Source organism: Telopea speciosissima, chromosome 1 (assembly GCF_018873765.1).
Source record: "Telopea speciosissima isolate NSW1024214 ecotype Mountain lineage chromosome 1, Tspe_v1, whole genome shotgun sequence".
NCBI classification, from domain to species: domain Eukaryota; kingdom Viridiplantae; phylum Streptophyta; class Magnoliopsida; order Proteales; family Proteaceae; genus Telopea; species Telopea speciosissima.
Genome location: NC_057916.1, coordinates 78,578,826 through 78,696,069, shown reverse-complemented (window position 1 = coordinate 78,696,069; position 117,244 = coordinate 78,578,826). Strand labels below are relative to the sequence as shown.

At 38.4% G+C, this 117,244-nt stretch overlaps 7 protein-coding genes and 1 pseudogene across 16 annotated transcripts; 3 read left to right on the top strand and 5 right to left on the bottom strand.

Moving 5' to 3' along the window:
- Nucleotides 1-534: 534 nt before the first annotated feature.
- Nucleotides 535-4,105, top strand: LOC122642942 (ARMADILLO BTB ARABIDOPSIS PROTEIN 1). 3 transcript variants are annotated; one of them, XM_043836560.1, is made up of 3 exons: nt 535-896; nt 1,082-1,136; nt 2,148-4,105. In XM_043836560.1, exon 3 carries the CDS (start codon nt 2,185-2,187, stop codon nt 3,865-3,867), a length of 1,683 nt encoding a protein of 560 aa, XP_043692495.1. In that variant the 5' UTR covers nt 535-896; nt 1,082-1,136; nt 2,148-2,184; the 3' UTR covers nt 3,868-4,105. The 3 variants fall into 3 exon arrangements, with proteins under 3 accessions (XP_043692495.1, XP_043692509.1, XP_043692504.1); XM_043836574.1 differs by lacking the exon at nt 1,082-1,136; XM_043836569.1 differs by lacking the exon at nt 535-896 and having other exon boundaries at nt 1,058-1,136.
- A 7,971-nt stretch (nt 4,106-12,076) lies between these two features.
- Nucleotides 12,077-14,462, top strand: LOC122655169 (peroxisomal membrane protein 11C). The gene is given in 8 exon segments (XM_043849390.1): nt 12,077-12,264; nt 12,361-12,610; nt 12,722-12,793; nt 13,329-13,367; nt 13,369-13,413; nt 13,514-13,588; nt 13,690-13,863; nt 14,038-14,462. Coding segments are annotated over 8 exon segments (879 nt in total). The 3' UTR covers nt 14,074-14,462.
- Nucleotides 14,463-29,833: 15,371 nt separating this feature from the next.
- Nucleotides 29,834-52,360, bottom strand: LOC122662922 (BAG family molecular chaperone regulator 3-like). Of its 4 annotated transcripts, none has more exons than XM_043858629.1 (5): nt 52,082-52,359; nt 51,685-51,941; nt 51,436-51,582; nt 50,849-51,298; nt 29,834-29,872 (listed from the first exon to the last, which is right to left on the bottom strand). In XM_043858629.1, the coding sequence occupies exons 1-4, from the start codon at nt 52,311-52,313 to the stop codon at nt 50,894-50,896; spliced, it is 1,041 nt and encodes a 346-aa protein (XP_043714564.1). In that variant the 5' UTR covers nt 52,314-52,359; the 3' UTR covers nt 29,834-29,872; nt 50,849-50,893. The 4 variants fall into 4 exon arrangements, with proteins under 4 accessions (XP_043714564.1, XP_043714568.1, XP_043714570.1 ...); XM_043858633.1 differs by having other exon boundaries at nt 29,865-29,888; XM_043858635.1 differs by lacking the exon at nt 29,834-29,872 and having other exon boundaries at nt 50,501-51,304; nt 51,442-51,582; nt 52,082-52,360.
- On the bottom strand, nt 30,036-31,747 carry LOC122655163 (protein DETOXIFICATION 49-like). The gene has a single exon (XM_043849386.1). The coding sequence runs from the start codon at nt 31,743-31,745 to the stop codon at nt 30,036-30,038; it is 1,710 nt and encodes a 569-aa protein (XP_043705321.1). The 5' UTR covers nt 31,746-31,747.
- A 6,261-nt stretch (nt 52,361-58,621) lies between the features above and the next one.
- Nucleotides 58,622-66,860, bottom strand: LOC122662932 (protein COFACTOR ASSEMBLY OF COMPLEX C SUBUNIT B CCB2, chloroplastic). 5 transcript variants are annotated; one of them, XR_006333098.1, is made up of 7 exons: nt 66,549-66,858; nt 66,342-66,457; nt 66,147-66,218; nt 61,791-61,934; nt 61,480-61,633; nt 59,971-60,236; nt 58,622-58,799 (listed from the first exon to the last, which is right to left on the bottom strand). XR_006333098.1 is itself a non-coding variant. In XM_043858637.1 (6 exons), the coding sequence occupies exons 1-6, from the start codon at nt 66,796-66,798 to the stop codon at nt 60,025-60,027; spliced, it is 948 nt and encodes a 315-aa protein (XP_043714572.1). In that variant the 5' UTR covers nt 66,799-66,857; the 3' UTR covers nt 59,793-60,024. The 5 variants fall into 5 exon arrangements, 3 of the variants coding, with proteins under 3 accessions (XP_043714572.1, XP_043714579.1, XP_043714582.1); XR_006333099.1 differs by having other exon boundaries at nt 58,628-58,665; XM_043858637.1 differs by lacking the exon at nt 58,622-58,799 and having other exon boundaries at nt 59,793-60,236; nt 66,549-66,857.
- Nucleotides 66,861-70,907: 4,047 nt separating this feature from the next.
- On the bottom strand, nt 70,908-84,712 carry LOC122662915 (lysophospholipid acyltransferase 1-like). Its single transcript, XM_043858618.1, has 8 exons — nt 84,365-84,712; nt 76,754-76,809; nt 72,982-73,202; nt 72,458-72,866; nt 71,769-71,854; nt 71,402-71,465; nt 71,196-71,314; nt 70,908-71,078 (listed from the first exon to the last, which is right to left on the bottom strand). Exons 1-8 carry the CDS (start codon nt 84,664-84,666, stop codon nt 70,938-70,940), a joined length of 1,398 nt encoding a protein of 465 aa, XP_043714553.1. The 5' UTR covers nt 84,667-84,712; the 3' UTR covers nt 70,908-70,937.
- Nucleotides 84,713-89,944: 5,232 nt separating this feature from the next.
- LOC122649294 lies at nt 89,945-90,111 on the bottom strand (annotated as a pseudogene).
- Nucleotides 90,112-98,035: 7,924 nt separating this feature from the next.
- On the top strand, nt 98,036-110,027 carry LOC122649075 (ribosomal RNA processing protein 36 homolog). The gene is made up of 9 exons (XM_043842437.1): nt 98,036-98,200; nt 98,330-98,460; nt 98,548-98,614; nt 106,115-106,167; nt 109,006-109,060; nt 109,151-109,225; nt 109,479-109,596; nt 109,671-109,717; nt 109,824-110,027. The coding sequence occupies exons 1-9, from the start codon at nt 98,111-98,113 to the stop codon at nt 109,932-109,934; spliced, it is 747 nt and encodes a 248-aa protein (XP_043698372.1). The 5' UTR covers nt 98,036-98,110; the 3' UTR covers nt 109,935-110,027.
- Nucleotides 110,028-117,244: the final 7,217 nt, after the last annotated feature.

Here is a 117,244-nt window from a genome sequence, read left to right as displayed (position 1 = left end):
GTACGGTAAAAAATGTTCCAACTTTTGAGATAAGACCGTTGAGAGTTGAGACACACACCCACGTGCTCGCACGCACTACTGGGGGAGTTCGCACGAGCACCGTAGAAAGATGAGACACAGAGGATACCTCCCCGGTCGAGTGCAGTTCGTGTTCACGTACGAGAACCATAATGTGCGAAATCATTAGTTTATCAATAAATCCCTCAACGAGTTTCGGGGCGGACCCACTTTCTTTGTCGGTCGGCTGTTACCGATTCAAAAAATTGCATCTTCTCTCACATGTGAACACGTGTCACCTATAATAGTCGTTAAAATACCGAAAGGAAAACTCGTCCAGCTGTTCCCAAATCCACGCGGCATTTATCTATTAACTTCCACCTCGGTAACGTAAATTTTTTTTAAAAAAATTTACTTTCGAATTATTAATTAATCCAAACCGTCCGATCTTCTACAGATTCGCCTTGTAGCCGTCCAATCTTTTCAAGTGTCCCGAGCATGTGTGTCTCTGCACTTTCTTTACATGAGATAAGAAGAGATTTAGAAGGAGATTTTGATTTTTGAATGAGATTATTTTCTTTCCTATTTTAAATGGTTTTGTTCTGTCTTCTTCCTCTAAACTCGACTATTGTCTGTATTGTTACCATCTCTGTTACTCAGATTCTTCTGTCATCTGTTGTTGTTTTCTTCTTCTGGTTCATTTTCTTCCTTTTAATAAGGGATTCGACCGTTTGATGGGAAGTGAAAAGAGCTATTTTCTATGGGTTACTGTTGCTTACAGAGTAGATGGCAAGTTCCCTATTTTATGATCGAAAGAGATAAAGATCAAAGAGGGTTGAAGATCAAGCTACTGGGTTGCTTCTCAAAGGAAAAAACAAACAGTTCTTGAGTCCCTAAAGGTTGATCTTTGAAGGTACTTACCTGGCTTCCTTTCTATGATTCCTGTATGTGTACTTCCACTCTTCCAGAGCTTTTCCTTTTCCTTTTCCTTTGCATACTAGTGTTTTTTCCCCTTCTCTTTTTATTTTAGAAAATTTCAATTTTGGGTCTTTGTTCTCAGCTTCCACATTGTTTCTTCTTACAGCAAAACGGTGAAGGTGTCATTCTCTTTGGATGCTGAGGAAGAAAAGCCATTCAAGGTATTTTGGGAATTTTCCTCTGAAAACTTTGTCTTTCTCTTTTCAATTGAGGTTGGAGGAATTCTACTGCACTTCATACTTCATAGTGGTACATAGGAAAAGAGTAATTCCTTATCTTCAAAGCAAAGTCTTTGGTTTCAAATTTTGCAATTTTCCAGCCTGTAAGTCATTGTTTCTGTCAGTTGAAGATTCAACAAGAAAGTAGGAAAGGGTTCCTCTCAATAGGATATGGAATCTCTCATTTGCCATCTAATCATGCGTCTTTGAAAGGCATCTCAAAGGTATTTTTGTAAATGGATTTGATCATTTAAGTGTATTTTCATAAATACCCTAGATCCTTCCCTCCCAGAAAATAATCTATTAGGGAGGAAATTTTGGGTGGTTGAATCATGAATGAGAGTATCTAGACTTGTGTTCAGGTGTAAAGTTAGCAGATTCGGCCCTCATGGGTTCCTCATGTAAAGGTAGAGATGGCATGTTGGCCACAGAATGACCATATTGTCCTAGGGTTTACTGGTACTGTTATGCATAGGGCATAACCATGACAATGACTCAATGAGCTGTGGTTTTGTTTGATCGAAGTGGGTTACTTTGGTAATTTGCTATTTACTTTTGGCGGGGCAGTTGGAAGGAAAGCAGTTGAAAACCGTTACAGTAACTTGATTTGTTCCATTCTTCATCTTCTCATTTGCATTCATTGCATACCCTCTTATTATAAAACTTAGGAAGGACTCGTGGGTCTTCAATTGGTACTTTGATCTTGTTGGTCGGACATTGGTTTCAGTAAACGAGCTATCTGTGTTTGGTAGACTCTGGAAGATCACCTTCTTTCCTTTCCCAATCTTTTTAATTTGTTATCCATGTTGATTGCAACTGCTCCTCCTTATTAATGCAATATAAAACCCTCCTATTCTACTTTTCATTTCTATAACAAAAAACAAATTGGCACCTTCTTGTTGTCTGGATCGTCATCTTTAAGCCTTGGTTAGTCTGTATTCTGGGTTCTTTCAGGTACTGTAATCTCTAGGTTGATACCCAGAGAGAAATCATGGTGGAAGAGGGAGGGGAAGAGGTGTTGGTCGACACCCGTCCAGCAGAAGTGTGGCTATCGTGTGCTCAAGAACTTGTACCGACGGTGCTTCAGAAAGCAAGAGAAGTCAAGGGGTTCCCTGGTCGATGGAAGATGATAATTTCCAAACTGGAACAGATCCCTTCTCATTTATCGGACTTGTCAAGTCATCCTTGCTTCTCAAAGAATGTTCTCTGCAAAGAGCAATTACAGGTTGTGTGCAAGACACTGGGTGAGGCAATAGAATTGGCAAAGCTGTGTGTAGAAGAGAAGTATAGGGGAAAGCTTCGGATGCAAAGTGATCTTGATGCTTTGTCTGCCAAGTTGGATTTAAATTTACGGGATTGTGGGCTGCTGATCAAGACTGGAGTGCTTGGGGAGGCCACCTTGCCTTTGGCTGTGGCTCGTTCATCCGCAGAGCCAGAGGCTACCACGAATTTGAATATGCGAGAATTGCTAGCCCGTCTTCAAATTGGCCACTTGGAGGCAAAGCACCGGGCACTGGACAGCCTTGTTGAAGTCATGAAAGAAGATGAGAAGACTGTGTTGTCTGTACTGGGACAGAGCAATATCTCAGCTTTAGTCCAATTACTTACTGCAACATCACCTAGAATTCGGGAGAAAACGGTCACAGTCATCTGCTCACTTGCAGAGTCAGGCAGTTGTGAAAGTCTGCTTGTTTCTGAAGGCGTGCTTCCACCATTGATCAGGTTGGTTGAATCTGGGAGTGCAGTGGGAAAGGAGAAAGCCACAATTTCCCTCCAGAGGTTATCAATGTCTGCAGAAACAGCTCGTTCAATTGTTGGGCATGGTGGAGTCCGTCCTTTAATTGAGATCTGTCGTACAGGGGAGTCTGTTTCACAGTCTGCAGCTGCTGGTACCTTGAAGAATTTGTCAGCTGTGCCGGAGGTGAGACAGATTCTAGCTGAAGAGGGGATTTTCAAGGTCATGATTAATCTCCTTGATTGTGGGATAGTGTTGGGTTCTAAAGAGTATGCTGCTGAGTGCTTGCAGAATCTCACTGCCAGCAATGACAATCTGAAAAGGTCTGTTATCTCAGAAGGTGGAGTCCGGAGTTTGTTGGTTTACCTTGATGGTCCATTGCCCCAAGAATCTGCAATAGGTGCATTGCGGAATCTAGTGGGTTCAGTTTCCATGGATGTTCTTCTTTCACTCAGTTTTCTTCCTAGATTGGTACATGTGCTTAAAGCTGGATCCATCGGTGCACAGCAAGCGGCTGCATCTGCAATTTGCAGGGTTTGCAGCTCAACAGAGATGAAGAGATTAGTTGGCGAAGCTGGGTGTATTCCTCTACTCATCAAACTGCTTGAGGCTAAAACAAACAGTGCAAGAGAGGTTGCTGCCCAAGCAATTTCAACATTAGTTACAGTTTTGCAGAACTGCAGAGAAGTCAAACGGGATGCGAAGAGTGTTCCAAATCTGGTCCAGTTGCTTGATCCAAGTCCTCAGAACACAGCTAAGAAGTATGCTGTTTCCTGTCTCGGGTCTCTCTCCTCGAGCAAGAAATGCAAGAAATTGATGATCTCTTACGGAGCTATTGGGTATCTTAAGAAGCTGTCTGAGATGGACATTCCGGGAGCCAAGAAGCTGCTTGAGCGGCTTGAAAAAGGAAAATTGAGAAGTTTGTTCAGCAGGAAATAACAGGGTTGGCACTAAGTGTCCTCTGTGTAATGTATCTTGATATCACTACAACTGTTTATGTGTAACTTTAATGTTTCATTGTCTTTATGAAGCAAAGTAGTTGGGGAGATATGAACTGGAATGCTTATACGTTTTGATCTTCTCTTGGAATATGTGAAATATATACATTCCAGTTATTATATAATGGCTAAACTCTCTTCTTCACAAATACAGGATTATAGATTGTCTTTCCATTTTGTGAGGGGCTTTTTCTCTCTGTTCACTTTATCATTTCCCAAAGATAAATGAGGCTTTTTGAAAGTTTAATGACTGTTTGTTGAAGAGTGATACAAAAAAGAAAGTGTTTCTTGTTCCATTAATTGCATTATTGCAGAACAAACATAGTATATTGGATATAAAAGGGAGAGTTGGTGTGAGTCCTTGCTATTCTAAACGGATTTTGATTTGATCGTGTCATTACTGCTGGAGATATGCTGAATATCCATCTGAAGATGAAGCATTGGTGATGAGATCTTGCTGTGCTAAATTTTGGTTTCGTTGCATCATTTATGGAGTTTAGAAACAGTTTTTATCCCCCCAAAACCATCCTGGTTGGAGAAGGAATTTGATTGTTCTTGTTATGCAAATCAAGGAAGAATATGAAAGGTATTATAGTATCTTACACTCTCTCTGGTAGGCAATCTAGGCTTCAACCTGTGAAATCTATTTGAGAGTTATTACTTATTAGGCTTACCAGAATGCTGGGATAAGAATACAAGATCATACTGTTGTAGATTCTGGAATCCTTTCCTCCCTGGTTGGTTTATATGCATATCTAGTGTATTTACTATGATATTCCTGCAAATATGACATGAAATCTTTCGCTTCCTAATTTTTCTTGATGGGTTCTTTGATCTATATGCATATTGAGAGCAGATATCTGGTATTCATAGTCTGTTTCAAACAGATTTGTTACTCTTATGCAGTACTCATTTAATCCCTCTTGCCTCTTCATTGATCATAGTATGAAAGTTTATTCCACTCTTCTTATCTATCTATTTGTGTAATAATTGTTGAAAGAAAGCTTAGACATTGGTTTTGCAGCATTCAGAAAGTGTAGTTACTGTTATAGAGTTTCAGATCGGAAACCTAAATCTTATTCAAGCTAGCAATCTTAGAAGAGAAAGAAACTCATTGGGAATGCCAGATTTTGAGGCCTTGCTTTTTCTCTTGAGGTTTGGGAAATAAGAAGACAACAATTTCAGAGTTCAGATCCAGTATTTCCTAAAACATTGTTTCTATCATTCATGCATTTGATCTCACCAAAGGAAAATGACCCAATCCATTAATAAATGATTGGTTTCTTATTGTTCTTCTGAAAAAATTACCTATATCTACTAAATAAGTAAAAAAGGGAAAGAGAAATAGAGAATGACACCCGGTCGCATCAGATATGCCGCTCCTGTGTCCTGTCAGAGAATGTGAAATGACTGCCGCACCCCTGGTCATTTATGGGGTTTCATAGGGTACAACGGTCATTTCGTGCACCCCTATGTCAGGGTGCAGGGGCGGTCTGTCTGGTGCGACCGAGTGTCGTTCCACCCCCCAACATGTCTGGGTGTGGCCCCTGCGTCCCATGCATGGAACTTTTATCCTTATTATTTTAATCTAATAGATCTAGGAAATTATCCCTTTTTTTTTTTTTGGGTAAAGAATGATTGTTTTCCCCCCCAAAATTTAAGAGTTTAAGGGGTCAGGTGTAGCAGGGTTGGATCTATACTTGTAGGTATCCACTAATCCATCAATTTTATATACCTTTTTTTTAAAGGAAAAGTATATCTAAGCCCTTATAGAGATATTTATTTATGGGCTGATGTTCTCTGTGCCATTCGCTACACCAGACACATGGGCTGACAGGGGGGGAGGGGTGATCATTTCACCCACCCTGCGTGGCATAGAGAACATTTGGCCTTTATTTATTATTGCTTAAGAAAAATTAGGGAGAAAGAACGCCACCTGGTTGTGCGTTGTGGCATATACCTGTGCCCAAACTCAGTCGGGCACGAAGTGATTGGCACACCCCTGCCTTTCTATGGGGCGAGATGATCATTTCACGCCCAGCTATGTCTGGGCGCAGGTACACACCACATCGCATGACCGGATGGCTTTCCTTTTCCCGAAAAATTATTATAAGAATCATTGTGAGAAGGCATATCCTAGTGGCCCAGGGAATTCTTTCCTTTTTTAATTTTTAAAATATTAACATATAACATATAGATTCGATCCTAAGGGTGTCAATTTTGAGGTGGAATCGATAAATTGAATCGAAATAAAGCATTGAAAATCGAATCACATGCATAAATAATCTGTCTTGTTTTGCTTTTAAAGTCTAATTATTGATTCGCTTTCGGTTTTACCGATAAACCGTCAGCTGCGAACCGACAAACCAATTAAACCATTGGTTCAAATCGATTAAACATTAAAATATTCCTTATCTGAAAAGAAACTTCAAGATAATGAGAGGAAGAAACTGAGAGATAGAGAGTTTTAACGGACCTTTATCTGCTCCATTTTTTGCATAGGTCCATTTCCCCAAGTTCCTCTAATAGATATATATTTTTTTGGTAAGAATTTCCTCTAATGGGGGGGGGGGGGGGGGAATGACCACTCTAACTCTATCCAAACACATTACCTGGGTGGGATCCACCCACCTCTATTAGAGGAACTTGAGGAAATGGTGTGGATAAGAAATGGAGCAGATAAAAATATGAGTTTTGATTCTCTTTCTATCTTACGTTCTCTCTCGTTTTCTCAGTGTTGTTTTGTTTGAATTTTTTTCCTGTCAGGGTCCCTGTCCCGTTTGGTTGTCTGGTTCCTCTCATAGGGGGTGGAAATGACAACTTAACCACACTTGGGTAGTATGTTCGGGTAGGGGGTTAGGTCGTTATTTTTGTCCCCCTATAAGAGGAACCGAACAACTGCACGAGGCAGAGAACCCCTGAGATAATAATGATCCATTTTGTTTCTATCCTCATTTTAATGAACTTTCATACTTTCCATGCCAAAATATGCAGATTTTTGAGCACTGATTCTCTATTGTGTGTGTGGGAGAGGAGGATGTCATGGAGTTGTTCTCCAACTCCGGTGGGAAGATGTTAGAAAGGGGAAAGTTGTTAAGCCAAACTGATTACTAGTCCGGTTTGGTTTGAAAAATTATAATTGATTAATAATTGGTTATTTTCAGTGATGTTTATTGCATCTTGAACCAATTGGAACCCATTCACACCCTTACATCCTGTACTACAAGTATATAAAGAAAGATCGGGCAGCTCGGACATCCAACGGTCCAAGCTCGACTATGTTGAGATCCGACCGTTGGATATCCGAGCTACCACATGCCGACATCTCCACCTAGCACTGCCGAGCTTTAGGAATTGGAGAGAATAATAATCCCCCACCCTGTTCACTTAGAGAACCTTTTTATCTTAAAAGGAAAAAAGAACATCGCTTGATCACATGTTTCACTCCCAGAAGAAGGAGCACGTAAAATTACCATTACACTTATAAATTAAAATCTCATCTATGTTGATGTCCCTACGACTTGCACACACTCTAAATAATGCATTGAACATGATCCATGATGTATATAGGACATAGTTTCCCTCTTACCCATGGTGAATAGGATTCTATTCACCGCAGGACGGGAGAGGGCGAGAAAGGGTATTGGGAGAGGTATTTTGGAACATACAAAATCCTAGGAAAGGTTTATGAACCCTAGGTTGGTGGGTGAACCGTCCTGGGTGGAGGAAAACTAAACTTAGTCCGTATAACTCCCTGTATACGAACCCAATGCAACGGCCCAGTCCCCCTTCTCCCGTGCTTCCATTGTTTTATCAGTTTCTCACACGCCCTGTCACGTTTCATACAGATACAACAGAGTGAGCTGCTAAGCTTAGCTTCTTATCAGAGACGCCTTCCTCTTCCCTCGACCCTCAAAGGCAAAAGCTCGTATTCAGGTTGTTAAAAATGAACAATCCAATCTCTCAGTTTTCTCTTTCTCATTTTTATTTATTCTCCTTTGTTCAAAATTTCATAAGTTACTGTTCTTCGTGCAATTCAATCATGATAATCGATAGCAGGTTTTGAAAGACTGGGATAAATCTGATTTTGGTTCAACTCGTCTTTGTTTTTTAATCCAACTGTTTTAGGGCTTCTTTATGTTGATCGGGTTTTAGACATTCATCATGTTACATTTGCTGTTACAATTGCCCCGAGTCTTTCTTTAGATCATTCTTCACCAATCTTTAATCATAATCATACCTTGAGGAGGGTGGGGTGCACTTAACTTCTGCATGGTCAGAAATTACTGATTGACATCATGCTTAATTCTTTTTTAGCAGATTTGTAGCTCATCTTCTCAGATGCATTTTTTTTTGTCAAGTTGGAGACCATCCAACTACAAAACTTAGTTTTGCATACTTGTTTTTGCTTCTTACTGAAGGGGTCTAGTGGCATCTTCCACAACTCTGCTTCATGCAATTTTGCGTGACTTCCTCTCATTAGGAAGAGCTAATGAAATGAATTCCTCATAGACAAAGTTTTTCTGATGTACACCATGTGCTTCCCCAAACTGCTGGTGGTGGGGGGTGGGGGGTGGGGGGGGGGGGGTGGAGTAGGTAGGAACAACTCTAAAACCCTCCCAGATAGGATCCCAAGTCAAAACCCCCACTCAGATGGAAACCCGAAAATGGACTGAAAACTCAAACCTCTCAGAATGACACCAAACTCTAGGAAACAATAGTTAATAGGAAGGTAAGAGCCCTTCAATAGTTAACAACCCTTTAGATTGAAAAGATGAATTCAGTTGGTTGTGTTTGAGAGCCTATGTGGCTGTGTGCTTGGCAATTACCCCCCTCCCCTTCTCTCCCCTGCAACTCTGAGTACCTATTCTCAGATTTTCCTCTCTCCTCTATTGGCCCTCCACCAATTTGGTATCAGAGACAAAGGGTCCTTCGTTCTCCTCCATCAATTTCTCTCTTCTATACACTCCCTTCCTCTCCCCCCTGGCCCCAACTACCGATCCGAACTTCTTCCTTGCTGTAATAGTGAACCCAAAAAAAAAAAAAAAACAAAAAAGGAAGAGGAAGATGAAACCCAAACCCCTCCCATCGATTCCTGTTGTAACCCTTTCCTTCCCTTCCCACTGCAATCCTCTCCTCCCTTGCCGCCCCCCTGAAATCCAACACCCAACCCCATCCCTTTGCCTTCAACCGACACCCAACTCCATCCCCATCCCCACAAACCAGAAATAAAAAATGACTCTCAAAACAGCTATCAAGGAGATACTGATTACAGCTCTGAGCCATGTAATAAACCAAAAACCTGGAACCAGCACTTGCCAAGTAGAAGAGAGATGAGAGAATGATGGGAGAAGGAGAAAAGAGAGTTGCTGAACCATGATAAATTCAACTTGTCTATCGGGGTGATGCTTTGTTCTATTTATAGGAGACTAAACAAACTCTTAGTAGGAATTCCTACTAAGACTCAAAGTGCAGTCACAATAGGAATAAAAAATAAAACTAGACATGAACTAGACTTAACTTAAGACCCAACTACTAACTGATGATTTCTGTTTTGCGTCGCTTGCTGATTTGCTGCTATTTCGACCCCTGCTGCTGGATTTCTTCTATGAATTGAAGGTTTCTGATGCCTTTTGCTGCAACTGCTGATCAAAGAATTTGGTTTGTTGTGAGTTGCTATTTTGATGCTACTGCTGATCATTCCCTCCCCTTGTTGCATGGATGTGTTCTCATGCATTGCCTCCATAATTGCTGGAAATCAAGCACTGGTTATTGGCCTTCGTCAGAAAAAAAGGTCTGCATCAGTCATGGTTGTCAACCCCAAACCACCTCTGGCCCACCATTTTTCATGAGCGAGAGGGTTCTTCTTCTGGAATTTTGATTCTTTTTGCTAGTGGTTCAGGGTCATCTACATTGTCTCCTGAGGTATTGGTATCTATGTCGTCTCCTTCTGCCTCTGCTTTATCCTTCTGGTTCCTTATCACAAGGAAGAAGAAGAGTCCCTCATAAATCGTGTTTACTACTTTTTTGTTCCGCCTCCCTGTTTTGCATGAGGGTTGAAGAATCTGGCACCTTTTTTTGGTTCTGCCTCCTTATTTCTTTAGGTATCCCTTCTAAAGTGGTGTTTGACTTGTTTTGTTATGAATATAATACCCCTCATCTTTTATTTTAATTCAGCCTTCATCCTTATTTTTGTTATTGCCAAGTCCGTTCCTATTCTTCAAATAAGAATCCCTTTTGAGTCCCAACTCCTTTATGCCTTCCAAAGTACCATTTAAAGATTCTGATTAAGTACATCTCTACTACCCCGCCATTGGGAACTTGCTATATTTACAGAACTGCCGCTATCTCTTGTTATTGGCATATTTTAAGTATTCTCTTGCTTGTGTGGGCCCATAATGTGGCCAAAATTTACAGAATTCCCTTCAGTTGTATATTTGCAATGTTATTGTTTTGGTGAGCTCTAGATCACTTCAGTTTGGGGTTGCAAAATTTTGAAGATTGTTACTTGTATGGCGTGATGATTGTTATTGTTGGAGATTATTTGCTCAGATTTGTTTAAATCTGGCCTATCTAGTATTTTAGTGACTACCGTGAGAAGGAGATTGGAGATTGGAGATTGGAGATTATTTTATTGGGATCGTATTGTGGCTGTTCTTGATTATGGGATTTATGTGATGCCCATCCTCTGTGATGCTGGTCATTACTGCCATATGATGGTGGATTATTCTCTATTGCATATTCTGCATTATTTGTCCACGTGCTGTGCTACACATGAGGTGGATATTGGAGTTAACATCTGGAGATTGAAGATTATTATTATTTGCTCAAGCCCTCAGTTGGAGATTGTTATTATTTATTTGTTCGTGTCATCAGTAACAATTTAATCTCCGAAGATAGTTATTTGTGGTATTCAACAACTATGCAATTTTTATTGTTATATTAGGAATATGTATGTAACAAAACATGGTGGAATTGGGATCTAGAAAATTCAAACCATGATAATTATACACAAGTCAATTCTTCTCTGATCCAGATGGGTTATTCGCACAAGAAGAAACTTATTTTCACAGACCAATATCAGTCCGTCCAACTGAATCTTAATATCTGTCTTTAAACTTATGGAATATTTTCCTCCCTTTAAGGATGAAGGCTAACAATCATGTCTGATATTTATTCTTTTTGTCATCATATTGGTTAGTGGGGGTGAATTTATGTTTTCTGAATACCTGTTAAAGAAAAATTAAGTAGGAAATACAGAGTAAAAGCAGGAAAACAGTTAGAGAAATCTGATATGTAAGAGAGGTTTTCTGATGTAAGTCTTGGCCATTAGAGAGAGAAACTCGTGTTTGACCACATGTTTCTAGGTCTAATGCACTTGATGAACTGTACCATTTCTTAATACCCCTGAATGAAGGACAAGGAACTAAGAAAAATTCTAGGGGAACGCTGAAGGATATGTTCAGAAACTGAGAGGAGAAAAAATTAAATTAAATGTGGTCTCCAGAAGAAAAAGTGACAGAAAATTAAGGGAAGAAAATCAAATGTGAGCAGGAACAGGAGATGAATTGAGAAATGTGAAGCAAGTGTGGATCAGAGAAGATAAAGAAAGTTGCAAAAAGGGGTATGTTAATATTACTGATGTGATGTAGAAGAAGACATCCTTTTACCTAAATACTTTCCCTTTCCCCCTCCCCAAGGGGGGTGATAACCCACATGAAGGGGAAAAAAGAGGAAGAAAGAAATATATTCTGCTTTGTTCAATCTTCAATGGTGAGAACAAGATCTGTTGATAACAAGCAAAACTGAAAAGATATTAAGATCTATCTGGAAAGAGTGCATTTCTCGAGTTTCTTTGTTTTTCTTGTGGTAACACCTTGAGGGTGGGTGGGAATCTTGCGTGCTAGGGTAACAAACTTCTATTTTTATTGTCTACACATCACATTAATATCTTACTGTTCAATCTGTACTTTACCGATTTTGAGGGTTTGACTTCCAAGGAATTTATTTTTTGAACTTAAAACCTGTGCAGTGAATAGACATGGATAGAGCCTTTCTGTGCTTACGGAGTTTATGCATTTGAAAATCTGCATTTAAGACTATTGAAATCAGCTGCTGCCTTCACTTTGCAGGTGCGTTCAGGATAGGAGATGAGTATGCTAGATGCAACCAGAGCAGAACTTGCTCTTGTGGTCTTGTATCTGAACAAAACTGAGGCCAGGGATAAGATATGCAGAGCCATACAATTTGCTTCAAAATTCTTGAGCAATGGAGAGCCTGGTACAGCTCAAAATATTGACAAATCAACTGGCTTGGCACGTAAAGTTTTTCGTTTAAGGTTTGGTTTGTATTTTGTTAGTAGCACTTAGTATGAGATTGTAAATTATTTGTCTTATTGCAGAACTTGTAGTTTCATTCAATTTGTTTATCTCTAAAACCAATTTCTTTCTGATGTTTTATTGGGTTGGGCCATCATTTGCTTTAATAGGTATTATGGGGTTTCTCTATGCTGCTTTTGCTTTTCAGGCTGGAATCTGATATTGAGCGTGTATTTCTGCAGTCTTATTTATCTTGGCTATCTTTTAATCAAACTTCTATTGGACTTGCAGTTTGTGAATGATTTGCATGTTTTAATTAGTCCAACTCCCCAGGGAACTCTTCTTCCAATTGTTTTACTTGGAAAGGTAAAATGCTTTTCTTCTCATTGACTGCACTTGTCAGATCTCATTCCCCACCCCCCCCCCCCCCAAAAAAAAAAAAAATTGATTGACATTTTAACATTATGCTTGTATCAGTCCAAGAATGCATTACTATCTTTCTTGTTTCTCGATCAAATTGTCTGGTTTGGGAGAACAGGCATCTATAAGGTAAAGATTGTGTCTTCTTCTTTGGCCGCCTTTTTTTTTTTGGATCTCTTGGTTCCTGGACAGCCCACCTAGGAAGCACTTCCTGTATGACCTGAATATCTGCCATGTGGCAGGTCGGATGGTACCCAATCTTTGTGGGCAAGTAGACCCGAGGTCCCTTGCTCACCTGTCAAATTTCTGCCCAATGCTTTTTGCACAAGTGGCAAAATAGTGCTTTGAAAAAGTCAGGACTGTGGGATAGTGCACAGTAGTGGTCGGAGTACCATAGGCATGCATGGATGTACATGGAAGTGCATGCCAATACACAGTAGGGTATTTGATTGAATTTGAGTTTGAAATTTGACATGTGGCTAACCTAGACCATATCCTGTCTATCCAATGGTCAAAATTACCACATCATCCGTCCACGTGGTAGAAAAGTATTAGGGCTGCATCTGAAACCCTCCCTAGATGGGTGCATAGAAGCCCATTTGCCTTTTGTTTTTTAAAGAATGTTTTACCTGAGTTACTTTCCCTGCTTTTTTACTATTTCTAGGACAAGGAGCAGCGGGCAGAGCGAATCGGCAGGATCGCTTTTTTTCTGTTATATGGGTTCCTCAGTTTGTACCACCTTGGTTGAGGTCTGTGCCTTTCTTTGTTGTTGTCATTGGCTCATTGCCATTGTCATCATTAGTACTGCTTTAAACAACTTCATTATTTTCCTTTTTGCCCCTTCTCAAGCTTGCAGAACTTGGAAGGCTGTCTGCATCAATGAAGAAGTTGGAAAAGGATCTTAATAACACTGATAAGTACCAGGTATGTAAAGCTCAATGGTCCACACTTACAAGCAGGTGTTCATGTTTTCCCTTCTGCAGCCTCTCATACTGAATAATTTCACCTTTGGTTGGCGAATGCAGATTGAATAATACTGTCTCAGGCTCAAGCAGTCAAATGATAGGTCATTAAATCTGATAAAAGCAGATATGGATATAGTGGTTGCAGTTGGGATACTTCAACTGGCACCTAAGAAAGTCACTCCTCATGTAACGGGAGGCTTCGGATTTGTCAGCGCACTCATCTCTTGTTATCAGGTGATGGAAGTAAAACCTTCTTTGATTCTCTGTGTTTTGATCTTCATTTTTCTATTAAAAATGATCTTCAAGTCATCTGTTTGTTGTTTTTCTGATTTTTTTTCTCTTTCCTCTCCTCTCCCCCACCCCACCCCCAAAAACAAAAACAAAAAAAAAAAAAACTGTTTTTTGCAGTTGCTCCTGGCTGCACCGAAGTCGAAGGCATCCTGAAGAAGGAAATACAGTATGGCTCAACATTCATTTGTACCATGAAAATAATATTCCAGGTTGATAAGGACGTATTTTTTGCTGGCATACTCTTCTGTGCGGGTGGTTTCACCTACTAGACATCTGTTTGTGATTCATTCCTCTGTTTCACATGGTAAATAATATTTGTTGCAGCGTTTGTTGATTTGATAGTCGTAAGATGCACAAATATTAGATGCATGTGCCTATAAAAATATGTTCACTGCAATACTGTATGTCTGTATCCAAAATATGCATGCATATTACATCTCCCTTTCAATGTAATGCCTGCGTGGTGGGGAACTTATGTATTTGTGGGGAAAATATTGGGTCTTGGTATGCAGACTATTCTACAGGTCTAGGGTGCCATACCATACCATACCATACCATGTGTTTTATTCTTAAAAGACCCCATTTAACAGATCAAGTGAGACAAGATTAAGCATAAATGAATGATTTAAAGAAAGCGGGGTTATTCCAATATGATTTCTAAATGTTTTGTAGAGTAGCACTTAGATCTGATGGTTAAGAATCATTATATCATTCTGATATCTTATATATAATCTAAGGTGGAATATTCCCATAAGTAGGTCCTGTTAATCTCAGAAAATAAGACAGGTGGCATATTTTTGGGTACCAGACCTTAAGACTTTTCTTTTTATGGTGTCCTATTATTGTAGTCTCAAGTTTTTGTATTGAGATGCTTAGCAGATTTATACATGGTTAATGATCCTTCCCTGGAGTGAATTTTCGTCATTTTTTCACCGAATACCTAATTAATATGCTTGTAATCACTTATTTAACTGCCACAACTGCTAATGTATACATATCTTTGTAACAAATGAGGCTTGAATTTGTGATGCTCCCCCTACCAAATTTTTTTTTGGGGTTGGGGGTGAGAACAAGAGAATTTGTTATGCTGACATTACTTGCCAATTGGAATCGAACTGTTTCATATCATAGTGGTTTCCTAGGCAGTGTGAGTGAGACATTACAGGAACTGGGGTTCTCCTGGATCATTAGAAACATGAGTAGATTTGAACCAGGGATCATTTCTATATATTATTTATTAACCAGAATCAGGCAGTTGTGGATCTCTGTATCCATTTGTAAGGATCATGTAAATGGCATTCTTAATGAGAGGCAATTGCGCGCAAGCAGTCTTTGAACTCTAGGGAATAAATTGTCTGCAATGGAAATGCCCATTACTAGTGACGGTGGATCCTTGAATTGTGCATCCCAGAGATAGTTGTTGCCTGTCATGGTTTTTGGTTTAGAAAGAATGAACCAAAGTGTGTTTCCCTTTCCGCCCCCCTCCCCCCCTTTCCCTTTTCTGAAACTGTAAATAAGTAAAAGGCTTTCTGGTCATTGAAATGTGAAAAATTTTAGAATTTAACACCAATATAATACTTTCACCCTTCCTTTGAATATAAGGCTTTTCCTAATTGCTTGCAAGGCCATTCACAATGATGTTTCATAGTTAAAAATATTCATAAATAAACATCATTCAATATGGTTGAACTAGACCACTAAATTTGATATGGGTCAATCCTTGAGGTAGTCTATCTAAATTCTAACCCACCATGGTTCAGTTGTGGTGCCTGTTCTAGTATATTGACACAATGGGCTGGGTTCGAGAAGGCCATCTCTAAAGACTTAAATGGGCCTTGTCTAATTGAAGTTCTAAGAACTTGTTTCAAATGAAAGAGACTTGACACTGAGCCTTAACGTGGCGGACTGCTGGAAAATATGTATGGATACACTTAGATATGCCCCAAAAAAAAAAAAATATCAAAATACATATGCTAATAATGTGAATGTATATTTAATCCCTTGTTGAAAACGAATCTTAACACAATGTAGAAAAGAATGGAAATCATGAACAACAATCACACAATGAACACAAGGATTTATGTGATTCGGCAAGATTACCTACGTTCACGGTGTGATGAGATTTGTTTCACTATCAATGGAGAATAGGGTTATAGCCGCTTGTCCTCACACTTATCTTAGATTTTTTTACAGAGAAAGAAACCTCGCTACATATTTATAGTGAAACCCTATACAGGCATCATACCCCCAACAATACCTTTCTTACCCCGTTCTTCTTAACCATAATTGTGAAATAAAGTATAATTAATTCAATCTGTACATGCTTTACTACATATAACCAAACTAGGCACACTAATTCATTCTCCAACTTTTGGTTTTCAGAAGATATCCTAAATGCCAATCAATAAAATAATCATATGTAAAACCCCATTATTCAATAATTTATATCTATTATAACATTGAAGATAGAAAGCTACCCCTTTAACCTTTCCTAAAGCATTAGTCACCAGAATTAGTAAAGGACAAAATTACTGCTAAAAATGTTTTGTTTCATGAGTTTTTTTGATAGAAAGGTACCCCGTTAGTTTTGCAAGATTTCAAGACCTATGCACATGGGAGAATGTTTTCTGTGCCGGTGGCGCAGGCCCAAACACATGGTAGTGGGTGAAATGACCACCCTACCCCCTTAATGGCTGGCCCATGTGTCTGGACGTAGGCTGCGCTGTGGCGCGGAGAACATCACCCCAAACATAATAATGTTATAGCCGTCAACATTAACCCTAATGAGAAGAAAAAACCCCTTCAAAATCAATCTTTTATGTCTTTTATAATTTCTTGATTGGTATAGCATATTCATGACAAAAGTATATAATGTAATCTGACCTTATAGTTAATCTTCGGTAATTTGGTCATTTCATTTCTCTAACCAACAAAATGATGTAAGAAATAGACAAGACTTTGTCTTCAATGGGTCTAACTAAGACTTCGATTGGTATTATATATAAATATAAGTTAAATATGGGTTTTTTTGAATAAAATTCTCTATACAAAGGATCTTCTAGATATTTTCCCTATTGGTTGTTCTAATGGTGCATAGACATGACCCTACATAAATTTATTAGTTTGCAACTAATCTTGATTCATTTGACATTATCACACCAAAGAAGTCTATGAGAGAGCTTCATTTTGTTTTTTTTTCCTAAAGAAGAAAAGCAATCCAACTTGTGATCTTCTGATTGTCAAAGTCGAATGTTAATTATAATTCATATGATGACATCTAGCCATTAATTAAGATTAGTTGTAACTTATGATTTGGAGATAGTGACAATGATTAGCAAAAAGGGTTATTTTCTGTTTAGAGAGAAATTCCAAAGGAGAAGTAGCAACCAGATTTGACATTTGGAGATTTCCATTAAAATTCTTTAAAAACTGAGGTTTAAAGGACAAGGCCGGCTGGTAACCCTATTAGACTTTTATAAATCAAAACCCATTAACCAAAGGAGAAGGGGGGGGGGGGGGAGTTGACCATTACAAGGTTTGACTTTTATGTGTTCACCTTTGGCTTAGTCAACCCAAGACATTCTATGAGATTTGCCACCTCTATTAATTGAAAACCCTTAAATGGAGGTTCTGAATAGGGCTTAATTAACAAGAATTAAATGTAAAAGAATAAAATCTAAGGGGAAATTTGACCAATGCAGGTTCTGACTTTGAGATGTGATAAGTTGCCAAATTAATGTCAACCCATAGATCATTTCCCCTCCTTAAATAGAAAAAGAGGACATGCAGAAGCACTAGGCATTAGGCAACAACCTAAAAAAATTTGAAGACACAATGGGTCGTGTAGGTCTAGTTTGAGGGTGGGATTGACCAAGCCCAACAACTAAACACCTGATCTATATATTTATTAATTTGTTTCAATTTGAAAATACCCACTAAATCCTTGGGTCTGGCTACTGGATCCTTAAGGAAAATGCTTGGTTTTGGTTGTGGGTTGGTCAACCCCCTTCTTAAGCCATTCATTAATTAGGTTTAAGAAAGAAATTATTAATAGAAATAAAAGGGAAAATTATAAGGAAACCCAATAATGGTTTGGTTTTATGGGTTTGTCATATCAGGCTCTTCAGCTTTACAAACCAGTAAGGAAATAGAAGAATTATTTTAAATCACTGGTATTCAAATGCAAATTGATAGTGCATTAACCATTGCCCTGGATTAGTCATGTGGCAAGTTTTAGGTTTAAAATCAACCATTGGATGGGCATCTTTTATCCTTCAATTTTCAGGGGTTGAAATGGTCATCCAAAAGTTACCTAAGTTTAAATGTCAATTGATTTCCATTCTTCTATGTCTCTTTGTGGAAGAAGAGGAATAGGTTGAAACTTTTGAAATTTATAGTTATTGAAGTGCATGGTATGTCCATTGTTGCTCTAAAATAGGTGGGCCAGGAGACCCATAGATTCCATTGCACCTATTATTGATAAAAATCACAAGTGAAGTGATCCACGATTGGATTCTTAGATCATCATTACACTCCCACGTTCTCACCTCCATTGACAAAGTCGAAACTACCCTCCTCCTCCTTGGCAATCTAATGGTACCAATGTGCATGGTGAAGGTAACTTGGAGTTATTTTAAGCATCAAAGTTGGGCTGTATCCAATTGATGAAGTGGCCAATCATAATATATAGGTAACTGGTTTTATGGTTCTCCTAACATTGCTCATCTATCTACACAAAAAAAAAATGTTATTTATAAAAGACGAAGTTTCCCTCCACCCATAGAGATAGTTCACCCATCATTCTAGGATTCACAAACCCCTCCTAAGGTTTTAATATGTTCCCAAATACCCTCCCGATACCCTTTCCCACCATTCACCGTGGATGGAGAGAAACTCGGTCCATTTATAAATAAAAAGTTAGAAAATAACAAAAAAAATTGTATTTTTTATGGGCTTTCCTAAAGAAAAATTCATGTAGAATTTTGTCCCCACATGTAAGGTCATTATCCCTGATCGACCAAGAACTTTTTGATTGTTTTATTTTCTTTTTATTTCCCACTATGCAATATAATTAATTATACAATCAGAATATCAGGTGTTTAGTGGGATAATATATTGTATAATTGGACTTCATTAGTAAAACCAAACTTTGTGTATCAGAATATTGATGCAAAATGACAAAGTCAACTTGAGAAACATTTTTTTACCAAAAAAATCCTTGAGAAACATTTCAAAAACTAATAAGAAAAAAAGGGGGAAAATAAAAATTAAAAAAAAAAATTGACAAATTCAACTCGGAGACAATATGAAAAATCCCTTTCAGGTTCACTGTAATTAGAAAACTTGCAGGCTCCCTGTCTTGCTAAATGGGTTCTGTGCTTCCCACGTCCTAGGTTGTGGGAGGATTTTCCACCCATTAATTGTAAACTCTTATTTTTTTTGCCCGAAGAAGATGAATAAAATCTTCCCACTTTGGGATTCCTAATAATAATAATAAAAAGAAGAACGCTACCTGAGCCCGTGCGATGCATTACCTTTGGTGAAGTACAAAAAAATAATGAAGAGATGATAAGTCAATGTCTGCTATGAAGTGGATGGAGATTAGTTGCGTATAACTATTTCTTAATTTTTCTTTTTTTTGTTGGTAATGAGAAATAGATATCATTTTGTGGAACTTATTCAATCCAATATTGTACTTTTTCACATTTTTTTCTTATTAAATAAATGTGGGAATTTCCATTCCATCAACGAGTACTGGTTGATGGGGGGAGAGACATCAGTAGATTAATACAATTGTTGGTAGTACCCTATTTATGTTAAGATTCCAAGAGATATTGTACTGATCTGGCTTGCCTGCTTGCTTCCGATCCATGGTATAGAGTAGAATACTAAGATCACATATATATGATGTCAAATGGCTCATCAATAGTCCAACAAGGAGGGTTTTCCTAGCATGTGAACGGAAATGACAACCCCTACCCCTGCCCGAACACACTGCACGGGTGGGATCCACCCCCTCTATTAGAGGAACTTGAGGAAATAAAGCGAACATGAAATGAAGCAGATAAAAATACATGAAGTATATGTGGCACACAATTAAATCAATCCTATGAGTTTTTCAGTTGAAAGAAAAAAATAAAGAAAGAATTTGTTTAAAGAAAAAGCGCAAAGTAAATTTAGACAGATTGACTAGATAAGATTACTTAGTAGGCTTAAAAATTTACATGGTTGACCCCATCTCTTTCTTACTGTTGCATCAAGAAATCGTCTGGTGGTCCTTCGAGTGCTGTAACCTACGAAAGGACTAAGGGGTGACAAAGGAGAACCGGTGTGGTTCCGGCCTAGGACTCTCCGATGCCTAAGTTAGATCTCTCTGAGCAAACAGATGAATAGTAGAATTCAATACGAGTTAAGATGTCCCCTGATGGGGTTGAGTACCTTTCCTTTTATAATGGAGTGTGACGGTGTAGAGAGTCCTTGTCGATGTAGAGTGGCCTTCGTAGTTGATAGAGTCTCTAGGTAGCAGGGTTGTTCTTTGGTTGGTTGTCTTCCTCTGGGAGGTAGTGTCCTAGTAGGGTTGATGTCCTTAGTGGATAGACCCTTCTACGTGGTAGATAAGGTCCCTGATGTTTGAGTCCGTCAGGACTACGAGACTGGCCGCGGAGTGTGGTCATGTGGTTCGGCGCCCACGGAGTGTGGTCATTCGGAGCAGCGTCTGCGGAGTGTAGTCATTCGGATCAGCGCCCGCGGAGTGTGGTCATTCGGAGCAGCGCTCGCGGAGTGTGGTCATTCGGAGCAACGCCCGAGGAGTGTGGTCATTCAGATCAGCACCCGCGGAGTGTGGTCATTCGCTGGTCCTGTCATGGTCCACCTCCTTGGGGTCAGAACACGTGGCGGCCTCTGATTGGTTGATGTGAATTTGGGTTTATCACTTACATTTTAAGTGTAAGCCAATATAGAGTTTGTCAAGTGGTAAAATAGTGATTTGAAAATCCAGATATACATATTTATGAACCAGTAAAGAGAATAATGGTTGGAATATCTCAGGCATGCATGGAATACATGATGACAGACGACAATACGTAGAGAGTATACAATTGACTTTGAGTGTTAAATTTGCTAGATCTATCTAGATTCTAGACTGCCCATTTTCTATCCAACAATCAAAATCATCACATCACCTTAACACGTGGCAAAAAAATTATCTTGATAAGACTGTGAAGTGACATTTTTTCAAATAAAAAAAATTGAGAGATAGAATGCTATTTGGGCATGTGCAATGTGTTGTCTCTGCACCCAAACATAGTGGCATGCGAAATGATGATCGTCGTGCCTCTATAAAAAAAATAGAAATTTCCCAAGACATGACGATCATTTTGCATGCCACAGCACGTGTCTACATAGCATTCTCTTTCCCAAAATTATTAAACAAAAATTGCATTGGGATCCCATTCTTGTACGAGAACGTACCAGAATATGTGTGTGAGCCATCCAAATGGCATCCACAATATAGAGTACGTTGTTATTTATAACTTGGATTTATGAAGTATAGAAAACCTGTCATAGTTGTAGCCCACCATTAAGTGTCCCGTAGTTTTAGTGAGTTGGTTCGCCTCATCTAGAAGTTGCGAACTACGTTATCCTTGATCATCTTGACTATCTGAAATTTCCCATTAAAGGCGGCAATATGAATGCTATCTGGGCAATTCACATCCATTTTCATACAAAAATGAGATCTCAACATCAACTCGGGGGTAGTACCCTAAATTGTAGGAAGACTTGATTCATTTAGAGAGAGAGAGAGAGAAGGAAGGGGGGGACCCAAAAAACATAGAGGGGAGGATTTTTATTTTTTTTTGATAAAAAAAAGGAGGATTGACGACTTAATTAGTACAAAACAATACGAGCCACGGACACGGACGACGGTGAGTCATGCGTGGGGGGTCGTAAATTGGAACTTTGATACCCCCAAGCACCTGGAATGGAGGGGAGGATTTTGACTTCTGGTTCTTTGTACAATTGTACAACCCCCCCCCCCCCCCCCCAATCCCATTTCATGACTACTTAATCATCCAAAGAAATAAAGAATGGTGATGATGATATGATCATAGATTCAAGGTGGTGCGGTGGGTTAACACAGACTTTGAAGAAGAAAGACGACTTAATAAAATTAGTTAAAACCGCCATGAATTCAGGTGGAAGGAAGAGGAAGTTGTGAAATGAAATGGGAATGGTTGGTGGATGGGGGTTGTTGTCGTGAGACTTTGAGACAGCTGAGTCCATGCTTGCGTACGCATCGTTGTTGGGCCTTGCGGCTTTGTGGGCGAATGGGGCGGCTGGGGCGGTGGGTAAAAGTAAGTTACTCTTTTGTGTAAACTATAGAGGAGACAAAACAAAACAAAACACACACCACCCCAACGCTCTCTCTCTCTCTCTCTCTCTCTCTCTTCTATTTAATTGCTGTCCTTTCATGATTGGAAACTCACCATTCGTTCACGATGGTCAGAGGTTTCATCTCCCTCCCTCGAAGGCCACCCCAGATAGACAGAGATAAAAGAGAAATTAAGATTTCTTTGATGATGAAATATCAACGTCGAACACCAGAAGAAGAAGTCGTCGTCAGGAAGAGGGCAACTTCCAACCCCCAACCCCACTTCCTGCCTTCTTTTGTTGAAATCGCAGGTATTTTATAAATATTTAATTGTACATGTATACCACTTGTTCAAAAATGAATTGGCAGCCTCCTCTCTATAGTCTGCTACAGTCAAAAATGAATCTGGTTCTTTGTATATGTATACCACTTGTTCAAAAATAAAAAATAAAATAAAAATCAACTTCAAAGGGAAGGAGGAGGAGGTGGAGGAGGAATCCAAATTTGGCTCTTATACAATTGGGTTAGGAGTAGCCTCCTCTCTATAGTTTACTAATGTCTTCATCATGGTTTCAGTGCAGAGTATCGGAATGGGTATCAGTCAATTTTTAAATGGATAAATTATACATCACCCCGTAATTTTTAAACGACACTCAAATCACCCCTTGGTTTTTGAAAAAGCTCAAATCACCTCCTGGTTTTAGATCCTAATATGACAAATTAGTCCCTATCGTTAGTTTTATTTTGTTAAGTGTGATGATGTCAACAAGTTAAATAAATTTAAATTTCTAAATTACCATGGACATTCAAACATAGATTTTGAAAGATAGTATTGTAAATTTAATTTTAATGTTTTAATACAAGTGTAAAATAGTCTTTTCACACTGATAACTAACAGTAGATTAACACCGTTACTATATAGAAGGAGTGATTTGAGTTTTTAAAAAAATCAGAGAATGATCTGAATTTCGTTTGAAAACCAAGGGTGATGTGTAATTAACCCTTTTAAAATTTGATACAATATCATAATAGTATCAATAAGAATCCATCGACAAATTTAACCCTGATCCTTCTTTCAAAAGACCCTACAATCCTAACTCTAGATAGCAGATGAGATCATGGGCAGTGAAGATGAGACGATGATGACGAAGGCACGAAGCTAATGTGGAATGGCGTCCCCAGATGAAGATGAGTACCCGTTGATAGAGACAATGGGTATTGGGGTAAAAGATATTCCCCCATTTGCAAAGCCTTGAGAGTTGAGAGAGAACGAAAAGGCACACACCACCCGCCAAGTGGAGTGTGTAAGTAGTAGTGGTAGTTGGTCAGTCACATCCACGCCCTACATGATCCGTCATTGGAGACCGACTCTCCTAATGCTTCGTCTGCTTATTCCTTATACATCGCCCTGTCTCATCCTGAGGGAGCCAAGCAGCTACCCAACCCCCATCCCCCCCCCCCCCCCCCGGCTTCTTGCTTTGGTTTATCTGCTTTCCCCACAACTTTCCATTTATATTCATCTATTATTTTATTTGTTTGGATCGGTGTCTTCTATGCGCGCACTGAGGTTCAATTAGAGTATGCATTTGCATTATGGAGGTGGAATTTCCGTTTTTCATAGGAGACGGGGCGGAACGGAACAATCTTTCCATCTTTATTTAATATTTGAATGTGACGATACGTATATTCCACCATTGAAAACTCTCTTTCTATTTAGTTATCATAGAGAGACTCAGATCTCTCCCTCTCTCTCTCTCTCTCTCTCTCTAGTGTGTGTGGTGTGGTCCAGCCGATGAACCATTTGTTCTTCTTGCCTAGGGAGTGAGGACTATAGCAGCTCCCTCGGGAGAGGGGTTTCACCTAACCCTTCATAGGCAACTGAAGTCATTGAAGGTGTGTGTTAGAAACTAAATAATAGATTCAAAGGTTCTCTATCTCACCCTTGGTTGACCCCCAACCCAAACTACGAGGCATGCATGTTTCATGCGATTAATAGATCCAAGGTCATTCTAGGGTTTGTGGGTGCATGCTCTCCGAGTTGTTGACCCGCCTAGATTGGTGGCAGCAGGAAGGATACACTCTAAGGAAGGAGATCAGTTTCTTGAGTATGAATTTTCAAGTTCGAGACCCCCCCTCCCCACCTCTAGGAGGGACGAACCCAAAATATGGTCAAACTTACCTGATCTCTATGTGTATATTCAAGATTCCCAACCTGAGATTCAAGATTCCATCTGGGTACGTTATCTATGAATTCTATATTACAAGACACAATTCCTTCAAAACTAGCAACTTGGTCTACCCCATGTGAAGGAGCGGTGAAGATAAATTGTGATGCGAGTCTTCCAACAAATACACAACATGGTGGATTGGGTTTCATTTGTTGGGGTTATCAAGGCCGTAATCCCCTTCTTGCCATGTCAATCCCTACTTAGATTTTCTGATGCGGTAACTGATGAGGCATTAGCAATTTGATCATCACTATTTGAGGCTGTTTCAGAAAGCTTTGGAAAAGCGTGGTTCTGGAATCAGATAACAAAGATGTGATTTTCTATCTGCGAAATGGAATCATATTATCACCACTGAGGTTGAGAATCATATTGGAGGACATGATTCATCTTTCCTCCTTTTTTGATTCATGTACTTTCTGTTTTATTTCGACAAATATTAACAACTTGGCTGATGGTTTGACTCAATTTCGATCCATGATTTGTAGAGATGTGTGCTCTTCAGTCATGAGTTTACACGTTTCCTCGATAACTTCAAATAATCAAAAAAAAAAGTGTGGTGCCTGTAACAGATTAATATATGAAAAAAAAATAAAAATAAAAACAAATTTAATACTTAGTAGTACAAAGGATACAGATAGAACTGAAGGCCTGTAGGGTGAATATTTTAACAATAAATTTAGTAGATATTCACTGTTAGGGATTTTTTTTAATTATTAGTAGTTGTTGATATTTTTAATGAAGGGAGAAATAAAAAAGGGAAAAAACAAAAGAAAACCAAACAAACAAACAAAATTGTATTTTAAATTAAACTCTAATCTCAAAGCTGTGGCGTCCTACTCCTACAGAGGTCACCCCACTTGATCAGATAATTTATTTTCTTTTCATGGAAATTAACATTAATTAATATCTAATTAAGCAAATGGAAGATATCGATGCAGATGCGAGGCCTCTCCAATCCAACGAGTCCACTTGTCATCAGTTGATGAGTTTCTATACATTTTACCAGTTGGCATTGGTAAGTTGGTGTTCACCTAGCTCGTAAATAATAACCCATGGGCATGGGATTTTGAGTTTTGAAGATTCCTTCCCCTTTCTACTTAGGCTCCATTTGGTTGGGAGTAACTTTTGAAAAGAATAAGGGAATTTTTTATTTTTTTTTTGGTAGTAAGATAATTTATTCATTAGAATTTCGTGAAATACACAAAACCTCTTGAACAACAAGCTCATGAAGTCAAAGAATGAAATACAGTCACTCTATTTTACACGAAATTGACAAGGTCTTCCTTGGCAAACTATATATTGGTAATACTATTGTGTGTCCTGAAAATACAAGAGAATAAAACTGACTGAAAAAAGACTGTTACAATGATAATGTCTTGAATAATTGGATCAATACTGAGATGAATAGCGATTCTTCTAGGATTTGACAAGTTACATAGCTGATCTTTATCCTATTGTTATAATAGAATGTAAGACCAATTTTCCTAATAATGTTGTTTTCAATTAATAAAACTATTTTACGGCTCTCAATGGAATTATTTTCTTACCATTATAGATATGGAAAGAATCATTTTCACAACCTGTGTAATTTTTTTTTTTTAATGAGAGTAAATTCTATCATTTTGCATGTGTAGTCGAACAATTTGCAAGACAATGACAACTTTTGACAGTAACATAGATATAGGCCATTTTAATTTAAAGAATTTTTGAGAATAAAAGAATAGACAATCAAAAGAAGGCATAAAGTTTTTTTATTTTTTTTTTAATAAACAGAAAAAATCAAAACACATAAAAAGCAAAACTACAAATCAACACAAAAAACGCGATGTCCTCTCATTCTTTTATCATGCATCCTGACAACATCTAGTGTGGGTCATCGCAGCCTTGTAGACCATGTGGCTCACATTGATAGGGCTTCATTAAAACAAGTGTCAAGTTTTAAATACACTCAAAGAAGTATCATTTAGATAGTCCCATTTAGATTTATAGGTCATTGTGGAAACCTTCAGCCATATATATATATATATATATATATATATATATATATATATGGAAAAAGAACACCATCTGATCGTGTGGCTACTACACCAAACTCATGAATACGTGAAAGTATCACCATGCACCTATGAAATTAAAAACCGCATCTTTGTTGATACCTTTGTGTACACTCTCATTGGCCTCCATCTATGTTTGTCCTCAGTGAGGTGTGTGTGACCACTGGTTGTCAATCGAGCACTCATATTTTTTACTATACTGACTTATGCAATAATGATTATAACTATTTGATGGGTTTCTAATAAATATGGAGGCAAGTGGTGTAGAATGAATACAAGTTCCCAAGGAAAAAAAAAATACATGTATAAAACAAGGTATGGAATTCATCTGTTCTGCTTTAATGGTAAAAAAAGGTGGTTTCTTTCCCTTTATAATACTAATTCAAATACATAACATGCACATATATTCCATAAGAAACTGATGGCCCATATCTGTTTGTGCCCTCACCAAGGCTTGCCGTTCTACTACCTCCCCCCCCCCCCCCCCCAAAAAAAAAAAAAAAGCCTCCAAAAAAAACGGAAACAAATGAGATTTTTTGTTATTTTTTCTCTTATCTTTAGAAATAAAATAAAAAACAAACTTCATTAATTGTGATTAGCATAGGAAATGTTGTTGATTCAAAGAACCCTTCCCCTTAACTAAATGATGAAAAAGAAAGAAGTTATCCAATTAAGATGCAAATGATAGTATTTGCTCAAGGATCAAATTTTATTTCAGCCATGGTGAATTAAGAATCTCTTCATCCATCAATTTTATTGAAGTTGGATTGGACTATTTTGATGCAATAGGAAGTATGGTAGCTAGATCTCGTTCTACCTAACGAACGTACCTTTGAATCCATGAGGTTAAGAAAATCCTAATTCTGATGTGCAAGAAGTGAAAATAGAACAAATTTGATTCATAAACTTCAATATGCATTTATTTAGTCCAAAAGGACTTTTATATAAGAAAGTCGAATTACAACGAAGATGGAAAACAAAATAAAGCAAAATAAAATAGGAAACTAGTATCGCTAAATCGCACACAAAACTTCGAAGGCCCAATACACTCCTTAAACTTTGGTGGTCCTTAAGTGTTGTAGAACATTGGCTGCTGTTTGGATATTGGTATAATAGATACCACTAAAATTAGCATTTTCAGCTTGATCGAATAGAAAATAATACCAAAAAAGGTTGAGTGTGCTTCTTAATTTGGATTGACTTTGTAGACCTTGCTTGCCACAAGAAAGGTATGACCAAAGTCCCCTATACCATGCGCTCTCTTTGACCATCAGAGTTGGGAACAATGAGAACGCGTGGGTGCATCCAATAGAGGTGCGATTTTTTTCATTTCTCATGGGGGACATGACGGTCATTTTGCATTTCTTGTGTCTGGGCATATGAGTCACGCAACTTGACAACTTCTTTTTCCCTAATTTATATTTTGGAACTTGTGAGTGTCATGGTGAGCCTCACTATGAGTTTGAGGTCATCTAATATTGAGTGAGTCTCACAGTTAGGTAAGTGAGTCCCATAATACCTAGAGTTTAGTCCTCTCTAACCCTTTGAGTTAAGTAGTCCTCTCTAACCCTTATTATTCTGAACTCTTCTTTGTTTTCTAGCTTATTTTGACTCATCCCCTTTTGAGCTGCATCTATTTGTTATCAAAGAAAGTTTTAATTCTTATGGTAAGTAAGTCTACAAAGTCAATCCAAATTAAGAAGCACACTCGAAAATGGAAAACATGGCTAATAATAGAATTACTGTTTCATTCCTCATTTCAAACTTAAGGATGAGTTCTTCCAAAACAGGGAAGAATGATGTAGTCATGATGATGAGCATTTAATGTCCGTTCCACTTTCTTCTTTTCTTTCAACGCCTAATTTTTCAAGCAACCACTCTTTTTTCAAATGCACTCTTTCGAAGACATTTCTAACAGCTATATTCCAATGGCTTTTTTTTCCTTCCCTGTATATGTGTATCCTTTTTCAGCTTATAGAAAGTAGAGTTGATCATTTATATTTTTGGAAATTGTGGGTATGTCATAATGAGCCCCAGTGTGAGTTTAAGGTTCTCTAGTGGTGAGTGAGTCCCCAAGAAACCCAATACGTGGTGCTCTCTGACCTATATTGTTCTAGCAATCCAAACTCGTATAAGGTGAGGAGTCACAAAAGGTGTTGCCTCTCAAGCTATAAGAGTCACCTGCGACTTAGTCAAGGTCAAATATGTTAGAACGAAAGTCAGACAAGGATGGGCCGTGTGGACCACTAGTTGCTATTTCAAGTCCGGCCACATTTACTCAACCTATTCAAAGTGAAGTTTTGGTAATTTGGCTAGCTTTTCTCGTGATGATCTCTAAAGGTTATGGTAGAGTTCATATTGAATCGGATAATCAAAGCATAATCTTCTATTTATAGTGGAAAATTCATTCTTCACCTTTGGTTAGGAGGGCTTGGTCGGTAACGCTTACGTACGATTATTTGACCCAATTCCGATCCCTGAATTAAGGAGATGTGTTTGTCCTCTATCCATGCTATACAGTCCAATTTTGCGGTGGTTTGGATTCTAGAATGCATCCATGTCATAACACACCACAGAAAAATATCACCTCAATTTGTCTGCCCGTCAATTTCCTCAATTCCCTCTAATAGAGTGAGGTGGACCCCACTCCGGACAGTGTATTCGGGCAGGAGGTAGGGTGATCATTTCCATCCTCCTATTATATGGAATTGAGGAAATTGAGGGGCTGGCAAAGTGGGGGGATAAAGATCCACACACCACCCCACACCACAGTGTGGCTGTGGCCTGATCAAATCATTGACATTAACATCCAATGTGACAAATATGAAATGAAAGACTTAGGGGATAGCAAGGCTTTGACCCATTGGGACACGATCAGTGTTTGTTTAGAATTTAGATACATTCAGTAACCTGTTCAATAAATTGTTGTTTCTAGACTTGGAGCAGTGAGTGATTTTGGTCTTGCCAAGGCGGCCATGGAGAAGCGCAGAGGAACAGGAGGCGACTGAGTCAGAGACCAGGTCGTTTACGTAGCCGCCGGCCGTTGCAATCGACGACCCCCCTTCTCATTTCTTTCTTTGCCTTGGACTTTCGATAATTACTAACCTGCAATGTATACTGTAATTGTAAGGCTTTCCCTCACAAGAATTTTAGAGAAGAAAAGAGAAAACCTCTTTTTGATTCTTCCTCCCTGTATTTTAATCAAAGTTATCAAACAGAGTACATATTAACCCAAAAAAAGAAAAACGAAATTAACTCAACCACAGATGATCTCTCTCTCTCTCTCTCTCTCTCTCTCTCTCTCTCTCTCTCTCTGGCGATCTTCTCTTTTTCAAGAATTACATGGAACGATCACCTTCACAAAATTTGAATAATTAAAGGAAGGGAAAAAAGAAGATGGACAGAAAGGGAGAGAGATTGCAAAAAAAAAAAAAAAAACTAGAAATGAAAAAGGGGGTTAAATTAAACTGATGAATCGTTGGTTGTTCTAAAAATATTGTCCGAGGAAACTTTAACTTCCTTATGATCATCATCATCATCATCAATAGAAGCAGCTCCGGTGGTCAGCGCTTGTGCCTTCTGGGCTTGGAGATCCCAATCCGTTCTACCCAAAACCAATATCATGATCACCATACAGGAGAACTGAGCCGCCAAGAGTCCCAACCATAGCCCTTTGATATCATAACCAGATAAGAACGCCAACCAAATTGCCACCGGCATTCCAACCAGATAGAACGAACCCAGATTGATATTTGCTCCCACTGTTGGCTGCGCAGTTCCTCTCAATACCCCACACCCTGTCGTCTGTGGACAGTTCCCAAGCTCACACAATCCAATTATAGGCAAAATCAGCGATGTCAATGCAATGATCTCTGCATCTAGAGTGAACATTGTCGCCCATACTGATCTCACAGCCATAGCAAACATCAATGCTGAAAAACCCAATAAGAAACTAAACAAGAGACCCACGAGAGCGGCGAGTCTCGCTTTCCCTGGCTGGTTCGCACCCAATTCATTACCCACCCTTGTGGATACACTGGAGCTCAGAGAAGAAGGGAATATGTAGATTAGAGAAGTAGTTTGAATCAGTATTCCCATGGATGCCACTGTTGTTCTTGGATTCGACAGAAGCCCACATAAGAGAATCATGATTTCGTACCACCACCATTCTAGACAGACCGAAATGCAGCTCGGAATGGCCAAATTGAGGAGTGATTTCCAACCTTTTAAGCATTCCCAAGAGATACCTCCCCAGGTCTTCTTGTATACACCAAACATGTATATATAGACGATCAGAGAACCCACGAGGTTGAAATTGGTCCAAACACCGCTCAAAGCTACGCCTTTGATTCCAAGGTTGAGAACAGAGACAAGGAGATAATTAATGGGTATGTGAAGAAGGATTGCTAAAGTGGCACAGTAAGTTAGGGGTAGTGTTATGGATTGACTCCTGAGGTAGATTCGAAGTGGGTGGAGAAGTGATTGAGCGAGGAGATCCGGCAGAGAATACAGAATGTAGGATTGGGCTTCCCTGGCTATCTCTGTTTCTTGACCGCAATAGATAAGAATTCTCTCCACATTCAACCAAAGGAAGGCTATGGGGATTGAGATGACAAGAAGAAGAAGCACAGTTCTCTGCAAGGAGAGGCCGAGCAGAGTATGCCTTTTGGCACCGAAGGCCTGCCCACAAATGGGTTCCATTCCCATGGCGAGACCAGAGAGAATGGAGTAACCGGTGATGTTTGCAAAGCCAATGGCTAGAGAACCGCCGGCTAAGGCCAGGTCACCTAAACGGCCAAGGAAGAGCATTGAGATCATGGAACGAGGGTAGAGTAAGAGACCCGTGAGGACCATGGGGAGAGCTATGTTGGCTATGGATTTGGCTTCATTAATGGCAAGGGAGAGGTGGGTTGTAGTAGTAGTAGTAGTAGTAGTAGTAGTAGTGGATGGCTTTTCATGATCATAAGATTGTGATTGTGTTTGTTCTGCTTCTTCTTGATGATCTGCTTCTAGATGTTGTTGTTGTTGTTGTTGTTGTTGTTGAGATGTTGGAGTTTTGGGTATCAATGGACTAAACATGTCGGGTTCCGAGTAGTTGGTATGGGGAAGGTAAGGTTGGTCTGATTCTGGGTTGCATTTGCAGGTCTCTGGAAAGTGAATTAAGCGACACATGGCTCTGGGCTTTTAGATCCAGCAAGGAAGCGTTCTACCGACACACGACAGGAAGAGGTGGCTTCTACTTTTATTTTTTTTTTTTGGGTAACAGAGGTGGCTTCTACTTCTGGCTCTGATTCTGGGTTTTGGTTGGTAGAGAGAGAGAGAGAGGCCTGTGATAAAGAGAGAGGCGCAGAGGTCAGAGGAGACAGTATTTATAAGCAATTTATAATGGAACATGTGCTGTTGTATGTGCCTGCGCCACAGCACACGACCGGACAGCACCACACAACGGTAAATTCATGGTTAACTAACATAAAGATTCCTTGAGGGATTCTCACATGGCTTATAAGTGATTTGTTGGGGGAATTCAACGTATAAATTCCACTATTTATAAGAAGACAAAATTTAAAGCAACCTTTTCCCATCAATGAGAGAACAGATCCTTGGTTAATGAAATGAATTTTGGAGGCCACGTTTACTTGTCTCATATCTCTCTGTATTATTATCCATCCACGTTTTAATAAGAGAAGGAAAGAAAATTAAGATAAGAGTGGAAAAGAAAAGTTGTAATTAATATTTCGAAGAATAATCTATATATATGTTATAATGGCATTTTACATGTCAAGTCAATAGTAAATAGTTAAAAAAGAAAGAAAAAAAACTCTACTTTATGATGTTTTTTATGCCCTCTTACAGGACACCGTGAGATGATGTATTTGCCTTTAGATAGATACCCAGATGTGTTCTTCCATTGACCCAAACGTTTGTGTAGAGACCATGCGACCAAGTAATGAGAAGTAAAAATGAATTCATACATATAATTAGGGAAAAAATAACTTTGTCCCGGAGTGTGACCTACGCTAGCACTCCCAATCTATCTCTCTCCATCCCATATGAAAAGACACTTTTTCCCCCTTGTTTTGAGGAGGAGAGATATAGACACATGAGAGTGCTTGTGTAAGCCACACTCCCAGACAAAAAACTGATTCCTATATATTTAATAAGAAAAGAGATTATAAGAGGAAAGTACTTACTTCATGCAAATTTTTATTTTTGGGTTTTGTTTTGAGCTTTTAGGGGCAATTATAGCTAGGACATATTACCACCACAAACTCATTTCCAAATGGTATTGCCTGTTGAATTGGTGCGGTTCTTTGCCCTGAAAGCCCCTGGTTGAATAGGATTAATAGAGTTGGTCTTTCCAAGTCAAGAGTCCAATACTAGAGTTGGGTGATTTTGGCCCCTCTTCTTAAGGGTTATTAGAACAGAACCCATATCTGGGTTATCTACTCTGTCTTTTTCCGGCCAACATGAAATGGAGAGAGAGAGAGAGAGAGAGGATTGGTCAAAGAAATGTATCCGAAGAAAAGTTCAAATTTGTTAAGAATGTATATAATAAATAAACAAGGAATTGAAGCAGGTCAGTTAATTTTGTATGTGAAGAATATTTATGAGATTTAGTGGTATCACTTTATTATTACTTGACTACACGATTTGAGTGGGTGGGGGTGGGGGTGGGGGTGGGGGTGTGGGGAGGGCGTTCAACGCTAAAAACTGATCCAGTGGCCGGGGTCAACCCAAACCCAGTAATTAGCTAGATCCGACTCGTTGTGGATATAGCCTTCCCACCAATTCTCATCAGTTCCATGCATCTCTCTTCTTCTTCATCACAGGTTTGAAACCTTCAATCGTCAAACACACGAATACCCAGTTGGAGTTAATTACAGGTGGATTTGGATTTATATGCATCAGTGGCCTCTCTTTAGTCAAAAATTCAAAAAAGCCTTCTCTATAATTAGTTGCCAAATGGGAAGCTTCTTCCAAGTCTTTTTTTTTTGTTTCTTTTATTCTCATCTTCAAAGTTTACTACTACAGAACTGATGAATCTCATTTTCATAGCTAGTTGCTATTCATCACCATTCACAAACATGGTTCCAAGTGTCGGTATCGTATCGCCCATGGACACATATTGGTTTTGCTAGTCAATACTGATATCGTGTCGATACCGTATCAATAGCACAATACGGACAAAGGGTAAAATAGTTAGAAAACTTATTTTTTTTTAAATCTCAAGGGTAATTTTATCTGATACAACCGATCCAGACCAATACCGTATCATTATCGTATCAGTTTTACGTGTTACCAATATCTATTCCGATACCATGCACTAAAACCATGCTCACAAATGCATTCATGGACAAATGAATGAGCTTAAAAATCTCAAAATAATTGAATGAGAAGTTATGGGTCCATGGTGTTATGATCAGTTTTACTCCAAAATCTTTCAGAATTCCCAGACCCAGACCATATGGAGTAAAATCAAGAACCCATCATATCCAAACTGTCTTCTTTGTTTGGGGGGACGTGTCAGGAAAGAATTCAAAGAAAGAGTTGTGGGTTTTCACGGAAAAACCTAAATTTTCAGAAAAAGACATACGTTCCACCCAATGTGAAAACTAGGAGATTCGATTCAATCTCAATATTCTTCTTCTTCTTCTTATTGTGTTTTGAAGTTGACAATTCGATAGGGAATTTAGGGACTATTGGATATGCAATGTTAGATTCAGTTGGTCATCGGTCAATTAGCCAGTCAAGACTGAAAATCAAACTCAAAAAGGAGGGCCATGCATGATCCTCTTTCCTCTCCGGTCAGTTAAATCTACTGGAGAAACAAAGCGTGGGAATGTGGGGATGTGGTGGACCTGTTGGACCGCTACAGTTTCACCATTAAGGACTGGCTGGCTGGGTGCATATATGCATGTGTGGTGTTGTAATAGGTTGGCATTGTGGATGTTGAGGGCTTGATGTCTTGTATTATGAAGTTTGGGCTGTGGGTTGTTTTCAAAGGGTCATTAGTGAGTTAAGGATATCAATCGATATTTGAAAAATCTGTATTCGATCCGCATTCATATCCATTTAGGAGAATTTGAATCCGTCCGAAAATTAATCTAATACGAATATGATAATCCTTCTATTTGATCTATTATTAATTATCTAATTCGTTTAGCAATCAAACGGTAATAAAATATCTGAAATATATCTTTGTGTCCGTCTATATATCTGATTAAATTACCTTATTGGATTTTATTTATTTATTTTTATAATTTTATATATTAAGATAATGTAATTCTTTTTCTAGATTTTCTATTGGTTTATAAAAATTGTTTTATGCACTGTACGTGATACATGGAATCACATATTTATTAAAATAAATACAAGATAAAATCAAAAGTATAAAACATAAGAAAATCAAAGACTGAGAAAGGTAGAAAAAAGGGTTATTGCTGAATTCTCAAATCTCAACCATAACCCTTATCAACAAAACGGTAAAGATTTCAACGCATAGTTGAAAATTCGTATTCGATCTACGCTCATATCCATTTAGGAGAATCCGCATTCAAAAAATCATTATTCGGAAACTATCCGAATCCGTCCGAATATAATCGGACACTAATATGATAATGTCACTATTTGACCGAATTCAATTCGTTTACATCCTTAAGTGAATAGAGCTCGGAGAATGTAGGAAAATTTTTATGGTTTCCATGGGAGTAATTCGGGAAATTATATCTCTGTTTTTCCTATAAATTGTTAGGAATGTTGGGGTAATTCGGGAAATTGTATCTCTATTTTTCCTATAAATTGTTAAGAATGTTGCGGTTATTAATTAGGATTATATAATAAGCTAGCTCAGTATTTCCTTTCAATGGCACCAAGGGAGAAGAAATGTCAGGAAAACTCTTCTCATGCACTTCCCAAGAGTCAAACACTTGACCTCCCTGCTTTGATACCATGTTCGGTACTGTTTCACCTAGAAGATCAAACTGTTAGGGAAGAACAGCATCAATGTATACATCAATAGATTTTGATATTCAGGTGTGACTCCTTTCCAATTCCTTAATAGTATTGTTGTAAAACGAGGCTTTGATTAAGAAGAATCACCTGAGTCAAGTGAAAAAAAAGGGTAAAATATTGTCAAGAGTTCAGTATATAACATAAAAATTTTACAAAACTCGGTTTGAGATTTAGTGTTTTTACCGAATCAAAATAAAACTCACCCAAGTATGGTCACTTTTGTAGTCCATAAATATGGTGTATAACACATATTATACACAGTTTAGGCCACTTCGACCTTCAACCTCACAATCTTCATTTCAATTTCATTTTCCACTCTCCCATGCCCTAAGTCCTTGAAATCTGAAAACCTAAGTCACATTTGCACCCTCCCTTGTTCAATTAATTGGGTAACGTAACTCATCCTAACTAGTTTTGACTCACTAGATTCATCAAGTTTCGAGGAAGATGAGTCAAGTAAAAAGACCTAGTTTTTCGATAAATACATAAAATATCGATGAAACAAAATATAGGGTGGGGAGAAGCTGTAGGGGTACAGTGGATTCCATCCTCTCCCTCCAAAAAAATACATTTGTTTCCCTAGTACTTCCAAATAATTGGAGAGGATTTGTGGTCCTGGTATTCGCCTTACCACTATTACACATAACAATGTAGTTTTGATGCTATTTTGTAGTGTAGTCCTGTCCCTGTACATGAAGAGTAATTATTCTATGCATATGCTTTAATATTGCCATATGTCTTGACCACAATTATGTAGAAATTTTCATTCAATTATCTCTTAAAAAGAAAGAAAGAAAAGGAGACAATCAAGAAAAATCATCGATCAATGAAAGAACACATGGCAATAATACAACAATATATACTACATTGTAGAGGATCTAGATTTTAATTTTTTTTTGTCCTACTATGACAGATGTGATGATACGTGAAAATATGTCGATATCATTATCTAACAAAATATTTTTACATATAAGACAAAAGCTCATTAAAGATATTTTTAATTAATAATATTTTCTATTTAAGAATCAAGAAAACAATAATTTGTCTTATGTGTGAGCAAAATCATTACAATGACAAATAACCAAAATAACCAAATATGTTAACACCAAACAAATTTTCATAATTATATGTTAGTAGAGCTTTCTAATAAAATGCATCACCTTTCTTGACTTGGTGAATTATTTTTTTTTTGGTTGACTTAGTAAAAATTTTTTTTTTTTTGGTTGATTTGGTGAATTTTGGAAACTCATCAATGGTGAGTCAACAGTTCAATGATGGTTCCGCCTATAATTATTATCCAATTACCTCTATTCCATTTAGTCACCTAAACCTAAGAATTCCAATTAGGGATGCTCTGGTTTTTTGTTCTCTTTACAAGTCTGACACTTGAGATCCAAAGTGAACAATATTGCAGCGGCGGTCTCTTATATTAATTTAATATTGGGAGACAAAAACATGGTTAACACTTAAAAGAGTCCATATTTATATATCACCTCCTACATCTTAAATATGCCAACAATATACACTTTATCCACCAAACTATTACCAACTCTTCACATTTCATTTTAAATTCTTTAAGTCTTTTCTTTCTACTAAGTACTACCCCTAACTGCTTAAAAGAATAGCAAAAGATCATTTTCATAAGTGTTTGTTATTTTTACAAAATTTTTTTTTTTTTTTTTTGATAAAAATTTTTACAAGTTTCAGAAGATACTTATTTTGCAACATGGATAGATGATGTGTCCATTTTTATCTTTGGGTAGAAAGGATATGATCTAGATTTTCTATGTGTCAAATTTCAGAGTCTTATTTAATCAAATATCTCATGTACTGAAACGAAATACTAAGACGATGCAGAAGACGAATGAAAATAGCAACCAAGCAATCACATAACGTAAAGATTTATGTGGTTCGACAAGATACCTACATCTGTGGAGAGATGAGAGAGATTTTCACTGACAATGGAGAATAGAGTTACAACCTCTCATCCTCATGCCGCTCTATGTTTACAAAGAATTCTCAGCAACCCTAATAGCCCCCTCCCCCCCCCCCCCAAAGTTGCAACAATTTAAGGAAACAAAGCAATACAAATTTCACGAATACAAGTCCTCGCATGTATAGTAATGCTATAACCATTAGTATCAGTGTTTAAATCCTTGGAATTGGGATTTGAATCGACTGGTCAAGATTAGCCAGAATCAGTGGAAATCGACTAAAAAACACCTTAATCTTAGTTTCAAACCTTTCATACAAGATTGATCTAATTCAGATCAACCATAATCGAGATCGGCTGCCTCGGCTGATTCCGATATCCATTTTTTCAAACCCTGACTACTATGGATTCTCTCAACTTTAAGTACTAGTTTAAATTATAAAATAAAAAATAAAAACATAAAAACATAAAAATTTCTTGGGAGAGGGATGAGTATGCTAGCAGTATACCGTAAGCTAGCATCCTATGTCTCTCTTCCCCTTTGAAATGACTTTCTTACCCCTCAAAGAAAGAAAGAAAGAGAGACACATAAGGTGCTAACATATGCTCTATCGCTAACATACCCAGCCTTTTTTTCAAATTTTTTGTTTTTTTCTCCTCTCAAAGAGAGAGAGAGAGGTTGGATCAACTTGCATGCACTCCACTTATGTGACCTATTTTCCAACCAAACAATACGTATGTGAGGAGGACAGCTACCTCTTCCATTTTTTTATTTTTAGTTTTGGTAAAGCTTCCATTTTAAAGGAGGATCAGCTTTACTAAAGTAGAAACCTCCCCCTCCCATATTTTATGGTTAGTCAGGAAGAGTGGGGCTTAATTTAATTTTTCCTTTGACTTTTAGAAAGTCAATTAAGGCTTCTGAACAGTTTAATTAGGAATTGGAGAATATAGTTGGACGCGACCAATCTACCATAGCTGCGTGTAATTAATTAAATATAATTGAGATTAGTATCCAATCATATCACTTAATTTGCTAGAATATAGCATTATAGCTTAGTGATGGCCATTATAAACATTTCTTGTTTGCTAAATATGGAATATTATCAAATATTGTTTTTAAAACCCATAAGCTCTTGAGAAAGAAGTATTGATCATTCGAGATTATGCAGGATTATACATAAAAGATCATTTTTGGGCTCTCGTCAACCGTAACTATTTTGCAAATTTTCATGTCGAAAATGCATTCCTCACTCATCTCTATGACTCATGGAAATATGTTTTATTTTCTCTCACTTAATCTTGAGGGTTTTCAAATGCCATGGATCTCATGTGTCATGTTCGGATAGAGTAATAAGCCACCCTTGAAGTTAGGGTTAGAGCTATCATCACTAGACTCATTTAATTTAATTAGTCATTTTAAAAAATATCTCTCCTCTTAACAAAAAGAAAAAAGGGAAATATATAATGCCCTTTTTTTATTTCCTCAAACACATATGCAATGATACACTTATTCTTAATACGATCATATAATGTATAATTGTCGCATTCCCCTCCCCCATTTATGCGTCTATGTGCATTTTTTTCTGTTGGGAAGACTAAACAACTCTCATTTTCTTATTCATTATTTGTCTTAATAAAACCCTAATAGATGACTCAAGGCTCTACAAATTATGAGTACAAAAATTAAATTCTATATATGGTTCTTTTTCATTTTGAATATTTCAATGAGATATTTTGTCGGATCTAAGACGTAAAGTTGATGTAAAGTGATAACGGCCATACTTGTCTTTACTCTCTCAGGTGATTGGAATTTCAAGAAGTTGATGTAAGGAAGTGAGGATTCAACTTGAAAAATATTGGATTGAAAGATAATTTTAACGTAAATCGGGATATGAATAATAGTTTAGCAATATTATTTTACATCAATTGACAAAAACCACTCAATAATTGCCTGTAAGTCATAGATGACACTAAATCATAACAAACAAAGTGTGTTTGCTATGTAAATCAATTTATCATGATATTATTTAATCATCTTTTCTTTTTTATTTTTATACGTCTCCCACAATTTATTACTAGAAACCCCAGAACAGACATTTTTAGAACATTACAATCAAGGGAAGAAAAAAAGAAAAAAAAACAGAGTGACCATAAAATAAATGCATTAGATCCAAACTCATGGGAAATTATTTTTCATTTAAAAATTTGTTAATATTACCTCACTTTTGGTTGTCTTCATAGCCCAAAAATAAATTTTGTTATTATCATTTTCATTGACTTCACTTCTATGCAAATTTACTCCTTTTTTGTTTTGAGGTATGTTTTGAAGTTTTTTTTTTTTTTTTTTTTTTTTTTCCAGGTTTTTGGGGGCATTTGGCGCATTGCAAAGTTTCAAGACAAAGATTTGGTGAATTTTTGTAGAGTGGGCTGGGCCTGGACCTGACTGCAGCCCAAGCTCATCCGAACATAGGCCAAACCTAGGCAATGTTTGGTATGTATTCTAAGTTGATTTCGCATTCTCGGATGATAAAAATAATTATACCCCCGATACAATATCGATTTGGTATTAATGTCGGTTATACCCAATACTGATACAAATCGACCAATACGACAAATCATACCAATACATGAAATCATGAGAGAAAAAGAAGCAAATGTACATACAATATTCCAAGGTTTCACAATGGAGGCTAAAACGGTTGCTTCCTTTTCTTGTTTCTATCCCTTAGGCCATGCATTCACTAGCCAACAATCCAATTTGTATTGATTCATTGATTGAGATTTTATTTGTAGGACCCACATGAAATTCGCACATTTTACTTGAGTTAATTATAATGATAATTTAAATCCCATCTCACATGTGATGGATTGGATAATAAATTTGAAAGTCTTAAAACTTATAATTCTAGACAATAGAGGTGGGCTATTTGTATATGAGCTGCTAGGTATACTAATTTGGACTTCCAATAGAGATGGGCAGCCCATAAGGGACCTACATGTCATCTTCACCCTCTCACCCACTATATTTTTAGCCAATTGGCCTATATAGAATCTATATTTATAGGTATGGGCTCATACTCGTTGAACATGTGACATGCCAGATAAGGAACTATTCTATTCTTATTTATTAAAAAACCAGTATGGAAACTTTTTTATAAAAATTTTATCAATTGGGGTGGTTTGGATTTAAGTAGAGTTGATGTGAAATGATAGGAAACATGTGTGGCCCATAAATAGATAAATTAAAAGGTTGGGGGGAAAAAACAAAGAAGGGAAAGGGTTATTCAAGGGGTCCATCAAAAAAAATCTCTAAGCGGGTCTTAAATATCTGTCACGTGGCAGTTTAGGTAAGGCATAAATTCTGTGTGATAGGTGACCTCGATGTCTTTTTTTCACGTGTAAAGTTTCAACCCAATTGAAATTTGTCAAGTAGAAAAACAAGATTTTTGAGAAATTCGTGATTATGAGATGGTAGACTTGCATGAAAATACATGGAGATGCATGCTAATACGCGGAGAATATTTTATTGAATTAAACTATGAAATTTGATACATAACCAACCACACTATTTCTCTTGTGTACAATACAACAACTTCAATGATCATCACAGGCCCAACAGTTAGCTAATTGGGCCTCTTTGGGCAGGCAAGGCATGGACCTATTTATATTTGGTTGGTCAGTTGTCGATCCTCAATCAGGCCCAGGCTAATCGGGATATAAACAGACTACGTGAGCTATAAACAGGCTGATCACGCTATAAATAAGTTAATTGGGCTACAAACGATCGGTTACCGGTGTAGGTCAAGCACCCGTAGGTCTACCATCAAGAGCCGACTGAACTAGACCTAACCATTTACTAACCGATCGGTTTAACGGGTGCAGTCCATACCTTGGCACCCCTTTTCTGGCGCCTTTGCATCAAAGGTCAAGATGATACTTGTAACGTTGGGGAGCATATGTGGCCATGGAGATTTAAGCCACCACAAGCCCATACTCAATCCATGCTTAGCCCAAAGCTTGGCCCAATGTTAGACCCAAAATGTCTTGGGCCAGCATGAACTTTACAGGCCCAATTCTCATGTGACAATTCTTGTTATCTCAGTGAAGGAGATCATTAGTCTAGCTTTTGAACCCTGCCTGGTTAGACCCACCCACAACATGAACTTTAAAGGCCCAATACACATGGAGCATTGGGGAATGGGCCCATGACTAGGCCCATCACTATAACAATGTCATTTCACTGTTTCGCTTTTGAAGCACTTTCGTTGTTTGTTTGGGACAAAATTTCAGTGATGAGGTGAGTTTTGGTTTCTCTCTCAGAGACTTTCCCATGTCTTCCAAATGCCAATTGATGACTTTTTCTTTTTGGACACCTTACCCTACGATTACTCAGCAAGACTGGGTAGGGGGCAGGATAGAACCTTTAGCCCAGCCCATTTGAAACTTTGGACTGGGCTAACGACAACTCAAGCCAATGGGAGTCATTGTATAACTGGCCCAGCCCACTATATATTGAACTCCTTCCTAGTCTCATCTTGAAGGCCATGTCTAGTTGCATAGGGAGGGGAACTGAAATTTTAAAAAATAAATGATTTTTTTTTATGGGTGCGTCTGTTTGTAACCAAGACAAACAGAATTTGTAACTAGACTGTTTTGCCCCTGTAAAGCCATGTGTCAACTATTTAAAAGGGTTAAAAAAGTAAATTTAGCAAGTTCTTATCCCTCCTCAAATCACCCTGTCCTCTGACGGTCCCCAAGCATCTCCGCTTCGCCTTCGATAACTTCACCTAGAGTTGCTCACTCGCGTGAGCAACCAAACTACAAGGGAATCCCCATGGCCACTGGTAGCTTCATGAACCAATCTCGGCTATCCAATTCTACCTCAGGAAAAAAATAAAAATAAAAAAAAACACAAACTAATTCCATGATCACCGGAAAAAAAAAAAAAAAAAATCCACAAAGAACTGAACGACCCAGAATTGAAATCAACCATGGAAGACTGAAAAATCAGATACCTAAAAAAGGATTTTAAAAAAAATCAATGGATATGGAGCCTTTAAGCCTTGGAACGAGTAAGGATTAGGTGAAGAGGGAGGGCTCCATAGATGTCCATAATAGATTGGTACGAAGTGAGAAACCCTTGCTCTGTTATTGGCGGATATTGGGTTGGTGGGCATCTGAATAAGAGAAGTGGTATCCTCGGCATTCAGGGCGATTAGGACATTTGATAAGATTGGGAGCATGGTGTTTGCAATGGACGAGTACGGGAAAGAGGTTGGGTGGAGGTTGAGCAAGTAATTGGAAGGCTTATTTACATGGAGATGCATGCTAATACGCGGAGAATATTTTACTGAATTAAACTATGAAATTTGATACATAACCAACCCACACTATTCTCAAGTTCAAAACAAAAAAAACAAAAGGCCACTTCACTCTTCTATTTGGCGAAAAAAAAACCACTTTGTATCTCCTCCCTCTCTGTTTGTCTTCTCTTTCAGTCCACTAATGGAGGTGTACAATACAACAACTTCAATGATCATCACCGGCCCAACAGTTAGCTAATCGGACCTCGTACGGCAGGCAAGCCATGGAACTATTTGTATTTTGTTGGTCAGTTGTCGATCCTCAATCAGGCCCAGGATAATAGGGCTATAAACGGACTACCTGATCTATAAACAGGCTGATCACGCAATAAATAAGTTAATTGGGCTACAAACGCTCGGTTACCGGTGTAGGTCGACCACCCGTAGGTCTACCATCAAGAGCCGACCGAACTAGACCTAACCATTTACTAACCGATCGGTTTAACTGGTGAAGTCCATACCTTGGCACCGCCTTTTCTAGCGCCTTTGCATCAAAGGTCAAGATGATTGTTGTAACGTTGGGGAGCATATGTGGCCATGGAGATTTAAGCCATCACAAGCCCATATTCAATCCATGCTTAGCCCAAAGCTTGGCCCAATTTTAGACCCAAAATGTCTTTGTCCAGCATGAACTTTACAGGCCCAATTCTCATGTGACAATTCTTGTTATCTCAGTGAAGGAGATCATTAGTCTAGCTTTTGAACCCGGCCTGGTTACACCCACCCACAACATGAACTTTAAAGGCCCAATGCAAGTGGAGCATTGGGGGATGGGCCCATGACTAGGCCCATCACTATAACAATGTCATTTCACTGTTTCGCTTTTGAAGCCAATTTTTATCTGCTGCTGTAACTGGAGCGCTGCTGTGCGCATTGTGCAGCGCAGCAGCAGCCATGTGTGCACAGCAGGCCCCACTGTGCACACATGGCCGCTGCTGTGTCGCACGATGCGCACAGCAGCGCTCCAGTTACAGCAACGGATAAAGGTAGCACTCACTTTCGTTGTTTGTTTGGGACAAAATTTCAGTGATGAGGTGAGTTTTGGTTTCTCTCTCAGAGACTTTCCCATGTCTTCCAAATGCCAATTGATGACGTTTTCTTTTTGGACACCTTACCCTACGATGCTCAGCAAGACTGGGTAGGGAGCAGGATAGAACCTTTAGCCCAGCCCACTATGTATTGAACTCCTTCCTAGTCTCATCTTTAAGGCCATGTCTAGTTGCACAGAGAGGGGAACTGAAATTTTAAAAAATAAAATGATTTTTTTTTTATGGGTACGTCTGTTTGTAACCAGACTGTTCTGCTCCTGTAAAGCCATGTGTCAATTATTTAAAAGGGTTAAAAAAGTAAGTTTAACAAGTTTTTATCCCTCCTCAAATCACCCTGTCCTCCGATGGTCCCCAAGCACCTCCGCTTCGCCTTCGATAACTTCACCCAGAGCTGCTCGCCCGCATGAGCAACCAAGCTGCAAGGGAAATCCCCATGGCCACTGGTAGCTTCATGAACCAATATCGACTATCCAATTCTACCTCAGGAAAAAAATAAAAATAAAAAAAATTCCATGATCACTGGGAAAAAAAAATCCACAAAGAACTAAACAACCCAGAATTGAAATCAACCATGGAAGACTGAAAATCAGATACCTAAAAAAAGATTTAAAAAAGAATCAATGGATATGGAGCCTTTAAGCCTTGGAACAAGTAAGGATTAGGTGAAGAGGGAGGGCTCCATGGATGTCCAGAATAGATTGGTACGAAGTGAGAAACCCTTGCTCTGTTATTGGCGGATATTGGGTTGGTGGGCATCTAAATAAGAGAAGTGGTATCCTCGACATTTAGGGCGATTAGGGCATTTGATAAAATTGGGAGCATGGTGTTTGCAAAGGACGAGTACGGGAAAGAGATTGGGTCGAGGTTGAGCAAGTAGTTGGAAGGCTTATTTACCCCACAAAAAAAACATAAAAATTGGAAGGCATCGTACTCAAGTGGAGGATTGAGGGAAGGTTTAGTAGAGCTACTGGCTCTGCAATCGTAAGATTGGTATCACCTTCCACTCGATTGTGATTGCTGATCAAACTCGTGATCTGGCGGCGCAGGGTTTGGTCATGTCGGGACTCTAGGGAGAGAAGACATTAACTTCCCAAAGTAGAAGAAGCGGTGGGAGGTGTCACCAATCCAGAAGGTGAGTTTTCTAATTGGAATAAATGGTAAGAGGTGTAAGATGTAAATCACTACAGCATTAGTGTGGTGAGGACTGGGGACTGGGGAGCCATATCCGGTGAGGAAGTGGGAAGGAGGGAACGGGGAGCCGAGATGGGAAAGAAAGGGAGGAGAGTGAGTGAAATTACCAAAAACAATCTTATTTTTAAGGGATGGTTATATCTATAATCAAGGATTAAAAAAGGAAAACAAAAATTGGTTACAACAAACGGTTGTAACCACCTCGGTTACAAACAGCTTTACCCTTTTTTTATTAACCATGATTCGGTGTAAATCTGTTTGTAACAAGCCCGGTTACAACTAGGGGTGTCAAAAAAACCCGGCCAGCCCGAACCCGCCTTGAGTCCGGACACGGCTGGGCCGGGCCTGCATTTAATATAGGGTCGGGCTGGGTTTACTGTTTTCTTGGCCCTGGCAGGGCCGGGCCGGGCCGATCCTGGGTTGGGGCCTTGACCCTGGCAGGGCCAGCTCGACCCTGTATTATATAGTTTATATTTATGTAGTATATTAATTGTCACCCTTGCTGCAATGGTTAAGGTTGTTATTATCACCAAGTAGTCATATAGGTTCAAGTCTTAGTATGTACTTTACTAAATTTCACCTCTATTTTTTATAGTCTAGGCTTTATTAAGTGGGCTGTGTTTGGGCATTTTTATTTTCAAAACTGAACGGGCCTGTTATTCAGGGTCAATCAAGGCTGGGCCGGGCTTAGAAAAACCCTGCCAAGGTTGGGCTGGGTTGAGGGTATGCTTGACCCTGGCAAGGCGGGGCTGGGTTTGGGTTTAGTTTAAGGCTACTAGGCTTGGGCTAGAGTTTAGGCCAAGCCCGGCCCAGCCCGGCCCTTTGACACCCCTAGTTACAACCATATGTTGTATGTTGTAACTGGACTTTTTTGCCCACCCCATTTTACATAACAGATTTTTAAGATAAGGGTTTTTATGTAATTTCTCCCTCCTCCATCTCCCCTTTTTCGTTCTACTAATTCACATGCAAATTGCCCCACCCAGTCCTCCAGAACCCTTCACCATTTTTGAACTCTTCTTTCTCCCATCTTTGGAAATTTTATATTGCATCGCTAGTATCATCTGTAACTATGTCAATGAAAAACTTCAAAATTCTATGGTTTTATGGGGAAGAATGAGATTTTCCTACTTTAGGAAAGGGACTAAGAGAAGGGAAAAGGAAAATTCTGAGATTCAAAACCTTGAAAAAATGGAACTTGAAAAACTTCTGTTTTGAAATTCATGGTAGATACAAATCTAACACTCCATCCCATGCCCATGGTAGATACTCGTGTTTCCTGGTTATACGAGTGATTACATGGACATTCGTTGGTTGCTCTGTATTTTTCCTGTTTCTATTAACAACGAATTAAGTGATTAAAGGCCTCTTTAAAACTTTTAATCTATAAGACTTGAGCAGAGAAGGAGACTCAGCCCGTCATTGCACCAAGAGAGGTGGGATTGCTCACTTTCAAAAGCTACACTTCTGGACAGAGTCCTTTTTTTCTATTAAATTTATCCAAGCTCCGACAAATAGGGTGGGGGAGAGTAATCATGTCCCTAGATGGGTGCATGTTTTCTTCACTGTTTGAGTTAGGGTCACTTAGCACTTGCTTTAGTTATATTGCCTCATGCCCATATCATGGCAAGGTAATATGCTGCTTAGGGCCGTTTGCTTGACGGGGACTTAGGTGGGATGGAAAAGTGCCGATGTGACACTTCAAAATCTCATCCTAACATTTTTTGGTTAATCTAAAGGGTAAACTTACAGAAAAGCTCAAAGGTAAATATTAAATGCTTTAACCGCTGAAGTAGAATTTGAAAATCTTCTCACCCTTATTCATGTTCCACTACACTATGGGATCAAGTCGGACAACATTTCCACCACATCGTTCACGTCAAACAAATGGCTCCCAACTGATTCAAGTCTCAGGGAAAAGTTCCTCTCACCGCCGAGTACTAATTCGGACGAATGGAGGGACAAGATTACAAATCCATAAATAATGGGTGGTGAGTGGTTTGGAGGAGAGAGTATGTGGGCCCCACCGTTTTTGTGTCTTAGCGACCAGATTCCTTCGCACATGGGCACGCAAATTTTTCGTCTATTACAAAGGGGCTGGAATAGGAACGTTCATGGGTCACAACTCACAACTCACAACTCACACGCCTCCAACTGTGGAGGATTTTTGCTGTCGAGACAATATGGAAAGTGGAAACCCTACAGAGAATGTCTTAAACACTTAGTTTTGAACAAAACTAAATCAGAAGCTTGACCCATATGACTAATCGTATCTCTCTAGGTATCCAACAAACTAGGGTTGCTAAATTTCCCACTTTGAGTGTATAATGTTGAACAATAAGCTTAAAACAAATTGGATGCTTATAGTTATAAGGAATCCAATCGTTTGATCATCACTCGAAGGAGCAAAGCAAAAAAAGGGGATAAAAAGAAAGATTGGTTGGCAAAAGTTAAGAGAGATGATTTACATGATATAATCCATCTATATTTAATATTTAACGTATCTACTCAAAATATTGAATCTAAAATGAAAAAGAGGAAATTTGTATTCTAAAATATTCTAATATATCATATATGTTGTATGTGATGAATCCTCCATATTTATTAGGTTAGACTTGTTACTAGTATGAAAGGAATGGAAGTGATTTTCATACGTATAAAAAATCATTTTGGTGGACAAAAACGGTTTCATTTTATGGGTATTCCATATATGTCTACCGTTGCGCTGAAATGAGTGTTCTGAAAAAACTTCAATTAAGGTAATAAAAAAAAAAAAGAGAGGATTCTTGAACTTTTTTTCCATCATACTAAAAAAGCATTCATTATAATTTCAAATTTTACTTCAATTGGTTTACGCAAGAAATAGGCCAATTTAATAGTTTTTTGTTCAAGTTCTTGTGAAGTCAAATTCTCATCGGTACGAGTTAAGGGAACAGCTCCCTAGCCTATGATTCCATATAAAGAACACGGCAAGGATAAAGACTCTCTTTAACTTTTATTTTGATCGATTGGATATCTTCCATACAGAATCAAAGGAAGTTGTGATGATTTTGTCCAGGAAAACCCCAACAAAAAATACACACTGATGCGGGTGAAAACTGTAGGAGAATGTTGCCATCCGATGGATAGACCTAGACCTACAACCAAAAGGATAAGCACAAGAGGGGACCGGAGATGACTCTAGGGAATCCTCCGATGCTAAAGTCAATTCTCAGAGCAACCAGTCAAAGGTGAAAGACTTTGGGTGAAAGATAGAAAGAGAGTTTAAGACTGGAATGGGCCAAATCCTTTTACCTCGGGTCCTTGCTCCTTATTTATAGAGGGATTTGTGGATCGTTCTGACCTAGCATGGCGATAGAGCACTTGAGTGTTTCAACGTGAACATGGTTGCTTGGTCGCATCAACATTAAATGCTTGGCCAGACTCGACAATAGAGACAACCGGTAAATGTTGTTGTAACATATCCCCTCTCGATATCAGAGATTGGACGTACCTAGTACGTGAAAGGGGCGGGGCCATCCCCGAGCCCTTAACAATAAATGCTCTGGCCCTGTCCCATCTTGCCATTTGTGGCAGATGCAGGCAGGCCTACAGCTTGTGGGCCAGTGCTCCCTAGCCCCTAGGAAATGGGTTGCAACAATCGTGATTTGTTTTGGACTTTACCATGTGTTGGACATCCATAGACTAAATTATTCTTGGTCACACACTATTCCTTCTTTTCTATCGAATCGATCATAACCACTACCTACATTCCACAAAATAGTGCACTACAAATTGGAGCTAATGAACATACCTGTGATACCATAGAAAGACAGCACAATCCTCCCTACCTTATTGACCGCAACTTCTATATTATTATCGCCTTCATTGCTGCTCCTCTAATAGATATTGATGGTATTCATGAATCTGTTTCTGGGTCTCTACTTTATGGAAACAGTATTATCATTGGTGCCTTTATTCCTACTTCTGCAGCTATAGGATTTCACTTTTACCCGATATGGGAAGCGGCATCCGTTGATGAATAATTATACAATGGTGGTCCTTATGAACTGATTGTTTTACTTGGTGTAGCTTGTTACATGGGTCGTGAGTGGGAACTTGGTTTCCGTCTAAGTATGCGCCCTTGGATCTCCCGTTGCACCTGTTACTGTTGTTTTCTTGATCTACCCAAGTGGTCAAGGATGCTTCTCTGATGGTAATGCCCCTAGGAATCTCCGGTACTTCCAACTTCATGATTGTCTTCCAGGCTGAGCACAACATCCTCATGCACCCATTTCATATGTTAGGTGTAGTTAAGAGTATTCAGCGGCTCCCTATTCAGTTCTATGCATGGTTCCTTGGTAACTTCAAGTTTAATTAAGGGAACCATTGACAATGAATCTGCAAGGATCGGAATGTTTCTACTTACTTTTATATGGAGAGTAACTCTAGCTGGCTGAGAAGAGAAATCCACGGCGTGGAAGATCGGTGGTAGGTGTTTCACACGCATATTTGACATTGATTGCTTCCAACCACGTCTGGTTGGCAGAGCAGAAAACTTTTCTCCTCTTGTTATTGCTCTTTATGATCGAAGCTAACTCTCAGGTTGAGTTAAGGAGTCTATGAGGTATATGGACTCTTGAGAGTATTTAATGGAATCTATCAAGTTATATATATGTCTCTTGGTTGTACACAAACATAAATTTGAGGTAGAGAAAAGAGTAGAGAAGGGATGCAGCTGCTTCTTCAGAGTTAATTGAATAGGAATCAAGTCATCAGCTAATGTATTTAGAGGAATGGAGTTGCACCACTCTTAAATGATCAGTTACACCTCTCACAGTATAAAAGCAAGAAAGCACATTGGAGAGGAGTGGGTGGTACTGGCACAAGGGGTTTATTAGGTAAATTTATGGCCTCATTCCTTTTCACCATAGAACTGGAAAATAACAACTATTTGGTGATCCCTTTCTTCCCAATTTAAGAAAAAGGCAGTGCATAATATACTACATGAGTTTGCTACTACTGTGGAACAACTAATTTTCCTTCACCCATCTTGAAGAGAAAATCTCTACAGCTTTGAATTCGACCCTTTGATTGAACCCAGAAAAGTATTTCGAACAATAATTAGTAGGAGACGAGAGTTAATGATGGGACTCACTGTTCCAGGTTTGGTGATTGTCCTCATCCATTTCCCCTACCCCATCCCCCAAAAAAAACAGATTTTGATTTGCACCCAATCATACTACCAAACAGAAAATAGAAAACAAACACAAAGTGAAACCATAAAGTTGCATTAAGTGGCTCACCCAAACACATAATTACTGTAATAAATTCCTCTAATAGGATCGAATAACAAAGTACCCAGTGCCCACTATTGAAACCGCACTTTATTACATTATCTTTCAGGTTTCAAATCTCAATAAAGCACTACTAACCTTTCCGTGTAATCAATTCAAATATACATATAGACAGACATGGCATATTATGTTCTTAGAACCATACAAATGGCAGATGAACGCCAAAGAAACAGGGGAAAAAAAAAAAAAGAAGAATAAAAAATCTAAAAATATATGAAAACCCACTAATCATAACGACCCCATTTATTACAGATGGATCGAATGATCGAATTCAAGTGAAAAAAAAGGGTAATGCTGAATGATCAGATGCTCCCAAAATCTAAATACAGAAAAGAATGGAGGAAAAGGGCAAACCCATACCACACGCCACCCACCAAATTTTCATCTCTTCATGAAGTGAGATTTTCATTTTGGACTATTTGAGTATATATTTACTTTAATGAAAGAAGTCCCAGCCGAACTTACTAGAAGGGGCCTGGGTTTGGCTGTGGGCGATGGTGGCGGTGGGGGTGGGGGTGGTGCCGGTGTTTGAAGCAGAGGATGCTGGTAAATCAAAATCAAATGTCTCCCATTGGGTTGTCACCACTGTCCCTGCGGCCGAATGCCTTGCAGGTTGCTGCGGCTGCTGCTGCTGTGTGTGTGAAATTTGATCCGTTGAATGCCTCTGCGGCTGCTGCATTGTCTTTGATACAGACACTTGCTCTGGCACTTTCCTAGTTGAATGCTTCTGTTGCTGTTGCATTCGAATCTGACCGCCATTGCCATTGCTAAAGCTACTCGGCATGGCGTTCCGGATCTTCAGCAGGTCAAGAGTTTCCACATACTTTTGCACTCTCCTCACCTTCAAGATAATAATGTGGAAATGGAAACAGAGTGAGTGCTTCATTGGGTTTCCAAAGGCAATCAATCAAAACTCAAAATTCCCAAGAGTTACAAAATCAAACAATTGACCCCAATTTAATGGAAGTAAAAAAGTACCAGCGTTTTCCTTTGCATTTTCACATCTCCATCGGCAATGATACCATCCAACTTAATCAATTGGTTCATTAACAGCTCAATCAGATTCAACACATCGGTTTCTGCAACTTTGTCACCTTTAGATATAACGGATTCGAGAGCAGAAACCTGCTCAATTAACAGTTACAAAGGAGCAAGCGGTTAGGGGCTAAAATTCTGATTCGTCTTAGGATTTAAGAGGGTTTGAAGAGAATTTCAACCATTAATTACCTGGGCAGCAAGCTTGTCGACTTCCGAGCTGATTTCTGAGATGGATTTTGATGCCTTCTCCATCTTGGCATTCTTACGCATCTCAAGGAACCTTTTTTCCCTGCTAATCGCATCCTCCACAAGAACGAGTTTTGATCCGTCTTTCACTCCCACAATATCGAGATACGCATTAGAGTCTCTCTCCTTGTCCTTAAAAAGCAGTTTCTGGTCCTCATGATGCAATCCAGTCGGCGCCGACAATAGCTTCTTTAACTCCCCTGCCAAATCCCAACAACAAAAGCAACTGCTATCAGTATTTTATTTCTTCTTTCTTCCCCACCTCCTTCACTATTGAAATATACCAAAAAGAAGAAGAAAAGATTGGGAAATAAGTGAAGCTTTGGTACTGAGTACTGACCGAAATTAGCTTGAGAGTTGATGTAGATTTCGTGATAAGAAAAGCCGTATTTGACCTTAACTCTAATGGTGGGGGCGACGGAGGCTCTGCCGGAATCAGGATTCCGTTGCTGTACGAGCATTCCACCTGGTCTGACTTCCCAATGCACAGCTTCTGGTTCACCGACACCACCGCCTCCTGAGTTGCCGTTCATGACTGACATCCCTTTGGTCTTTGTCCTCATTCGCATCATCTCTGTTGATCTTCCTCCGACCGGCCAGAATGGAATGAGATACTTAATACGTTTGTTTCTTCTTCTTCTTCTTCTTCTGCAGTTGAGATGTCAAAGTTGTTATTATTTATTACTTTCTTTCTTTTAACCTTTAATCTTCTCTTCCTTGGGTTACAGGCAACCACTAACCCAGGAAGGAAGAAAGAACCTCTGCGTCAGATCCTTCCAACGCCCGCTTGACAACGATCTTCAACAGTATCGAAGCAAACCATTTCTGACCGACGCGATGGAAACCTCTGAACCAATCATTAAAATTAAGCACCACCAACAACTAGAAAGAAAAAAGAAAAAAAAAAACTCCAATAAAGTCTCAAGTTCTTCTCCAACTCCTTTGAGATCTTCTTCGAGGACACAAGAAGAAGAATCAATCGTTTCACTATTCAGAATTAGGCGACTACTGCAACTAATCAAAAATAGAGAGGGGGAAAGGGTTTTGAAGCCGTAGGAATGAAAGTGTGGCTCTTCTTCCCAAACTCAAAAGCTAAAGAAAACCTCAGACGTCTAAGAATTGACAAACAAACTCTGTGGATCAAATCGACCGAAAGAGATGAACAAAGAACAAAAAATTGAAGAATTAGCAGTGTTGAATCCTCTTCTCCCCCTCTATTCTTCTTTCTCCTTCTTCAACGAAGAAGAAAAGGCCCGAACAAGAAGAGGAGAGAACAACTGAAAAATTAATTAAAATTTAAAAAAAAAAAAAATTTGAACAGCCAGCGAAGGAAACAGCGACTGGAGAATGAATTATTTGATGTTATGTATATATAAGCAGTGTCGGCAGCGAGGCAGGCGGGTCGGGGCAGGCAAGATTGAGAAGAGGACTTTACCCCCACAAAATTTTTTAAAATAATAATAAACAGGGGAGAAGAGGACTGTGAGTCTGTGACAGTGATGAAAAAAAATAAAAACACAAACTATCACTCTTTTCTTTCTCTTTCTTTCCACTTCCCATCTGAAATGACTTTTCTGCCCTTATCTTTTATGTACAAAAATCATTTTTTGGCTTCTCATTGGTGTGCTCATTATTATGCCACTTGTTGAACTCTCTCCCAAAAATAATACAATTATAATTTTAAAAAAAATAAGAAAAAAAAAAACCTCTATCCAAAGAGCACACCAACTTCAAAATTAAGATGGAACGAAATGACTGCTTCACCCACATAAATATTCAAAAGTTTACCTTTATTGATGTTTCAACGTGTATTCCCATTGGTCCCACATAAGATATCAATTTGTTTCATTCCCTCTTCATAACCTAAAATCACCATGAAATATTCTAATTTAGAATGACAGTTTTTTATATTATAGAGAATAGTTGGTCGAGATAGAATCTCTTACACCAAACTAATGGGAACAGTTTTCCGCAATTTGTATACAAGAATCCACAGGTCACAGAAAAGAGAGTAAGAAGATACAAAAATTATTTGCCTAAGGCTATGTTTTTACCTCCCTAACAAGAATTTTAAAATTTTGAATCAAAATAGAATCAGTTCAAAAATCTAAGAATCGACTTCTGAAATTTGAAAACCTAGAAATAAAATTTTAAATCAATTGATTCAGAACATCTAAAATCAATTTTAATTTCAATTCAAATAGGTCTATTGGATCGATCACGTTGTGGAGTACAGATCAGGCCCTCGTACAAGGACGGTCCTTGGAACCCCAGGGCCACCCAAAGATGGTATACTCATTGTCCTCCTTGTCCCCCTACCCAAGTTAATGTATACTCCCAAATCATGATAGAGAATAATTAGACATATCATGTATGTATGTAGTAGAAGAAAAGAAATATGAAAAGATGTCTGTGCCACATGGGTTTTAGTATAGTGTCCGACGAATATCAAGTCATCACTTACAATTCAGATCTTCTATGGCGCGTTGTTCATAGCGGTCTAAGCAGTGCAGACTACGTCGCACGTGCAATGATCTTCTTACCCTTGTCCAAACGACTTGCCCGAATAGGATAAGATGGTCATTGCATATGCGGTCTAATCTGAACCGCACAGACCGCTACGGACAGCATGCCAGAGAAGATCTGGATCCCATCACTTAATCAGTGGGTCAAAAACTAAGACTTGGTAACCAAAGACTAAATCCTAAAGTACACTCCATAATTCTCTTTTCACTCATTGGTTGCATATGTTTTTTGTTTTTTTGTTTTTTGACTTGTTTGTATGTAGGTGGTCTATCACTGTAATGACCAATATATCCTCTCCAATCTTCATTTTAAGGCAAGTCATGTCCTCATTGCGTGTCAAAGTGGTGAAAGGTCAAATAGGGCAAAGACAAGCTCAGAAGCTACCGTGAGCTTGTGTTGATGGCAATTTCGTAATTTTAACATATATGTACGAAAGTAAAGAAAAAGTATACAGGAAACTTCAAAAATTGCTTTTGCAGTCTCTATGTGGTGGCAGGTGTGAGGCTCTACCTTCTCTGCTTGACAATCACTGTCTGTCTCCCTCTCCCTCTACTTTTTCCTTTCTGTGACTTTTTCTCACATTTATCTGAGATCTGAAGCGCTCTCTACCATACGTATTTAAAGGAAAATGAAAAGGAGAATAGGGACAGATTTGTCTTTATAAAAAAAGACAGCTCCCAAAACCAAGACTTTTTTTACTAGAATGTAGAAACACGCACATGTTAATGATCTTATAAGACGTTATTACCCCTCCCTTACCCCCACCTAATTGCTTACGCTACCGTCACCGTTGTCCACGTGTCGTTCGTCTACGTCACCATCCAGGGTTTCCCTTTCTTTCTTTTTCTAAAATTTTCCAAATTAGGGTGACGCACCGACGCTTAACCCGTTCCACCGACACTCTGTTACATGATTTACACCAGGCTGACATCGCCGTACACGTGGCAAGATTCAAGCCGTGGATTAATCTTGGCCTTCCAATCTACCTACCTTACTTACGTAGCTCGAAAGAGACGATCTAACTGTAAGCCTTCACCGTATATGAGAATTGAACAAGCAAAAATAATAATAATAAATAGATTCAAAAAATGGATCAATGGATGAATTGGGCGGGTCGGTTGTTGGACGGGTTTGTCTTTATATAAATAATATATATTTTTTTTATAATTTGAATTAATAAGTCATCTCTCCTATTAAAAAAATAATTAGAAAACAAAGTGAATATATATTATGAATTAATAATGCATCTCACCTATAAAAAATTAAGAGAATGAGAGGGTTCTTTCAAATTTATTTATGGGGCTTTAAGTGGGTAAAGAGGTTGGTCGTCAATGTAGTAACATTATTTGATTTGGAGACAATCTACCCACTTTATAATATGATGATGTGAAAGGCCATTTAAGTGTGAATATGATGGAAAGGTTTATTTATGGGTTTTTATTATTTTTTCTTTTAATAAGAAAAAAAATTATTGTAACTAAATTTGGTGAAAAAATTATTGTGATTTTATTTAGAGAAGATATTCATGTCTTGCACCCAATGGGTGCTCCATATCGATTCAATAATAAGGGTGTACCGTGTAGAGAGGGACATTGGTCTTGGATTGGTAGTTGGTGTCACTCGTCGTAGTGGTGTCTAAGGTATGTTGGTCTTGTGTTCGAGACCCCTCCCCTCCTCTCCTATCGCCTGAGGCTGAGAGGGACATTAGTAGAGGTTATGCCCTCAAACAAGAATCATTTCCCTTTTTATTTATTTGATTTTTTTAAATTAAGGAGAAGAATCAATACCCTATCACTTTATATTGACATTATACAAACCTAAAGGGAAAAAAGAATTGAAGAAGATTGCCCATATGTTAAAATTCAATGTTTTATTTTTCCACATGTTTAAATTCTATTTAGACTTAAATTTAATATGTGACCCGTCTAACTTGTTTATAAATTCCATGGTGGGTAAGTCACCTATGACTTTCTATCAAAAAAAAAAAGTCTCCTATGACTAGATCGTGATCTTCTACGGCGCCTTGCCCATAGTGATTTGTGCGGTCTAGACAGAGTACCGAGCACAATGTTTGCCTTACCTCTGCCCAAGTGCCTTTGCCCGAGCAAGGGTAAGGCGGACATTGCACACGACGCTTTGTCTGAGCCGCACAGACCGCTACGGGTAGGGCGTCGTAGAAGATCTGTATATCCTATGACTTTCTAAATAATAGAGGATAAAAAAACATAAGGTTACAAATTTTTTATTTTTTATTTTGATAAACAGGTTACAAACTATTTCATAGTTAAGGTTAAGGGGTGTAAGAAAATCCCATAATAGAAACATGAAGAAAGAATTGTATTTTAAGAGTGTATTGAGTCTAAGAAGAAGATGATCATGGTGTTATGATGTGAGGAGCAAATCAACCATTAATAAGATTGTTGGGGTAGGGAATCATTTTGTTGGTTTGATAACTTAAGAGAATTGCAGACGTGGCTTGGGCTTAAGATTAAGTTTATTATTTTATGGGAAAAAAAAAGGGGCAAAATAACGACCCCACCCCGTGTCCACCTCTTGAAATGAAAGATCCCATCTCTGATGCGTTAGTATGAGCTCTCATTATCCCCATGTTGGTGCAAGGGCCACACAGTTTGGTAGCGATCCTCCTCTTAGAAGGGGAAAAAGAAGGCTGCCACTGCCAAGTTGCTTGGCATCTGTGCCCATCTTGTACAAGAAGGGTGCAATGACCGCTTCATCCTCGTGAAATTACAAAAAAAAAAAAAAAAAAATCTAACCCCTATTGATTACCCTTTCACAAGCTTTCATTGAAACCGCACTCGTGTAAAGACCACACAACCTGTCAACAATCCCCTTCTAAAGGGGAAAAATTGATTGTTAGCCATGAAAGATTGCAGTACACATAAACCAATCAAAACAGATTGGATTGGACTGGTTGAGCCGACAAAAACAGATTGGACTAAATCAAAACCAGCCAACTAAAGGGTGTAGTATCTATAAAAATACCCTCCCATACCCATGCCTGCCCTCTCCCACCCCACAATGAATAGAATCCCATTCACCATGGGTGGAGGGAAACTCTGTCCATTTTTTTACATGAAAAAACGAAGACCAAACCAATAAATGGACTGATAAGAGAACGATAAAAGAACATTTAAAATAATAATAATATTAAACCAAAACTTTTTTTACAAGTTGTGTTACCCTATAATTTTTTTAAGTTATTTTGATTCGTTCTGATTATAAATCTAAATATAAATAGATAATATAGTGATGTACACATATTTGGTTTCTATCAATATCAATAATGAATGAGTAGAACAATGATGTTTTGTTATTATTATTCCATTATTGGGAATCAGATTAGATCCTTACAATATTCCAATCCATTGCCAGTCCAAACCACATTTAAGGCTTATTAAGCCAATTGATAGCGTAAGTGTTTGGTGAACATCTGGAGGTAGGTAAATAGTCAGAATATATGATGATCTTAACCGCCCAACCAATGCTTCTCTATATTACTTAAGTTATGGTTTTGGATTTTTGTATGTGTGTTTTGAATCATTCAAAATCAGATATAGACACACCACCAAGAGAAAGAGAAGTCGATCCAGGGTTTGCCCTGGTGGTTCGCTACTTCCTTGGGAAAACTGCGTCAAGAGCTTGATCGGTGATTCAAGTCTCCCTAGCACTGCACCCAAAAACAAAAAAGAGAGAGAGAGAAAGAGAATACCTATATTTTAGAATCTTTTAGTTGAGAAGGCCCGGCTCTGATACGAATATGATCTTTATCAGCTTTGATTGATACTGATATGAATAGACCAATATGGCCAATCCAATTTCGATTACTAAGATCATACTCAGTTCGGATCTCTTTCTGGTCAGGTGCAGATGTAGGGATCGTTGTCTATACAATTACGAACGAGAAAAAATGTAGTTAAGGTTCCATTTCATCATCAACAAGGAAACTAGTAAATGTACAATAGATTCAACAGAGAAAACAACACCCAAAAAACAGGGAAAAGGGTTTCCCTCCAGCACAGCAATTCACTTCTTTGGCCCAGGGAGCTGTGTTTCAAAAATGTTCTTGATGAGAAGTTACTGTATTGATATAGTCTTTATCCAATTATAAAATGGTTGGCTCCTGGTTTACTCTCTTAAGCAAAAGATAACAGAGCAGTAAAATGCCTTATGCCAGGCCTAATCCTGGCCATCAGGAATATAGTGCAGCTTAAGGTAACCTGTAGCTTTAATTTTTCTCCTTCCTTCAATTCCTCAACCCTGATTGAACAACTAGTTTAAGGGTTTTTTCTCATTTCTCCTGTTTTCTTCTTTCATTGGCAGAATCTGGTGCATGAATTGAAGAAGTTTCTGTAGAGACTCGATCTTCTTCGGCCCCATCTAATTGAAGAGAAGACAGCACAGAGGAGATTCAATGTTTGTTTAAAAGTGGGCTTCGACAGATAAAAGTACATTACTGCTGAGAGCAAAAACATTTTCTAACTCCAGCACTATTCTTTGAACTATGCATTTCACTATACATAGATATGAAAGATACACTAACTGGAGAGAATTAGAATTGGAAAAGAGCCCTGTTATTTGCTTATGCTCAAAGTGAAGGACAAAACATATTTGGGAGAATAAACACTTCTCAGGAACTAAAGCAATTGACAAGACCAAAATAAAAGATATCCTAGCAGTTCTCATATGGGCCGAATTTGATGATCAAACTTTACAACTTTCTCTTTTTAAGTACATATAATGATCTAAATGATTTTGAAACTTTTGTAAGGCTTTTGCCTGGATGCACAACCAATGTGAAATTAATTGCTAATTAAAATCTTGTGTTCTTCCTAGCTCTCATTTAGGGAAAGGAAACTAAATCTGAATGTAATTCTACTCAAACACCCTTTGTGTCTAAATTTATAGTTAGTGAGTAATTCTATGCAGAAATCCTACATATTTCTAATATTCTAATTAATGTAGGTCTATCCATTATTTTGAGGTAATAAATGTCATAAAAGAGAAGGGGAAGGGGGAGGGGGAGGCACAAAAAACATGTAAAATTCCAGGGTCGAATCCCAAGAACTTGCACCATTTCATACCAAAGTTAGCTAAGTTATATCAATTCTATGAATATGAAGAACACTAGCTAAATTTACATATCCAATTCCTGACATACTAAATAGCTTAGCATATTGCACTCTTCCTTAAATGACCTTGTATAAAGCATGGTTATTTAAAAAGTCTATTTTTTATTCTAGAATATGGACATTCTAACAGTAACTTTTTCATGTTATCTCTTGCATTAAAAAGAACATTTTGATTCCAGACTATTTTAATAGGCATAAATCTTCAGTTTGTTCCTACTTCCCATTTTCTTTTGAGGTAGCGATTTCTGAAATTGTTATTTCTCAATTATAAAATAAATGCTTAGCTCAATTAACATTAGCAGTCTATTCAACTTTGCATTCTTCAAGGCAAGTATAACAGTTAAATTTAAATGACCTTTGAGAAGGCAAATGAAGTGAGAGGGATATCCAATAGGTGTTAGTGCAATGGGAGGAAAATATCAACTCTTTCCTAGTAGCCACAATTCAAATTGCACTAAAACGATAGACAAAGAATTAAAAAAGAAAAAAAATCAGAAAAAAAACTTGTAAAAAATTATCTTGAAGAAAAATACAAAGTTAAAGAAAAGAACACCTTGATCGATCGGGCCCGCATTAAAGATGATATCTTGATACATTAGGAATTCATTCACATAATTCTGAATTTGTTTGAGATAGCTCCTATCCAGGCTCTGTCTCTGTCACTGTATGCATAACTCATACTGGAAGCCAATAGGATGAATCCTCCAATAATTTCCTGTCTTTCATCAATACCTAGTTTAGGAGCTCCAAGCACGGGTTGTACAAGAAGAGATTGAGTTCCTCTTGGGAGCATCTCCGAAAATGCAGAATCTGCAATCACTAATTAATAGTCTTTATCTTATTAGCAAAATATACACAAGCCAAACAACCAAAGCAGCTGTGGACAATCTTATTAGCAAAATATACACAAGCCAAACAACCAAAGCAGCTGTGGACACTCATCAATCAGCATAAAATCGAGTTTCGGTCACCCATACCAGTAACCTTGAAGATTTTTGTTTTTGGACTACATCTTCTAACAGAAAAACAAGTAAATCCCATATAAAACCATATAAATTAACCAACTATAATGTCATTGAGATTGAGCTTCCAAGACCTCTATATGACGAGATCGTTCACTTTGCAACAGAAAGATCCAAGTGTCAAACTCAGATGTTTCCTAACCTGAAAACAATTACGCTATGGTTTCAAAAGCAGAATTACAAGATCAAAAGGGAACAATGAAAGTTCTTGGTTGTCCAAGTCCAAAATAGAAAACAGTAAGCAAAAAATACCCAAAAAAAAATTGTAAGATATGAATTATCTTGCATATTCTAGCAAAGAACGCATGCTTCATCTCTAGCTTTTTCTTTTTCTCCAAGCATTTCAAACCCAGTTGACATTGTAGGTAGAAATAGTGATTAGAGTGCGCATTTGGCAACATTTGGCAAAAGTCTTTCTGGGGTTCTCTTGTTCTGTGCGAGCAAAACATAGGCAGAATCACCGGGTTTCTGGAACAGAATTTCCAGAGCTGAAAAGGACCTGCCTCTCACGCAGAGAAGAGAAGCATTTCTTATAGGAAATGTGATCTGACAGACTTTACAAGAATCTATCCTCCCTTGCATGTGCCTTGGGAAGGGTATAACCAATAGAGGGCCCAATTTGAACTTTCTTCACACATTCGAGTCCCTCTACCACTGCGGGACTTGATGGCAAAATGGTTACCTAATACATTTCTTAAGGTAAGAATTCCTCTGGTAGAACAGAATCCTTGCAGAGTGTTCCATGGGTGGAATCACACTCATGGAACAGAAGAGTTGCCAGACATGCCCAGAGTACCCCTCAGTTATGTTTAAAGAACCTAGAAACTGCCGGCAATACTCCAAATTACGTAGACTACCTGAAATTATCTGTTTATTGTGAGAAAATCATCCAACATGCCATTGTGGAACAAATTGTATTTCTGCTCCCATGTATAACCAAAAATGTTACAGAAAGCCCAAAGAATAGAGAACACTAGCCCAATCCAATGGGAGCCACGCTTGCCCTTCGTTGAAGAATTACAAGAAGGTTGAAACTCTACCTGAGGTCTGAGGAAAATAAAGTGTGTCCTTTAGATCAGAAAAGCCAATTTGTTGAATCTTCCTCTCAAACCAGTCAAGTTCACTAGCTTTTGATACATTTTCAGGTGCTCCCCAATAGCCACGTACACATAATGCATCTCCAACAGATATAAGCTGGTAAAAGAAAGACAAATGTAAATGGGTAGTTTCTACATGAAACCACAGTTAAGATTTCAATAAAAAAACAAATAGTAATGCTTGAACCACAGTTAAAATTTCAGTCATGTGTACATTATTCTCATTTTGGTAGGAGTTGGGTTTAGGATAATACCACTGACATGGTGTTTGTATTGCGCAACAGAATATATGTTGCCCATGCTAAATCTTCCTTTTGTATGTCAGAGAGACTTTCTGACATAATAAATGTTTGCTTGTTGCCTTCAGGTAGCGCTGACTGATCTGCCAGAGTTGCACCCTGCATGAAGTCCAAGGTTTCAGCAGGCATCATAATTTCGGAGTTCATCAAATTTCTGAGATTTAAGGTAAGACGGTCTCTGCAACCTCAGTGGAGTTCTGAAAAGTGGAAGATCAGTCTGGCATACAAGTTAACAAACAGGCAACATCATACTTCTCTGATCCATTTTCTGTAAGTCAATAACCTGAACCAACACAACAGAGATTTGAATTTTCAAGGCTTCACCTTGTTGAACATCCCATGTATTTCAAACACAACAACCATCCAAGGAACTAAAACTCAGGTCTCAGTATCAACTTGGTTCTTAGAAAAACCGAGACCAGTCGAGATCTCGCCGAGTTGGTGCATTTTTTTTTTCCAACTCGAAGCCTTAACTTTGGGTCAACCCGAGATCTCGCCGAGATATGTCGAGTTAGGTGAGGTAGTTAAGTGGTAGGTGGGTTAAAAAAATGGGTCGAAACCGAGATCCGAGATCTTGCGAGCTCTCGAACTATGCAACCATCACGTTTAACATCCCATAAGTTCTTCAACCACCAATATTGAATTTTCAGTTCCCCCAATCCCATATAGGTCTAAATAAATTTTATAGCAGGTTACCTCGTATTGTTATTGGACATTGACACCCCTATCAGTGTCAGTGTCCTATATTGCTTAGAATGGTAGAATAGCAAGCATCCCTTATGGATCATAAACACATACCTAGAAAATAGAATGGAAAGCATCTCTTTTGGATCATAAACACTTAAAATTTTTAAAGATTTCCTGCAATAGAGAAAAATTTCAAAAGAGGCAGAGGAGGAAATGCAAAGGACATGAAGAAGTGATCAAAAGCCATGTCCAACTCCTGAAAGACAAATAAGATAAAGCAGTTGTAGCTATTGGAAGATGCTCCCATGCTCAAGGGGTTAAATCTGATTTTTGTTGCCCAAATCATGGTTCGAAATTTCGGTTGAAATGACCGAGATTTCATGAAAAGATTCGATTTCAACAAAGGTCGAAATGAAACACAGGTCGACTCACTAGTATGTAGAATTTCAACCAAAATTTCACAGCTTCGGCCAAATTTTCGGTTTCAACTTGGTTTCGGTATCACTTCGACCAAAAATGATATAAAACAATACATATAAAAGCATTGTTCCAATAGAAATGGGGCGAAATTTCAACCCATTTTGGGAGTTTCAAGTAGATTCTCCTGTTAGAGGGGGAAAACTCCAAAAAACACTATATATAATATTTTTTGTCAACTCACCTACATTTCTTGAGGGAACAAAGTGTTGGGGACTATTACAATGCATCTACAACGACAGCTTTTCCCATTAGAGTAAGATATGTGGAAGATATGCAATTTTCCTCTAAAGGTTTCGAGCTTTCCCAGAACTCTATCTAGCACTAACTACTGACATAGAGTTGGAGGAACGGTTCCGTAGGGGCATTTTAACCTTGGTTGTACACTAGTACACTTTTACTTGACTACTTGTAACAGAGGTACTTGTAGGACTTTGACATTGTGTAATATTAAATGATTTTTCTTCATTCCTAATGCATATTTTAGTTGTTTTCATTGAATTTCGTGTTTTCTAATACTAAATTAGGTGTAGAATAGGTTATATTTGAGAAAGTATACACTGGAGTACGACACGCACTACCAACCTAGGGTACAAAACCAAACTACCATTTTGAGTGTGTGTTGTGTGTGTTTTTTTTTTCACAATCTAAACGTTCCAATATGTTTAGAATGTTTTATTTAGGTCTTCCCTGAAGTTTCGTGCCAAAATATGACCATTTGACCACCAAAATGGTCAACTGAAACATGAATTTTGGGCGAAATCCAAAATATTTTGATTTCGACCAAGATCGAAACCAAAGTCTCAAATCTCGAATCCCGTCCTCATCTATTAGCACCAAAGAGTGCTTCCTGTGCATGAGCTACTAATATCTATATAATTATACATTTTATTTCGCAAGACAATAATCCCCTCTTATTGCTAATCTTATAAACAAATCCCTTCCATTCTAATCATCTAACATGTTCTTGCCTCACTCTTGGAGGAGGCGGTTACTTGCTGAATCTACCATAAGCATAAATAGTCTTCTATGGGTCGGATAAAAATTCCAAAATTCAATCAGATTAAGCCATCTTTTGATATGTTCACTGAAACTAATCCCAATTGTCATAAATGTTGGCAGCTTTATTATTGCAGTTAGGCCTTAGATCTTCACATCCTAGGCTCCTTCTATATCACATGAATGATAAGATAAATGTATAAAACAAATGCCTATACAGAGGTATGACACTTACAAAATCATAAAATAAAATGATTTTTGAAGATAAAGAAACAATTAATAGGGCTATCTTTCCCTTCCGTGGTTTGCCAACTTATAAGGAAGTCATAGGGATTGAGCAAAAGATCTCCAATAATTTCAACCATGGGAATTTCCACATTTGTCATCCCTCAAAGTAGATCCTCTGTAATCCCTAAAATTGCCATTATTCTTAGCTATTCAGGCAGTTATAAAGGAACCACTCTCTGAAATCTGGTTTTAGTAGGTCCAGTCTAGGTTTAGTTTGTTTATACAGTTATTTATTCGTCAATTACCGATTACCAATTTCGTATTCAATTCCTCACTGAGCAATGAACAACAATACTCTTGAGGGTGTTTCAAACAATTTGGAAATAATACCAAGTAAATTGAGAAAATAGAAATTATCTCAATGGCTTAATCCTTCAATTGAAACAATCACATGATGTAGGAGAGATTTATACACGAACACTTGTTGGGGCTGGGTCATGCCACTGGTCGTCTGGTCAGCTTCCTTAAGATCGCAGTCGCCCCCCTATGGTACAATATGGGTTCTTGTGAATCAACCTCCAAGATGAAACAACCTCTTAGGCCTTCCAGTAGTTGTGCCAATCACTAATAGAGCCATAGCGGAACACACGTAGGTTGTGCTTAATCAATAAAAGGAATGGAACTCAAAAATTTCTCAAAACAATAAAACAAGAGGCAAGAAGCAAAAGAGAGAGAGAGAGAGAGAGAGGGAATAGAATACTTAGAAATGTCCTCTAAAGGGTCTAGGACATCCTCTATGTATAGAGGAGAGGTACTCCTTGGAAACATCTGTCCAAGAGGGTCAAAAGATGTGTCTCTCGAAGAGAGAAGACATAGAAACTAACCGTTGACACACTTTTGACGGTGCACAACGAAACAACACCAATGATCCATCGTCAATAAAACTTCATTGCACATCGGACATAATGTCAAACATGTACTTGTTACGCACACGGAATAGAAGAGAGAAAATAGGTGGGAGAGAGAAGCGATAACGAAGGGTAGTATGATATGGTTGGCCTTATAGGCAAAGCCATGACGCCTTTACTGAGGAAGTCGGACCTCCTTTCTCAGAGAGAAAACATAGGAACCAATTACATTCAACGTCTGTCCATTATCCTTTAATTATCCCATATAAATAAGAACTACAAATGGTTAAAACTACTCAACCCGCTAAGACTCAATAACTAGTCCTATTAAGACTCATCTCACGCACAATGCTGAATAAGTAACTATAAAATAATGATAAATAACCATATAATATTCTACTTTACCATATCCCAATGCACGTAATAGTACTCTAGCCGACGTTTAATGATTGGAGAAGTTCTTGTCTGCTTTTCAAGTCTTGGATTAGAGGGCTAAAGGTGGGCAAGGTTGGAAGGATGGCCCTTACGCGAGGGCTAAAGGTGGGGAAGGAAACAAAGTTCTTGTATCGTCACAACCCCTTTTTTTTCAAAGTCAGAAAAACCTTAAAAGAAACCACACACTCAAAGGCCTCAGCACGACACTCGGCCCAGTCCGGGAAAATTTACCCTAACCACCCTGAGACAAGAGAGCATAATGAGTCTTTCTTTCAAAGAACCCTACCCTTGTAATTCCCTATTATACAATATGAACCTCGCTCTATTCTCTTCCATAAGCAATGTCAGAGTAAAAACTTCCCACTACTTTGCTTTACAAGAAACAATTCCGGGGAGATCTTGAGTTCAAACCTCGTGGGAGACTAAAAAAAAAAAAAGGAAAATCAAAAGAGGTATGAATTCCCCCCCCCCCCTCTCTTGTAAACTCATTCAATACAACAAAACTTCCTGTAGTTTATGTTCTTATCGCATCATAAGAGAGAAAATTTGAAAATTACAGATTTACTCTAGAATATACCTTCAGAAATTTTCCCAAATAGGGAAGGGCAACCGAGAACGCCGCCAGAGAAACACCAAGGGCTTCCGATTTCTGCACAACAACAAGACGAATCCAAAACCAAAGCTACAATCAACTAAATGATTAAACAGAAACCGCGCAAAATGTTCAATTCTCATCTAGGGAAAGAGCAAGAAAATAAAATTATTTTCATACCAACTGCGCTGCAGTGATGTATGAACTCGAGCCCACGAAATGATTTAAGAAAAGTAGCGAACCGAAACCGTAGCCAATCCATCTGGGTAGGTAGGATTCGTCGAACCCAGGAATACCTAAACCCCAAAGAACAGAAACATAAATAATCGGAATCGTAGGAGAGCTGTCTTCCAATTTCGAAATAGAATAGACAAATTCTTTACCCACCAAGTGTGAAGCGAAGAACGGAGAGGTTTAGCTGTTGCTGCTGTTGCTTTGGTTCTCCGGTATCTTCCGAACGAACGTAGGTTGTTGTATCCCTCTTTCTTCTTGTTCTTCTCGTACTTCGAGCAATGGTGCTGCTGAATACGGAGGGATAAAGGAAAGAAACGCAATGGCACGAATATGTAACTGGATTGGCGCGAAATCTTGGCGGCAAACTCAACTGAATTAACGAATTTAAAAAGAGACTCCCCATGTCTCCCCTTCTCTTTTGGGATAAGCGAGGTGATGTCCTATGCCTCTATTCATATATCCGGTCAGACAATCTGGACTCTGCTGGTTGGGTCGGCTTTGTGTCAGCCCGACCCAAAACCGTAAATTTCCAGCCCAAACCGGGATTGAAATCGACTGATCAGTCCAAACCGAATCTTTACATTGGTCTGGATTCAATTTGGGTTTTATAAAACCAGTACAACGAAATCAGATCGATTGAAGTTGAATTGAACCGAACCCAAAAATGACCAAAAAGTCATTATTTTCAATATTTTTTAAAAAAACAAAGTTTTCCTTCACCCACCATCCTAGGGTGCACAAACCCCTCCTAAGATTTTAGTATGTTTCAAAACACCTTCCTGATACCCATTCCTACACTCTCACGCCCCTTGGTGAATGGGATCTCATTCAGCGTGGGTGGAGGGAAACTCGGTCCTTATTTAAAAACTTAAACAATATTATGATAACATCCTGATAAGAGTCAATTAAGCCAACCTGAGAAAAGACAGAACCAAATTGGATCAAAACTCAATTTCAATTAAAAGTTTTGATTCTGGTTTAATTTATTATCACTCCAAAACTTATTTAATCCAATCAAACCAAGCTGACTCAACCAATTGACACCCCTAAATAACCCAATGGTCCGTTCTAATCCCATGCAAGCAATGGTGCTCACTTTTTTCCTACCAAATCCAACCAACCAGTTAAAATGCTCCAATTATGAAATATATACTTTAAAAATGAGAAAGAGAACACCACCTGTCATGTAGCGTATGCTGCCCCTATGCCCTGACATAGGGATGCGCAAAATGACCGTCGCACCCCCTGGAACCCCGAAAATGACCAGGGGTACGATAGGCATGTCTGGCGTATCTGGGTGGCGTTCTTTCTCCCTTTAAAACATTTGAAAAAAGAAGTGACTTGAGCAGACAACACAAAACACCTTATTCTAAGAGAAAAAACCCTAATTCAGCTCATGGTCACTCTCACGCATAGTCAACTGCTGCTACTCATCGCTAAGGTCCAAATTGCCATTGTTGTCAAACCACGTCATCGGAGAAACTGCTGTCATCAGAGCTCTCTTCCTCTCTCACGAAATTTTCATTCTAAATTTGTGAACCCTAGGATAGTGGGTGAGTGGGTGAACCGTCCTCCATGGATAGAGGGAAATTTTGTCCTTTAACTTTTATCTTTCCTTTATCCAATTGTTTGGACTAGATTAGCTTACCATTTAATGTGTCCAAATTCAGGATTCAAAGGTTTGGCAGCAAACCAAAATTTACTACGACTTTTTTTCTAGGTAAGACCAAATTTGTTGCATTGATTGAGGGAAGAGGGTGATTTAAGAATGCTGCCCTTGCACCCAGACGCAGGGGCGCTGTGTGACCACCATATATTTATTGTACCAAAAAAAAAAAAAAATACAATTCAGATTATATTTCCTCATTGAAAATGGAATCTAATACTCAATTCTATCAAAACAAAATTCTAATGACCAGACGTACACATCACCAACAATAATATTAAATATGACACCATTACCCTAAGGGGTCAGCTATGATACCATTATTGCAATAGAGCATCTTACAATATTTATTATTTATTTAATAAATATATACATAATCGGTTATACACTGTGGATCACCTGCTATAAAATCAAGGGCTTCCTCAAAATTTGTTGTCGAAGACAATCACCTTTTCCATATGAGCATTTCCTTATTGGGCATGGTTTTAGGTATCGGGATTGAACTGGCCATATCGGCCAATCCATATTGTTACGGCATATTTTTAGCAGAGTCAACTTACCTGTGCGGCGCTTTGAACAACGTTTGACCAAGGCCAGCCAAGACCATTCAAGTGCTCATAAGGATCCCCTCATATGATTTCATGACAACCGACAAAACAATACTCGTCGAGACCCACTCGACCAACCCAAGACTCTTCACTACGCCCCCAACCTGTCTCTCATTGAGAGTCGAAGCTCGCTCGGCCACCCCGGTATTCTTCACTGCTCACCCAACAATCATGTCCCTCGTCGTGTAGCCCAAGCCAAGACCACACCAAGTCCACCGTCATGACTATGCTCAAGAGTAATTTAGCCCCACTCAAACGGCACAGCACAAACCGAAGGCTTGCCAGACCTACGGCATCCTCACCCATACAATACCACAACTGTTGCCCATCTTTGGCTAGTAGCTAGCACCATATAGACACGCCTAAGCAAGGCCAACACTAGGCCAAGCTAAGGACCAGTACACTTGCATGCTAGACACGGGATAGCCCACTCGTTCCTGCTCACGTGCCACTGTCGCATAGAGTATGCTAGTGACACACAAATAGGAACTTCTGCCTCCACGGCAGCGCCTTCTACTCGCCCGTGGTCCTCGTCAGTAACCAAACCTACAGAGAAAACACCCATCGCCCACTTCGGCTACGAGTGCCCAACCATGGAGTACTTGTACTGTTGTGCATGCATGGCCAGGCCAACCCAGCATACAATGCCTTGCCAATGATAGCCTTGTTGATGCTTGTGGCCTGCCACGATGCCATGCGAGGAGCCATGATACCAAGGGGGATGAGGCACACCATCCCTCCTCAAGGTAGATCTTATGCTTTTCATGGATTTTCAGATGAGACATGAAACCCCTCAAAAAATCATACTGATGGATAACGAAACTTCACGAGGCAAGTGACTCTCGCTCCAAGCAACGCCATGCTCACTTCGAACCCCAATCCAAGCCACCCTTCGAGCTACCATGCACACCAATGTGTGCCAACCAACGTGCCACGGCCATGCCAAGCAATATGTCCGTGGCAATATGGCTAATACCAATACCAATACCATATCGGTGGTAATCAGGGTCGGGTTAAATGATCCAAAAAAACCATATCAGCATTTCGAGAGGCAAAACGATATGATCCAACCCATGTGACCAATCCATTTTGGTATTGGTATCAGTCTGGTGCTGATACTGCGCGCTAACCTTGCTATTGGTTGTGCCTGTTGATTTACCGACCAACTAAACAAGAGCTTGTCCTTCCACTTCTCTTGCATCAACTAGAACTTTCAATCCATTCGAACCTTATGGCTCAAGGTATCCATAGTCTCTCTCTCTCTCTCTCTTTTGTTAAGCATTTGATATTTTTGGGAAAAGGTTGAGCCACCAAGGAAGGTTAAGACTAGTGTTTCCTATCTATCTCTCCTCACATGAAATAACCTCGTTGCCCTTTTATGCATGAACATTGTATCTCATTGGTACGCTCCTCTATGCCACTGGCTCAGATAACCTTGAGTTCTCCTAATATATTTTTGGGATGCTCAATAATCATCCCAATGAGCTTGTCCCTTCCCCCCACCCCAAAAAAAAAAATTCTGTTTATCCTAAGGTCGAGGAACATGGCATCAATTGGTAGTTCAGAACTTCAGATTATTAAATTTTTGGATCAACCACCATTATGGTGGGATATTACTCTCAACAAGAAACACAAAGTAACAAGGAATCTTCTTTGAAATGTAACCATCAGAATACAAAAACCATAAATTATAATTTTAAAAGTCTAGCTTTCCCAGTGCCCAGTGGTCCAAAGATATTGGTTGTACTCTTTCCAAGGATTTGATTATATACGGTCCAAGATAGCACAGGTTAGTTAAGTATGTCGGGTAGGCACTAAAAAGATGCTAGGATTTAGGTTTTTTAAAGCTGATATTTTCATTAACAACTTCAAAAGGTTTAACATTTTCGTTTGCTGATCAGGGGAAAAATGAGTTTTAGGTGCTAAGGTAGTCCTTAGATGCCTTCTTTTAACAGGAACAAAGAACACTGATGCTTAACATTCTACCCTCAATTTTCATCTCTGAGTATGAAAATTACTAGTCTTGCAAACAGAACCAAACAACCCGTCAGCTCACACCCAATGACTGTCTAGCCTAAGTTTCAAGTGTACTAAATCAGAGTTTGCTAAAAACACCTCACGAATACATGGCGGTCTGGAGCCATCTTCCATTTTTTCTTTATCTTGGGTGACTATTCAGATCCATAAACATCTGAACCACATTCACGGAGGAAATGAACAATAAATTTTCATCTTATCATCACTGAATCATATGTGTTGAATGCCATCTCATTGTTCTTTCCGAGCTTTAGACCTGGAAGTCTTCGCCGGCTTTATGATAAAGCCAAGGAGGAATAGTACAATAGGAACAACAGTGCCAATGTAATACACACTCCCATACGAAGCAAGTGTCTCATGCAAGCTCAAGACCTAGGGCAGGTAAAGATTTGTTAGAAAGAAATAACATTCAAAGTTAAGTCAAACTGAGAAAGGAAAAATAAAAAATGACTATACAAGTATCTTCCTAACCATCAGATCTGAACTGACCATGAAACCAACGGCAGAATAATTCAAAACCAATAGAGTATATGCAACGTTTGCAAATACAAGTATCTTCCTAACCAGACCCATATTCTGGGGAATAGCTCGCTGCCATCTATAAATAACTGCTCACAATAAAAAAGAAAATTAATCAACATATGTTTAACATATTCATCAAATATAACCAAAGAAAGATGAGATTAGAATAAAACCTTTAGAACCCGCAATCATCAGAGCTGATTGAACAAAGAATATCATATATCCAGGATATAATCCCTGTAATTTCATAAAGGAAAAGGAAAATGAGAGTTCTACGTTACACAGAAAGACAGGAGTAGAAACTTGATTGTAACAATCACAAGGTAAAAGAAGCCACTGCCAAAGAAAGGAATGATATTAGGAAAGCAGAAAACTAAAATGTTATTCATCCTTTTTCTATTGAAATTGCAAAATTAACTTTTAGGAAATATATAGAAGCCTCCATTTTATCTGCAGCTAAAACAGTAAGTCAATTGCAATAACCAAATACATCATCAATGAATTGAACCATAAAAGATTGCAAGGGCATTTCATACTCACATGCCAAATAGCACTAACAGTCTGTGTAGCCAGCAATTGAAGGAAACCAGGTTTCTTCCCTTTCTGGATGAGTCTCTCATAGACATCTAAAGAAAACGGAAAATGTAAAGTATAAAGCAATAACCAAAATAAAGTGTACACTTCATCTGCCCCCTCCCCAACCCACAAATTGATGCACCAAGGACAGTGCAACATGAAAAGAAGTTACAAGATTGGTAGGCAATGCAAGTCATGGCATCAGATGACTTCAATATGTTTACAGACACACTTTGTCATTATGCACCCAGGGGGTGGAGTTGTAAAAACTAATAAAAGTGACAGTCAACCACTATTGTTTCAATTCAACATATTGACCTGATAGATGGAAGTAAATACCACATAGGCAACCAATCACAGGTTGTTTCTAGGATGGATTATAGTTAATATGTGCACTGATCAGATGTTACTAAGCATGCAAAACATCAACAATGTCCAACTGTTACTTGAAACTTTTGTCATCTAAAAGCCAGCGAGTGGTCTGACAGCGAAGAACACCATATCATCATGGACTATATACAGACAAATGCAAAATATGGTTCTTTGGAGATTCATGGCATACCGAATAGAATCATAGACAGGTCAGGTAAGCCAAATATGAAGGACGACAATGCATTCATATGGAAAGGGTAATAGTAGAAGTAGCAACTCACAATGACGCAGACAAGTGCTGACTTGGATGTTCCACACAAGGGGCAATTCAGCAGCACTTCTTGCCAACTCAACACCAAGAATATCAACATTTTTAGCATGGTCCCAACGTGGTTTTGGTGGAGAAGAATCTGACCAACCACTGAATCCAAGACCAGAGATGATCATGGAAGCCTCTGAGATTGACCAGATAAAATAATACTTCCAACGTGCTGTAAAGCAAGCCATGTACTGGTAACGCAGCCGTTTCCAGAACCCCCATCTCTGATAAACAGAATCAGTAAACCGGGACAGTGGGAAATGTGGTATGAGGTACAGATATACTGCCATGCATATAGCAGCTTGAATTAAAGCTTGAATCACTGCACCATAAGGTGAAGGGGTTGGCAATTTCCTGTGGTGGCTCCAAATCTGCAGAAGAAAAAAGAACAACAGCTCAGACTTACCTGACTTCATGTAGAAAATAATCCCTTCCCCCCCCCCCCAAAAAAAAAAAAAAAAGAGGACAGTGACACCGTAAAACTACCCCTTTCTGTTCTGTCCAGTCAAGATAATCCTTCATTTCATAAACTGGTCCAGCAAAATGACTTCCACAGCAGAGGCAGTAACCAAAGTACTCAATCAGAGAAGGTAACCGAAGCAACCGATTTTTCTTCTGTGCTTCACGCAGGTCCTCTTCTTTCAATATCCCATCATTGTAATTAAATGCACATGAGATGACTTTCAGCGTCAACACCATTAAAGCTCCTATATTGGAAAAAGATGAGAGCAGTGATTCACCATTAACCTATATATGTAAGATGAAAATGTAAGAATTTTTGCCAAATATTCGCACACATATCAATTCAAGATCCCTTTGACAAAATTAACAATAAGATACCCCTTTCTGCCCCAAAAAGCAAGAAGAAGTTAACAACATGGTTAAGAGGCACGCACTTGTGTGTACTTTGGGTAATGCAAGATATATCAGAACATTGGCCCATGAAAGTCAGTGTGTGTTGTTTGTGAATAGTTGTGTTCAAACAGAAGACATGCAAAAAGGCCAACAGTTACCAAGCAATAACAAAAGTTTTCAATTATTTTAACACCAGCAAAAATGAAAATCATCAAATCCCCAAGAATATGTGCATATTCAAGAGAATCCACAGATGCTCAATTAAAGGATCCCCATCAAAGACTCTCTCCTCCTTATGTGACACAACGTTTCATAATGTTGTAACGATAGGAATAGGGTTTCTATGTTGTTAATGTTGCATATGAGTTGTCATTGTTGGCAACCAAGTGCAGAGCAGTGTTGAGTTGGCCAGTCTTGAAGCTATGGTAGTGTCTAGTGGCTCAGGAAGTGTTGTTGGTAGCAGTTCAGAGCATTACAAGCATGGGCAGCAGTAATACAAAGTGTTTGGAGGCTTATAGATTCATACTTGTGTCCTAATTCACAGGTCACTGCGACTGTGGTACTTTCAGTGATTTTTTCAGCGGGCCTTGCAACAGAATTTGGAAGAGCTTTGAACTGGAAAAAGTTAGTTCGTCGAGTCCTCTTTCCATCGGTTCAAACGGTTCGTTAATCCAATGTCAGAAGAGGGAATTATGAATTTTTCTGTATGGCTGCGCAGAATAGAAGCAAATCTGGAATATTTTGGAATTCAACTCATGCTCTCGGCCAGCAACACAGATTCAATTTTTATCTCAGGGGTTTATTTTGCAAATAAATTTAAGTTATGTCTACAATGACATAATTAGGTGAAACAAGAGGGGGTTTTCTGAAATTATCAAAAAGTTGGAGAGTTTTTCAAAAAGTGGACCATTAGCTTCCCACGTGAAGTTTGTGAGTGGATGGATTAAAAAGCTTTTTTAAAGTTAAAGTTTTAGATTCCTTTTTGGAGCTTTTGATTAGCTCTCCAAAAAGGCTTCTCGTAAACCGTGCAAGTCACTTTCCATCTTTTGAGAAGTTCTTTAATCAATGCTAGATTGAAGATTCCTTTTATGGAAATCCCATTGGCCCATCTAAAAAGGGCTATTTAGTCCTTTACATGATCTTTGTTAAGAAAAAGAGAAGTGGTTTTCTTTGGAAGATGGGTAGAGCTATAGAACCGTGAGAAGAGAAGAAAAGAAAGAAAAGGAAAAAAGGGTTTTCCATTTTTAGAAGAAACAAGCAACCAAGAATGGAATGAATCTCTCTCTTTCTCTCAAGGTTTGTTTTTGAAATAGAAGGCTATGCCATATGCATTAAAGCTTATTCCAAGTGGGTTGTTGAAGATTGAGCATAGTTATTGAAGATCTATTTATGGAGAAAGTGGGGTTTTGTTTGTGTCTTTGAGCAAATACAAGAAGAGGAAGAAGACAAGAAGATAGGAGCTATTGTGGTCCCCTCATGGCAGTGCTTACTTGAAAGCTCAAATCTCTCCACAAAGGACAGAGTTGATAGTTCCAGTGGGCTCCAGTTGATCTCTGTAAAGCTCAAACCTCTTGTGTGAGGGTTGTAAGCATTCTTATCTCTCCTAATTTATTTATGCTTCATCCTTGTTAGTGAAGTATGCTAGAAGTAGGTGAATATTATTGATAGACCTATTCTAGTTTGTGTTTATTTGTAGGGCATTGTTATAAGCCCAAAACAAAACCCTATTGATTTTTGCTTTGTATTTAGTGGGTGCTAAATACTGGGAGTGGGTGCTCTCAGGCAATGGGTACTTTTTGTACTGGCATTAATTGCCCTCTCAGTTCTATGTTGAGAAAATTGGGTGTGGGTGCTCCCAGCTGTAGGTGCAGCAAAAGTTGAGTATTGAGCAAATACAAAGCCCATAGTGGCATTGCTCCGTGGATGTAGGCAATTTGCCGAACCACGTATATCTTGTGTTGTGCGCGTGGATTTGTGTGTTTGTTTATCTTGCATTTGAAGTGTGTGGGCTGCAGGATGGGTGTACATACTTGGTAGAGCCTTTGAGTCTGGCTGGGGTGTGTACACGATTTTGTGATTTGTATTCTGATCCTTACTACCAGTGCCAGTGGGGAAGAAATTGAATAAATTGTATCACTGATTCACCCCCCCTCTCAGTGATAGCCATCGAACAACAGTTAAGTTCCACCAGGTGAGATGTATGTTCCTCAATACTATTTGGGTGTTGTGGGATTAAGTAAGAGTACAAAGAGAAATAAATCCAAGTCTGATAGAGGTTAAGAAATGAAACATTGACAGAAACTATGAATAAATGGCGTACCCAGTGCACAAGGCTCCCGCCACTGCGGGGTCTGGGAAGGGTCATAGTGTACGCAGCCTTATCCCCGCTTCGCCGAGAGGCTGTTTCCAGAGACTCGAACCTGTGACCACTTGGTCACGATGAAGCAACGTTACCGTTGCACCAAGGTCCACCTCTTAAATCCAATGAGTCCATGGAGCAACGCTTCTACTCTTTATTTTAACTTCAATAACATGTTTGAAAATGAAAAGAACCATATTTACATAGCAATCTACATATTGGTAGTTCTGCTATTTCTCTCTCCATCTTAAGGCGGTTTCCACCAGCAGAAGGGGGGGGGGATGACAGTTGACAGCGTACAATTTTTCTTTTACGTAATGAGATAAATTTCCAAAACAATTAGATTGACTTAAGTTGTGTATATTAAATTTAAATAGAACACAAATAAGTAATAACCAATCTCATACTATGAACTATTTAACTTTGAGAATCATATTTTATATGAGTGACACTTAAGAAAATGATGTTTACAATTTTTGGGATAAAAGTATTAGCATGTGTCTTAAACATGAATATGCTACAGTAACTAACATGGCCAAATCTGTCCATGTTATGTTGGTGCTAGACATTAGGCAAGCATCTTTTTCCCTCTTTGGGAGATGGGGGGGGGGGAAGCAGGCTTGGGATTCTGTTTTGTCACACCTTAACATGTGGATGTGGCAGCCCAATGGGTCCCCATTGCCCCCACACAGCCTCTTTCCACATTCCAGGATTTAGGTTCTAAACATGTGACTGATCTAGAGGGTCATACCCTGTTAGCCCTATATGGCAAAAGCCCCCAAATCACTGCAGTCATCAGAGCACACAGCATTAAAACATAAACAATGCTAAAAGTATTTGAAAGTTAAAAAAATTAAAGAGCATATGATTATCCACTAGAGTCTTTTCCTCAGCCTTTTGAACATATTCAAGCTCATTTTCAGCATCAAGATTTTGGCAGTCATATTGCAAACATCCTATAAATAGGAACAGTAATATAAACTTCTGTATGATCTGTTCAATGAGTAAATATAACACATTTGTGAGGTTTGCCATGGTGTTTACCAGTAGCATCAATGCCTCCTTCCTTCCATGCATCTCCACTCATGTAGTATAAATGGCTACAACAACAAAAGAAGAGTCAATCATCCTTATATTTTCTCTTCCCCCCCCCCCACCTATCATTAGGAGAAAGCAGATGCACAGTTGCTGGGGAAATTTTAAGGAAGCGAAATTTACCACAGTAAACAACAGAAGGAATCTTTCTTTCTTTCTTTTTTTTTTTTTTTGGGGGGGGGGGGGGGTGGGGGTGGGTTGGGGAGGCATAACAAATAAACTTCATTGTATCACTACAGATAAATCAAAACAGTATGGTGTTTGGCTATTTCTATTACTGAGTTCGTAAATATCCAAAACAAACAGTGTATCTCTTAGAGTGCGTTTGGTAACGGTCAGAACAGTGTTCTGAACAGTTCATTTGTTCAAAAAGAACAAAAAAATATGAAAAAGTGTTTGGCTTATCGGTTCGTTTTTTTATTCTTTAAAGACCGAACCGGGCATTTTTGAAGTAAAAGAACGTTCTTTACAGACCGTCTTGGAGACGGTCTGCAAAGAACAAAGAACAAATCGAGAAGGCTATCGAGCAAAACCCGTGACTTCACAATCGAAAGAAACGCAACTGCGAGAAGAGGAGGGGAAGGAAGAGAAGGGAAACGCTCGAACCACCTGCAGGTACAATGGTTTCTCTCTCTCGCTCTCTCCTTCACGCTCTCTCTTCCTTTCTCTGTGTATCTTCCTCTCTCATCCTCTCTTTCTCTCTCTGTCTCGCTCGCTCTCTCCCTGTCTCACTCTCTATCTCGCTATCTCTGTCTCTCTTTGCTCGTTCTTTCCCTCACGCTCTCTCTGTCAATCGTTGTTAGATTGTGATTTTGACGAGGACTGAATTTTTTCCTCCCATTTGTGTCTCAGGAATCTCAGGTTTTGGATCTACAACTGTAAAATTAGAAGTAATCGCCGAAAGGTATGATTTTGGATCTGTTGAAATATTTGATTTTTAGGTCTGGATGGATGTTAGGGATTTTGGGGATTTTGGGGATGCTGGTTTGTGAAGGTAGTAGATCTGTAGTTCTCTGATCTGTCTTCGTAATGGCTGTTTTATTCGGTTTTTTTTTTTTCTTTTCTGGATGAACTCTCTCTATCTTCGTAATGGGTTGTTTACTCCATTTTGCCCTTGGTGTGAATTGACCGAAACTTTTGGGATAGATGTGTTTTATCAATTTAAACTCGAATCTAGCTTTTGGTGCGAAGACGATATCGTTTGATCATTATTTTAGGTAAAAAATCTGTTTGCAAATCCCCTGCTTCAAATGCAATTTTGATTGTGTTTCTATTCAAATTTGTGTCTGATCTTGGCAACATATGACTCAGAAAATCTGCTATTAGACACCCATCTCATATAATCAGATCCAGAATTTGGATCTGGCTGATATTCTCAACAACTGTTCTATGCATTAAGAGAAGGAACCGACCAGGATTATCAGTCTATCTGAATTCTGGATTTTTCTCGGTGACTTTTCCCTCAATTCTGGAAATTTTCTCTGTTTTATGTCCTGTTCTGTGGGTACTGATTTGCATATATCCGAACCACCTTCTATCATGTTGTTTTCTCCAAGTTATAGATAAAAGAGTGAGGGTCTAGCCCTCCATGACTTTGGGTTTATCAAAATCCAAAGTCCAAACCCTAGATTTCAACCATGAGGTCCAAACTCCAAAGTCCAAACCCTCTTAATCTCTTATCTTACCTCCACACTTCTGTGTCACAACTTTGAGCTCTGTCTCTGTCTTCAACTCACAGACCCAAATCCACCAAATCTCAGTCCTCTCTTCTTTCTCTTTTACAGAGTCTCTGGTTTGCATATCTGTGACTGTTTTTTTAAGCTCTTAAACACATATTTCCAATTTCTTTCCCCTCTTTAATTGCATTTAATATATCTTTTTTCCCCCCTTGGGTAATTGGGATAGATTTGTCTTTAACAACTCATGACAGGAGAAACGGTTCCCTGCTGCATAGCAGTATCAAAGCTCAGCAATTCGGAGTTTATTCTTGAAAAACAAGCACATGGGTTCTTCTATGCAGTCCCTTTTATGGGCCTTACAGGGACTGAATTCTCATTGCTTTCCTTGTACGATTTGTGGGTCTTCTCTAATTTTTTTTGTTCTTACTTGAAGATTACCCATCGCTTACTTCAGTAATTTGTTCTATAATTTTTAGTACTTTTGTTCTTGGCCAAAAGGGCCAAATCTGTGTGGTTAATACCTATATGTAGCCTTGAAAACAACATGTTTGTATGGAATTGTTTGGGTCTTTTGGTTATGGTTGAGGAGTGGTTCTCTTTCAAGTGGACTAACCCTAACTTTGCTCATTGTGATCAAGCCTCCTATTTCTCTCTTTTTTTTTTTAATCAACATTCTTCAATTCTTTGGTAATGAATATGACTATTTATTTTTTTGGGTAATAGATATTTTTATTTCATATTGTTTGTTACATAATGTATGTGTTATTATTCAGATATTATGGCTACTTCATCAAGGTCAAAAGGAAAATCAAAAGTTGGTCCTGTATCTTGGTCCACTACTGAGGTTGCCTTACTAGTTCGGTTGATGGTAGATAATGTAAGGGCTGGCAACAAGAGTGGGGCAACCTTCAGCAAGAATGGGTGGGATGATATTCAGACCCGGTTGGAAACCACTCTTGGTAGGGTGTTCGATAGGGAACAGATAAGGAACAAGTTCAACAAGATGAGGATAGATTATGGAAGTTTCAAGTCATTACTTCAAACTACAGGATTTGGATGGAACTCAATCACCCAAGCGATTCTGTTGCGATGACAATGTTTGGGATAAAGCTATAGCGGTAAATACTATACTAATATCTTCTTTGGTTTGATCTAAACTATTATATTTAGTCTTATGTTGATTATGTAGTAAATATCTAATAATTTATTTGATATTGTATATAGGCAAATTCAGGATGGAAAAAATTTAGGCATCAAGGTTTGGCACATTGGTCTGAACTCCAAATTATATTTGGAGATTCTTATGCCCGTGGAGATGGTCATTTGGATAACACGCAAGACTGGGTGACAACTGAGATTGATGATCTAGATGTTGATGATGAAATACCTACACCAACCCACACCACTTCAATGGGTCTAGATGACTTTGAAGTCAATGAGGTTGAGGAAGATACTACAGTCCATAAACAAGATAGAACTCCAACAGCTAAACGGAAGCGAAGTATGAGTGGTAGTGTGACAACTGCTTTGGGATATGTTGGGAAGTTATGTCAGATAAAGATAGAGAAGGCAACTGCAAGTGCTGAGGCTACTTCTGAAGTTTCTGGCCATGGCACTTCAGTGACTCCTATCGATACTAGTGTTTTGGCATGTACACGTGTCCTTGATGAGATACCTGATATAAGTAAGGACATGTATCTAAAAGCCTTAAAACAAATTAGGGAGTCAGGACCGTGGAGGGAGTCATTCATTGGTTGTAGGCCTGACAGGAGGATGTGGCTGTTGGAGGAGTTATAGGGTGATGTTATTTAAATCTATGTGGTTGTTTGAAACAATTTACTTATGTTATGTTTAATTTGGATGGTATGATGATACAATCTTGTATTTTTTAAATTCTGTGGTGGTGGCAAACAATTTAGGTTGTGTTATGTTTAATTTGGATGGTATGATGATACAATCTTGTATTTTTTTAGTTATGTTTGAAACAATTTACTTATCGTATTATGTTAAAAGTTTATTACTTGTTGTGTATATTTAGCGGTCATAACAACAATATACCAGTTCAGTAATGACTCTTCAAGTGATGAGGATGACTTGATAATGGTAGCTGCAACTTTAGTTGCCGCACAATCTCTATATACAAGAGAACCTTGTAGGGATGGTAGACATCCAGGATCAATTATGGTCCATGAAGTTTTGAGTGGTCATGCGGACCGTTGCTTTCAGAAGTTTAGCATGGAAAGACATGTCTTCCAAAATCTATGTACACTGATGATATCTAGAAAGTGGTTAAAAGACAGTCGATATTTAAGGGTGGATGAACAAATAGCCATGTTTATGATGATAGTAGGAAGGGGTTTCTCTAATCGGGATATTCAAGAGGAGTTTCAACATTCTGGAGAGACCATTAGCCGTACATTCAAGCGTGTTTTAATGGCTATGGGAAAATTGGCAAAAGAAATGATCACACCACCAGACATCCAGAAAATTCAGTTAGACATGCAATCAAAACCAAAATACTATCCTTTCTTTAAGGTAATATACAATCAATACAAGTATGAAAATTCAATTATTTAAATTTTTCTTATTTTAGTATGACAAGTTTATTTTATGAAATCTGTTTTTAGGATTGTATTGGAGCAATAGATGGTAGTCATATTAGTGCCATAGTGCCTCAACAAGATGCTACTCACTACAGAAATCGAAAGGGCATTACCACACAAAACGTGATGTGTATATGTTCTTTTGATATGCGATTCACGTATGTTTATGCGGGTTGGGAGGGCAGCGCTAATGATTGTCGTATATTTGAACGTGCAAGGAGAGATCCAACATTACAGTTCCCACATCCACCTGAAGGTAAAACCCATTTAATTCTACTGATATATGAAGTACTTATTGGTAAAGTTGAGTTTTTCCTTACAATGGTTTGTATGTGTAGGAAAATATTATGTTGTAGACTCTGGGTATGCAAGTCAAGTTGGTTATTTAACTCCATTTCGAGGTGAGAGGTACCATATTCCAGACTACAAGGGAGCTGGGAGAAACCCAAAGACTGCTAAAGAGCTGTTCAACTACAGACATTCCTCACTTCGGAATGTAATTGAGCGTACATTTGGGGTTCCGAAAAATAGATTTAGAATATTAAGACATATGACTAGTTACTCAATCGTAGATCGACTTACATTGTGATGGCCTGTTGTGGGTTGCATAATTTTATTCGTGACGAACAAGAGGCGAGACAAAATATTTGTTGGTTTAAGTCTGATGACAAAGTAGTCATAGATCCACCGAATCCTCGTACACTGCCTTATGATACATCTATGTCTACTCTCAATCGAGAGAGAGTGCAAGAATCATGAATGGATTGCGGATAAACATTGCAAATGAATTGGCCATAAGTTGTAGGATGGCGCAACTTACATGAGTTTCTTTTGTATTTGTTTGACCAAACTAGATATTCAATCAGAGAGACAATGCAAGAATGTGATTTGAATGAGTTTCTTTTGTATATGTTTGACCAAACTATGGCTTGTTTATGTAACTTCTGTTGGATTTTATAGAGTGATAATTGCGGATGTGAATTTTTTCAATGGATAGAAGAAGGCATGACCTCATCTTCTAGCCAACAGACTAATGTATCAGTGGTTTGTCCCTCAGGCTCAACAGCTGTATCCGCTCCGTCTTTTTCGAAATTTCTGAAAGGTTATTGCAAGAGTGCAATCACATCCTCGGAGAATCATGCCAAGATGTTCAAAAACTTCCTTAAAGGTCTTACCAAGTTAGACTTGAAGAAAGAAGAAAATTAAATCATGAGAGAGGTTGTCAAAGTTGTAATTTAATGACTTTAATTAACTATAAGTTGACATATTTTAAATTATGTTAAGTTTAGGAATTTATTAGATATTTTAATCTATGTTAAATAAGGAACTTATGAGACAATTTTAATTTATGTTTGTAGAGAAACATGTATTTTGAGGTAAGGATGGCATTATTGTAATTAACATCAAAACTGTTCTGAACAAATTTTACCAAACACCATTTCCGTTCAACATTTCTTGAGAACGTTACCAAATGGTTATTTTTGGTCTCGAACGCCGTCCGCATTTAAGAACGCAAAAGAACGTTCTTAGTCAAGAACGGGCGTTCTTTGTTCAGACCGTTACCAAACGCAGCCTTAACAACTCATTTCCCAGAGAACAAATATTCTGATGGAACCTAATAGTCGCCAACTGATCTAAAATTCCTTCAGAGGGCCAAGTGGCCAACTACTCAGTAGTCAAGTAAAAAGAATCAATGCCCACTCGTATCTTCAGCATAGGCTGAAAGAAGTCCTGAAAGTCTTTTCTATTTCTCATCTTTCATAGTGCCTACTGCATGGCAAATTGAAGTCTTGGGACAAAATTCCACCAAAATACTTTTGCCATAATTCCCAGCCAAGGTCGCACCAGAAACATGTCCACCGTATTCTCATTCTTTCACCATAAATTGGAGTCATAGTACTGTATCCTAACTTCCTATGATATTGATTTTGTCAGTAACAATGGTGTGATCATTCACTAATCCAAGAGGAGGGAAAAAAAACACAAATGGTGTTCTTTCAAGCAGTCCTTGGCTCCTAGTTTAATGGGCATAAGTCATCATAAATATAAGCTCATGGTGCAAGAAAATGCACAAGTCTAATGTATAGAAAGGAAGTGCAGGCAAACGTGTGACACTGTTTTTACTTTTTACCCCCTCCCAAAAAAAACATCTTGTGACACTGTGACCCAAAAAAATATGTTTTTTAACACCTTAGGGTAAAATCGGGAAATAAACCAAATCAGGCTATAGTAATCTGCTAATGCAAACACGAAGAAACAAAACAGATTCAAGCAAGGATGACACAGAGATTTAATGTGGTTCACACACCAATTAGGTGTGCTACATCCATGGGCGAAGCTGAAGATGATTCACTATGTAATGGAAGAAAAATATAGTGGAGATCTCTCAAGAACACCAAAACTCGCAGCAAGAACTCTCACCATAAAACCCTAACATGAAAAAAATGCCTAAATCACACACTTCTCTCTCTTGCTTTCATAACGAGACAATAAAACAAGGTAATACTCCTCCAAGTCGGGTCGATCCATCGAGTCGGGCAGTACCGTACCGCAGGGGCTGCAGGGGCGCACCCCAACACGCGATCAGTGATGAGCTCCGGGCTTGGGCCGCTGCTACCATCACAGACCTCACAACATTTTCCTTCGGATCACCACCAAAAAATGTCAAGCGGGGCAAACTTTGAAACGGGTACAAGAATTCAAGACGCACATAACATAATCTGATGGCATGATAATAGTTTTTTCTTAAACATAAACAAATTACTAAAGCAAATTCCAAAAGCTATTCTTCAAAGTCAGGGGAATTCTTTTTGTCTGATAGGAAACTGACTAATTACTGCTTAACGTCCCAAACAGTCCCAAATACTGATCTCTTGAATCTTGACATAAAATGCAATTTTAGTATCTAATCCAGAAAAATCAACACTAAATTCAGATCCCATCAACTTAACAAATCTGATCATAGTTATCTGTCTACATCAGATACGAAGGAATTGCCAGTTTGCAATAGAAAGCTACTAAATTTTCCCTTCCTTACATGCGTGGCCAAGGAAAATATAAGTATCCAATGAGTTCTAAATAATTCTTTGAACTAGACTCTGTTAATGTCCTTAGTCTACGGGAAAAACAATTTCGAACCAGAGAAGCAGCATATTTATACCTTGATTTAAACAAATCACGCTCCAATGCAGCCAAGTTAATAAATGGATATAAAAGTCGTAACAACATTCGCAAATTATCTTCCAGAAAACTAGATTCATTCAGAGGAAAATGCATACCATCCAATGAGATAACCGAACCCAGCCAAGAAGGTGATAATGCCACATCGACGCCGATAGAGGAGCATCGAAGAGTATCCTATCAACATTGGAACTAAAAAATGAAGGTTGGACGAGAATCCGAAAGAAATGTATGACAAAAGAGCTCCAGATGCCGCCGCGTAGATATGCTTCGGAATTCTTCCGGGAACGAATCTCCATAAAAAGCTCACCGGTATAGTGGCGACGAAACAGATAAGAAATCGAAGAACAGGAACTGACACTCCAATGGCCGACGCCATTGATTCCATCTCGAGCTCCATAGCTCTCTGTGACTCCAACACGATGAACGACGTGCGACCTGTGCGAAGCTCCGACTGCGAACTGCGATGCTCTTTGGGCTTTGGCCGTTAGCCTTTTATGAAAGATAAGAAAGAGTAATTCCAATAAATTAAGAAACCAAAAAAAGGGAATTTCGTAGATTCGCTAGTGAGGGTGCGGGCTGAGATGGCATGACGCATGACAACTGCGCCACAGTACCAGGAGGGTGGGTTTTTTTTTCATAAAACTGTAATCACATAAATCACACACCAATCCCAAAAGGTTAACTGACTTTTAAGACCGTGAAATGATAGATATATATATCACACACACCACACGAAAAAAGATCCTGTGCATCTGCACAGCCGGGCTGATGTGCAGCCTTTGCCCAAGCAGGGGTAAGGCGGTCAAAATGCGTCGCCTTGAGCCTGGCGCTGCACATCAACCCAACTACCCAGATGCACAGGATCCAGGTCCACGCCACACTTGGGTGGGGGGTTGGATATCAATAAATAAAAACTCATGAAAAAAGATTCTACTTGGTAGTGTTTCCTATGCCCTCTCACAGGGCACCATGAGATAACGCCTTTGTCCCTTGGGTAGATACTCAAGCGTGTTCACCCATTGGCCCAAGGGTCTGGAAAAATAAAAAAAATGAAATCATACACTTTAGCAGCGTAACCTAAACTTATAATTAATAGGAAAAGGGTTTCTACAAGGATTGTGTAAGAAAGATTTTACACACCAATAAGGGGTTGGAAAATGATATATCATCCATATGTGATCTATATGAAGCCCACATGGTCACAATAGGAGAGAGAGGTTTCACCCCAAAATAAAAAAGGGAGAGAGAGGTAGATGTCAATGTGGGATCTACTGTTCATTATGTGAGGAGAGTACAAAGTACAGGGTTTTTCCTAATTATATGTATATATGGATATGATGAGTCAGGAGATCTCTCTCCACGAGAATGAGCTGATGTGTACACGAGGAGCGAGCTGAGGCCACGAATGCCAGACGTGAGCTGACCGAGCTCACCAAGAGCAAGGTTAGACAAACAGCATACATCGCGAGGTGTAGTGTGAGAGCGCAACTCATGCCATCACGGGAGATGGCTACGTCGCCATCCAAATACGTGCCAAGGAAGGGTGACCTCAATACTTTGCCTAATTAACCCAAAGCTTGTCATGGACCAGCATGGCCTAAGATTATCGCCCATGTTGCGCCTAAGCAAGCGCGAGGGAAGTTAGGGGATAAACGTTATCCCTAAAATCACTCCAAAACCCACTCACTCCACTCCGAGAACCCTGTATTCCTATGAGGGCACGATTCTGCCCATGATCCACCATAAATAAGGGAGATAACATCCTTCTACGATCATCTGAATTCTATTATTCTCATATGTTGCAAGGGTTATGACTTAAGCATCGGAGTGGAATCACCGACGTAGCCCAGTCTTCTTTGCTAATCTTGTTTTGCAGGAACAGGATGCTCTGGTGTGATTTCCTGGCGCAACAGGATAATTGGTAGATTTTCCCACAACGCAATAGTATAAAATTGCATCATCAATAGGGTATGCCCACATATTGATTGAGGAGAGAGAGTGCCATTGTGAGATTTATGGTTTACTGTATGTGAGAGGGCATGCAGATTTCTCTCTACTCCAACATCGTGGTGATCTTTTGGACTCGGCTCCTGTCCAGCACCCTGCCCGGGCTGCATGTGCAGCGTCGGACTTGGTGAGGCGTGAAAAGACCGCCTCACCCCTGCTCGGGCAAGGCAACCCTACCCAAGCCCCTTGCCCAAGCAGGGGTGAGGCGGTCTTTTCATGCCTCACCAAGTCCGACGCTGCACATGCAGCCCGTGCAGGGTGCTGGACAGAATCCTTTTCCTGATCTTTTCTTCTAATAATGATTAGGGAAAAGTCTCTAGCTATGAGCAACACGACATAGGCTATACCAATGCCCTATCTCTATCTATCTTCTTTTGACACTCTCACTCTTTTTTGTTCCCCTATTGACGAACACGTCATACGTACCCCCCCCCCCATTGGCCGACTCCCTCACATTTGCTCAGAGAACCTTTCCCTTATAAATAATGCTCATCAATATTTTTGGATCAATTAAACAACCATATATGTTGGGTAGAACCATTAATATTTAGGTGTGTTTAAAATATTTTATGCATTTATTAGCATTCAATACAAAATTATATAATGATGAAATAGAGGGAAAATGTAATAATTTTATTTTAAAACAATATTCATTTCAAAATTGAGTTAATTTTTTTCCAAAATAGTTATGGTATCCAGATTATTAGTACTCTTGGCACCTACGGAGGACCCCACCCTCGTCGTATGTTTGGATCATTTCTCTCGTTCAATTATGGTTGGTCACAGTTCTTCTATTGATGTTTTTCAATATTTTTGGATTCATAGCCTTCCGAAAACGAAAAATCACTAGCCCCCTTATGAGCCATATCCATAAGATTGCAGACCTTATAGAAAGTAGATTTATGTTAGAACATTAACCTTTTAAAGTCACGTTTGTTGGCAGAAGAAATTAAGGATATTCTAAATCATCTTTTTTTTAGTAATAAAAATAAAGATTAAGAGAGAGAGAGAGAGAGATGTCAACATTGTCTCCATATTATACAAACTGTTGACTCTTTGTTGAGGCATAATGAATCAAGGGGTTAGCGCAGTTGGCTTGGAGGAGACATGAGACTCCGCCTTAGGAGGTGAGGTCTCGTAATCAAACCTTCGTCGTTGAATAATTTCTTGGGGCCACCCGCCTGAGACTCACTAGAGCCCAGAAGTTCCCGATTTGTGTGTAGCGTGGGGGTCATGTACAAGCCCAGGGTGATTTAGTCGGCCTAAAGGCAGATACCCCTAAAGCACATTTTTTTGTGAGACATAATTTCCATTTATGTTATCGTTCCATTTGTTCAAAAGAAGTAGATACTGTGCAACATGCAGTATTCTTTTGTGATTTTGTTGCAGCCTATTCTTTCGGGTCATCATTTATGGATAATAGTTTTCTTGACAATTCCTTCAATTTCTAAAGGTGACGTCATAGTTCCGTAATCTTGATGATGCTATTATGCAATGGATTACTTTGATTTGTTATATTTGGAAAACCTAAAATTCTTATGTGTTCGGTCATGTTGATCTATCTTTAATGAATACAATCCATGTGTTATTCATGGTCAGCACATAAAACCTTTTTCATATGAATACCTAACAAATATAAATACATTAATAAAATGAAAGATGTCATTTTCACGGGTTCAAGTCCTGGAAAATAGCCTCTCTGAAAACATGGGTAAAGATGCGTACATTTGACCTTCCCAAAAGCTTGCTAAAAGCGGGGGCCTTCTACACTAGGTGTGGCTTTTTTAATAAAATGAAAGATGTCATGAAATCATGACCAATATCTTGAAACAAAATTTATAGTTTATTTTCAAATAATAAGGTAAAAGTACCCAAATGAGTAAATAAAGTAAGGCACTAAAACTAGGTCTGAAAATCGAAATCGAAATCAGACCAAATAAGTAAAATCGAATAAAATAAATTTGGTCCAAATTGGGATATGGAGTGTAGGAACCGAATAAATTTGGTTCAAATTTGATTATGAAATGTAGGAGCCAAATAAGTTTTGCTCAATTATGGAATGTAGGAATTGAATGGGATCGAACCAAGCAGGTTTGGTTCGAGTATCAAAGTCTGAATTCAATTTACAATAGGATTCCTTGGACTGAACCAAATACCCAAAATCACCCCAATTTACAAGCTTCATACACCCTCTCTCGTTCTCTCTCTCCATAGCCAGCGAAAACAGTAAAGAGCATATATATATTTTTTGGAATTGGGAGTTTTTATATATATTTTACTTTTTAGGGGGGGGGGGGGGAATAGGGAGGGGGTAAGGTACCAATTAAGAGACTTGAACTCAAGACCTCCTAGTGAGCATGGGCGTAAACCATGAAGCGCACCACGGTCCACGACTCACCAATTACACTAGGCAGCTGTTGGTGTCAAGAGCATAGTTATTTAGTAAATCCGCATATTATATGCAGATCTGAACGTTTAATTGAAAAAGTTTCCATGTGCCGTATAAATCGTCGGATCTAGATAAATATGCGAATTGAAAGGGCTAACATATTATACACGTATAAAACATGAATTATACGCGTATAATACGTTTAGCAAAAAAAAAAAAAAAAAAAAAAAAAAAACTAAAATCAAAACTCTAACCAATCTAACGGATATCAAACCCGAGCCCCAAACCCTTCGTCCCCCTCTTCTCGAGAGTCTCTCGCGGATAGCAAACGCTAAACCCTGGTTTTTCAGTTCTTCTCTATTCTTCTCCATATCTTCTTCCTCTTCTTCTACAGGCGGCGACTCACGAGTCACGAATTGTGGTTCTTCCGTTCGTCTTCTTTGATTCTGTTAGGGCAGCTGATTTACAGTTTCCATCGGATCCTTGGGATCGCATATCTGCATCTGCGAAGGACTTAAGGTGTTTTCTAAAAGTTCTATTCCAGACATCAGGACTCAGGAGGTAAGTAATCTGTTTAGCGTGCAGATTCCTCTTCGTCATTTGAGACGTGGAATGCTCTATTTTCCTTCTCTGTCTTTTGCTATGTTTTTTATGTTAACACTTCCTTCTCAAAAATATGTACATGGTGACTCTGTGCTTGTGCTCCCATTGATAAGTGAACCATGTTTTGTCCCTATTACTATTAACCTCGGATATTTATGTGGGATCTTTTGTAATCTGCTCATCTCACTCCACCTTTTTTTTTTTTTCATATTTTAGTCTCCTTGTCTCACTGCATTACACTTCCTATTAATTTTCTTATTTAAGTAGAAACGTTGTGATAAGCTTACTGGATTTGCTGTGTTTTAGTAAAAAATGAGGTCATGAATGAATTCCTGTGATGTCCACCCACTGAACAGAGTCAAGGTCTCATTAGTCGTTACAATGTCCAGGGGCAACTAAAATACTGCACCCTTCCCCCCTCCCCCCCCCCCCCCCCCTCTTTTGTATAATTCCACCACATTGGTTTAGTTTCTGAAACCAGTAAGTGTCCAGACAGTTAGACAGAAAGTGGATTTCCGGTGCTGACTTGAAACCCGAACACATTTTATCATGGATGGAAGGAAGGATGGATGGAGTAGTTCATGTTTCTATGGCTGAGTTTGGAACCTTTCCTTCGATCCTTGGAAGAGTTATTTGTTAATGCTAACTGGCAGTTTTGGTGCTGCCAAGTTGAAGGGATTAAGAGGAAATTCTCAGCCACTGTCCACCGAATCCTTCCAGAAATTCTCAGTTGGCATTGGTTGAACCCAGGTGGAAGAGGGGTTTGGAAATAGCTTTCTACAAGTAATTGTCTTGCCTCAGGTAATACCTCAGTAGCTGATAAATTGACCCAGGTGCAAGGATATCAGTGGATTGAGTTTCTGTTGACAATATCTTGAACTGACAAAGTGAATTAATAAATACAGGAATTATTTTTGTGATTTCAATTGTTTCTAGGTCTAGGTCTAGGTCTAGGTCTAGGTCTATATCACTGGAAAATGGCCTTTCCACATCTTTCACCAATGATAAAATCAAGCCTACTGTCGGATGAGACCTGCCATAGAGGCTTATTAAACCAAATGTATGTAAGCTTTAATGTACATGCCTGTTGCATTGTGAATATATGCCCGTATTTTTGCTTCCGGATTTTTACAGAGCAACCGTATTAAACACGTACCGTAACATTGCCGTACGCGTTATATTGCGCTAGGTTTTTGAAAAGTATTATTGCCGTATGGTCCGTTTAATTGCCATACATATCCGTACCGTATTATTGCCGTTCCCAAACTTACTAACTATGGTGAAGAGTACTCTAGTTGAGTCTATACATGGATCTCACAAGAGCTCTGTAAGAATACCTTCTTGCTTGCCAGCATCACGGACCGAAGCAGTTTGTTTTGTCTGCTGAACCGCGTTTGAGGTGCTATTTTCCTCCCTATTCGACCAAGGGAATCGAAAAGGTAAATCTTTTGCGTCTTATCTGTTTTATTTTTCTGTTAGTATAGGAGTATAGTTCCTTCCATGGTCCCATTTCCGTAGAACTGTAGAAGAGTAGGGTTTCCAATTCCTTTTACTTTTGATGACCGACCCACTATTAGCTTTAGCTTGGTAGATGTAAATCAAAACCTTACTTGATGGAACATTAGGAATCCCAGGCAATGAAAACACTTGCAGATTGTGAATCGTAGATTAATTTGTACTGTTGAATGGCCCTACCTGTGGATATAGTGTAGTTAGTTAGCAGCAGTTTCTGGTTATTACTATTGTTGCTAGGCCCTATGGATTCTGAAGTGTTATAGTACTGTCTGTTATTTTGTGACTGAAAAGTAACATGGAGATGTAAAATGATGGTATTGTATAGGGAGAAAGATGATCATGTGTGAACAATATCGATAGGACCCAGAATTCATACAATTTCTAGGTCATTAAGCAAAAATATTGAAGAAAGTGACACCTTGATGTTCATTGTAGTTAAGGGTAAAAGTTTCTGTATTGTTAGTGTTACTTTGTTTTGGAGAGAAAGTTTGTTAATTTTGAAGAGATTATCTCATAATTTTGTTGATTATTTCGCATTACCTGTGTAAAAGAAAATGTTACTAATTCAGAAATGGCTGTTGCAAGTCAGGATCTCGTTTTCTCTTTCAATTGTGATGAGTTTAGTCTGATTTTTGTTTTGTGGGGAAAAGAAAAGGAAAGAAATTTAATGGTTTGTTTATTCTTGAACTCAAAACTTGAGTTTGATGTTGTCTTATGAGTTATGACACCTCAACGGTTGGCTGCCACCCCCTTGAATTCTTGTAAGCATATTGTTTTTTGCATAAAAAAGAATAAGAACTTTAGTTCAAATGAGGTAAGCGACATGATTGTCCTCATAGAATTCAAATGGAGGTGTGAACATAAAAGTTCTAGATATTCCTGAGCTCTAACTCCTTAACTTTCTATGCATTAATTTTTGCAACATAGCCAACCTCATTTAATTGGGATCAGGCTTAGTCTAGTCGAGTCAATGTAGCATAGAACCAGTTCACAGTTTCTGTAGACTGACCAACATAGCTTATTACTCTGATATGCTTCTTTGTAACCTTCAACTTTTCATATTTGGTAAAATTTGATCCTTTTTCTTTTGTTTAGAAATTTGAATCACTTTCATCTACATCAAGATGAGTTTCCATTAATGATTGCAACTACTCTAAGGCTCCGTTTGGTTAGAAGTGATCTGAAATAAAATCTTTGTTGGTAAAAAAAAGTGAAGTGATGAAAAAGAAAATTTCAACTGGGTGTTTTGGTTCAAAGTAAAGTTGATGTTAAGTGAGATGAAAGAAAGCAAAGCCCACGTGATGGTGGAAATTGGAGTTGATAAGTTTTTTGTTGTATTTCTGCAGCAATATATTACCAACGGGGGGGTAGACACGTGGGTCACATAAAAAATAAATTGGCTGAGTGATTTTTGGTGTACAATGTGTTGAATCTACATTCACTTATGGTTATTTCTCTTCACTTGGAGTTTGGTGAAATTGACCTTAAGAGAACCTCCATAGCCCAAGCAAATGTTGTTAGGTTTATCTTCATAAACAGTCAAATCTATCTAGAGGGGACTTATTCAAGAATTTTCATTGTAGACATATCCCATGCATGAGTCTAGAATTATTCAATGGTTCAATCTGGAGAAAAACAAACCTATGTAGAGAAGAAAACATTGAACTGTTGGAAGCTGTTGAAGATGATATCCTTTGGGATCATAGTTGTCAAGATGTCGCCTAGGCATCCAGGCGCCTTGGTCGTCTAGCCGGGCGGGTGCCTTGTTGGTTCACCTTGCGTCTAGGTCCCCTCCAATGCCCTGGGTCGCCTAAATGCCGTGACAACTATGCTCTGGATATTGGGGATGGCCAGTTGCAGTATTCTTTTAGTTGGTGAGATTTATGTCTTGTGATAAACAGTACACACTAATGTAAGGCCAAGTCACAAGTGACTCAACCCCAGAATAGGATCTCAGTTACAGCCAAATCAGACACTAATACCAGTCTGACAGTCTCAGCAACAGCACATATAACAGCCACCAACAGTAGCTGAACAATAGGGTAAATCATCCCCAACAACTCTAATAAAATCTAACAAGAGTTAGAATAACCCCAACCAAAGAGAAAGGCAAACAGCAGCTACAGAATGCCTAACACAGGATATTAGCAAGGTCCAAAAAACCAGAAATAAATAATACTCAGAAACAACAATCACAAGGGTTGGATGGGGCCAATATTCCTATCGACTGGAGGCCCAATAGGTCTAAACAATCCCTCCAAAACTCACCTTAATACGATGATTAATTGCCGAGATATAAACAAGCCACGAAATTAGAAAGTACGTTTAGAAATTAATATGTATGTGACATAGACAAATTCAGCCATCTGATGTACACCAAACCAGCATCGAAAGGGGGGGGGTATTGAATGTTGATTCAGTCTTCCAAATATCAGCCACAGCTAGTGGTTGTACTGATCTGGGAGCTCGAAAATTCTGGGAGAAAATCCAGTTCTGGTGAACCGCATGGTCTGTTTTGGACTTCTCCAGCCAAGCTATGTCACAGCAACAGCGGGGTAGAATTCCAGCAGCAACAGATAACCTTCAAATGGAATTTAGATGTGCAAAGAACTCTCTGACCAGGTAATCAGAGTAGGGTATCGATTGGAGGGAAGAGAGGAGAATAGAAAGGAAAGGTGGACTGAGCTTCTCACTCTCTCCTAGGCCTCTTACCTCACTGTATCTCGCAGTCCATTGCTTCAAAGCAAGCTTTAATTCTCATTCATAAATTTGTGGGGAGAGCTCTATGGCTCATACAATTTATAGGCTTGCTAAAAGAAATGCAAAAACAGTAAGTATTGGAAAAGGAAAGGAATCCTGGCTCAAGCTAGGGAATTCCTTGTACAATAAGTAACGATAAAGTGGAAAGTTCATGTGAACAGTATATTGTGAACAGTACCCGTGTGATTAGGGATCTTTATCACCTCTAGTTCCCTGCCCGGCCCAGTTCCCCAGTTCCTCTAACAAGGGTGGCTGGAATGACCACCCTACCCCTGCACAAAAACTCTGCTCGGGTGGGGTCCACCCCCCCTATTAGAGGAACTGGGGAACTGGGGCGGGCAGGGAACTGGAGGAGATAATTTTCCCGTGATTAGTAACTGCATGAACAGTGTTTTTCATCTTTTTCTTCTTCTTTCTTTGATCTACATCAGACACTTCTATGATGGTTCTATATCTTCATTTCTTCACGAGTAATGAAATTCTCATATGATAAGATAATCAGAGTTTGAACTGTCAGGGATAGAAGACAAAAGCTATATAGTAAAACCAAAACCCTGTGGTAACTATATGTATGGTGGTTGTAACCTATGATGAAATTCCTTTTGATAAGTGATTGTTATAACATTAATAAAGTATTTCTAATAAAACATTAAGAATCGTAGAATATGTAAGCTGCTTGAAAAGAAATTTCTGTTCTGCATTCACATGGTTATGGTTTCAGGAGGAAAGTGTTGATCACTGACTCTACTTCAGCGCTCGCGTACTCCAACCACCATCTTCTGGTATAATCTTCTCCAATGTGTGGATCGAATAGTGCAATTATTACTGCATGGCCAATTAGTAGAGGATTGCAACCGCTTGATTGAAATAAAAATACAGAACTAATTATTAAGTACAGCATATGATGACTGTAACCTTGTCCTCTAATTGCAGTAGAAGACATTGCGTAGATGAATAACAGGTAAATGGGGCCAGCATCTAGCATTAGAATTTAGAAGTTCAACTATTAATCTGTAAGCATAAATTCAGAGTGAAGCATAACCTGTCTGCTGTATCAGGAAGCAAAGTTGGAAAGTAATAATTTGAGGTCTGAATAGCATTCAAATTACAAGATGCAAAGCCACGGCTAAGGATGTAACCCAATAAGAGTTTGTAAGGTACCAAGTTAGAAATCTCACCAAATTCATCTTTCTACATAAACATTTTGTCAAAAAAGAAAAGAAAAGAAAAGAAAAGAAAAGGAAATATATCGCAGAGAGTTAGATCCCATGAGAAATTCAAACTGAAAATGGCAATAACTGATGACAAAGTTTCTTTATGATAGTAATGACCTTGGAAAACTTGCAAACAATCGTGTTATAGATCAAGTCAAGACCCTTTTTCTTATGATAGTATTGGCCCTGGAAAACTTGTAAACAGTCATGTTATAGATCAAGTCGAGGCCCTTTCTAAAAGTTTCTATTAACACATACAGCCCCTAATGTAGATAGCACAGAGTTTGCTTGGCTTAGTGATGCAGATAAAACACATAATTGGGCTTATTTTAGTGGAATTAAGCCTTGAGTTGGATTATAGTTATGTGTTGGGCCTTTAGTCCAATGGGTTTTCTTTGTAATAGGCCACGTTAATGGGCCTAAATTATGAGTATGAGATTGGACTACGGGATTTACTTTATAACTTTAGTTGAGTCTTTTATTTCATCAAGTTATTGTTATTTCCTTGGTTGTTAAGGGTAGGATAGAGTCTTGTATGAATAGAACTCCTATTATAACTAGCCCGGATAGAGTTTTAGTTATAAGGGGCATGTAATCCTATTATATATAGAGTTTCCTTTTTTAGGTACACTTTCCTTTCCCATGGTAAGTACACTTAGTTCAATTTAAAGGATGTAAGGCCTTAGGGCCCCCTACAATTTTATTAATGAATGAGAATGGCTTTTTGCTATTCTTCTTTTGTGTCTCAGAAACTGGTTGTGAGATTAAACTACTCCATTGGTGGAATTCCAAACATAGTTGGAGGTTTTTGAGTTAGTTTAGGAGTTGTTTTAAGCCTTTTATTGATCAATTAAGTAGCCAGTTTGGTTTCTAGTTGGTTTACGCTATTACTAGTCATGTTATGAATCATATTTGGAGAGTCTATATATACTTTTGTAACCAGTCATCAAGGTTACAAATTTTATGATGAATAAAGCTTGGCTTTGCTCCGATGTTTGATGAGATTCAGAATGGTATTGTGAGATGCAGTGCAACTCTTGGTGAGATGCTAAGGTAGGATTGGTGGGATTCCAATCAAATTCCAGCTGAGATGCTTGGTTCATATCCATCTATTTTCCTTCCATTTTGTTTTTATCTTATCCATCATCGAATCAGGTTAGCATTTTCTGGTCTATATTCTGTTACTGTGAATACTTCACTTGCTGGAATTTCAATTTTTCCATGCTTTTTTATTTTTAACATTTGGGATTTCAAATCAAACTTCAGATTTGACAATCATATAGTATTCTAAACATACCCACGGTTTCAAAATTTGATTTTGGTGTTGATTTCTTAAGAGTCCTACTTCAAGTGGGATTCTTAGGTTGTGTTTGGTATCCATTCTTAGTACAGATTCTGGTTCTAGAATGCATTCTCAAGTAAGAAAATAGAGAAAAAACGGGCTTCAGATTGTGTTCTAGACCCAGAATTTATTCTGAGAATGCATACCAAACAAAGCCTTAGTTATGCGTGTTTTGAAGATCAGATTCTATTTGATACTTCAGATTTATTGTCACTTACTAAATATAATATATGATCATTAATCTGCTCTTTTGTTGACTATCAAATTGGACCTTTAAGTTTTTTATAAATCACTGTTGTGCTGAAACAGTGAAACCTATACTCTAGAGTCCATTGTCAATAAGATTAATCCATAACTCCAGATCTGACCATCTTATTTCCATCAGATTTTGAAGAGTTATTCTAAACCATTAAAATGACATTTGACCAGAACTTCGTTCCCATATGAGCTGGTGATGGTTACTTATTGAATTTATTCTAAATCCAGTTTTTTCCCCTTCACTATGAATCTGGTTTTCAACTGCGTATCCAAACCTAATCCCTTAGTAATGTAGACTAGTCACAAGTGATAATCAGCCCACAAAAGGATCGCAAACGTCAGTACAGTGAATACTTTGATCAGTTTTCAGATTTGCCGGAAATTTCATAACATTAAAATAAAAAACAAGCAATCGAAGAAGGGAAGAAGATAGGGTAGACTCTCTCACCCACGGCCTCTCACCAATGGCATCTCACCATACTCTCTCACAGAGCAAAGCATAGAGTTATGTTTTTTTACCCTCAATCTCGTTAATTCAAATTCGTGTACAAGGCTGTAGCCCCTTACAAACTTGTATAGAAGACTCAAAAACAGACTCACGCACTAAAAAGGAAAGGCCTAACCCAATCCTTAACTAATAAGGTAACGTAAATTGACTAGGAAACTAAAACAATGAAGGAAACTGACTCAAAATATAACTCTAATTAAACTAATGAAATGAATCCCGTTTTCCTATTTTTTACTATATTTTAGGCCAATTAAAGTGTCTCATTAGAAAGAAAATCCATGGGATCAAAGACCCAAAACCTACATAATCCAACTCAAGGCTTATTCCAGTAAAGTAGGCCCTTTAGGTGACTTAACTGCATCACTTAGGCTTCTAGAAACCCATCACCCTGACATCTACTTGTCCTGTGCAGGTCTGTATCTTTTCACTAGGTATTATACCAAGACCTTATGTGGTCTTGCACGAGCTTAAAATCTTGATCTAGAAGCTTGTCTCAACCAACATTATGTCAAACCCACTCCTTGGAGTTACAGCTTCACAAGGATTAGATCTTATGATTATGTACAAAGCCACTTCTGGTTCACCATCAATAGGCAAAAATTCAGTTAAATTCACATACTTTTAGTCCAAACAAATAATTTACAAATTGTTTGGTAAAGTTAATTAAAGTTTATAAAAATATGAGGGTTTGAAGGAAAAAATTAAATAGGAAATTAAAACCTGTCTCTCTGTTTCTCACTGTGTTCTCTACCAAACTAACCCCTTGATCACTGCAAAACTTCTGTTTCCTCCCCTTCTTGGTTGTGACTCCTCAATTTCAAGGTTCCAAACTATCGAGTTGGGAGTGAGGCAAGGTGAACTGTTCCTGAAAAGCAAGGAGTATTGTTTCCTTGTTAGAGATGAAACCGTAGGATCTTGTTAGCCTTCTCTTTGGTTTTGCAACACAAGATCAGCCCACACTCCAATCATTCATAGCTTCACAACAACACTCACCTCCATTAGCTCCTTCACCAGCCCCTGCTCTTACAGAACCTGCATAGCAACAATATGACACCATATATTGGTAAGTTGGGAAGAGGATTTGTGTAGCTGACCGTAGTAGTTGGGATATATGATATATATTAGTTGAGTGAGTTGAAACAACTGCTTTATATATATCCTTTTTAATTACTGAAAATTTTTCTTTTTCTGAAACTGTCCTGATTGAGTTCTCTTCAATTTGTAGGGTGGAACTGTTGTTAAAGGATGAAAATAAAGAAATCAGACCACACGGTTGCTACTTCCAGTAAACGCAAGCTTGAAGAGAGTGATGAAAATGAATCCTCATCTGAAGAGGTCAGTAAAACAACTTGAGCTTCTATGGTATTATGCTGGAATGCCTCTACCCTCATCCTTTGAAAGCAAAATAAAATAAAAATAAAAAGAATTTGGGACAAAAGGGCTTACCGATGTTTGCTTCTACAGGAGCAAGAGCTAGAACGTGAACTTGCTGATTTCTCATTTGAGGAGCTGCAGAAGGCACGCTCTAATGGCTTTCAGTCCTTGTATGAGAAACCCAATCTTGAGAAGAAGGTTGGGCGAGCAAACAAGAACAGGTATATTTGTGTAAAGCTCTTTGTCTCTATTGCCCCCCCCCTTCTTTTGTTATTGTGTTATATGTACTTATTTAACAATTAATGAAGGCCGATGGAGATCAGCAGTAAGAAGCCTGTGAGTCGGTTTAGGGAGGTCATTCAAGTTCCTAAAAAGGTGAGTATTTTTTTTTAAAACTTTTTGCTTCTTGATTTTTTTATGTTATTCCATCATGGGTAAGTCTGTTTGTAACCGAAGTGGTTACAGCAGAAGTCGTAAACAGGCTTTTATGCTCTTTAAACATATGTTGTAGATACATTTTTGCAATTTAACCCTTGAGTTTGTAGACCAAAGTCACCAAACTAGAATTTAAATTATTCTGTTTTATTCCATATTAGGGTCAGTCAAGTAATATCAACTAACATTAAATTGGGGGGTGGAGTAGGTTAGGTCTGAGGAATCCTATGTACCCATTTCACATTCTTGCAGTGGATAACGAAGAAGTTAGACCCGCAGATCACCATTTGAACTCATCATTGAAGTGTTACACATAGTAACTTTCCTAGATTTTTTCGTTTTGGTTTTTCTTCTTTCTCATGCACTCAAATGAGCCTATCTTGAAAAAAGAAACACTTGGATAAGAAGAACTACAATTTGGGAGCATCTTCAGAGTCGGTTGGCACTCGGCATCAGCAATATTGAACTACTGTTGCCATTGTTCTCCTTAATGTGAATGGAATCAAGATGATGTAGTTTGACTGTTCGGGGAAGGAAGAAGAGAAGAGGGCCAGCAAGACTAGCCCAAGTTGGAGCCCGTGTGTTGGATTTGGTCCACTAAATGGGCCAGGCTTAAGCCCATCATTTGGTCTTTAAAGTAGTTCATGTGTGGGGGACAATCCTACTTCCTATCTTGTTAGTTTCTATTTAATTGTTTGCTACTTTATTAGGTAGTAGGTAGAGTACTTCATAGATGCTTGTTTCTATTTTTGTCTAGTAGCTATAAGTTAGATTTTATTTTGTATTCAGTTTCTATTTAAGATGTAATCTTAGATTAGGATTGTTACTGTTTTGAAGAGGGATCTCTCTCTCCATGCAAGGGGTATTATTGATTGCCGTTTTAATAAAAAGAGGGGGCTGCCACAGTAGGCCCCACGATTTGAGATTGGAAGAAATTGGCTTTCTGCTTTTGTATGTTGTGAGAGAGTGAGGTTAAGAGACCTACCACTTAGTGAGAGACTAACCAAGGTCATAGGTGAGAGGCCTTGGTCATATCCCTCCTTCTTTTACACTCTCTAAAATTCCAGCAAGGTTTTGAAGATATATCGTGGCCTATTCCAGAAGATTGTGTGCTGTTCATTGTGCTCTTGAAGAGCAGTGTTACATACATCAAGGAAAGCTTGTTTGGAAGACTCATTCTCACTCGTAGTACCCTATGGTTGCAGGAGGTTGGAGTTTTTCTTCCTGTAGCTAATGTAGGACAGATTTGAAAGCTTCAAATAGTCCCAAACAGGATCTCAAATCAGGGAATGAAACACACTTGTAATATGCTGAGACTGTAGTGAGGTTGCAGTGATAGGGTAACAGAATAGGAAAAGCCAGGCTTTTAAACAGCAGTTTAGGAGTGGGACATGGGACAGGGATACTGATGTAGGATTAAACCTAGAAAATTAAGTTTTCCTACAAGGATAACAATGCTAGCTTACGGTAGGCACCAATTACACCTAAAGACTGTCTAGTTAGGGGAGGCAGCAACATACATGAAGCACATACATGTGGGGAACAGTGATATCAGTGGGCAATGAACAATAGAAATCATAGGCTACATGCATTCAGCTAAACAATATTCAATTAAATGCTATTGAGGTCAGAATTCGGCAACACTTAGTCAAATACTAGCATGCAAGGGCTTTCAAGAATCCTAAAATTATAAGACTAAGCCATATTAAAAGTGGTAGCCAAAATCCATGCTAGAATAATATCAAATTCAATGTATAATAAAGTACTATAACAGACAATCGATAAAGCTTAAGGGAAAGTAGGCAGAAGTAATTAAAACACCAACCAGATTTAGGGGCTGCACCTATTGACCAGCTTCCATATATAGGTTGATCTGTCCATTAGAGTGCACTGTACAGCAGAAAAAGAAAAGAACAAGGAGAGCAATACCGTGGGGTGTGGGTAAGAAAAAAAACAACAAAAGAAAAGGGAGGGAACATATCTCGTGGGGAAAACGGGAAAAGGGAGAACAGAGAGAGAGGAAGTAGGGGAGAAGAAAAGTAGAAGAAGAGAAAGGAGTAGGGAGAACAGAAATCGAGAAAGAGAAGAAAAAGAAGAGAAATTGAGAGGGAGAGAGAGACTCACACTGCAAGAGTGGAGCAGTTACAGAATTCCATATTTATTAATTCTTCAACAACTTACAACAGTGTCAAAAATGGGCACTAAAAGAGGGAAAACAAAGGGGAACCGTGGGAATGGGGTGGTTACAAACGTAGTCACCACTACTTAAAATAAAAAGGAAAATGTCAAGTCGTGGGGAAGGGGAAGTGGGACAATTACAACATATACAATAAAGAAAAAGAAAAGAACACTTCTCCTCACATACAGCAATACTGAAATAGAAACAGAAATAAACAAAAACAGAAATAATTATAAATAGATATCAGAATTACTAGCTAATACTAAAGACTACTGCCAGTTGGGTCCATGCTGGGGTCCACAGGGCTGTACTTGAGGCTGTATTCAAGCAATATGGTAACCTCAAAAGTCGAAACTCGTCGTCAATCCACATAGAGGCAGTGGACAGCTGAGCTTTGCAACGTTTCCTCTGGTATACCCTGAATCCTCGATCGGATGGTATGATGTCCTCATCAGATACAGAGGTTTAGGTCTGGAACAAGGGCAGAGTAGGGGAGGTTTCTGGTAACAGGTAATCAGCAGGTCAGAACGGCCTGCAAATTGGATCGAGGCTTTTTCTTGGTGGGTATAAAACTCGATCAAAAGATGGGGTTGGTGAGGTGGCTGGATGGGGCAGGGGAGTGAAGGAACAGAATTAGAAGGTAGGGTCAAAGTTAGAAACTAAGCAGGAACTCAGGTCTGAACTTGCAGCAGTGAAGTTTAATGGTTGAAGACAACTTCTAACAGTCTTAGAGCAGTATAGGGATGAAGAACCAAGTTGATAGCAGCCTCCTGGGCTTCGCACCGCAAGAAGCCCCTTCCTCCTTAGAGCGAACACTAAGGAAACTCCATGGGAGCAAGCATGCAAGCAGCAACATAGTAGTTGAGCAAAATCGTGGGATCTTCAGCCCCTTGGGTTGCTTTATATATTATTAGAAAAGAGCAGCAGGGTCCATAATTAGAAAGTTTCCAATTGGTTACCCTTTGCTTGGAATACGAGACACAATCAGTTTCTATAATGTGAACTACTAGTTGTTGACAACTACTAATTATGAAAATTGAGAGCAACTGCTAACAATGAACATAGAAAGTAAACAACCTCAGCTAGACTACTAAATTGGTCCACAAGGCTTGACCATAACTTAAGGACTCAAATAAGACAAAAAAAAAAAAAACCCAAGACAAGAAAATCGTGGCTGCTTGCTAGGTAGCTAGCTAGCTTCTTCTTCCTTGTGTACACCCTCAGCTCTGCATCAGTAGCTTCCCTCGTTCATACCTATTGATCTGGCCGTCAGATCCTTATGATTCTCTGAAGTTTTGACATACTCCCAAAGGCCTTCTTCTACCAGATTTGTGGCTCCATTCATTGGACAGATCAGCAGTAGCAGTAAGCCTTTACATTTTAGGAAACTACTTTCTAATTTCTGTCCTTGTTTATAAATTACAATCTAACCATCTGTTAGGTGAGATATTTGGAGGGTTATCTCCATTACATGGGTCCTATAACCAGTCCAAATCTGAAGGTGATCTACCTAGCAGGATGTGAGATCTTAATAGCTACTAAATCTGGCCTTGAGTTACTATTTTAGAGTGCTGGTGATTTGAAGCTTTTGTCCATTGGATTACCTTGGGCTTGATAAATGTTATTCTCTTTATTGAGTGGCGGTTATGTTGTTAATTTGATGGTGAGTTGCTTTGTTGATGTGAAGTTACAGCTAGGTTACTAATTCCAAAACCTAGTTACTACTCTGGTGATCTTGCAATATCTCTCCATCCTTCCATTAGAGTGAGATTAATTTTTGGGGTATTGAAGGCCCTAGGGGACCTATTAATACTGTTAATTTGCTGCTGATCAGTCTTGTCAATTAATTGTGGTGTTCAAACTGTTGGTTTTATGAGCTCTCCGATTCTGAATTCTATGGTGATGTTAGATTGAATCCACCACAAGAAGGGTAAATTCCTTTTGCCTCAACTTAATTGCATCGCATATTAAGCAAATATCAAGCTAAGTTCTCAATGAAGCTTTATTTAACAAAACGGGGTCATCACAACAACCCAGTTTTGCAACACTGCAGAAAAAACAATTCCGTAAGCAGCTGAAGAAACTACCCCATCCCTGAAAACACCTTACCAAAGCTCCTTTCCCCTGTTAAGTTGGGTGGTTTTTTAGAATCACAAGTCTCTCTTCGGACAGTGGCAGTGGTGCTGCCACAAAAGGTTAGGGTTTCAGCTCTGTTAATGGCTCTAGGGTGACGAAGGTGTGCAAAGGGGGAGAGAGGATTCACCGCCATCGGACTGGAGATTTTGCTCCACCATAGCCAAAGCTTAAGATTGAATTTGTAGGGCTTAATGCGATCATAGTTGTCATGGCATCTAGGCGACCCAAAGCGAGGGTAGGGCGCCTAGGTGTCGGCTAGGCAAGCTAAATAGACCCAGATGCTTGATGGGCCGTAGGGGAGTGTTTATGAATGGCTCAAGAGTGGGCCTTGTATTTGTTCAATTATGAGTACGTCCATAGCAATCCCCAGTACCTACCGCCATATAATCCAAATTTAGACCCACATGCTTCATTGGCTGGCCCATCAAAGGGCTGAGGGATGAAATAAAAAAATAAACACTAGTTGTATGGCTGGCAGCTGTGGACTCTGATCGACAAATCTACGAACCTGCGATCGAAGGGAGTGGGCTGAGTGGCAGCAGCACTGGACCTTGAACAGTCCTCCCTCCTTCTATGATGCTGGCTGTGGCAGCGGCAGTGTTGCTGCTTCCTTTTTATCCTCTTCCTGTTATGACATTGGCTGCATCATTTCCCCTGTTTCCCTTTCTTTTCTTCCCCATTTGCATCCTCTCCTTCCTTCCGTTTCTCATATTTTGGTTCTAGATGCCCTAAACAAGAAAGGCGACCAGACACCTAGCCCTCCTGAACATGCTTTGATGCCTAGACAACTATGAATGTGATTTCCCAAACTACCCATTAAGCTTAGATTGTTATTGTGATTAGAGGAGTGATGAGGGGTCCTTGCAAATTTATGTCCTCACTGACACGTCATCCTAGACAACAAAAGTATGGTTACAAATTCTGTTTCAGGAAGGTTACGAACAAACAAACCCTTCAATCATATAGAAGATGACGGTCTAGAGAGGAAAAAGTATCAGAATTTTTTTTGCTTTGAAGGGTATTATTGTGTTGGTTTTTGGTTCATATATATATTGATCTTTTGTTGCAGAAGTTATAGTCTATGGTTCTTTGAAGTTTTTAGGCTTTGTAATGGTGTACTCTGTCTTGCTTCAACCTTTGACATTCAATAAAGTAGGTTCCTATTTCCTGCAAGTTCCTTTGTTTTAGTTTTCTGAAGGGTCAGGCTTGCCCCTTTTTTCCAGACATTGAACTTCGGTTTAGACTGAATTTGCAATATTTTGGTGATTTTGGCTCCACTTGCTTTTGTATTAAATGTTGAATTTTGTTTTTTGGAAAATTGTTGGTTAGTGATAGCTGGATAAATATTGTAGATGTATGAAAATGATGATATTAGTTGAATTTTAGAACTTATAGAAGCTATTTTCTGGAAAATCACGTATCTAAATTGTACGCACTGCACAGTATATTATTATTCATTAAATTAATAGAATAAAGGCTGTTAGCTTCTAAATTTAATCATATCCACCAAATGGTCAAATTTCTAAGTTGATATAACACTAATTTTCTTGAAAATATTTTCAATATTTAACTTCAAACAGGCAGTGCCTTAGGTTGACATTATTGTAATACTACTATCACTTTAGTTGATCATTAAAGCCCCAAAATATTTCTGGTTTTGGTCCCTCTTGAAACCATTATATTCGAGCATTAAAAAAACATCATATTCTGATTCCATGGGTAGAATTTGCTGCATCAAAGTTACGTGCAATGAGCTGCCTTAAGGTGCAGATGTCTGTATCCTTACTTTGTGTAGGTTTATGATTATCTGAATGTTGATTGAATTTGTCCTTTCTCATAGATGGACCTCTAGAGTGTCTTTTACTTGCCTCAAACTTGCAACGATTTAGGGTTTCACAATTCTAAAAGCCCAAAACAATAGTCAGTGCATAACACTAGTTGGAGAATAGTGTTTTAGTGTGAGATGGTATTATGCATGGAAAGATAACTCAGTTGAAACCTGTCGAAACCACCGAGATATCTCGCTTTCGCAGGTTTCCGAGATGAGTTGGCCATGTACTTGAAAAAATGCATGGTTTCGACTGGTTTCAACCAGTTTCGATTGGTTTCGACTGAGATGTTGGTAATTTCGTAAGTTTCGACATTTATGCCTATCGAAACTTGGGGAAACCTGGCTCGAAACCAGTATAGATACTTATGTATGCCAGTAACCAGATCAGAAACCAGGACAAACACTTGTTGGAAAGCTGTCAAAACAAAGCTTTCTAACAAATCCAAGAGTGCTTAAATCTGATTTATATTGAAGGAGTTATGTTCCGGTCATAGTTAATTTGGTGTGAGCAAATGCTGTCAAAATGGTTCTAAATGAAAATAATTTTTTAGACATCAAAACAAATGAATATTTTACTGCACTTTTGGTTTTTTGTGATGTTTCACCAGAGTAAGATTTATGGAATTTTTAGATTTGAAAAAAACCCTAGCATCAGAAAGTTGAAAATTTCACCTACAGTAAAAAATCCATTTTTTGTTCTTGAACTGGTGGGGGGGGGTTGACTTTTTATTCTTTTGGAATTTGATTTTTTAACTATTTTTATTGGATTCAAATAAGGGGGGTATTTGCTTATTTATGAATAATATCTTAAGTAAACGGAAATACAAAAACATTTACTTAAATGATATTTGGATTGGCCTGACAACTATGACTCTCAGTACACTGTGCATATACTAGTAAACTTGGGTAAAAAACCACAAGTACCATTTTGAATGTTTTTTTTTTTTTTTTTTTTGTGAAAATAGTTCATGCATTGTGTTTAGAATGTCGAAAATAGGCTGTATGCAAAAAATCAGATAAAAAAAAGCATTTCTGGGCCTCAAAACCACCAACTCAAGTTGGCTGGGAAAAAATCACTGGTTTCAACCAGGTTCAACCATATCTCGGTTTCTGGCTGCTCGAAACCAGGTCGAAAACAGAGATCTTGAACCTTGGTTTTATGTTAGTTCCATTTTTGCCCGACAGATCAACCTTTGTATCTTTGTAGGATTTATATATTGTACTTTTGTACTAGTTAAATTAGATTTCGCAATTGACATGGATATGATCTATATATATATTTTTTTATATTCAGGTCATACGTGACCCAAGGTTTGAATCATTAAGTGGGACTCTTGATGTAGATGGGTAATCTCTCTCTCTCATTATATTTTCTGTCTTGAGATCTACTTATACGTGCAGATTTTCTCTAGTTCCAGAACTCATATCAAATGCTAAAGTTTGGTTTATACTGTTTATTGAAATGCTTGTTGTTGTCATGGTCTTCTAATAAGTCGGTGTACATCGAAGCTTATAGTTAATTGTTGATTTCAGTTGCATTTTTCTGTCTTGAAATCTACTTGTACGTGGCGGATTTTCTCTAGTTCCAGAATTCATATCAAATGCTAAAGCTTGGTTTATACTGTTTATTGAAATGCTTATAATGGGGGGAGGGGAAAGGAAGAAAGAGAATCCAGGAGGAAATCAGAATTGCAGGGGGAAAAGAGGAGAAACAGTAGAAGAAGAAAAGAAGAGGGAAAATCAGAATTGCAGGGAGGAAAAGAGAAGAAGCAGTAGAAGAAGAAGAAGAAGAAGAAGAGGGGGGATCAGAGTTGCAGGGAGACAAGAGAAGAAGGAGGGGCGGGGAGGGTGCACATGCACACAGCCAGAAACTCAATTCATTCTTTGGTTATTCAATTCTGTTCTCATTCCTCTCAAAATGCATTCTTTTAAAAACTCAAAATCAAAGAAAGAAGAACAAAATAACTCCCTAACAACTACTTCTACAGCAATAACTGCCCCCTAATAACTATTTCTACAGCAATAACTGCCAAATAACTCTAAAAATAAAAGATAAAACAAAAATAAACTAAATGCAGGGCTTGTAGGGCTTGGGCTTGGGCCTGAGATGGTATCTCTTGGAGTATCCAATTGGGCCTGGGCTAGGGCTAGTAGGAGCAGCCCCCAAATATCCTGCATCAACTCTCCCTTGCTTTAAAAAAACTCGACCTTGAGTTTGGATAAACCCAGGAAACTAGTCCATGTGATGCACATCCATGCCATTCAAAAGCTCCGAGAAGAGGAGATGAAATCTTGAAACAACACGTCCTCTCGATATTGTTGAGTGGAATGTCGAAGTCATACGTCATTACTGTTGCAGCATCTCCGGTGTTGTTCTTCATTCTAACTTGGGATAAGATGGAATAATATGGAACAATTGGTTGTTGCAATCGTGTGGTTAAAGGGGGTCAATGGATGTTTATGGTAAAGAAGATAAGGTAGTGTATATGAGTATTTTGGAGTTCTGGCTTGGGGTTTCCAGAACAGGGAAGGGAACAAGATAAGAGAACTTAGATAGGAGAAGAAAGATAAGAGGGGAAGAGAGACTGAAAGGGAGAAGAATCTGAGAAAGAGAGATTCACCTAGGTTTGGGCTCTGATACCAGATAATGGGGGGAGGGGAAAGGAAGAAAGAGAATCCAGAAGGAAATCAGAATTGCAGGGGGAAAAAGAGGAGAAACCGTGACAAGAAGAAACAGTAGAAAAAGAAAAGAGGGAAAATCAGAATTGCAGGGGGGGAAAAGAGAAGAAGAAGAGGGGGGGGATCAGAGTTGCAGGGAGACAAGAGAAGAAGGAGGGGGGGGGGAAGGAGGGTGCACACGCACACAGCCAGAAACTCAATCCATTCTTTGGTTATTCAATTCTGTTCTCATTCCTCTCAAAATACATTCTTTTAAAAACTCAAAATCAAAAGAAGAAGAAGAAAATAACTCCCTAACAACTACTTCTACAGAAAGAACTGCCCCCTAATAACTATTTCTACAGCAATAACTGCCAAATAACTCTAAAAATAAAAGATAAAACAAAAATAAACTAAATGCAGGGCTGGTAGGGCTTGGGCTTGGGCCTGAGATGGTATCTCTTGGAGTTTCCAATTGGGCTTGGGCTAGGGCTAGTAGGAGCAGCCCCCAAATATCCTGCATCAGCTTGTTGTCATGGTCTTCTAGTAAGTCCGTGTACATTGCAGTTTGTAGTTAATTATTGATTTCAGTTGCATCTCCTTCAATAGTTCGTCTTGCAGTTAGGATATGATTGAGCTTTCTCTGATGGTTGGCATGTTGGATTTCTGTTAATTTTCTCTTGTTTTGCATTTTTTGTGGTCTGATAACTGATGTGGTACTTTATTTGTTTCAGATTTGTGCTCTCTGAGTAATCGTCCTCAAGGGTATACCAATATCTGATGGGATATTTACATGTTACTTTGGTGTTTTTTATTTAATTATTTATTTTTGGGCGGTGGGTTTCACTTTCAGCCCCTTCTAGGGGGTTATTTTCACAGTAATACCGACAGATCCTTTATGCTGTTTTGGTAGTTAAATTACCAATACCAAACTAAAATTTGACAATTGAAATTTCTTGCATTATGCTATCATTTTGTGCCAATTTGTACAACTTTTTTAGAATATTGTCATATAACAATCTCTTATATAAGTTTGACCTAATGGAACATCTGTTAGAAATGTAGCGGAGATGAGGATGTTGATATTTGATGTGTGGCATGACTAGGAAGGATAAATTACGGAATGACCATATTAGAGGTGTTTTGGGTTTTGCTCTGATACATGATAAGCTACAAGAAAGTCGTTTGAAGCGGCATGGCCATGTTCAATGGAGGTCTTGGGATGATTCAATACAGAGGAGTGATTTGATTCAGATTGAAGGATATAAAAGATCCAGGGGCAGGCCTAAAATTACCCTAGGAGAAGTGGTGAGGAAAGATATGCATAGCTTAGCTTAGGCCTTCTATCATGTATGTCGTCGAATAGAGCTGATTGGAGGGCAAAGATCCATGTGGCCGACCCCATTTAGTTGAGATTAGGCTGAGTTGTTGTTGTTGTAATCGAACATCTGTTATTATATTATACATTTTACTGTGATTTTAACTTAGTTTAGAGTTAACTCCTTTGCTTTCATTTTGGTTCATTAGGTTCAGGAAGAGATATAGTTTCTTATATGAGACTGAACTTCCTGCTGAGAGAGAGGTAAATGAGGAGCTTGTTTACAGGTTATTTCCATGTTTTGATTACTTTTGCTGCTGAATTGAATTATCTTTACTTTCTGGGTTTCTACAGGAACTACAGAAGTTAAAAAAGAAATCAAATGATCCAAAAGTTATTGAAGAATTAAAGAATCGGATTTCTTGGATTGTAAGTGGTTGCAAGTTTGGGAGAAAACTTCCTCTGTAACTGCTGTAGCTGATTTAGGGAATGTTTTGCTCACCTCAAAATTGATAATGGGTGCACCAACCTTCTCTCATTGCCTTAGCTGTTGCTATGGATAAGCTGGAATGCTCCTTTATCAATCTGGAGGCTCCCAAATCCCCTATTTTATATGGTTATCTTTTGCAATTATATGGTGATATTACTTCCCAGCCTTGTGTGTTTTACCTATTTTTGTCAGGACAAAAATCTGAGGACAGAATCAGCAAAACATATAGATGCTGGGATTCTTGCTGAACATAAGAAAAAAGAGAGAGAAGCAGCAAAGCAAGGAAAACACCCATATTATCTCAAGAAATGTAATGTTTGCCAACTTAGTCTCTCTTCATACAGACAACTTATGGACAGTCTGACTGAGTTTGTGGTTTTGCAGCGGAAATTCGGGAGCGGAGACTCGTCGAGAAATACAACAATCTCAAAGTATGTTCAAATCCTTCAAAACATTGGGGAGGGGGATTTTGAAAACTATTTTGTGGAATTGGTTCATTACTGTGGTTCCCTCATAATTGCCATGTTTGATTTGCAGGAGACAGGCAAGCTTGAATCCTTTATTGAGAAAAAGAGGAGGAAAAATGCTTCGAAGGACCATCGTTTCGTGCCATATCGGCGGTCCAACAACAATGAGAAACACAAGTAATGGTTTCATCCATCTCTTACTACTGAAGGATCTTTTTTTGCCCCTTGTAGAAATTAAATGGTTTTGTTCCTCTTTAATATCTTTTCTTCCCATAAATTTTGGTTAGGTAACTTTCGAAGGCAAATGAGTAAAATATGTTTTTGGTTTTTTGATGAAGATAAAACGTTATATTAATTAAAGTGAAATATGTACATCACTGGGATATGGAATAGTACAATTGCTATTGAAACTAGTCCTAGTCAAACCCAAAACCGTATTATAGAAGGTTTTGTTACTACACCATTTGAAACTAACGCTAGAGAAGTCTGTAGTTTCTTCAGCTAATGTAAAATAGTGTTTGAGTAAAACACATTTTGTCACTTGGATAAAAAAGAGAACAGAGAACTCTGTTGTAGCACCACACTTCTTTGAGGTTAATATTAGTCTTCACAGCATGTTTCCACCCTTGCAAGAGTCCGTAAAGTTCTGTCTCCTCCTCATCAGTGGTTGTTAGACTACTTGCAGATGATAAAACATTCAGGCCAGCTAGCAAAATTGAAAAAGCCCAACTAGTTAATCTTAGTTCAGAGTCATAAAATGCTTGTGCAAATTAAACTAGGGAATTGCAAATCAAGGTTAGAATCCTGATTCAATTCATGAGATGAGTGTGTGCATGGTGATGATGCATGTATAGTATGAGAGGGGGGTTGAATATGTAAATCATCAATCCATCGAAATACATCTCTTAAAACCTGCATGATTGGCCTTAACAACTTTGTGAAGGCCAATCCTTTAACAACTTTGTTCCTTGTAGACCAGATGAAATAGTAGGTAATAATAAAAAATGAAAAAAAAATAAATAAATAAATTAAAGATTTTTTATCAAAGCTTTTTGAGCAAAGGAGAGAAGCACACAGATGTGCCAAGGTTGGATAGATGCTCGGTTTTCAATCTGAGAGGACCAGATGCCTAGATAAGCTTAGTCCAATCACATGACAAGAATATGTTGAGCATTATCAATTGATACAATATGGTGTTGTGGTTCCAAGGCCTGCAGTCCTTTTAAAATTCTCAGGGCCTCCTAACACCAGTACATCATTAGTAATTTTAGCAAAACTCTTGCGTATTAAATGATTGCCATCTTAGTTAGCAAAAGAAGTTTTTTGTGAAGGATTGCTTGTGGCACTTGTGTACCATTCAGAGTCCCATAAAAGGAAATAGGAAAGAAATTTTTTTTTTGGTGGGGGGTGGGAAGGAATAGATTTACACGTTAACCCGATTGATAGATTTGCGGCTTCTGTAATCTGCTTAGGATTTTTATTTGGATTACAATCTTCTTAGGATGTTTGGTCTGTAATTTGGATCTAAATAAATTTAATAATCAAGATCCGATCTGCAAGAGTTGAATTTATGCCATGGCTTCTTGGATCCTCTGCCAATCCATGCAGAGTTGTAAAGCCCAACAAGTGGATTTGACTTTGAAGAGAGATGAATGTATATCATACAATGATGGATGATGGGCATATGTATGGATCTTAGATATATGTATGTACATACATACATATATATATATATATACATACATACATACATACATGTATATGTAGAATGGATAACATGGAATCAAAGGAGCCATCATCTTACACCAACCCACAAATTGGACATGTGCTCCTTGTATAGAATGATGCTTCTTGTGGAATTTTTAATATCCGGTAATTGAAAATTTGAACTTTGAAGCGCAGATTAACGACGTAGATGCTTGGATATTTTAATCTTTTATATTGAGATCTTCAAAGGGTTTAACGATTTTAAAATGGAAAATGGATTGGGGGGATACAGGAACATTAAAAATACTATGGTATGTGGACTGTAGAATATGTCGTAGAGAGAGAAGAAAATAATTATTAATAGTTCGTACCGTGGGCCTGTGAATAAAGGGTTAGGCGAAGGGCATAATTGTCAACTCGATTTTAACCGGTAGCAACATTATCTCAAAGGATTTTCTTCCCCGTCAATATGCCTAGTGAAGTGTAACGCTTCACTATTTATCATATGGCAGTACATGAGTTAGTCTATATGTTTGAGGATCAGATAAGCAAAAATGAGTGAAGAAAATAGCTAAAGTTACAAAAGATGTATTTTATAGTCATCTCCATTTGATCATATATTGGTAATTTTAATACAAATTTGACTATAGTTTAAGCAACTTTCCTTGTTTATTTTGGATTAAAATTTGGTCACTGAGATGTGTGTGATTTCGTCAATCACATGGACTAACCCATGAACTGTCAAGTGGCATATAGTGAAGCGTTATACTTCACTAAGTATAGTGACGTCTAGAAAGACCCTATTTAAAATATAAAATCAATAAACAAAAATAGTACCTATTCATGGGCAAAGGCACGGATGTCGGCTTCTAATCTGAACCTATCTGATAACAAACCAAACCGAATCTCCCTCGGTTTTATGAAATTGGTCGAAATCAAAATCGAGTTAGACCGATTGAACAGACTGATTGAAATTGGAAATTGAATCGAACCTTTAAAAAAAAACGATAAAAAATCTTAAACCGAAAAATAAAAAAAATTGAAATCAAACCAGAAACAACTCAATAATGGATAGATAAGAACCCATCAAGCCAACCCTATAAAAGACCGAATCAAACTTTGGCTTAATTGTTTGGTTTTGGTTTGAACCAAAACCATGTCAAAACCGGTTCAACCTAATTGAAACCATACCGAACTGATTGATTGACACCCCTAGGCCCTAGACAAAGGGACCATGAACCTCTGCAGTACCGGCGGGGCGGCGGTGCACATTCGACGGCACAGCAGAGGCTAGGTGGCACACATGGCCTTTGCTGTGCCGTTGGATATGCATCATCGTCCCGCCAGTACTGCAGAAGATTTTAATTCCTAGACAAAGGTGTTTTCCGTTAGGCATGCAATCAGCAAAAATGACTTATCATCCTAGGTGGCATAAGTTTATAAGATTTAAATAAGCACGTAGAAGAAGAGAATAGTTGCCTGAAAAAACCACCTTCACACTTTTCAAGCATCTGACTCAACATTTTTTTTGATAGAAATCTGACTCAACATGCACTACATGTAAGATCTCATTTCCTAGTAGCAATGTTTTTTAGACAAAGTTTTCCCCCACCCATAGAAGACAGTTTACCCACCATCCTAGGGCTCACAAACCCCATCTATGATTTTTGTATGTTTCAAAATACCCTCTCAATACCCATTCCCGTCTATTCTTTTTTTTGGTAGAACCCATTCCCGCCCATTCACCGTGTGTGGAGGAAAACTTGATCCATTTTTTTTTGGTATTGCCATAGTGAAGCAGTATCAGTTCCGAGAGCATTCTCACTTGTGACTATACAAAACAATCGCTATCAATGATACAAATAAAAATATAAAAAATACAGATTTGTGGTCCAATATATTGACTCAAACCCTTTGGAAGGAAAAAAAGAGGGTACATTACACATCACCCCTGGTTTTTAAACGAAACTCAAATCACTCCTTGGTTTTTGAACATACTCAAATCATCCCCTATATTAAATCCCAATATGACAAATTAGTCCCTATCGTTAGTTTATACTGTTAAGTGATGATGTTAACTAATTAAATAAATTTAAATCCCTAAATTACCCTTAATCAGTGTTGATTTATGATTTTACCCTCGTAACTAAAAATCCCAAATTCTATCGTTTTCCTCACACCTGCAACTCAATCTCAATTAATTCTCTTCTTGCTTCTCTGGAACCCATCAATGGATATGATCAGTGTTATACAGATATCATTTCTAATAATAATCCAACTCACAATCCAATCCAATCCAATCCAATCCAATCCAAACCATACCATTTCATCTCATTTCATGGTTTCTGCTTTAAATTATCGAATATTCCAATTATTCTACAGTTTTTCATTTCCAAACAAGTTAAAAAACCAAAATAAGAAAGAAGAAAGAATCAACTCAGAAGCAAAGTAGAATTCACCTGATAACGTCACTCTGCATTGCAGAGAGCTAAGCTGATGCCGAGTTCTGACTTGATTTTTCCGAATTCACCAGCAAAACCACAAAAAAGGAGCTTGAAATTTGATTAAACAAAAATTCAAAAACCATACTGTATTTGACGATTTACCAGCTAGAAAAACTGCAAAAGGTTCGAGAATGAGCTCGAAATACCCTCCAAGACTGGATTTTTAAGGTAATATAAGAAACCCTAATCGATGATATCCAAAATTAAACCTCAAACCAACCCACAAAGCAGAATTCTTACTTTGAACTGAATAAAGAGATTGGCAGCTTTTACACCGAGAGCAAAATTTCAGTTGATATCGAAGCTATGATTCTGAAAACTCTTAAAATTGATCGGGAAACCTCAAAAGTACTTGAACGAGGAAACCCAGATACTGTAGAACTAGAACAGAACCCAGTGGTAGTAGCAAGAGCTGCAAAAGGGCCAAACCAAAGAACAAATAAAAACCCATCAAGGTTGTGTACATCTCAAACCCTATAAAGGTAAAGACTAAAGACCATTACCTCTGAGTTTAGGGCTAAGGTGCAAGAGTTCACCGGCAGAGATTCTTGTAGGCGGCGGCGGCGGCAGCGATACTGGAAGGTTCTCGGTTGACGGTGGCCTTCAAAGGGTTTGGGTACCTAAAATGCATTTTTACAAACGTTAGGTATCTCATTTGTCATTGTTTATTTTATTTTGATTGAGGTTGAAATTATCTTTTCACTTTTGGTTTGATTTAAGTTAACACTATTATTTTATAGGGTGATTGCTGAGTATTTTCAAAATCCAAATGGTGATTTGAGTTTCAATTGAAAACCAGGGGTGTCGTGTAATTTATTCAAAAAATAATAATAAAAATATTTATTTTTGATATTACATTTGTTTAGGCGATGAAGATGTGATTTTTATAAATTGGGAGAGATCTTCATATAAATATTTTCCCATCTTATGTTGTAGACTCATACGTGGTATGGTCAGCTCAAATTTAAACCTTTTTATTGGTTGAAGAATCTTGTGTCAGTCATCAAGATTTAGAACTATGATGTATTTAAAATTATATATATATATATATATATATATATATATTGTCAATTGATGTACCTTATAGACATGTCGGAATATTTATATGTATATATATATAAATATGGGCAAGAGATCTCTACTTGGTCACATAGTCTCTACACAAGTGTATGGACTAATGGGTGAGCACACCTGGGTATCTACCCAATGGACAGAGACATCATTTCCCAGTGCCTTGTGAAAGGGCATAAGAAACACCACCAAATAGATATCTTTTTTCCAATATATAATATCTAATATGTATGTGTATATTTGTGGGTTAGTGGTCATTTGGTGTTGTATTTATTTCTAAAATTATATCTCACCTTTGTTGCTTTTAATTGCATCTACCCTTTGAAAGGATGGGAGTGGTTTACCTAGATGGCCTCCACTGATGAATCTATAGAAGTGGTTTCCCGCAGACGAGCTGGATCGAGCGATTTGATCAATCCGATCCTAATCATATTCAGTAGAAAAAACATATATTATATAGCGAGAATGTTCTTTGGGCCGCAACGCAGGCTGTGTCCAGGCACATGGGTCTGCCACTTAGGGGGGGGAGGGTGGTCATTGCGCCCACCCCCATGTGCCTACGCGCAGTCTGTGCTACGGCACAAAGAACTGCACCCCTATTATATATTATATATGAAAAGATTGCCTCGTTACCAATGTGGAGTTTCCCTCTCACACCGATTTTTTTTATCATTTGTTATCACGTTGAAAACGTGGGCCAAGTAAGAATGATACCTTTTTTCAAGACACCCATTGTTGTAGTGTGTAGATTCCTCCCACAATAGCATCATAGAGAACCCTCTCCCACTCTTTATTATTATAATTTCTTTTTGTTGAGAAAAAAAACGTTGGTTGATCACATGGCTTTACATCCAGACATTGGAGCGTGTGAAATTATCGTTCCAACCCATGAAAACAAAAAAAAAACTCATCCATGTTGATGCAATGATGCCCGTACATTATTGACCCCACACTGGTGCAAGAGACACATGACCAAGCAGTGATGTCTTACCCTTGGAAAAGCTCCCATTCTTTATTCAATGTGAGTAAAGTTATTGGAAGACAATAGGACATAAAACCGAAATCCTCATTCAATTAGTTTAAGCCGTTTATTATTTGGATTAAATCGGTTATTAAATACTTGATAACCATGCTTTAGTCATGGACATAGATTATGGTATGGTATGGTAATGGAATGGAATAGTAATGTCATGAGTTATGATCCATCATGTCATGACTCATGAGTCATACGAATCATAACAAAACCATCTAGATGATCAACTCACCATTGTTTAAATCCCCAATCCCAAGAGTTGAAGTCGGTGAAGTCTTTATTAATTAATAATAATAATTAGAGATAATTATTTTTTTTAATCATTCCTAATTCAATAATATATAATATTTAATTCATAAAACAATTAAAGCTAGAACACAGACCCAAAAAATTAATAGAAAATTAAATTAAGTAATGATATGTACAAAAGCTCGCATTGGCAGGAGCCACACGAGTGGTTGTTCGCATTATCCTTCCTATCCTACGTGGCAAATCAAACGGTTTCTGTCATTCACAGTCATCGTCACTACACACCCCGATATCTATCTTGTTTTTTTTTTTTTAAAATGGGGGAGGGGGGTTACAAGCCCGATATCTATCTCAATCCTAAAGATTCCAAAAGAGGAAAGTGGCCAATAAGACCTCAACACGTCTACGCAACAGGAACGCTGAGCTCTTGTATCAGACCGTTAGATCTCTATAGGGAAACGTGTCGATGTGGATGCTCGACACCCGTTTACGGTGTAACGGGATTCAGCCGGTTGTGAATAGGGTTGTCCACCGGTGCAGCCAGTCACTCTCTCGCTGCAATTCCCGCGAAGTATATAATGAGCATCGTCGAACTCCGCGGCGATGGCGGTTCCGAAGAAAGTGAGACGATTTGCTTCGCTTTGCTTTGTCCAGCTCGATTCTGAGGGTGAGGATTAATTTTTTCTTTTCTTATTTTCGCTCTTCCTTTTTGTCTCTTATTCTGTAATTTTGATGTCAATTACGATTCTTTCTGTATCTGAATTTGGTTTAAAGTTTAAAAAAATCCATCCGGCAGTGGGAAAATTGTGTTCTTTCTTATTTTTTTATATCTTGATGATTTGCTGTCTTCATTTTTCACTTTGATCTTCTAGTTTCTGGGATTAGACTGAGAATAGATTAATGGTTTTTGAGTTCGATTTGGAATAG

Bases quoted from the DNA above. Each gene is read 5' to 3' on its own strand.
- LOC122642942 (XM_043836574.1), top strand. From the start codon at position 2,185: ATGGTGGAAGAGGGAGGGGAAGAGGTGTTGGTCGACACCCGTCCAGCA.
- LOC122655163 (XM_043849386.1), bottom strand. From the start codon at position 31,745: ATGTGTCGCTTAATTCACTTTCCAGAGACCTGCAAATGCAACCCAGAA.
- LOC122662922 (XM_043858635.1), bottom strand. From the start codon at position 52,313: ATGATGCGAATGAGGACAAAGACCAAAGGGATGTCAGTCATGAACGGC. The intron at 51,583-51,684 runs GTAATTAATGGT...TTAATTGAGCAG, and splicing joins TCGACAAGCTTGCTGCCCAG to GTTTCTGCTCTCGAATCCGT. The intron at 51,305-51,441 runs ACGCTGGTACTT...CACATTATTATC, and splicing joins ATGTGAAAATGCAAAGGAAA to TTGAAGGTGAGGAGAGTGCA.
- LOC122662932 (XM_043858637.1), bottom strand. From the start codon at position 66,798: ATGGGGAGTCTCTTTTTAAATTCGTTAATTCAGTTGAGTTTGCCGCCA. The intron at 66,458-66,548 runs GTGGGTAAAGAA...TTTGGGGTTTAG, and splicing joins CGTTCTTCGCTTCACACTTG to GTATTCCTGGGTTCGACGAA. The intron at 60,237-61,479 runs GTAGAGTTTCAA...ACTATTAATTAG, and splicing joins TTATTTTCCTCAGACCTCAG to TGATTGCAGATTCTGCATTT.
- LOC122662915 (XM_043858618.1), bottom strand. From the start codon at position 84,666: ATGGAGCTCGAGATGGAATCAATGGCGTCGGCCATTGGAGTGTCAGTT. The intron at 76,810-84,364 runs GTATGCATTTTC...TTGTTGTTGTAG, and splicing joins TTCGGTTATCTCATTGGATG to CCATTTATACTACATGAGTG. The intron at 71,855-72,457 runs GTGAGTTGCTAC...CGTTTTCTTTAG, and splicing joins CAGCACTTGTCTGCGTCATT to ATGTCTATGAGAGACTCATC.
- LOC122649075 (XM_043842437.1), top strand. From the start codon at position 98,111: ATGAAAATAAAGAAATCAGACCACACGGTTGCTACTTCCAGTAAACGC. The intron at 98,615-106,114 runs GTGAGTATTTTT...TTTTATATTCAG, and splicing joins TCATTCAAGTTCCTAAAAAG to GTCATACGTGACCCAAGGTT. The intron at 109,061-109,150 runs GTAAATGAGGAG...GGGTTTCTACAG, and splicing joins AACTTCCTGCTGAGAGAGAG to GAACTACAGAAGTTAAAAAA.